The sequence below is a fragment of the Notolepis coatsorum genome, assembly GCF_963971535.1.
Source record: "Notolepis coatsorum genome assembly, chromosome: 8".
Classification (NCBI taxonomy): domain Eukaryota; kingdom Metazoa; phylum Chordata; class Actinopteri; order Aulopiformes; family Paralepididae; genus Notolepis; species Notolepis coatsorum.
Genome location: NC_140172.1, coordinates 21,576,423 through 21,720,601, shown reverse-complemented (window position 1 = coordinate 21,720,601; position 144,179 = coordinate 21,576,423). Strand labels below are relative to the sequence as shown.

At 44.7% G+C, this 144,179-nt stretch overlaps 1 protein-coding gene across 1 annotated transcript; it reads left to right on the top strand.

Moving 5' to 3' along the window:
* Positions 1-57,397: 57,397 nt before the first annotated feature.
* On the top strand, positions 57,398-136,722 carry LOC311233356 (tropomodulin-3-like; the record flags this gene model as incomplete). The annotated part of the gene is made up of 4 exons (XM_084320331.1): positions 57,398-57,523; positions 59,717-59,873; positions 119,695-119,820; positions 136,616-136,722. 4 exons carry the CDS (start codon positions 57,398-57,400, stop codon positions 136,720-136,722), a joined length of 516 nt encoding a protein of 171 aa, XP_084176457.1.
* Between the last annotated feature and the right edge of the window lie 7,457 nt (positions 136,723-144,179).

The window sequence follows — 144,179 nt, the reverse complement described above, 5'->3', positions numbered from 1 at the left end:
AAAAAAAAAATCAAAAACTATCGATATCTCAGCACCCCCACTCCCCGCGGACTTCTCACGTCCCTGATCAAATGACTGATCTGTTATGTGTTATGGACCCAAGTCTCGAGAGGCACTTTATAATAGAAAAAAAGACAGTGCAAACATGTATATGTCGCTTACAGTTTATTATGCCTATGCAGCTCGTTTATTTTAACAGAGTTAAAAAAAATTCACTAGTATCATTATATTAAATTAGCGGACGTGCATGGAGGCGGTTAGGTGGCCGAGCGGAGATTGCGTTCGTCACCAACCCCGGAGCTGTGAGCTGGATTCGCCTGTTCGACAAAGATGATCTGACTGTGGGGGGTAAGTGCGCAGCGACCAGGAAGGGACTGGGAATTGGCATACGACTAACATTGGGATGGGAGAAAATCGGAGGAAAATGGAGGGGGGAAAAGATCAATAAAAAAAAAAAAAAAATTGCGGACGTGCAGCTGGACAAGACCTGGTTCCACGATGACCACTTCTTACAAGAGGCGCCACCGCCTGGGAAAATGCTATTGCACACCTGGTATTAGAAAAAAATTATTGGGAAGGGGGGGCGCCCCCCCCTACCCCCCCCCCTGCGACGTCACTGACCACGCCCCCTAATATGTCCCCCCCACCGCTGGGACCAAAGTTGCGCCACTGCATACATGACATACAGATACAGTACTATCTATACATTTATGACATAACAGATTTACAAATACAGTACTGTTTGTGATACAAAAAGAGTTTAAAACAGAGTATATACATTTGACGAAGAAACTGTACATTGGATGAGGGGGGGGGGTTATTGAGGGGGGATTGGATTATCGACGAAACCTTACTTGGTTCCAAGAAGAGGGTCTCGTGTATTATTGGGTTAAGACATTTACATTGGAGGGAGTTGATCAATAAAGCTTCCGGTATCAGGAGAAATGTAATATTCTATTGTGAAGAGAATTACGTCGCTGCAGATGCTCGCAGTTAGTTGACCATGGAGATGGTAAAGTACTACAAATAAAAACAAAACATTTGGCATTTTCTACAATGAAGCTGGGATTGTACAACGTCAAGACTCCTTTCGAGTGGCGCTGCTGCGAGGAAGGAGCAATAAGAGGAAAACAATGTGAAAATAATTGTACTTACAGATGTTGTGGTGACGTCCACAGTCTGATCTCTGTTTCCACAAGAACGACGTTTTGATCCAGATGTTTCAGTAGCGTCTTGGTCCAGTCGAGTTATGCCACAAAGATAGCTCACAGTACATACAAAGCGTGTGTCGAGTAATCAGGAAGATTATGTGGTGTGTATCGAGTCTCGTGTTGATGACGTGTTTGCCGACGTTGAAAGGCTCGCGCGCCGTACCACGTGACTGAACGGTTCTGCAGATACACCCTACCATAGATATCTATAGAACAGAACACTAGATAGCTTAAGGCGCAGTCACCAGCGTCACTGTCTTGCTCCAGTTAGCCTTGAGTGAGAGTGAGTGAGCTGCACAGACAAAAATACTCATAACTCGCTGAAATATTGACGGATTTACAAACGGGTTGGTTTGCTATAAACATCAAAGATGTAGTTATGATACTGCATACTTAAAAAAAAAAATTAAAGATGTTTTTTTTTACAAACCGCTTGAATCATAGCCACGTTAATAATGCTTGTAATAAACCAAACCATTTGTAAATCCGTCAATATTTCAGCGAGTTATGAGTATTTTTGTCTGTGCAGCTCACTCACTCTCGCTCAAGGCTAACTGGAGCAAGATGGCGGCGGTTCAGTGACGTCGCTCTCCATTAGGCGGCAGGCCTGTTACTGTTCCGCAACTTTCTCTGCCGCGCGGCACGCTCCGCGGCAGCATTATGTAGATTATGTAGCAGTAATACGCCCTTTTTCACTATCCAGAAATAGCTCAATTGGCAGCGCTGCATTGGTGTGGATCCTACTGTCCGTTGCTGGCAAGTTTGATTCCCTTCATTTTTTTTTTTTTTTTTTTAACGTGCATTCGTTCGCCGTTAAGTTTAGGCATGTTAACTTTAAGCATTGTTTCGGAGTTGGTTAAGGTTAGGCATGGTTTCGGAGTTGGTTATGGTTAGAAAGGTTAAGTTTAGGCACTTTATAGCACACACCCACTTTAAACAAACACACTGTAGCACCCACTCCCCACACTTTATATTTATGGATGAAGGATTGCACTACAACTCGTACACCTTACTGTAAATTGTACCTAAAATTGTACCTCATCCCATTTCTGCTTTGCACTAGATAGTACTGTACATTAGTACACTGCATAGTATTGTGTATTGTATATTATATGATAACTCAGAACATTGTACATATGTCTATACCGAACACTGTGACCTCATTTTCTTCTTCTAAATTCATGCTATATTATGTTATTATGTTATTTGATACTATCTTGTCTAGCACAGTCTCTGGAGCGTAACAGTAAGAAGCATTTTGTATGAAAGTATTCTGTACTTCTGTATGACAACTATTAAAGAACTTGAACTTGAGAACTTGTTAAGGAGCTGGTTAAGGTTAGAGTTTGTCTTAGAGAATGGCAATATTCTTTGGGAGTTGGTTATGCCTTATGGTTAAGGTTAGGCATGGTTAAGGTTAAGGTTAGGCATAGTTTCGGAGTTGCTTAAGGTTAAAGGGTTAAGTTTAGGCGCTGTTAAGGAGCTGGTTAAGGTTAGAGTTTGTCTTAGAGAATGGCAATATTCTTTCGGAGTTGGTTATGCCTTATGGTTAAGGTTAGGCATGGTTAAGGTTAAGGTTAGGCATAGTTTCGGAGTTGCTTAAGGTTAAAGGGTTAAGTTTAGGCGCTGTTAAGGAGCTGGTTAAGGTTAGAGTTTGTCTTAGAGAATGGCAATAGACAGCCTATTTCCGCGTTGCAGCGCGAGGCAATAGACAGCCTATTTCCGCGCGACAGCTCTCAGCAGCCTCGTTGCGCGTCCTGAGGCTGCCGCGGGGCGTGGCCGCGCCTGTCACGTGCCTGTCGAGGCCAATCAGGCCTACCCAGGAAGTAACTTACAGTTGCGGAACAGTAACAGGCGGCCGGCAGCGCGGGCAAGCTATCTAGTGTTCTATATATATCTATGCACCCTACTCCCTTTTAGCAGGAGGCCCTGTTGGGAGTAGCCTCCAGCTGCAATCTCGGAGATTGTTCCAGATTGGGCAACTTCCACCCGCTCCCACAACATTTCTCCCGCTGACAGGACAATGCGCTGATTGGCGGAAAGTACGGAAGTATCTCGAAGTACGTCTGACGTATCTCGAAGTACGTCTGACGTATCTCGAAGTACGTCTGACGTATCTCGAAGTACGTCTGACGTTTCTCTACGTTAGCGAACGTTAATTGAACGTTGTATTCATAAGATAAGATAAATTCAGCAGCATGGGGAGGGGGAGGGGAGGTACAGGTAGTAGAAGACATAGAGGTACAGGTCACATAATTATAGTACAGTGGAGAAGTAAAAATAGAATAAAAAGACAGTGTAAACAATATACAATATTATTAACTCTGGAATATATATTTATTTATCGTATAAATAAAATGTATTATGTTGTCCTTTTGTATTGTTTCAGTGAGGTGGAGGAATTTGACCGGAGGATCAACAAGCAAATGAAGAAGGAAGGGAGACCATTTTGGACCATATAATAATACTGTAGTTGTGGTGAATGAGGTGTTGAAGGAATAGCATTATGTGTCTGATATGCACCAGTAACCTGTTTGTTCAGTGGTGAACGAGGTGTTGATGTTGCTCCTACACCACATCATGTTCATATTAACATTTGTATTCTGTAGAATTATTTCTAATCATTATTCTTTCTTTATCATTTCTACATATTATTGATTGGTTTGGTAAAGTAAATGGGGGTTGAAATGGTTTCCTTTTAAAATATTTGTATATTAATAATAAGTGTCAGTTGTAACCTTTTTTTGTTTGACATGTTTGTTTATTTTCAGTTGATGATGATTTATTTCCTCCTTTCCCGCCCATACAATACAATACAGTAATAATACAATAAAGACACAGTTGTTTAAATGGTTATTTTCTTAATTTAATTTCCTATACAATGTAGGAACCGCACAAGTGATTGATTGGATGAAAATTGTATTAACAGATTGCAGAATGGGTACAATACAGTACGGCTCAATACACACAATTGTTAAGGGTATGCAGACCAGAGAAAGACTTTCGTCTTGTTTACATCAGGGTCCCCCATTTTCAATTCATCATAACATATGACATACACGACATACAGATAGACAGTACTGCTACATCTATACATTTATGACATACCAGATTTGCAAATATATTGTTTGTGATACAAAAAGAGTCCAGAAAAGAGAGTATATACATTTGACGTAGAAACTGTACATTGGAGGAGGTTGGGTAGGTGGGGGGGGGCTGTACATTGGAGGTGGTTGGGGGGGGGGGGGGGGGGGGGTCGGGTAGGAGGGGTGGGTGGGGGGGGGGGTACACTGTACAACTGTACAAGCAAAACTGTACGTCGCGAGGCGGTGAGCGAGTATAGCGGGTGGTCAGAGGAGGAGGAGGTCGACTATGCAGGGCCTGCAGAAGAGCTGGAGCCGGAGGAGGACCCGTTCGCCTTCCTGGGGCCTCCAGCGGAGGACATGGAGGAAGCGGAGTGCCCATTCTCCGATGCCCCCGGCGCGTCGGGCCTCATGACCCTGACCCCTGGAGATGTTCACTCGGAGGCAGAGGCAGCAGGATGAGCTGCGCTCTATCTTCTCCAAGCTGATGGCAATGACGGCCGAGACCAATGGGGTTCCGTTGCCCGAGCCCACGCCCATTCCTGTCCCCGACAGCATGGTCGGGCATTTCTTTCAGAAGAAACCGTGCGGCCAGCCAGACATGCTCTGCCCGGGGTTTCCCCCCATGGCTCCGTACGTGGCCCGGGGACAGGTGGTGTCCCGCATCCAAGGCCTGACGCGCTCTCACCTGCCGTTCACGCAGGTGGAGGGTCAGGTTCCATCCAAGGCCTGACGCGCTCTCACCAGCCGTTCACGCAGGTGGAGGGTCAGGTTCCATCCAAGGCCTGACGCGCTCTCACCTGCCGTTCACGCAGGTGGAGGGTCAGGTTCCATCCAAGGCCTGACGCGCTCTCACCTGCCGCTCATGCAGGTGGAGGGTCAGGTTCGGGGCATGAGGACCGGCGTGCCGCGGCTCGACAAACGGCTGGCTGTGGTCCTCTGCCCCGACATGATGTGGCACCCGGACCCGACAGCTGGCGGCCTGGGCAGACATGGCCTGCGTCGCTACCACCCAGAACCTGGCCACTGCAACTAACATCGCCCAGCTCTCGGGCTTTCAATCTTAGCTGGTGACTGGTGGAGAGTCCCTGGGCCCGGACCTCTGTGATATCCTCGCCCAGGCCCTGGGGGCTACCCTGCACCTAACCCAGCTGCAGGATATAGCCTCCGGCAAGCTGAGGGCGCTGGCTACCCTCACCCACCGGCATTTGTGACTGGAGAAGTCCTCTCTGCTGGACCAGAGGAAGCTGCCTCTCCTCCTGGCCCCCCTCTCGGATGATGGCCTGTTCGGCTCCTTGATCAAGGAAGTGGTGGTGGGCCTGCGGGTGCTCCTTGGCCACCACTTCTCCAGGCCGGAGACCAAGGAGCGGCCCAAAGCGCGGCCACGGCCAGCACGTCACGCAGCATTCCCGCCAGCAAGGGGTCTTCGCGCAGCGCGTTGAGGGATTGGAGGCCCAGCACCCCGCCTACCCTGCGCTCCAATGGAAAGGTAGGGATCTGCAGGCAGCAAAACCCCCGACCCGTCCCGCCGTGGCGCCTGTCCCTCGGGGCAAGCGAGGGCGCACCGCTCGAGGCGGTAGGAGGTGATGGTCGTGGGCCCAGTCTCAGACGGCCTGTCAAAGTTCCCTCTCCCTCCACCCTCCCCCCCCTTTTTTGTGCAGGTGATTTTGTCAGGCTGTTCGGCTATAGATCCCATCGCTCCCTCTTAAAGAGGTTAATGTAGCGGTGGGTGTTTTTTTCCCGGGTTCTGTATGAAAATCCTGTGCCGGAGGTCCTACGAGGGCCCAGGCCTCTCCTATTTTCAGACGGGGGTTGGGGGCTTATCAGAAATACCCCCAGCGCCATTAGTGGGTTTTTACGAACCTGGCTCTGTTACCAGAGTCCGCAGCTATGATAAGCCCTGGCCAATCATAGGCCTTTCACACCGTCCGGGCTCTGTGCCGGAGCCGGTTCCCGAACGTAATCTCGTGCCGGAACATGAAAAATCGGTGCTCAGTGTTTTCTTAGAGGGCCGAACTAAAGCCTCTGTCATGTTCCGAACCAATTATTCCCAGTGTGAACGCGCCGGCCAGTTCGAGATTATGTTCGGGAACCGGCTCCAGCACGGAGCCCGGCCGGTGTGAAAGGCCTCTCAGAGGCCGATTTCGAATCGAGCCCTTTTTTTCTGCAAAAAATTCCAGTTTCAGCCCCAATATGAGTGAGCTGTAAATTTAAAGGCCTGTTCCCCTGTTTTTTGACACAATTAACTTACTGGGTAGGGGAAGGTGGTGACTGGTCCCGGGCGTTTGTAACGCTGTCTTGGGTCCGGCATGCCCTGGTCTGTCCGAAACAGACAAACCCTGGCCAGACAGAGGCTGAGTTTGAATCGAGTCCTTTCGTTGGCGAGGCAGACCTGTTGCAGCCCCGATATTTGGGTTATACAATGGTCTGCCCGTGCCCCCTGTGTTTTTTGTGGCAATTAACGTACTGGGAAAGTCAGTGCCTGGCTCCGGGCGTTTTTTAACGCTGTCTAGGGACCGGCACGCCCTTGTCTGTCCTGACAATGGCCGCCTACCTGGTCTCCTACCTCCTGACAGTGGTCCCCTACTTCTCTCTAGTGGCCAGACGAGCCAGTTGGTTCAGACATTGATTCTGCCCTTATTAACTCACATGCTTACTTTGATTAATGGGATGATTAATGGGATGTCACTGTGTGTATTGTTGTTGAACTTCCCCACCCTGCTGTGAATTGGGTTCCCTGGTTAGTGTTGTGTTTGTTATTGCTTTTGGTGTCTTGTTTGGTGTTTATTGATTATATGTTTTGGCCTGGCCCTGCCAGGTGTTGATCGTTGCAATTAGTGTTGGTATTTAAGTGTGGGTTTGTCATCACTTCCTCGTGGCGTCATTGTCTCCAGTACCCTCCTTGTTACCCTCACTCACCTCAGTGTTCCCTTGCCCGTCGTGCTTCTCCCGTGTCTTAGAGCCAGCTCGGCTGAGCCTTTGTATGTTCCGTTTTGTATTATTTCGTCCTAGTAAAGCCTTTATATATTTCCCCGTTACCCTGCCTTCTCTGCCTCCTCTCTTCCTGGTCTGCAACTGCGTTCTCACCCTCATAGCACCCCCAATCCTAACAGAATGACGCCACCAGTCAAGAACGCAGCAGAAAGGGTGGCCGATACCATGACGATCATCCAGAGCATGGTGGACGGTGACATGCAGCATTACTCACCTGCCAAGTGGGTGTTCCTGCTCCGGATGATCGACAAGGTCGCCACGGAGAGTCCGACAGACGAGCCAGCGATGCGGGACATAGCCGACCATGTCACTGCCCTCATGGAGGGGTGTAGGTCGATGGCTAATGCAGCTAGCCTGCCAGCTAATATCAGGTTCACGGTCAGCCTAGAGCCCCTCACCTCAGTTGAGGCTGCTCAGATGTCCACAGTTGATCAGATGTCCATAGCTGGCACACCCCCGCCCGTTAGCTTCGCTCCTATAGCTAACTAGGCATCCCCAGCTAGCACAGCTCCGTCCGTTAGCTTTGCTCCTATAGCTAACCAGACGTCCCCAGCTAGCACAGCCCCACCCATTAGCTTCGCTCCTATAACTAACCTGACGTCCACAGCTAGCACAGCTCCGCCTGTTAGCTTCGCTCCTATAGAAACCGGATGTCCCCAGCTAGCACAGCTCCACCCCGTTAGCTTCGCTCCTATAGCTAACCAGACATCCACAGCTGGCACAACCCCGTCTGCTAGCTTAGCCTCTGCAGCTAGCCAGGCTTCCCCAGCTAGCACAGTCCCCACTGCTAGCCTAGGCCCCAGGTTAACGGTCAGCCTAGTTCCTGAGGCAAACCTGACGTCCACAGCTAGCACAGCCCCGCCTGTTAGCTTCGCTCCTATAGCTAACCAGACGTCCCCAGCTAGCACAGCTCCGCCCATTAGCCTCGCTCCTATAGCTAACCAGACGTCCACAGATAGCACAACCCCGTCTGCTAGCTTAGCCTCCGCAGCTAGCCAGGCTTCGCCAGCTAGCACAGTCCCCACTGCTAGCCTAGGCTCCAGGTTCACGGTCAGCCTAGTTCCTGAGGCAAACCTGACGTCCACAGCTAGCACAGCCCCGCCCATTAGCTTCGTTCCTACAGCTAACCAGACGTCCACAGCTAGCACAGCCCCGCCAGTTAGCTTCGCTCCTATAGCTAACCAGACGTCCCCAGCTAGCACTGCTCCGCCCGTTAGCTTTGCTCCTATAGCTAACCAGATGTCCACAGCTAGCACAACCCTGTCTGCTAGCTTAGCCTCCGCAGCTAGCCAGGCTTCCCCAGCTAGCACAGTCCCCACTACTAGCCTAGGCTCCAGGTTCACGGTCAGCCTAGTTCGTGAGGCTGACCAGAGGTCCACAGCTAGTACAGCCCCACCCGGTAGCCTAGTCCCTACAGCTGGCTCAGGCCCCACGGTTAGCCTAGTCCCCGCAGTTCACAAACCCCCGAGGCCTAGCAAGGCTCAGAGGGCGAGCAGGGCTAGTACCGCTAACAAGGCCTCCACAGCTGATCCAGCCATCGCTGCCAGCCTGGTTCTGGTCAGCGTAGCTCCGGCTGTCACCGTTCCAGGCTCCACATCGCTGGATCCTACGCCACGCCTCGCTGCCGAGACCGATCCGGTCTCCGCGTCCTGCCCAGCCTCTACACCTGGCCCGGCTGCTACACCGGATCTCGGCTCCTCGACTGGTCCTGGCTTCTCGTCAGATCCTGGCTCCTCGACTGGTCCTGGCTCCCCGTCTGGTCCAGCCCTACGCCGTGATCGGCGCCCTGCTCCTCGCCGTGGTCTTCGCCGTGATCTGCGTTGGATCCTGCTCCAGGGGTCGTCGCCGCCGCACCTCCGTTCCGGCTCTCCTGATCCGGTCCCTAGTCCGGCGGCTGGAGGGTCCCTCATCCGGGACCCTGCCCCTGGGTCCAGCTCCCCTCTCTGGGCTTCTGCACCTGTCCGCACCCCCCCTCGTCGGGCCTTTGTTCCCAGGTCCAGCCCCCCTCTCCAGGTCTCGGTCACTTCCTTGTGGCGTCATTGTCTCCAGTACCCTCCTTGTTACCCTCACTCACCTCAGTGTTCCCTTTGCCCCGTCGTGCTTCTCCCGTGTCTTGCTTCATGTCCTTAAGTGTGGTAAGTAGTTTATGTATTCCGTTTTCGTTCCTCTTTGTTTTCCCATGTCCTTCAGTGTTGTTTTGTCTTAGAGCCAGCTCGGCTGAGCCTTTGTATGTTCCGTTTTGTATTATTTCATCAAGTAAAGCCTTTATATATTTCCCTGTTACCCTGCCGTCTCTGCCTCCTCTCTTCCTGGTCTGCAACTGCGTTCTCACCCTCATAGCACCCCCAATCCTAACAGAGTACGTCTCCGCCAGGCGGCAGTCAAGCTCTGCTCCGGTAAGGTACCTGTCAGCCTAGATCAGGGGTCGGCAACCTGTGGCTCTTTAGCCACTCAGCTGTGGCACCCTGGTAAAAGAAAATCGTTTCTTTTTTTTTATACAACGGCATGCACATTTCTCGATTCTGATTGGCTGAAACAGTCATTTTACACGTCTTTATTGGCAACAATTCCACGCTGCTGGCCCAGGACCCGCCCACAACCGAACCACATCACATCACTCCGCCGGATCACAAGAAGGTGGACAATAATCTTTACAAATGGATATGTTGATAGCGACTAAACGACTAAATATCAAGCGATTCTGTCACAGCGAATGTCTTAGTCGTTTAAACAATGTTGGATGATGTAATTGATGGGTCTTGAATCATTCTGTAACAAAAGAAAAATCGCGGATTGATTGATTGATTAATTTTCAATTTTTTTTTCAATTTCTTTTTCCTTTCGACTGTCAGCGCTCGCTCTAGTCTCCACCCACCGCCACACACCCCCCCCCCCCCCCCCCCCCCCACACACACACACACACACACACACGCACACACACGCACACACACACACACACACACACACACTCTGCCTGCAACGCGGGGGATAGTCAGAGAGCTGGGTGCTGCGCTGTTCTAAGTGAGCATGGCCTATTGAGTTGATTGATTGATTGATTGCTAATTTTATTACTGTACGCTTGGTTTCCAACTGGTTAAGTTTAGGCCCTCTACAGTAGGTTTAAAAAAAGAAATAAAAGAATAGGGCGAAGAAAACGTTTTTTTCCTATAGGGCAAAGAAAACTTTTTAATTTGTTTTACCTACTTTATATAGAAGCATCTAATAATGAAGTTCTATGGAAAGTAGGTCTGCATTCCCTTAGCAATTGTGTGTATTGAGCCGTACTGTATTGTACCCATTCTGCATCTGGTAATAAAATTTTCAATCAATCATTCCAATAATACACAGTTGGATGTGTTAGTTGGTTGGATGCACTTAAAGCTGCTTCCACATGAGGCAACTTCTCTCAATCATTCCAATAATACACAGTTGGATGTGTTAGTTTGGTTGGATGCACTTCAAGCTGCTTCCACATGGAGGCAACTTGTCTTTTTTGTAGTTGTGGGAACTACTTTTTCTGGCGGATGGTTTTTTCAATAAATCTTCGATTAATGTGTGTTTATTGTATAGAAATAAGGTTGGATGAATCTGGCAGTTGTATAAAAGCTTTACACCACTTGCAGTCGTGATTTGTGAACAATAAACCATGCCTAGGGGGGTCTAACGACCACCCCTAGGCATGGTTTATTGTTCACAAACCACTCCTGCGCGTGATGTAATGCTTAAATATATTTCTTTTGCTTTTTTTTATCTCTTATTTTGGAGATCGAGGTCATACTGTGACACTGAAATAAAAAAATATTTCGTCAACTAAAATATTTCATCAACTAAAATATACATTACGTCACACCCCGTGCCTCTCCCTGCCGTCTGCAAGGGGCTAATCTTGAGTTTCCGACCCCCCAGTAGGCTAACCATGGATACAAATTAAATAAAATAGGGTTTAATTCAGCATGGACAGATTAATTTGCTTTCACGACTAACGATGCAGGTTTACCTGTATGCCTGATATGTGGTGAGAAATTTGCGAACAACAAAATGTTTTATTTTTATTGGATAGATTTTCCACAAATAAGGGAAGGACTCAAATAGAGCTGCATAGTTCTGTGTTGTATTTCAAAGTAGGTCTACACATGGTAGTCTTTTTTCAAAGTGGACTACTTTTTATTTTATAAATGTTTCACAAATAAGGGAAGGACTAAAATATACCTGCATAGTTCAGGGTTTTATTTCAACGTCAGTCTACAGACACCAGTATTTTTTCTCCTCTTCTGTGTTTTATTTAAAAATAGGTCTACACAGCCAGTATTTTTTCTCCTCTTCATAAGAGTTTGAGGTTTTCCTTTGTTATAACAGGTAAAAACAGCAATAAAAAGTCAAACATTTTCTTTTTGTTGCTTTATAATTACATTAATGCAACAAACTGTGTCCTATAAGTATAAAGTATAATAAATCGCTATTTATTTTGGGTATGCAATCGTCAGGCCTTTTATGCTAAATGTGGGGTATGCTTGGGGATAACTATATATAAAATGTTATACACTGTGTTATCTTCATTTTAAGGGTAAATTGGTTTTGCGGCTTCAGATGAATTTTATTTTGTGGGAGGGGGGGAAATGGCTCTTTTGATAGTAAAGGTGGCTGACCCCTGGCCTAGGTAAAGGAGCAACCCTCTTCAAGAGTGAATGTCTCCCCGGTATGCCAGTGGTCACACTATGTACCCCCCCCCCCTCTGGTACGCAGAGTGATGGAGGTGCGGCTGCGTCAGAGACTCAGGGCTCATCCTGAACTCCCACCTTCCAATCAACGATTCGTTGTAATGTGGACATCGGTGGTCATGACGAAGGGGAGGTGGTGTCGTGAGCAGCGCCTGGGGAGGACACGTATGTCGTGGCTGCGTTGTCCTCGCCAGGTCCCTTTGGCTCGTAGACCCGACAGAGAGCCCTGTTTCTCGTCCGGTCCGGGCTGGAACCGCCCCTGCATCCCGTCGCTAGGTAAGGGTTAGGGTTAGTGGTGAGGTAGACGCAGGTTTTTTTCACAAGAGAGAGACAGAACAGCCTAGTTGTCAGGAATGAGAGACAGAACAGCCTAGTTGTTAAGAGTGAGAGACAGAACAGCCTAGTTGTCAGGAATGAGAGACAGAACAGCCTAGTTGTTAAGAGTGAGAGACAGAACAGCCTAGTTGCTAAGAGTGAGAGACATAACATCCTAGTTGTTAAGAGTGACAGACAGAACAGCCTAGTTGTTAAGAGTGAGAGACAGAACAGCCTAGTTGTTAAGAGTGAGAGACAGAACAGCCTGGTTGTTAAGAGTGAGAGACAGAACAGCCTAGTTGTTAAGAGTGAGAGACAGAACAGCCTGGTTGTTAAGAGTGAGAGACAGAACAGCCTAGTTGTCAGGAATGAGAGACAGAACAGCCTAGTTGTTAAGAGTGAGAGACAGAACAGCCTAGTTGTTAAGAGTGAGAGACAGAACAGCCTAGTTGTTAAGAGTGAGAGACAGAACAGCCTAGTTGTTAAGAGTGAGAGACAGAACAGCCTAGTTGTTAAGAGTGAGAGACAGAACAGCCTAGTTGTTAAGAGTGAGAGACAGAACAGCCTAGTTGCTAAGAGTGAGAGACAGAACAGTCTACTTGTTAAGAGTGAGAGACAGAACAGCCTAGTTGTCAGGAGTGAGAGACAGAACAGCTTAGTTGTTAAGAGTGAGAGACAGAACAGCTTGTTTGTCAGGAGTGAAAGACAGAACAGCCTGGTTGTTAAGAGTGAGAGACAGAACAGCCTAGTTGTTAAGAGTGAGAGACAGAACAGCCTAGTTGTTAAGAGTGAGAGACAGAACAGCCTAGTTGTTAAGAGTGAGAGACAGAACAGCCTAGTTGTTAAGAGTGAGAGACAGAACAGCTTAGTTGTTAAGAGTGAGAGACAGAACAGCCTAGTTGTTAAGAGTGAGAGGCAGAACAGCCTAGTTGTTAAGAGTGAGAGACAGAACAGCCTAGTTGTTAAGAGTGAGAGACAGAACAGCCTAGTTGTTACGAGTGACAGGCAGCCTGTATGGAGACCTTTCTGCCTGCATCACAGCCTGTATGGAGACCTTTCTGCCTGCATCACCACAGAGTAGTGGAAGGCGGTACAGCACATCACTCGTAACAGACTCCCGACCATCCAGGATATCTTCCATCAGCATTCCCAGTGTTGTCTCAACACAGGTTGAGAATTTACTCATGGTGATGGGTGGCTTTCTACATTTATTTGTATTGTTATTATTTTTAAATCTTACTTGACCTTTATATGATGAGTGCTCTAATGTGTCTAGTGCTCTTACTTACTCTCTGCTGAGCTGACCTGTTCTCTCATCCAACACATTTCATTGTACCACTGACCTTGTGTTAACATACATAATATGACAAAATAAACTTGAACTTGATCCAACCTCCAGTGGAACAGCTCTCAAAGTCGGAATTTGAAGTAGAAAAATCAGGGTTGGTCTCTCAACTTCGGCATACACTATAAACTGCATTGTTTTAATCTCAATACCAGTGTGGCCTATTATAACAGTTCTTAAGTATGTATAGTGCTCAGAAACCATCCAGCTATATAACACATAGCCTAACCACAAACCATCCAGCTATATAACACAGCCTATAACCACAAGCCATCCAGCTATATAACACATAGCCTAACCACAAACCATCCAGCTATATAACACATAGCCTATAACCACAAACCATCCAGCTATATAACACATAGCCTATAATAATCACAAACCATCCAGCTATATAACACATAGCCTAACCACAAACCATCCAGCTATATAACACATAGCCTAACCACAAAACCCTTTTTCTTTTTTCATAATTGGAATTTAAAGATATTATGTAAAAATTAGGGCAGTTTATCGCGTTAATTAGATTAATTAATTACACAGCAAATTATATATAAATATTTTTAAATCTCATTCATTCCATAAGAACGTAGAACACACATTTACAGATTTTCTTTTAATATGGTCCATTTGCATGGTGTTGGTATCTGATTCTAGGGACATATGGATCTCAGGGAATGTATTCCCAGTGTCAGAAATACTGTGTCTGTTACTACTAAGCTTGAGTAAATTGTAATGAACCAAATGTGAATATAAATAAGAAAATGATTTATCTTTGACTGTGAATAACACCATGCTAAAATTGACCAGACCTGAAAAATCTAAGCAAATGAATAAATGGAAGATGATTAAACAGAAGGTTTTGTAGATACAGTACTGAATTCTGCCATCCGGACACATGCCATTTGAAATATTATTATAGAATATAGAATATCAGGCCTAAAATGGTTATGTGATTAAAATGCGATTAATTAGATTAATTAATTACAAATCCTGTAATTAATTAGATACATTTTTTAATCGCCTGACAGCACTAGTAAACATATAACATCAATGTATCAGTAAAAGAATATAACTGTTATGGGATGGCTTGGTGGCGGGACCCAATTTGTGCTGACAGTGAGCGAGGAAGTAATCAGGAGACGAACATTCACAATTTGAAATGTCTTTACTGAGCAGCAGTAAATAAAGCAACGTCACAAAGCAACAACGGGAGGCGGCACAGCCGAGCTGGCACGAGGGAAATAAACACGACTATAAAAACAAGACTATAACACCTAAACAGAACAACGAACTTAGACAACGAAATAAAAGAGCACCAAAACATGAACACTGATATACACTTACTGGACAAAGAATAGGGAACAGCAATCTGCGAACGGCAGGACTAGACAAAAGTAAAACGAGCTGGGTAGACACAGGAACAGAGCATATAGCATAACGGGACACGGAGGCTCCAACGAGCAGGGCAGAATATGTCGTGTAGTGTGTTCCTATACCTCAATGAGTCAGTCAGACAGTAGGTACCTTTAGGTTATAGCTTTTAATGTACCTCCGTGTATATCCATACAACATGTCGTGAGCATACACAATTGCACTCTGAACTCTACTCAAGTCCCGCCCACTCCTTTAGGCTATTGGCTTACACCACATCTCCCTTTTTGACCTGTTAGAATAACATTAACATTTCCCAGTTCCACATGAACATCTTCACATAACATTCACTTAAGAACAAATGTGTTTATGAAACTGGTTAAACAATGCACTTTTTACGTGTACATTAGAACATCAAACAATGTTCCGCTCACAGATCTAGTCTATGAGGTCTGACTACCTCTCTGCCTGACCTTGTTCTGACCATGTCAGGGGAGACCCGAGGTGAGTCCATACTAGACAGTACTGGTTGAGGAGAACCAGGCACAACAGGAATGTCCTCCTGTGGTGTATGACTGTGTCGGGCGTCATGTCTCTGTTCAGGCATAGGCACTAGGTGATGACGGTTTCGTCTGATTGTGCCATGTGGCCCGCTGACAAGGTAGGACCATGGTGTGTGATGTGCGGCTGTCACTGTGCCTGGTGACTTCATATCGGTGACCCAAACCGGATCTCCTGGTGACAGCGTTGTGAGATTCTTCACCCTGTGTCTCTGGTTGAAGTGCTTCGAATCCATCCATCTCTTCTCTCTTTCCCTCTGCTGAAGTCTCCCTAGATCGGGAAGTGCTGGCTCCAACACCGCTGGGAAGGTAGGCACCGTTGTGCGCAGACGGCGTCCCATGAGCAGCTGTGCCGGGCTGAAACCATTACTCAAAGGCGTCGCCCTGTATGCGAGCATGGCAAGATATGGATCTGATGATTTCTTCAGCAGGTTTTTAACCGTTTTGACTGCTCGTTCCGACTCGCCGTTCGATTGGGGAAATCTCGGACTGCTGGTTGTGTGCACAAAGCCATAATGTGCAGCGAAGGCTTGCATGTCCTGTCCCGAAAATTGGGGCCCGTTATCAGATATCAAAGTCTCTGGAATTCCATGCCGAGCGAACATCGATTTGAGGTGAACTATGACATCTGATGATCTTGTTGGGCCTAGTTTGGCTATCTCCACATACCTGGAGTAGTAGTCAACCACGAGCAGATAGTTGCTACCGTTCAGGGAGAACAGGTCTGCCCCCAGCTTCTGCCAGGGCCTGTCGGGGAGTGTAGTTGGCATGAGTGGCTCACGCGTGTTCACACGCTCTTCGAGACACGCTCTACAGTTCAGAACTAGCTCCTCTACCTGATTGCTCAACCCTGGCTACCACACAGCCTGCCTTGCCCGGTCTCCGCACTTGACCACCCCCTGGTGGCCCTCGTGTATCTTTTCCAATACACTGTTCCTCATTGTGGAGGGGATCACCAATCTCGTGCCTCTCAGCAGCAGTCCATCATGCACACTCAGGACGGCGCGCTCCGCCCAGTAGTGCCTCACCGGCCCTTCCAGTCTGCTGCGGTCTGGCCACCCCTGCACGCAGTATTGTATGACCTGTGTGCACACACTGTCGTTGCCCAGCTGTTCTCTGAGATTGTGTAAGTAGCTGCTACTTGCTGGTAGGTTATCCATGATGGAGTCGACGTAGATATTGGTGTCCTACATCAGCTCTTTGTCCCGTCCGGTGCCGCCATCCTCCAGAGGCGCACGCGACAGGGTGTCGGCTGTAGTCAGACTCTTCCCCGCAACGTGAGTGACGAAGTAAGAGTATCTCATGAGACGCATACGGAACCGCTGTATCCGTGGTGGGAGAGCGTCGAGCGCCTGTCCCCCTAGCAGGCTCACCAGTGGCTTATGGTCTGTTTCCAACTCGAAATGCAGACCCAGGATAAAGTCATTGAACCTCTCACACGCCCAGGTCAGGGCCAGAGCCTCCTTTTCTACCTGGGCGTACCGCTGCTCTGTGGGTGTGAGAGACCTGGAGGCATACGCTACAGGTGCCCAGACGTCATTGTTTCTCTGTAGCATGACCGCTCCCAATCCGTATGACGAGGCATCTGCCGAAATCTACAGGTCACGATTAGGATCATACAGCTGGAGAACAGGTGTAGATGAGAGCTCTTGTTTGAGGTTGTCGAATGCCTTTTGCTGTTCATGTCCCCAGACCCACAGGTTCTTCTTAGACAGCAAGTCTCTCAGCGGCTTGTCCTTCTCCGCCAGATTAGGAATGAACTTCCCGAGCTGTTTGACCATGCCCAGGAAGCTCCTGAGCTTAGTCATGTCAGTTGGCTGGTCCATGTGTTGAACCGCTCTTGTTTTGTCCGGGTCTGACCTCACCTCCTCCGCGGAGACAACGTGTCCAAGGAACTTCACCTCTTGCACGCCAAACTCACATTTGTCCATGTTGAGAGTGATTCCGGCCTCTTGCGCCCTCTCCAGGACAACATGCACCCTTGCATCGTGCTCCACTTGAGATGAGCCCCATATGAGGACGTCGTCCATATGGCAGGCGACTCCTTCGAGACCCTCTGTGACTTCTGTCACCATCCGATTCTGGAAATGTTCTGGGGCAGAAGAAATTCCAAATGGTAGTCGATTGTAGTAACGGCCGAATGGGGTGATAAATGTAGTGTAGAGTGCAGACTCCTTCGCCAGAGGAATCTGCCAGAACCCCATATTAGCATCCAGTTTGGTGAAGAGTTGTGCTCCTGCTAGCATGCCGAGGGTTTGGTCAACTGAGGGGAGAATAAACTTCTCTCTGCACACGGCCTCATTCAGAGGGGTTAAGTCCAGGTTAGGTTCAGACATTGATTCTGCCCTTATTAACTCACATGCTTACTTTGATTAATGGGATGATTAATGGGATGTCACTGTGTGTATTGTTGTTGAACTTCCCCACCCTGCTGTGAATTGGGTTCCCTGGTTAGTGTTGTGTTTGTTATTGCTTTTGGTGTCTTGTTTGGTGTTTATTGATTATATGTTTTGGCCTGGCCCTGCCAGGTGTTGATCGTTGCAATTAGTGTTGGTATTTAAGTGTGGGTTTGTCATCACTTCCTCGTGGCGTCATTGTTTCCAGTACCCTCCTTGTTACCCTCACTCACCTCAGTGTTCCCTTGCCCGTTGTGCTTCTCCCGTGTCTTAGAGCCAGCTCGGCTGAGCCTTTGTATGTTCCGTTTTGTATTATTTCGTCCAAGTAAAGCCTTTATATATTTCCCCGTTACCCTGCCTTCTCTGCCTCCTCTCTTCCTGGTCTGCAACTGCGTTCTCACCCTCATAGCACCCCCAATCCTAACAGAATGACGCCACCAGTCAAGAACGCAGCAGAAAGGGTGGCCGATACCATGACGATCATCCGGAGCATGGTGGACGGTGACATGCAGCATTACTCACCTGCCAAGTGGGTGTTCCTGCTCCGGATGATCGACAAGGTCGCCACGGAGAGTCCGACAGACGAGCCAGCGATGCGGGACATAGCCGACCATGTCACTGCCCTCATGGAGGGGTGTAGGTCGATGGCTAATGCAGCTAGCCTGCCAGCTAATATCAGGTTCACGGTCAGCCTAGAGCCCCTCACCTCCGTTGAGGCTGCTCAGATGTCCACAGTTGATCAGATGTCCATAGCTGGCACACCCCCGCCCGTTAGCTTCGCTCCTATAGCTAACTAGGCATCCCCAGCTAGCACAGCTCCGTCCGTTAGCTTTGCTCCTATAGCTAACCAGACGTCCCCAGCTAGCACAGCCCCACCCATTAGCTTCGCTCCTATAACTAACCTGACGTCCACAGCTAGCACAGCTCCGCCCGTTAGCTTCGCTCCTATAGAAACCGGATGTCCCCAGCTAGCACAGCTCCACCCCGTTAGCTTCGCTCCTATAGCTAACCAGACGTCCACAGCTGGCACAACCCCGTCTGCTAGCTTAGCCTCCGCAGCTAGCCAGGCTTCCCCAGCTAGCACAGTCCCCACTGCTAGCCTAGGCCCCAGGTTAACGGTCAGCCTAGTTCCTGAGGCAAACCTGACGTCCACAGCTAGCACAGCCCCGCCTGTTAGCTTCGCTCCTATAGCTAACCAGACGTCCCCAGCTAGCACAGCTCCGCCCATTAGCCTCACTCCTATAGCTAACCAGACGTCCACAGATAGCACAACCCCGTCTGCTAGCTTAGCCTCCGCAGCTAGCCAGGCTTCGCCAGCTAGCACAGTCCCCACTGCTAGCCTAGGCTCCAGGTTCACGGTCAGCCTAGTTCCTGAGGCAAACCTGACGTCCACAGCTAGCACAACCCCGCCCGTTAGCTTCGTTCCTACAGCTAACCAGACGTCCACAGCTAGCACAGCCCCGCCGTTAGCTTCGCTCCTATAGCTAACCAGACGTCCCCAGCTAGCACTGCTCCGCCCGTTAGCTTTGCTCCTATAGCTAACCAGATGTCCACAGCTAGCACAACCCTGTCTGCTAGCTTAGCCTCCGCAGCTAGCCAGGCTTCCCCAGCTAGCACAGTCCCCACTACTAGCCTAGGCTCCAGGTTCACGGTCAGCCTAGTTCGTGAGGCTGACCAGAGGTCCACAGCTAGTACAGCCCCACCCGGTAGCCTAGTCCCTACAGCTGGCTCAGGCCCCACGGTTAGCCTAGTCCCCGCAGTTCACAAACCCCCGAGGCCTAGCAAGGCTCAGAGGGCGAGCAGGGCTAGTACCGCTAACAAGGCCTCCACAGCTGATCCAGCCATCGCTGCCAGCCTGGTTCTGGTCAGCGTAGCTCCGGCTGTCACCGTTCCAGGCTCCACATCGCTGGATCCTACGCCACGCCTCGCTGCCGAGACCGATCCGGTCTCCGCGTCCTGCCCAGCCTCTACACCTGGCCCGGCTGCTACACCGGATCTCGGCTCCTCGACTGGTCCTGGCTTCTCGTCAGATCCTGGCTCCTCGACTGGTCCTGGCTCCCCGTCTGATCCAGCCCTACGCCGTGATCGGCGCCCCCTGCTCCTCGCCGTGGTCTTCGCCGTGGTCTTCGCCGTGATCTGCGTTGGATCCTGCTCCAGGGGTCGTCGCCGCCGCACCTCCGTTCCGGCTCTCCTGATCCGGTCCCTAGTCCGGCGGCTGGAGGGTCCCTCATCCGGGATCCTGCCCCTGGGTCCAGCTCCCCTCTCTGGGCTTCTGCACCTGTCCCCACCCCCCCTCGTCGGGCCTTTGTTCCCAGGTCCAGCCCCCCTCTCCAGGTCTCGGTCACATCCTTGTGGCGTCATTGTCTCCAGTACCCTCCTTGTTACCCTCACTCACCTCAGTGTTCCCTTTGCCCCGTCGTGCTTCTCCCGTGTCTTGCTTCATGTCCTTAAGTGTTGTAAGTAGTTTATGTATTCCGTTTTCGTTCCTCTTTGTTTTCCTGTGTCCTTCAGTGTTGTTTTGTCTTAGAGCCAGCTCGGCTGAGCCTTTGTATGTTCCGTTTTGTATTATTTCATCAAGTAAAGCCTTTATATATTTCCCCGTTACCCTGCCGTCTCTGCCTCCTCTCTTCCTGGTCTGCAACTGCGTTCTCACCCTCATAGCACCCCCAATCCTAACAGAGTACGTCTCCGCCAGGCGGCAGTCAAGCTCTGCTCCGGTAAGGTACCTGTCAGCCTAGATCAGGGGTCGGCGACCTGTGGCTCTTTAGCCACTCAGCTGTGGCACCCTGGTAAAAGAAAATCGTTTCTTTTTTTATATATTTCTTTTGCTTTTTTTTATCTCTTATTTTGGAGATCGAGGTCATACTGTGACACTGAAATAAAAAAATATTTCGTCAACTAAAATATTTCATCAACTAAAATATACATTACGTCACACCCCGTGCCTCTCCCTGCCGTCTGCAAGGGGCTAATCTTGAGTTTCCGACCCCCCAGTAGGCTAACCATGGATACAAATTAAATAAAATAGGGTTTAATTCAGCATGGACAGATTAATTTGCTTTCACGACTAACGATGCAGGTTTACCTGTATGCCTGATATGTGGTGAGAAATTTGCGAACAACAAAATGTTTTATTTTTATTGGATAGATTTTCCACAAATAAGGGAAGGACTCAAATAGAGCTGCATAGTTCTGTGTTGTATTTCAAAGTAGGTCTACACATGGTAGTCTTTTTTCAAAGTGGACTACTTTTTATTTTATAAATGTTTCACAAATAAGGGAAGGACTAAAATATACCTGCATAGTTCAGGGTTTTATTTCAAAGTCAGTCTACAGACACCAGTATTTTTTCTCCTCTTCTGTGTTTTATTTAAAAATAGGTCTACACAGCCAGTATTTTTTCTCCTCTTCATAAGAGTTTGAGGTTTTCCTTTGTTATAACAGGTAAAAACAGCAATAAAAAGTCAAACATTTTCTTTTTGTTGCTTTATAATTACATTAATGCAATAAATTGTGTCCTATAAGTATAAAGTATAATAAATCGCAATTTATTTTGGGTATGCAATCGTCAGGCCTTTTATGCTAAATGTGGGGTATGCTTGGGGATAACTATATATAAAATGTTATACACTGTGTTATCTTCATTTTAAGGGTAAATTGGTTTTGCGGCTTCAGATGAATTTAATTTTGTGGGAGGGGGGGAAATAGCTCTTTTGATAGTAAAGGTGGCTGACCCCTGGCCTAGGTAAAGGAGCAACCCTCTTCAAGAGTGAATGTCTCCCCGGTATGCCAGTGGTCACACTATGTACCCCCCCCCCCCCCCCCCCTCTGGTACGCAGAGTGATGGAGGTGCGGCTGCGTCAGAGACTCAGGGCTCATCCTGAACTCCCACCTTCCAATCAACGATTCGTTGTAATGTGGACATCGGTGGTCATGACGAAGGGGAGGTGGTGTCGTGAGCAGCGCCTGGGGAGGACACGTATGTCGTGGCTGCGTTGTCCTCGCCAGGTCCCTTTGGCTCGTAGACCCGACAGAGAGCCCTGTTTCTCGTCCGGTCCGGGCTGGAACCGCCCCTGCATCCCGTCGCTAGGTAAGGGTTAGGGTTAGTGGTGAGGTAGACGCAGGTTTTTTTCACAAGAGAGAGACAGAACAGCCTAGTTGTCAGGAATGAGAGACAGAACAGCCTAGTTGTTAAGAGTGAGAGACAGAACAGCCTAGTTGTCAGGAATGAGAGACAGAACAGCCTAGTTGTTAAGAGTGAGAGACAGAACAGCCTAGTTGTTAAGAGTGAGAGACAGAACAGCCTAGTTGTTAAGAGTGAGAGACAGAACAGCCTAGTTGTTAAGAGTGAGAGACAGAACAGCCTAGTTGTTATGAGTGAGAGACAGAACAGCCTAGTTGTTAAGAGAGACAGAACAGCCTAGTTGTTAAGAGTGAGACAGAACAGCCTAGTTGTTAAGAGTGAGAGACAGAACAGCCTAGTTGTTAAGAGTGAGAGACAGAACAGCCTGGTTGTTAAGAGTGAGAGGCAGAACAGCCTAGTTGTTAAGAGTGAGAGACAGAACAGCCTGTTTGTCAGGAGTGAGAGACAGAACAGCCTAGTTGTTAAGAGTGAGAGACAGAACAGCCTAGTTGTTAAGAGTGAGAGACAGAACAGCCTAGTTGTTAAGAGTGAGAGACAGAACAGCCTAGTTGTTAAGAGTGAGAGACAGAACAGCCTAGTTGTTAAGAGTGAGAGACAGACCAGCCTAGTTGTTAAGAGTGAGAGACAGAACAGCCTAGTTGTTAAGAGTGAGAGATAGAACAGCCTAGTTGTTAAGAGTGGGAGACAGAACAGCCTAGTTGCTAAGAGTGAGAGACAGAACAGTCTACTTGTTAAGAGTGAGAGACAGAACAGCCTAGTTGTCAGGAGTGAGAGACAGAACAGTCTACTTGTTAAGAGTGAGAGACAGAACAGCCTAGTTGTCAGGAGTGAGAGACAGAACAGCTTAGTTGTTAAGAGTGAGAGACAGAACAGCTTGTTTGTCAGGAGTGAGAGACAGAACAGCCTGGTTGTTAAGAGTGAGAGACAGAACAGCCTAGTTGTTAAGAGTGAGAGACAGAACAGCCTAGTTGTTAAGAGTGAGAGACAGAACAGCCTAGTTGTTAAGAGTGAGAGACAGAACAGCCTAGTTGTTAAGAGTGAGAGACAGAACAGCTTAGTTGTTAAGAGTGAGAGACAGAACAGCCTAGTTGTTAAGAGTGAGAGGCAGAACAGCCTAGTTGTTAAGAGTGAGAGACAGAACAGCCTAGTTGTTAAGAGTGAGAGACAGAACAGCCTAGTTGTTACGAGTGACAGGCAGCCTGTATGGAGACCTTTCTGCCTGCATCACAGCCTGTATGGAGACCTTTCTGCCTGCATCACCACAGAGTAGTGGAAGGCGGTACAGCACATCACTCGTAACAGACTCCCGACCATCCAGGATATCTTCCATCAGCATTCCCAGTGTTGTCTCAACACAGGTTGAGAATTTACTCATGGTGATGGGTGGCTTTCTACATTTATTTGTATTGTTATTATTTTTAAATCTTACTTGACCTTTATATGATGAGTGCTCTAATGTGTCTAGTGCTCTTACTTACTCTCTGCTGAGCTGACCTGTTCTCTCATCCAACACATTTCATTGTACCACTGACCTTGTGTTAACATACATAATATGACAAAATAAACTTGAACTTGATCCAACCTCCAGTGGAACAGCTCTCAAAGTCGGAATTTGAAGTAGAAAAATCAGGGTTGGTCTCTCAACTTCGGCATACACTATAAACTGCATTGTTTTAATCTCAATACCAGTGTGGCCTATTATAACAGTTCTTAAGTATGTATAGTGCTCAGAAACCATCCAGCTATATAACACATAGCCTAACCACAAACCATCCAGCTATATAACACACAGCCTAACCACAAACCATCCAGCTATATAACACATAGCCTATAACCACAAACCATCCAGCTATATAACACATAGCCTATAATAATCACAAACCATCCAGCTATATAACACATAGCCTATAATAATCACAAGCCATCCAGCTATATAACACATAGCCTAACCACAAACCATCCAGCTATATAACACATAGCCTATAACCACAAACCATCCAGCTATATAACACATAGCCTATAATAATCACAAACCATCCAGCTATATAACACATAGCCTAACCACAAACCATCCAGCTATATAACACATAGCCTAACCACAAAACCCTTTTTCTTTTTTCACAATTGGAATTTAAAGATATTATTTAAAAATTAGGGCAGTTTATCGCGTTAATTAGATTAATTAATTACACAGCAAATTATATATAAATATTTTTAAATCTCATTCATTCCATAAGAACGTAGAACACACATTTACAGATTTTCTTTTAATATGGTCCATTTGCATGGTGTTGGTATCTGATTCTAGGGACATATGGATCTCAGGGAATGTATTCCCAGTGTCATAAATACTGTGTCTGTTACTAGGCTTGAGTAAATTGTAATGAACCAAATGAGAATATCAATAAGAAAATGATTTATCTTTGACTGTGAATAACACCATGCTAAAATTGACCAGACCTGAAAAATCTAAGCAAATGAATAAATGGAAGATGATTAAACAGAAGGTTTTGTAGATACAGTACTGAATTCTGCCATCCGGACACATGCCATTTGAAATATTATTATAGAATATAGAATATCAGGCCTAAAATGGTTATGTGATTAAAATGCGATTAATTGGATTAATTAATTACAAATCCTGTAATTAATTAGATACATTTTTTAATTGCCTGACAGCACTAGTAAACATATAACATCAATGTATCAGTAAAAGAATATAACTGTTATGGGATGGCTTGGTGGCGGGACCCAATTTGTGCTGACAGTGAGCGAGGAAGTAATCAGGAGACGAACATTCACAATTTGAAATGTCTTTACTGAGCAGCAGTAAATAAAGCAACGTCACAAAGCAACAACGGGAGGCGGCACAGCCGAGCTGGCACGAGGGAAATAAACACGACTATAAAAACAAGACTATAACACCTAAACAGAACAACGAACTTAGACAACGAAATAAAAGAGCACCAAAACATGAACACTGATATACACTTACTGGACAAAGAATAGGGAACAGCAATCTGCGAACGGCAGGACTAGACAAAAGTCAAACGAGCTGGGTAGACACAGGAACAGAGCATATAGCATAACGGGACACGGAGGCTCCAACGAGCAGGGCAGAATATGTCGTGTAGTGTGTTCCTATACGTCAATGAGTCAGTCAGACAGTAGGTACCTTTAGGTTATAGCTTTTAATGTACCTCCGTGTATATCCATACAACATGTCGTGAGCATACACAATTGCACTCTGAACTCTACTCAAGTCCCGCCCACTCCTTTAGGCTATTGGCTTACACCACATCTCCCTTTTTGACCTGTTAGAATAACATTAACATTTCCCAGTTCCACATGAACATCTTCACATAACATTCACTTAAGAACAAATGTGTTTATGAAACTGGTTAAACAATGCACTTTTTACGTGTACATTAGAACATCAAACAATGTTCCGCTCACAGATCTAGTCTATGAGGTCTGACTACCTCTCTGCCTGACCTTGTTCTGACCATGTCAGGGGAGACCCGAGGTGAGTCCATACTAGACAGTACTGGTTGAGGAGAACCAGGCACAACAGGAATGTCCTCCTGTGGTGTATGACTGTGTCGGGCTTCATGTCTCTGTTCAGGCATAGGCACTAGGTGATGACGGTTTCGTCTGATTGTGCCATGTGGCCCGCTGACAAGGTAGGACCATGGTGTGTGATGTGCGGCTGTCACTGTGCCTGGTGACTTCATATCGGTGACCCAAACCGGATCTCCTGGTGACAGCGTTGTGAGATTCTTCACCCTGTGTCTCTGGTTGAAGTGCTTCGAATCCATCCATCTCTTCTCTCTTTCCCTCTGCTGAAGTCTCCCTAGATCGGGAAGTGCTGGCTCCAACACCGCTGGGAAGGTAGGCACCGTTGTGCGCAGACGGCGTCCCATGAGCAGCTGTGCCGGGCTGAAACCATTACTCAAAGGCGTCGCCCTGTATGCGAGCATGGCAAGATATGGATCTGATGATTTCTTCAGCAGGTTTTTAACCGTTTTGACTGCTCGTTCCGACTCGCCGTTCGATTGGGGAAATCTCGGACTGCTGGTTGTGTGCACAAAGCCATAATGTGCAGCGAAGGCTTGCATGTCCTGTCCCGAAAATTGGGGCCCGTTATCAGATATCAAAGTCTCTGGAATTCCATGCCGAGCGAACATCGATTTGAGGTGAACTATGACATCTGATGATCTTGTTGGGCCTAGTTTGGCTATCTCCACATACCTGGAGTAGTAGTCAACCACGAGCAGATAGTTGCTACCGTTCAGGGAGAACAGGTCTGCCCCCAGCTTCTGCCAGGGCCTGTCGGGGAGTGTAGTTGGCATGAGTGGCTCACGCGTGTTCACCCGCTCTTCGAGACATGCTCTACAGTTCAGAACTAGCTCCTCTACCTGATTGCTCAACCCTGGCTACCACACAGCCTGCCTTGCCCGGTCTCCGCACTTGACCACCCCCTGGTGGCCCTCGTGTATCTTTTCCAATACACTGTTCCTCATTGTGGAGGGGATCACCAATCTCGTGCCTCTCAGCAGCAGTCCATCATGCACACTCAGGACGGCGCGCTCCGCCCAGTAGTGCCTCACCGGCCCTTCCAGTCTGCTGCGGTCTGGCCACCCCTGCACGCAGTATTGTATGACCTGTGTGCACACACTGTCGTTGCCCAGCTGTTCTCTGAGATTGTGTAAGTAGCTGCTACTTGCTGGTAGGTTATCCATGATGGAGTCGACGTAGATATTGGTGTCCTCCATCAGCTCTTTGTCCCGTCCGGTGCCGCCATCCTCCAGAGGCGCACGCGACAGGGTGTCGGCTGTAGTCAGACTCTTCCCCGCAACGTGAGTGACGAAGTAAGAGTATCTCATGAGACGCATACGGAACCGCTGTATCCGTGGTGGGAGAGCGTCGAGCGCCTGTCCCCCTAGCAGGCTCACCAGTGGCTTATGGTCTGTTTCCAACTCGAAATGCAGACCCAGGATAAAGTCATTGAACCTCTCACACGCCCAGGTCAGGGCCAGAGCCTCCTTTTCTACCTGGGCGTACCGCTGCTCTGTGGGTGTGAGAGACCTGGAGGCATATGCTACAGGTGCCCAGACGTCATTGTTTCTCTGTAGCATGACCGCTCCCAATCCGTATGACGAGGCATCTGCCGAAATCTTCAGGTCACGATTAGGATCATACAGCTGGAGAACAGGTGTAGATGAGCGCTCTTGTTTGAGGTTGTCGAATGCCTTTTGCTGTTCATGTCCCCAGACCCACAGGTTCTTCTTAGACAGCAAGTCTCTCAGCGGCTTGTCCTTCTCCGCCAGATTAGGAATGAACTTCCCGAGCTGGTTGACCATGCCCAGGAAGCTCCTGAGCTTAGTCATGTCAGTTGGCTGGTCCATGTGTTGAACCGCTCTTGTTTTGTCCGGGTCTGACCTCACCCCCTCCGCGGAGACAACGTGTCCAAGGAACTTCACCTCTTGCACGCCAAACTCACATTTGTCCATGTTGAGAGTGATTCCGGCCTCTTGCGCCCTCTCCAGGACAACATGCACCCTTGCATCGTGCTCCACTTGAGATGAGCCCCATATGAGGACGTCGTCCATATGGCAGGCGACTCCTTCGAGACCCTCTGTGACTTCTGTCACCATCCGATTCTGGAAATGTTCTGGGGCAGAAGAAATTCCAAATGGTAGTCGATTGAAGTAGTAACGGCCGAATGGGGTGATAAATGTAGTGTAGAGTGCAGACTCCTTCTCCAGAGGAATCTGCCAGAACACCATATTAGCATCCAGTTTGGTGAAGAGTTGTGCTCCTGCTAGCATGCCGAGGGTTTGGTCAACTGAGGGGAGAATAAACTTCTCTCTGCACACGGCCTCATTCAGAGGGGTTAAGTCCACACAGATGCAGACCTCGTCCTTCGCCTTCTTCGGGGCTACGACAATGCCGCAGCACCAGTCTGTAGGTTCCTCGATCCTGGTGATGACCCCCAGCTGCTCCATCCGTTTAAGCTCCGTCTTGACCTTTCCCATCAATGGGAGCGCCACTCGTCGTGGAACACTGAGTGCGAACGGTTTGGCATCAGGCTTGAGCTTGATTGTGTATTCCTTTTGCAACAGACCCAACCCGTCCCAGAGCTTTGGGTAGCTCTCCTTCACTGTGTCTAAGCTTATGCTATCTACTGTAGCTACTAGATTAAGCTTGACAGAGGCTGGTCTACTCAGCAGGGATGTATGGAGGTTTTTAACTATGTAAACATCCTCAGTTACAGTCCTATCTCCATAGCACAACACTTCCCTCACAGCTCCCTTCACCTCTAGTGGCACCCGTCCGGGCCCAAACAGTGGCTTACATGGACTGATCAGCTTGTGCTCTGAGCCTGACTGAACTAGCTTTGCATACACCTGCTCTGGCATGACTGTAACATCTGCCCCTGTGTCGATCTTAAATCTGACCTTGGAGTCTCTGATGCCGATGTCTACAGTCCATGGGTCATCTCCTGCCTCCACACTACCTAAAAATATGCTACTACTGTCCTCTGTGACAGCGTTCACACCACTGGCTGATTTGCATACTTTAGCATAATGGCCCAGCTTACCACAGTTGTGACACACTACATTTTTAGCAGCATGAATGAATGAATGAAAATGAATGAAAACTTTATTTAACAGATTGCAGAATGGGTACAATACAGTACGGCTCAATACATACAATTGTTAAGGGGATGCAGACCTGAGAAAGACGTTTGTCTTGTTTCCATCAGGGTCCCCCATTTTCAATTCATATAGACATTTATGACATACATAACATACATGACATTTATGGCATAGGGACATATAGGTATTTAGTACTGATACATTTGTGACATAGGCGGTATTCAAATATACAGTACTGTTACCCCTAGATCCTGACAGAGTATATACATATGATGGGGAGGGGACTGTACATTAGGAGGGGGTGGGTGGGTGGGAGGGGAATATACATACGGCGGGGAGGGAATATATACATGCGGTGGGGAGGAGACTGTCTATTAGGAGGTGGTGGGGGTTTTGGGCATTTACGGTGGCCAGTTTCGAATTGCAGCCTCCCGTAGGTGCTCTTTAAGGGCGGTTTTGAATGTGGGCAGGGATTCACATTCCTTTACAGCTTTGGGTAGGGCGTTCCACATTGTTGTGGCATAATTGCGAAACGTGTTTAGTCCCTTGTTTGAGCCGAATCTGGGTTTAACATGATTTGTTGAGCTTCCTCTGGTGTAGTGGTTGTGGTATTCACTGACCTTTGGGAAGTATTTTGACATGTACATGGGCACCCCGGTCGTATAGTGTATCTTGTAGACCAGGCCCATTGCAAGTTGCTGTACTCTGTCGTCTACTCTAAGCCATCCTAGGTTGGCAAAGTGGGCAGGGGTGAGGTGGGTTCTGGGGTTCAGGTCAAGTAGTAGTCTGACCAGTTTGTTTTGTGATGTTTGTAATTTTGTTTTAAGCGCCTTTGAGGTGCTTTGGTACCATGAGGTGCACGCATAGTCATAGTACCCTTGAATGAGTGCTCCTGCCAGAGTCCTCAGGGTATTCTTGTTTACCAGAGAGGAGATCCGGTACAAGAATCTAGTTCGTTGGTTGACTTTTTTTATTACATTGGATGCCATTTTGTCACAGGAAAGATTTGCCTCTAGGATGGAACCCAGGTAGGTAATTTCGTCTTTCCTTGTGACAATATTGTCACCCACTGTAACTGAGAAGCCGTCGGTCTTGCTGAGTTTGTTATTTGAACCGAAGAGAATGGACTCTGTTTTGCCCATGTGTAATGATAGTTTGTTATCAGCGAGCCATATGCAGATTTTGCCTAGTTCCGTGCTGAGGGTTTTTTCAACCTGCAATTTGTTCTTGTCAGAGACCAGCAGGGCTGAGTCGTCCGCAAACAGGAACAAGTTGCAGTCACAGGCTGACGACATGTCATTTGCATAAATTAGGAAGAGTAGCGGTCCTAGTATGCTTCCTTGTGGAACACCACAGCTCACTGTGAGGGGGGGGGATAGAGTACCGTTTACCTCTACCATCTGTTCTCTCCCCTCCAGGTAGGATTGCATCCAGCTCACTGATAGGCTATCAAAACCAATTGCTTTTAGCTTGTCCATTAGAATGGAGTGATTGACAGTGTCGAAGGCCTTTTGTAGGTCCAGCATGACCATGCCGCAGTATTTGCCAGCGTCCACCTCTTGTTTGATGTGGTCGTTCAAATAGAGGAGGCATGTGTCAGTGGAGTGGGACGTTCTGAAGCCAGATTGGAATTCGTAGATTAGGTTTTTTTCCGCCAGGTACTTTTCGACCTGTTCGTAGACTATTTTCTCCATGACTTTCGAGATGGAGGTAAGAATAGAAACAGGGCGGTAGTTGCCTGGGTCTAATTTGCTGCCCTTTTTGTGTAGAGGGGTCACTCTCGCAATTTTGAAGTCCTTGGGGACGTGCCCCTGTTTTATAGAGAGGTTTATTATGTGTGTGATGACTGGGGTGATGGCGGCTGCTGCGTCTCTGAGGAATTTGGAGGGGATGTTGTCATGGCCAGTGGCCTTGTTAGGTTGGAGGGCGCTCAATTCTTTGAGTACCTCATCGGTTGTTACCATTTCAAGTTTGAAGTCGTCTTTGTGGACCCCTAGGTTTTTGTAGTATGCTACTATGTGTTCTACCCCATAATGCCCTGAGTGGGAGGGTAGTTTGTTTACCAGTGTTGTGGCTATGTTTGTGAAGAAGATGTTTAAGTAATTGGCTACATCCAGCTTGTCTGTGATGAGCGTGTTGTCCGTCTTTATGTTTATGTTTGAGAATCTGGTTTTAAGTTTTTTACTGCAGCCTAGTTGATTATTGAGTAATTTCCAAAGTTCGCGGGGTTTGTTTTTGTTTTCCTCAGTTTTGTCGTTGATGAAATTTCTTTTTGCGGTTCTGATCATGGTGTTTACGTCATTTCTTAGTCTGTTTCTTTGGATTTTTAGTTCAACCACGTGGGCTTGGAGTTCACTGTTTGAGCTTTTGGAAAGCTTTGTCTGACTTTTATGAAGTTCAGAGCATTTTTTGTCTCTGGTTTTCATAGCGGCCAGTATTTCAGTGTGCATCCATGCCTCAGCGCGATTTTTAACCCTGGTGGTTCTTATCTTAGCACACTGTGATATTGGATGAGAAGGTTTACCACATCTGAAACAAGATTTATAATCCTCTCCTTTAGGAGGCCATTGCCTTGGTTTAGCCTGGGCATGTGGCTGTCCTTTGTTTACAGCCCAGGGTTTCCCCTTGCTAGCATGCACTGCATCCACCTCAATCTTGCTACTACTAGTCATCTCACTCCTTAGGTCAGTCTGTTGTCTCTTAATCTCCTCAGACTGCCTCGCCATGTTAATGGCTTTTGTCAGGGTTAAATCTTTGTCTAACTGCATCCTCTCTGATAGCCCTGTGTCTCTGAGACCAACTACCAATCTGTCCCGTAACAGTTCATTGTGCAGCCCCCCGTACTCACAGTTTTCACCTAAAGCATATAGTGCTGTAATGAATGAGTCCACAGTTTCTGATGCTTGCTGCATCCTTTTGTTGAACCTGGCCCTCTCATAGATAACGTTCTTTTTGGGAATAAAGAAGCCATCGAATCCTTCCCTCACTGCGCTGTATTCTCCCCGCTGTTGGACGGTCAAGCTGAGACCACGCAGCACGTCATCTGCCTCATCCCCCATGCAGTAAACCAGCGTGTTTACCTGGTTAGCTTCGGGTGAGTTGTTCAGGTTGCTAGCTAGTCTGAAGCGTTCAAACCTCCTGCTCCATTTTTCCCACTCTTGTGGTTTAGAAAAGTCAAAAGGTTCTGGAGGGTTTATAGTGAAAGTTGCGGACGGAAGAACTACCGCATTTTGCGCAGGTAATGGAGCTCCCGCTGCTTGTGCTTGACCGTCCATTATTCTCCTCCTGCGTCGTCTCCTTGGCATTAGCTGGTTAGCTTCCCGTTAGCTTCGAACAAACACTATGAAATCCCCCGTCGAACTTGGCTCAAAGTAGGTCCACTTCAGACACCATGTCGTGTAGTGTGTTCCTATACCTCAATGAGTCAGTCAGACAGTAGGTACCTTTAGGTTATAGCTTTTAATGTACCTCCGTGTATATCCATACAACATGTCGTGAGCATACACAATTGCACTCTGAACTCTACTCAAGTCCCGCCCACTCCTTTAGGCTATTGGCTTACACCACAGAATACAAACGGAGAATACACAAACAGGAGTCGGCACGAGAGTAGAGCATAACGCTCACAGGACACGGAGCCTCACACGAGCTGGGTTAACAAAACACAGGATACGAGGGTACATGAACCGTAACAGAGAATAATGACCGCGCACAGAAAACAAGGGGAGGCGGCCTAATATACAGATAACGTTAATTATGAAAACAGGAAACAGCTGGGGAAAACAAGGCAGACTAGGATACAGACTGAGATCAAAAATACAAATACTAAGAACACTAGACAGATCAAATTACAAAACAAGACAAGGAAGACACTAGACTAAGGCAGGGGAAAATAATGCAGACAACAGGTACACAGGCAAAGACACTAAGGCAGTAAACAAGGTCGAGATTAACAAGACATTGAGCCAAGAGAATTGGAAACAGCGAAATTGGAAAAATTATACACAATACACAATGAATTTTCTATACACTTTAAGTCATTTCAGGTATCATGGAACTTGCCCGAATTTTTTTGAGTGCAATTTCCCAAGTGAGGACCTGGCGAACACACAGAACTACCGGTGGTGAGGAGGCTGAGCCTGTCCCACAGCTGACAGAGAGAGGAGGCTGAGCCTGTCCCACAGCTGACAGAGAGAGGAGGCTGAGCCTGTCCCACAGCTGACACAGAGAGGAGGCTGAGCCTGTCCCACAGCTGACACAGAGAGGAGGCTGAGCCTGTCCCACAGCTGACAGGGAGAGGAGGCTGAGCCTGTCCCACAGCTGACAGGGAGAGGAGGCTGAGCCTGTCCCACAGCTGACAGGGAGAGGAGGCTGAGCCTGTCCCACAGCTGACAGGGAGAGGAGGCTGAGCCTGTCCCACAGCTGACAGAGAGAGGAGGCTGAGCCTGTCCCACAACTGACAGGGAGAGGAGCTGAGCCTGTCCCACAGCTGACAGAGAGAGGAGACTGAGCCTGTCCCACAGCTGACATAGAGAGGAGGCTGAGCCTGTCCCACAGCTGACAGGGAGCGGAGGCTGAGCCTGTCCCACAGCTGACAGAGAGAGGAGGCTGAGCCTGTCCCACAGCTGGCACAGAGAGGAGGCTGAGCCTGTCCCACAGCTGACAGAGAGAGGAGGCTGAGCCTGTCCCACAGCTGACACAGAGAGGTTGTGGAGAAGATTTAGCAGCAAGTACCTCAGCACCATCGGCAGCGGGCTGAACTTCAGCAACAACAACAACAACAATAACAACAACAACACAAACCATCTTTAAAAAGTGCAAGAGACCTACCTCTTAGGAGGCTGAAGCATCTGGACGTCCCCCTCCCATCCTCCACAGCTGTTACATATAAAAGCCACATATAGAGCCTCCTTACCACTTGTTTTATAGAGGATGGTGAGGGACTCAAACTCATAACCTCAGCACCTGCCTTCATCCTGCCCTCTGGTAGAAGATATGCTGTCCCTGTATTCAAAACAAACAGAGTTTTATCCCCTCTGCTATTAGGCTTCTTAACAAACAGAACCCCCCAGCCCCCTTGCCCCTTCCGTCTGGAAGAACTGGACCTGTTCTACTAACACCCCCCCCCCCCCCCCCCCGAAGTAGAGAGTATTGTTCTTCTTTTAAAAATATATTTTTCAGAATGATACCTCCTGTTTTTACTGTGGTGTTATTTACTTCAAATTCATTCTCGGCGCTCTATCACAGTATAACTTCGTTCAAAAGTGTGCCAGATTTGGGACGGGTGAACGGGTGCACACACACACACACACACACACACACACACACACACACACACACACACACACACACACACACACACACACACACACACACACACACACACACACACACACACACACACACACACACACACACACACACACACACACACACACACACACACACACACACACACACACACACACACAAAGGTTTCGGTATGTGCGTGAGAGACTCGAGACAATATTTGTGTCAGGTAACCCCTGATTTAACTGCACTCAATTATGGCGGAACAGACTAACTATCATTGTCGTCTGATAACTTTTCAAGATCAGGCATAGGTGTAGATGTGAGAGGTGAATGCTGACATCTGGTGCTACCCCTCCCAACTGATGGTATGGGAGTGTACATCAATGCACCCCTCCCACCTGCAGAATATTTAACACCCTCCATCATGCAAAGGAATCCAGTGTGAAACTGGATACCTTAAAAAAAAGATATTCTAATAATAATCAGACTTTACCAGTACTCTTGTCCACCAAATAGTAAACCTATCTTGAAAGACACCATACCATCATTGAAAGAAAAAAAGAGAAAGAAAAAAATCAGCAAGCTGATTGCACTATCATTAAAAGAAAACAGAATGCTATGTAAAAATCACATATAATACAAAAAAACATTTATATTTCAGAAACCACCCAAGTGTATTAGGAATTACCAAAAACCACAGTACAGCACCTACAACTGGAGTAGTTGAGTTTACTTAATCCCTGCTCAACTCAATTCAAAACGAGTGAAAACACAATGATGTATGTTGTATGTCATAAATGTCTTGATGAAACAGTACTGTATATTTGTATGTCTTGTATGTCATAAATGTCTTGATTAATTGAAAATGGAGGACCCTGATGTAAACAAGACGAAACACTTTTTCTGGTCTGCATCCTCTTAGCATGAATGAATGAATGAATGAAAACTTTATTTAACAGATTGCAGAATGGGTACAATACAGTACGGCTCAATACATACAATTGTTAAGGGGATGCAGACCAGAAGCAGTTGTTTGTATTGAGACTACTGTATTGTAACCATTCTGCAATCTGTTAATAAAGTTTTCAATCGATCAATCATGTGTTCGTTTTGATAAATAAATCAACATTGCAGTACTGCCTACATTGCACATTGCAGTGTGCAGTACTGCTTACAAGAGAGAAAACTCAAACTCGCTTCCAATCTGATAAATGATCAAATGCTTCCACCTTGTGGTGAATGTGCAACACTGCGCTAGTGATTGTTCATAGCGCGAGTCTCTCCAACTAGTTAGGGAATTTTAGCAAGATGTTTGGACCATCTGTGAAAAAATGTATTACCAATAGCTTTCTTCACCAAAGTGTTCCTATAGGTGTCTACTAACACCTCTCAATTTATTCAAACCCAAATCCCCGGGGGAAATTCTGGAGAGCCAATCAAAGTTAAGGAGCCCAGGGGGCTTGGGCGAAAAATATGAAGAAAACAAAATCAAATATTAACGTGTGGGGTGACTAACTAGGGGTTTTCAGGGGTGCTGAATCTATTCCAACCATTAGTTTTGAGTGAAATTGGCTCCCTGGCCATACAATATTGGTATACCCAGAGGGCTTGGGTGAAAAATATGAAAAATCAAATATTAACTTGTGGGGTGTCTAACTAGGGTTTTTCAGGGCGCTGAATCTATTCCAACCATTCGTTTTTTAGTAAAAAACTATTTTCTTTCCATAAGAACATATATTTTTACTTTATTCCAAGAGAAATGTAACATTACATAGAATGGAATGGTATAGAAATGTGCATTATTGATACATGGTTTCAGTTTTCTTTTTTACTAAGCCAACTCCCCATCTTCCTCACTCCTTTTCTCGTCTGTCTGGTTGTTATGGCACTCTCCTTTACACTTGCCACAAGCAGATATGCACTTGACCCCCTGTTTTTTACAGCAGCACCTGCGTGTACTGCAGTCTCCCTCACAGTTGCAGCTGATGAATTTCAGGATAGTCTGGGGCAATGGGGTCTGTGGTAGGGACTGGTGCATAGCCTTCTTCTCCCAGTTTCCAGCCATAGTCCAGAACATCCAGTGATGGACTTTGTAGTAGAAGCCAGTCTCTGGTTTGGAGAATATCTGGTCTGGGGCAGTTTCTCAGGGCTGATTTTCCCTGCTGCAGCCTGCTTGCTGAACATTTCAAATCTCAAGTCCCCCAAGCCTTGGAACATGAGTTTGAATATTTCACAGCCGGCTGTGATTATGGTATTTTTCTGGGCTTGGATGTCAAGAAAAACGTCCATGGCCTTCTCAGCTTGGTCCGTCTTGCAGAGTGTGCGTAGCAAAGTTGGTTTGCTAAAGCCAGAAATTGCAGACACGGTATCGCAGCCTGAGAAGCTGTGTAGAAAGAGCAGATATTTCCTGTATTTCTCTGGGAGGGCCTCTTGTATCTTTCCAACACCGTAAGACACATTGTTTGCTGTTGTGAAGAAGACTGAGTGGTCTGCATCATGATGAATGAACATAACCAGGATGTCCGTATCCTCAGCTCTCCCCTCAACAGCGGACTCTCTTGCCTCATCTAGAGCTGCCTGGACGATAGAAGTGTCTGCATCATCAAAGCATTGATGTACACGGATTCCATTACTACTGAATGTCTCAGCTAGAAGCAGGATAAGCTGGGCCTTGTTGTTCTTGTTGTCAAGGAACTTTTCTCTAGGAATAATGGTTTGGATGTCTGGGCGAATCTGGATGTCACAGCATGCATGCTTTGTACGTCTGAGATGATCATGGTCCTTGGTCGAGTTGTCATATCCGTCAAAAACCACAGTGATCCGGAGGTGCTGGCTTCCCATGGCCTTCACAAACCGGAGGTAATAATAATAATTTAGGACCTGCTCAGAGGTCATTAATCGGCATGCATGCGATGCATGTATGCGATTCGTCTCTGCGATTAACCCATCCCGTCATCCTTCCCCCCCAAGGGCAGCCGGGAGCAGACAGGCGCAACGTGAGCCGCGCCAGGGGACCAATCCAAGTGCTCCTGTCCGTCTTCGTCAAGGACGCCACAGCGTTAGCGATCTTGTTGTTCTGCATGTTTTTCCATTGGGTTTATCTTATCGGGGGGGAAACCCTTGCGAGCACGGGGAGAACATGCAAACTCCACACAGAAGGGCCTGGGAGATACCCCACCTGGGTAACTGGCATCATGGAAACCTGGTCCCCAAGCGGGAATCGAACCCTGGACCTTCTTGCTGTGAGGCGACAGTGTTAACCACTACACCACTACACCACCGTGCCACCAGGTAGCTCTCAGCAATGTCCTTCCAGGGGAGGTTAACCTCCCACTTGACATTGTGCAGGAGCCACCCACCATCAATCACAAGGCTCGTGCATGGGGTTTGACCAATGGGTTCCACAAATGTCTTTAGGAACTTTGCTAGGGCAGCCTTATCTGGCTTTCGCATCTTCTGGTTTTTGTCAAAAAGAGACATCGGTGTTGGCGTCAACTCAAATAGCAGAGCTTCTTTGGTCTTGACTTCACGCTCACTGATGATGATGAGGCGGTTGAAGAGCCTGAGTGAGTCAATAACCAGCTTCTCCCCACTGACTTTGGGTCCAGATCTGAGGGTTGCTAATGATTTAACTTTGTACTTTGTTTGCATTGTATCATTAACAGTTTTCCCATCCATCTTGGCCTGTATGGTTCTGCCAATCTCCTCTGCCTGATCCGCATTTACTGGGTCTCCGGGAGAGCTGCTAAACCCTGTAGAGAAGGACACCAGGGTCTTCCTGTCCCGTGTGTTATCGAAGGGGTTTACTTCTTCCAACCATCCACCTATGGTGGAGCTGCTACTTTGACTACTTGACCCAGACAATACGCTGCGTCTGTTCAACCTGTCTGGACGTTGGTCTTGCTCAGCTTGCCCTAAAGAATAGAATTGGTTAAAAGTTTTTATTTAATTGAGATGTCACTCACAACATAGAATATGATTGAAAACTGCAAGTGCTTTCATCACAATGAAAAATAAAACAAAAACGTACGATTTACAGTGGATTTACTTCTTGCACCATTGTATAGCTCGGTTCTGCATTCCAAATTGCGTCTAAGCTTGGGGTAATCTCCGTTTTTCCATTCTTCATGTAGTCTTCTGATTAATGCTTCATCGTCCACACTCTCAGAATAAGACAAAATCTGTGCGTAGCCTTTTTGGTTGACTTTTGAGAGCTTTTTAATCCCAGTCTCAGGACCACCACAGATGAAGCACCTTAAGCAACAAGCTACAGAATCCTCTTCCATGTTGTAGTCTACTAAAAGACAAGTGTCATGATTCGTGTCAAAACATACAGAACTGGTCCACACAGCAAGACTTATTGATGGAGTGAGTGAACTACAAGATTATCTTCACTGAAAAAGTAGATCACCACACAAAGTCCAGCTGATCTTATAACCACTGTTGGAGCCAAAAAGCCTTTCTGTTTATTTCATTTTATTTGTACTCACGGTGCAGAGGTGTGACATTTTCAGTCACCATGGCAACCACCACAGGGGTTGGTTACCTATTTATACTGATCAGTGGGTGACGAGCGGCAGGTGTGCAAGGGGATAGCCAAACAGTTTTTGACCGTGTTCGTGTTGATGTGCCGTATAGGTCGGCGTTCAGTGTTATTAGTAAAAAGAGTTTTTGTATATATTTTTTGGTTGATAATGGTCAATAAAAGGATTGGCATATCGAAAATGATACGAGCACTCTGGACATTGAATTCTTCAAGCACGCGTCTAACTCAAGCCAGCCCACTTGCCCCTCACAGTAGGCTTATAGGTAATGGCTCTACAACCACTCTGATGCTAGCTATCTATCTAATGTTAGCTGTAAGCAAACTTTAGCTAGGTGAATGGTTGTTTATTGTTAGCAATAAACTAGAGAAAATTGATAAAGTGCTACATTTACAGTTATCAAACCTTTTGCCAGCAGAGGAAAACCAATTACTCTCCCAAAGAGTAGTTAAACAATCATACCTTAAAATCGTTTTTGTTGTGCAGAAATATTTGCCATGATGCAGCACTCCTGCTCCTTCCCCACATGCAGACAGTGTAGGCCGCTATCCTACTGAGCATGTGCACAGTAGGTGAACACTTATTAGTGTTTTGCAATATTTTCATATTTTATTTTCCAGAATAGAATCAAACCAACAACACCTCAGTCCCATACCGTTGATTATACCCTTTTTGCTGTACATTATAGCTTAAAATATATTATACTATATATATAATATACCAATATTTTATGGCCAGGGAGCCATTCTTACTCAAAACTAATGGTTGGAATAGATTCAGCACCCCTGAAAACCCCTAGTTAGTCACCCCACACTTTAATATTTAATATTTTTTTTCATATTTTTCGCCCAAGCCCCCTGGGCTCCTTAACTTTGATTGGCTCTCCAGAATTTTCCCAGAGGATTTGGGTTTGAATAAATTGAGAGGTGTTAGTAGACACCTATAGGAACACTTTGGTGAAGAAAGCTATTGGTAATACATTTTTTCACAGATCATCCAAACATCTTGCTAAAATTCCCTAACTAAACAGGGCCTCCTGCTAAAAGGGAGTGTCGGGTATTCTTGAAAGAACGTGAGACTACAACTGTGAACTGATCTGGTCATTTATTTAGCATTCTCGAAGTCAACTTCCTGTCTGTTGTTGCTAGGCAACTGCACCCGCGTACATTGTGTACGGTTCATTTAGTGCAGAAACGGATCGGAAAAGCGGCAAATTAAACACAATCAAGGGTAATTTTCTTCAGTGCATCACAATGCCAAAGAGCTGCTGTGTTACGCTTTGTACTAGTAATAACATAATCAAAAATCCAAATCGAAAGTTTTATATAATACCAGTTGAGGCATCACGGATAGCTGGCGGCTATCAAGAGGGCACATGTAGATTCAGATGGGAGAGTCGATCAAAGCAGACCCTGGCCCCCAAGTCAAATCATACGTATGTCTGCTCTACCCATTTCATAACAGGTGAGAATAAGGAACAAATATGTATATCGTAAATTAAGTTTTATTGGCTGTAAACAGCAGAGAAATGTTAGCTGCTAGCTACTTCACCATATAACGTTAGTCCATTCTCTTCAAGTAGCCTACATGCCTTTTTTTCCGCCTTAGAATCACCAGAAAGGCTTTCGAAATAGTGAAATGCCATGTTGGCCTCAATATTTTCAAAACATATAAAATATGTTATAAAAACGGAGCTCAACGCATACATTTGATCGTAGAAATCCGTTTGTTTTCCACCATACCAAGATGGCGGCGATCTCGTGACATCAGAGTGTCTTCGAGAATAGCCATAACGTACGTTAACCTCCTGTTACCTTGAACTCCCCCCCTACACATAGCCCCAGGCTCATTCCTATTGGCCGGCACTAACCTTACTTCCTGTTCGTCATAACAATAGACCCGGCCCACATAGATGTTCTAAACTAGGATAACACCACGTCTCCCCTTTCTCGAGAACAAAGGATAGACTGCCTTTGTCTCATCAAACCTTAGAAGAGGATTATTCTGCCTCTTGTGTAGAAAGGTCTGTCCCTGTTTAACCCTGTAACACAAACAGTATTATTTATAGTGCCTTATACTAGACCCATAGCATTTACATTTTACATACCATATTTACATAACATTTAATTGTTCTTGTTATTATATTATATATAATATATATATTATACATCGCCTTTTTTTTTTTTTGGGAACACCACTCCAGGCCTGGCACGGAGATCCCCCCTCGGATGCTGCAGACGGGCAGCGCGGAACACCGGGGTCCCAGGGGACCGGGGCGAAGAGACGCATCCTCCCGTGGAATAGGAAGCGATGCGCACCGGCTTGACGTCTGGAGTGGGAGCGCGCCGGCTTGACGTCTGGAGTGGGAACACCACTCCAGGCCTGGCACGGAGATCCCCCCTCGGATGCTGCAGACTGGCAGCGCAGAACACCGGGGTCCCAGGGGACCGGGGCGAAGAGACGCATCCTCCCGTGGAATAGGAAGCGATGCGCGCCGGCTTGACGTCTGGAGTGGGAACACTGGAAAACCTCCCGTAGAGGATTTAGAGAGCGCAGACGGTGTCCCACTCCAGGCAAACGGCGACAGGTGGTGATGGCTGGCACGTCGTCTCACGCCGGAGACGCGGCAGGTGATGGTAACGTCCAGGACTCCATGAACACTGAACACAGATAAAGATACAGAGTCCAGAACACCGAACCAGCATACAGAACGACCCGACCAGGACTGGAGGGGAGGTCCAGGTATTTAAAGCCCTCTGGGGCGCTAATCATAACTTATGACAGCTGTGAAAGGTAGTCCAAGGGTGGGGGCTGGTGAAGAGCAGAGGAGAGTAAAACATCGCAAGGGTGGGGGCTGTTGAGGAGAGTAGACAGGGAAAGTCCAAAGGTGGGGGCTGGTGAGGTGAGGAGACAGGGAATTAAATGTTATGGTTTGTAACCGACCCCAATCGCACAACACAAGACAGGTATGAAAGTAAGCCAAGAACTGGGCATTTATTGAATACAACAGAAAAGCGGCACTGTCCCTTTAAGGGAGAACACAAAATACTGGAAAAAACAAGAACTAGGGAAAATAGGCACTGTGCCTTTAAGAGGCGAGCAGGCTAAGGGGCTAAGGCTAAAGGAACAGGGCCAGGGCAAAGGACAGGGCAGGAACAGGGGCACTGGAGAGGGGAACAGGGACAGAGGCCCGGGGAGGCGGGCTGGAGACAGGGACAGAGAAAAACAGGGTTAAGGCCTTGGACAGGGCGAGGGCCAGAGCTGCTTACAGGGATGGAGTAGGAGCGCACAGGCTAGACGTCTGGAGTGGTGCGCGTCGGCTTGAAGAGCGCGCCGGCTCGGAGAGACGCATCCTCCCGTAGAGAATTAGAGAGCGATGCGCGTCTGCTGTAGGAGCGCATCAGCGCGGGGTCTGGAGTGGTGCGCGTCTGCTGTAGGAGCGCATCAGCGCGGAGTCTGGAGTGGTGCGCGTCTGCTGTAGGAGCGCGTCTGCTGTAGCGCGGAGTCTGGAGTGGTGCGCGTCTGCTGTAGGAGCGCATCAGCGCGGAGTCTGGAGAGGTGCGCGTCTGCTGTAGGAGCGCATCAGCGCGGGGTCTGGAGTGGTGCGCGTCTGCTGTAGGAGCGCATCAGCGCGGAGTCTGGAGTGGTGCGCGTCTGCTGTAGGAGCGCGTCTGCTGTAGCGCGGAGTCTGGAGTGGTGCGCGTCTGCTGTAGGAGCGCATCAGCGCGGAGTCTGGAGTGGTGCGCGTCTGCTGTATCCCACTCCAGGCAAACGGCGACAGGTGGCGAAGGCTGGCACCTCGTCTCACGCCGGAGATGAAACAGCATCCAGAATACAGAAACAGATACAGATAGGGAATCTCCCGTAGGAGCTTACAGATAGAGAACGACCCGACGAGGACTGGGGGGGAGATCGAGGTATTTAAAGCCCACTGGGGCGCTAATTAGAACACACATCAGGTGCGTGATGGTAATTGATACTTGAACTAGAAGTGTGTGTTCGGCAAGGACCAATCAAACACATACTGAAAGGTAGTCCAAGGGTGTGGGCTGCTGAAGAGCAGACGAGAGTAAACGAACGCGAGGGTGGGGGCTGGAGAGGTGAGGAGACAGGGAATAAAAGGTCCAGGGAACAGGAATTAAAGGTCCAGGGAAGAGGCGAACCTCACAGTAATAAATAAACAACGACAACGCGAGGGTGGGGGCTGGTGAGGTGAGGAGACAGGGAATTAAAGGTCCAGGGAACAGGAATTAAAGGTCCAGGGAAGAGGCGAACCTCACATTAAAGGTCCAGGGAACAGGCGAAACCTCACACAGATAGACAGTACTGTTACATCTAGACATTTATGACATACCAGATCTACAAAATATACATCGCTGTTTGTGATACAAAAATAGTCTAAAAAGAGAGTATATACATTTGAGGGGGAAGAAACTGTACATTGGAAGAGGTTGGGTAGGTGGGGAAAACTGTACATTGGAGGTGGTTGGGTGGGGGGGACTGTGCATTGGAGGGGGTTGGGTTTGGACTAGGGATATCGGCCTACCGATATTATCGGCCGATATCGGCATTAAAATGTGATATCGGAAAATATCGGTATCGGTTTTCAAATTTATTTATTTATTTTTTTACATTTCTATAACCTTTATTTACCCAGGCAAGCAAGTAAGAACAAATTCTTATTTTATTTATTGTCAAAAGTATGCATAATGTTGTGTTAATTCCACAACAAGAGATATGTAATGTTAATTACCTGAAATTAACCCTGCATATATCGGTATCGGTTGATATCGGTATCGGAAATTAAGAGTTGGACAATATCGGTATATCGGTATCGGTAAAAAAGCCAATATCGAGCATCCCTAGTTTGGACATTTAAGTTTGTGACATACAAGATATGCAAATATGGTTAGAGTTATATAGATGGAGAGACTGTTAATTAACTGGTTAGAGTTACATCAGAATCAGTAAATAAGAGGTTGAATAAAATTATATGGGATATAAACTAAATTAAATATAGCACATATATATATATAGTATATAGTCCAGTAGGGTGTGCTAATGTAACACGGGGTGTCAGTGAGGGTCCCAAGCCTTGTTGATGAGGCTCACTGCAGAGGGGGAGAAACTGTTCTTGTGGGTGAGGTTTTGGCCCTGGTGGACCACAGCCTCCTTCCAGAGTGACTCAAACAGGTTGTGACCGGGGTGGTAGGGGTCGGCCACAATCTTACCTGCACGCTTCAGAGTTCTGGAGAGGCGTACAGGTCCTGGAGAGATGGCAGATTGCAGCCGATCACCTTCTCAGCAGAGTGGATGACACGCTGCAGCCTGCCTTTGTCCTGCAGCGTACCATAGTACCATAGTGTTTCAAGTTCAAGTTTCAAGTTTCTTTAATAGTTGTCATACAGAAGTACAGAATACTTTTGTACAAAATGCTTCTTACTGTTGCGCTCCAGAGACTGTGCATGACAAGATAAGTATGAAATAAAAACATAGTAAAAATTAGAAGTAAAAAAAGAGGTCACAGTGTTCAGTTTAGACATATGTACAATGTTCGTAGACGTAGTTACCATACAATATACAATACTGTGCAGTGTACTAATATACAATACTATATAGTGCAAGGCATAAATGGACGAGGTGCAGTTTAGGTACAATTCACAGTAGGTGTACGAGTTGTAGTGCAAATCCTTTATCAATAAATATAAAGTGTAAGTGTGTTTGTGTGATCTAAAGTGTGGAGAGTGGGTGCTGCAGTGTGTTGTTTGTTTGAGTGAGTGTGTGCGTGTGGGTGTGTGTGCTGTGTGCATTTGATGGTTGTTGCATAGTGATTATTGTTCGTTTAGCGATTTTTTGTTCGTTTAGCAGCCTGATGGCCTGGGGATAGAAGCTCCTTCTGAGTCTTTCTGTGCTCGCCTTAAGACTCCGGTATCGCTTGCCTGACGGCAGCAGTTCAAAGAGGCAGTTGTTCGGGTGGCTCGAGTCCTTAATAATTCTCTTAGCCTTCCCCTTGCACCGCTTGTTGTAAATGTTCTGGAGGGTGGGAAGCCCCCCTCCAATTGTGCGTTCGGCTGAACGTGTCACTCTTTGTAGTCTGCTACGGTCTTGTGCAGTGCTATTCCCAAACCAGGAGGTGATGTTGCCGGTCAGGATGCTCTCTATTGTACATGAGTAGAAGTTCCTAAGGATCTTCTGACTGACTTGGAACTAGGGCTGGGCGATATGGCCTAAATATGATATCACGATATTTTCTGACCTTTCGGCGATACACGATACGCATCACGATGTTTTTATTTTTTTCCCCAAAATTCATTATGAGGCTTACCAAGACAGTATTTGAGTTTGCAAGCTAACATTAAAGACAAAATAAAATACCCATGCATTTAGCATTTTTATATTATATATTAGATTTAGATTATTGGATTATTAGATTATATATTGCATATATTTAGCAATGAGATATTATATGATTTAGATATGAAATATGATGAATTGAAAATGGGGGACCCTGATGTAAACAAGACGAAAGTCTTTCTCTGGTCTGCATCCTCCAGTCCGCTGTTGACTGTTGTTGTATTGAGCTGTACTGTATTGTACCCATGCTGCAATCTTTTAATAACGTTCTCATTCATTCAGTCGGCAAACAGAATCATTTTGATTGACAGTCGCGTCTGCCAATTACGTCACATCGCTTGCACCCGCCCTGCTGTTCTTAGCACCAATCGGAAAGCGCGTATTTATTTTTTACTTCCGCCATGGAGAGCTCAATGACAATAACAATGGCAGCTCGCCGTGTCCGACGTTTAGCTTTTAGCTCCGCAGAAGGACTAAACGACTGGAGGCATAATGATTTTACTGAAACGGATGTTATAATAAAAGCCTTTCCATACATCTGTCTGATTGAAAACTTTATTAACAGACCGTAGAATGGGCACAACTGAGTCAGCACGGGCTGAGATATGAACGAGCTTGCTATATCTAGGTCGACCTCGGTCGGCACTATGTAAATACGCTGATGTTATTGAAAGTGTAACTATATAGAGACCTCTGAACAGGTCCTGCATTATTATTATTATAACGTTAATGCCACAACGAATGCCTTTGTTATCATAAGTAGTCACCTTTGATGCAGTAGTGTGTGTGTGGGGCGGCGCTGTTCAAAAGTGTCAACGTGTGGACCAGATTGACGCGACACAAGCCTCTTGGGCAAAACATCACGATATCCACGATACGTTTAAAAAGTGTATCGTTAATGAACTGTACCCGATATTTATATAATATCGTCATATCGCCCAGCCCTACTTGGAACTTCCTTAGGCGCCTGAGGAAGTAGAGGCGTTGTCGTGCCTTCTTCACAACACTGTCAATGTGTGTGGTCCATGTCAAGTCCTCGGATATGTGGGCTCCGAGGTACTTGAAACTGTTCACTCTCTCAACCGGTGCCCCGTCAATGCTGAGGGGGCTGTAGTCCTTGACCCCCGACCTCCTGAAGTCCACAATCATCTCTTTTGTTTTGCTGACGTTCAGGGAGAGGCAGTTCTCCTGACACCACTGTGACAGGTTCTCTACCTCTTCCAGGTAGGCCCTTTCGTCGTTGGCAGAGATCAGGCCCACCACTACTGTGTCATCAGCAAATTTGATGATGGTGTTGTTGTTCCGCTGTGCTACGCAGTCATGTGTGTACAGGGAGTAGAGGAGGGGGCTCAGAACACAGCCCTGGGGGGCCCCTATGTTGAGCGTGATGGATGAGGAGGTGCAGTTGCCGGCTCTTACCACCTGGGGTCTGCCCGTCAGGAAGTCCAAGACCCACTGGCACAGGTCATAGTTCAAGCCCAGGTCCCTGAGCTTGGCTATGAGTTTGGAGGGGACTATGGTATTGAATGCTGAGCTGTAGTCGATGAACAGCATTCTCACATAGTTCCCCTGCCTCTTGTCCAGATGTGATGCTGCTGTGTGCAGCACATGGGCTATGGCGTCCTCCGTGGACCTGTTGGGGCGATATGCAAATTGCAGAGGGTCCAGGTTGATGGGGAGGGAGGAACAGATGTAGCCCTTCACTAGCTTCTCAAAGCACTTCATGGCTATGGAGGTGAGGGCTACAGGGCGGTAGTCGTTGAGGCAAGCGGGCGTAGATTTTTTGGGTACAGGGATGATGGTGGACTTCTTCAGACAGGTGGGGATGACGGCCTGTTCCAGGGACAGGTTGAAGATGTCAGTGAATACCGGGGCCAGTTGGTCGGCACAGACTTTTAGGACGCGGCCGGGGATGCCGTCCGGTCCTGCTGCCTTCCTGATATCCACTTTTTTAAAGATCCGTCTCACCTCATGCTCTGTTACCCTGAACACTGAGTCTCCATCAGCAGACCCCCCCCCTCCCATTGCCGTGGTTTGTAGGCTGGTGTTGTTATTCACAGCCTCAAACCTCGCATAGAAGGAGTTGAGATCATTTGCTAAGGAGATGTCACTGTTCAGTTTGAGGGGGGTTCCTTTGTAGTCTGTCATTGTTCTGAGGCCCTGCCACATGCCTCTAGAGTCAGCCTGTTCAAACTGAAGTTCAACTTTATCCCTGTAACGCCGTTTTGCCTCTATTACTGCTCTCCTGACGTTGTATCTTGCCATCTTGTGTTCTTCCATGTTGCCTGTCACCAGCCCGGTGTTGTATGCTGATGTGCGCACTTTCAGAGCCTCACGGACGGATTTGTCTACCCAGGGCTTTTGATTTGGGTAGATATTAATTTTGGTGTTGGGGATTATTACTTCTACCTGAGTACAGACATAGTCAATCACCGTTTCGGTGTATTCGTTAATATTGGCTGTGTTATCACGGAATACACTCCATTCTGTGCTTCCCAGCACTGCTTGGAGTGACTCCACTGACGTCACGGCCCAACGCTTAACCTCTCGCGAGACCACCGGCGTTCGCTTGAGACTCTGTTTGTACTTTGGCAAAAGGAATATGGCGGCGTGATCGCTTTTACCGAATGGACTAAGAGCCTGTGACTTGTACCCATTCTTAAATTGCGAGTATACATGGTCTAATATGTTCTCGCCTCTGGTGGGACAGGTCACATGCTGATAGAAATTCGGCAGCACCTTTTTAAGACGCGCGCTGTTGAAATCCCCCAAGACCAAAATGGCAGCGTCAACATTAGCTGCCTGGAGTTTGTTTACCTCGTCGTGAAGTTTTGAAAGTGCGACCCCAGTGTTTGCGTGTGGTGGAATGTACACTCCGATGAGGATGATGGACGTTAACTCTCTTGGGAGGAAGAAGGGTCGACATTTTATCGTGATAAACTCCAGGTCTGGGGAGCAGTGGTTAGACAGTTCCTTTGTGTTGCCTAAATCGCACCACTCCTTGTTTATCATGAAGGCAATGCCGCCTCCTAGTGTGATGGAGGTGAGGATGGACTCAATGTAACTAGATAGTTGATGATAAACATTTAATTTCATTATCTGAAATATTCTAAAATCTAATTGTTTTACCATGTGCACCCCAGACACAAACTTTGGTTACAATTTTAATAATTTTCTAGAGGTTTAAATTGCTGGGGTGAAATTTACCTCAAGGAAACCAAATGTAATGTAAATTGTAAATTTGAGGATAGCAGGATGTTAAATACACACAAGATTACTTTAGCCTTTCCTGAGCTAGACATTATCAAACAGATCTATAAGCAGATGTATGGATGTCTGGCATCTTTATGTCATGACAGCTAAAGCTTCTTTCGGTTTAGTGTCTGTGGCTGTGCAGGGATTCATGGGAAAAGAAACAGGGTACGTAATGGGCTGCTGGAGTTAAAATTACTTGTACCTGAGGCCTGCCTGGACACATGACATAAGTGGTGGTCCACCTGTCAACTCTCACTTTACCATGACTGCCCATAAACCTGGCAAACAACATACTTATTCACATATATCATTTTTCTTTCACTCTAATGGAAATGTGTCTCACATACAGTAGACTCCCCCCCAGTACTTTGTGGAGACGAAGATGGGAGGCCCGTCTGTGGACCTGATGATGAGTACCAGTCTTCTCCTCAGACATATAAAATCAGTTTTTCACATTAGGATCTAACATCCCAACAGGCCACCTTGTTTATGGTTTGATTCAGTTTTAGTAGAATGTGAAAGACATGAATGATGTGACTCTAAAATCTGTTTATTTACAGTGCAATGAAATAGTTCTGGATTACTGTACAGTTCAAAGTAATGTTTACCTTCTGTTGGTATCCACAGTTTAAAACCTGAGTCTTCCCTCTTGTCTGACACCCACTCTTAATGGTTTATATGGTATATATCAGTAAACACAATGGGTTTGATAAGCGATTGTTTTGATAATCAACCATGTGAGAAAGTACTGTAGGCTATATCAAGTGCAATGCTGCATATTTCCATCTCTAGATTCCACATACTATAAATACTGCCAACAATGTAGAATGCATTACAGTTACCAGGAATGGAAAGATTGTCTACACAACTTCAACGACATTGATCTACCCTTGTGCCTTTACTTTAGGAATGTTACAGGTTAGAAACTGGCTGACAACTTATTAAATGTACATGGAAATTTGAGGCTCTTACAGATTGAAACTTTATTAACAGATGCAGAATACAATACAGTACGACTCAAGACACAGAACATGAGTATGCAAAATAAAAAATTAACACAGATTTGAGGGCGAATAGAGTTACGAGGTTTAGACAGATGATCTGTTTAATGCTTTCCCATTAGGGGTGTAAAGGTACACATATCCGTACCGAACCGTTTCAGTGTGTAACGTACCGGACCGCGTCTATTCGAAAGGCAACCGGTTCATGCTTCCGCGTTTGCGTTTTGCGCTCTGATTGGCCACTGACCTACGCTAGTTTTGCCCCCCGCGGTATGAGCGGACACTGTAAGAAATAAAAGCTGCAAGAAAACGGTAAATGTCTGGCATCAATGGTTTCCAAATACTTACGGTCAAATTACAGTAAAATCAAATACATTTACAGATTACAACCTTTATTTAATGGTTAATATTTTGATAAAAGGTCATTTACTGTATGTTTATGGTATTTACACTTAAAGTAGAAAAACAAAGGTAATCTGTAAAATAATACAGTGAATTTCCTGTGAAAAAACATTTATTTGTACAGTGTAGAAACACTTATGGGTATCACAGTAGTAAGTCCTACTGTAGAACATATTATTAGCATGACATCTGAATGCGTGGACACTTTGAAATGGGTATCACAGTAGTAAGTCCTACTGTAGAACATGACATATTAGCATGACATCTGATTTATTAATGCCAATACTAAAGATTAGGGACAAATGCAATTGGCACAAGTATAAATTATGGATTAGTCACTCAGTTTAAACATCAGATGTAGCTCACTTTGTTTGTCTGCTGCCTGTGGATCCTATGGTCACAAGTTCAAATTACTCTTGGTTTAATTTTTTTTTTTTTTTTTTTTTTTTTTACGTTTAATTAATTTATCCACTCTGGTTGGATGGTGTGTATGTATATGTATGTATTGTGCTGTATAATGACAATACATTTGAATCGAATCTCATTTTGAAATCGCTACGCTGCCTATTCTCGAAGTCAACTTCCTGTCTGTTGTTGCTAGGCAACTGCGGCGTGGGGAAACATGCACGCTGCGTACATTGTGTACGGTTCATTTAGTGCAGAAACGGATCGGAAAAGCGGCAAATTAAACACAATCAAGGGTAATTTTCTTCAGTGCATCACAATGCCAAAGAGCTGCTGTGTTACGCTTTGTACTAGTAATAATAACATAATCAAAAATCCAAATCGAAAGTTTTATATAATACCAGTTCAGGCATCACAGATAGCTGGCGGCTATCAAGAGGGCACATGTAGACTCAGACGGGAGAGTCGATCAAAGCAGACCCTGGCCCCCAAGTCAAATCATACGTATGTCTGCTCTACCCATTTCATAACAGGTGAGAATAAGGAACAAATATGTATATCGTAAATTAAGTTTTATTGGCTGTGAGGCTGTAAACAGCAGAGAAATGTTAGCTGCTAGCTACTTCACCATATAACGTTAGTCCATTCTCTTCAAGTAGCCTACATGCCTTTTTTTTCCGCCTTAGAATCACCAGAAAGGCTTTCGAAATAGTGAAATGCCATGTTGGCCTCAATATTTTCAAAACAAATTATATGAAAAGGTTATGAAATGAACAAGAATGTGATAAAATATGTTATAAAAATGGAGCTCAACGCTGAACGCATACATTTGATCGTAGAAATCCGTTTGTTTTCCACCATACCAAGATGGCGGCGGTCTCGTGACATCAGAGTGTCTTCGAGAATGGACACGACAGTGGCAGCCTGCAGCTTCAGAGGTGCATTGCACCATGGTGATCCACTCAACAGGTAGCGATTTCAAAATGAGATTCGATTCAAATGTATTGTCATTATACAGCACAATACATACATATACATACACACCATCCAACCAGAGTGGATCAATTAATTAAACGTAAAAAAAATGTAAAAACTTGAACCAAGAGTGATTTGAACTTGTGACCATAAGATCCACAGGGAGCAGACAAACAAGGTGAGCTACATCTGATGTTTAAACTGAGTGACTAATCCATAATTTACACTTGTGCCAATTGCGTTTGTCCCTAATCTTTAGTATTGGCATTAATAAATCAGATGTCATGCTAATATGTCATGTTCTACAGTAGGACTTACTACTGTGATACCCATTTCAAAGTGTCCACGCATTCAGATGTCATGCTAATAATATGTTCTACAGTAGGACTTACTACTGTGATACCCATTTCAAAGTGTCCACGCATTATTTCTACGCTCATACCGCGGCGGGGGGAAACTAGCGTGCGTCTCTACTTTTCGTAGCTCCATTTCTGCAGACCCCTCTCTGATTGGTTGAGCTCCATTTCTGCAGACCCCTCTCTGATTGGTTGAGCGAAGCCCCTCTCTGATTGGTTTAGCTCGTCACGCGGTAAAAGGCGGATGTAATGTTATCATTATCAAGAAGATAAAAAGAAATGTACTACCAGATTCGCGTATAACGTTATTTCGCGTGACTTCGCGGTTTATTCATAACGTTATGCACATTTCACAACACAGCCAGCTGTCAGAAACTGTACATTAATAACGTTATGTTATTTCGCGGTTTATTCACATAACGTTATTTGACAAGTTCAACACAGCCCAGCTGTCAGAAACTGTACATTGAGGGGGGTTGAATCACTGTTTAGTGTTTACACTCCCCACTTACTGTAACTGTACCATGACGCACTCCCCACTTACTGTAACTGTACCATGTTCTACATATAACCTCATCTCATGCACCTTGTTGTGTATCCTGTTTCTTTTTCCTCATTATTATATTCAGAGTTAATTATATTGTTTACACTGTCTTTCTTCTATTATAACCCTGCCCATTTGATGTTCCCAAATCATATTCAGAAAGTATCAGACACTTCTATTGACCAAGGAATTAGTTATTATTAGTAAGAGCCCCCCCCCGCCCTCATCCGCATGCGCAGTAGTGCAACACAAGGTACAAGCCCCGCCCACGCACAGTCAAACAGAGTACAAGCCCCGAAGCGCCGCCCGCCTATTGCTTATTAACAGCGGAGCAGTGCTGCCGTTGCTTCCGCGTTTTCCCTGATTGGCTGCGACACGCCCCGCGGCAGGCGCGGCAACCGCAGAGCGGCAGAGCTTGCAGCATTATGTAACCGCCCTAATCCGCCATGATTTTCATTCGAAGCTCAGCTCACCTGGCAGCGCAGCGGTCCTGCGGTCCGTTGTTGACAAGTTTGAATCCCATCAAATTTTTTTTTTAACGTGTATTCTTTCGCCGGTTAAGGTTAGGCATGGTTAAGGTTAAGGTTAAGGTTAGGCATTGTTTCGGAGTTGGTTAAGGTTAGAACGGTTAAGTTTAGGCGCTGTTAAGGAGCTGGTTAAGGTTAGAGTTTGTCTTAGAGAATGGCAATATTCTTTCTATGGTTAAGGTTAAGGTTAGGCATGGTTAAGGTTAAGGTTAGGCATTGTTTCGGAGTTGGTTAAGGTTAGAACGGTTAAGTTTAGGCGCTGTTAAGGAGCTGGTTAAGGTTAGAGTTTGTCTTAGAGAATGGCAATATTCTTTCTATGGTTAAGGTTAAGGTTAGGCATGGTTAAGGTTAAGGTTAAGGTTAGGCATTGTTTCGGAGTTGGTTAAGGTTAGAACGGTTAAGTTTAGGTGCTGTTAAGAAGCTGGTTAAGGTTAGCGTTTGTCTTAGAGAATGGCAATAGACAGCCTATTTCCGCATTGCCGCTCTCTCGCGCTGCCGCGGTCACATGGTCAAATTGTCACATTCTTGCACTCCTCCGCTGTTAAAAAGCAACACGCGCGGGGGGAGCTCCAGTAGCTCACCACGTACCGCGAGTGCTATTTCAGCGCCGTGGACAACCGCGCTCGCGCGGATCTGGGGCTGAGCGCGTTCGAATCCCGGACGGCAGCCGTGCCTTTCCCAGAGTGTCTTTCCCCCCATCTGAACCCTTTCAGCCTGCTTCTGTCGGTCGAACTTGACCAAGTATGAATGCGACGAAAAAGCGATAAACGCTAGAAAGAACCAGCTGACTGGTCAAAGTTAAAAAAAAAAAAAAAAAAAAACAACACGCGCCCCGCCCAGACGTTGGGCTTGCGGCTCTGCAGATATACCCTACTCTTATATCTCGCCAGATTTCCAGTCACGTGGTACGGCGCGCTAGCCTTCCAACGTCTGCATATACGTCATCAACACGAGACTCGATACACTCCACATAATCTTCCTGATCATAGATATCTATGTTCCTGATGACTCGACACACGATTTGTGTTTACTGTGAGCTGTCTTTGTGTTTACTGTGAGCTCTCTTTGTGTTTACTGTGAGCTCTCTTTGTGGCAGAACTCGACTGGACCAAGACTTTCTACTAAAACATTGGATCAAAACGTCGTTCTTGCGGAAACAGAGATCAGACTGTGGACACCACAACATCTGTAAGTACAATTATGTTCACATTGTTTCCCTCTTATTGCTCCTTCCTCGCAGCAGCGCCACTCGAAAGGAGTCTTGACGTTGTACAATCCCAGCTTCATTGTAGAAAATGCCAAATGTTTTGTTTTCATTTGTAGTACTTTACCATCTCCATGGTCAGTTAACTAACTGCAGTGTTTCCCCTGAAAGAAAATTCAGCAGCGGTGCTGCTGTGCCTCTAAAGGGGGTCCGGTGCCATGCCCCCCGGAAGTTTATTTTATTTTATTTGTTTACATTTTAACACATTGGCGACCGCTGGGATGCGTCTAATATAGTGGTTGAGGACCAGCTTTTGTAAACAGACCGGTGTCTTTTTGTACAGCTAAATCTATACATTATAACTATCTGTCCATTCTCATTGTCAATTGAGTTCATAAACCGTCCCTTCAAAATGGCTTAAAGAAAAAAAATGCATCAAATTTTTTGCCACCCCCTCTATGATGTGCTGACCGCAATGCGGTCCACCTTTAGCCACAGACTCACCCCCCCCCCCCCGACATACCACAAAGTGCTTCGGGCAGTCCTTTGTGCCGGTGGCAATCAGGCTCCACAACCAAGCAGGGCCCAGGACGGGCTAACTGCCGTGGACTGGAGTAGCTGATTTGTGGACTGTAACAAATTAATTTAATTAGTTAACAACAAGTTTTTTTTTAGTCTTATTTTAGCTCTTTTTATCCCTGTGTACTTGTCCATCTTGTTTTTAACACTTTTAACACATACTAATAAGTGTATGTTTATGTTATGTATGTTATGTATAAACTGTTTTTTTATTGCTGTTTTAAAATTGCTGTTATACTGTTTATGCTGTTGTAAAGGACATCTGAATCTCCCCTCGGGGATAAATAAAGGTTTTCAATTAAAATAACCATAACTCCAGAACTAAGCCACATAGAAAGATACTCTTCAGCTCAACCCCATGTATAAATCATCCATTATCAAAACTCATTCTTAGTTAATAAATAACAAAATGGACATTATGCAACAGCGTATTTATAAAAACATTTCAAATGAATTCTTTCACAATAACATTTCTCTCTCTCTGTCAGTGTCTACACAGACACCCGTTATGAAGTGATGCAAAGTACACATAGATTACTACAAAGTGTCCAGATAGATAGAAAGAGATGAAGAGGAGGGGAGGAGGTAACAGGAGCACAAGACAGGCAGGACTTACGACCTTCACCTACAGACCAGGCTCACAAGACTCCAGCTAGCAGCAGCTACTGGGTAAATAAAAAAGGAAACAATACAGACTGAGGCCCCTCCAGCACCAGTCTCACAGTTAGTTGGTACAGACTGAGGCCCCTCCAGCACCAGTCTCTCAGTTAGTTACAGACTGAGGCCCCTCCAGCACCCGTCTCACAGTTAGTTGGCGTTGCTGTGCCTCAAGCAACAAGCCACCACTACCAAGCCAGCAACCATCAGAATCAGAAAGGTGTTTATTGCCAAGTTTATGTTTATTAAGATCCCCATTAGTCATCACCAACGTGTTGACTATTCTTCCTGGGGTCCGCACAGATATACACACAAATATGAAACATTCAGTATAAATCAGTCATATATCACATACATAATCAATAATAATAATAAAAAAAAAAATGTCATAGGTGAATCCATTTCACCATACCTTTTAAAACAAAACAAAGTACACAAGAAGTTTGGATAACATGGCTGCAGCTACACTCATGCATGACATATTGATTTCCTTCCGGATTATGGCTCCTTTTAGTTTATTTTTTAAACTGTCCTTGTTTTCCGTATGTATGATATGTAATGGGATCCTATTCCAATATGTTATGGCTCTATACATTGCAGTTGTCTCAGCTTGTCATGCCTCAGAAAGGCAATCTGACCCCTCTCCCGGGCTTCCCTCAATTTAGGGAGTAGCTCTTTCCTTTTCATTCTGACTGCGTCAGTGTAATCTTCATTAATGTAGATGTTCGTCCCTCTTAGATTTTTGGCTCTCTCCAAAACCTCTGATCTGTCCTTGAACCTCAAGAACTTCACCGCTATGGGTCTGGGTCTGGTGTTGTGAGCGGCTGGCTTCCCAGTCAGCTCGCTCAATCTCAATGCCTCGTTGAAGCTTGAGCTTGTCCACAAGAAACGTCCTTCACCTTAAGGCTTTTCCTCGGTTTGCGCCCAGGTCTCCCCAGGCTCCTCACCGGATCATGCCGTCAAGAACCAAGTTGCTCCTTCTCGATTGTCCTTCTGCATATTCCATTTTGTCAATGACGGCTGATAGGCCGTCACTATTTTTCAAGATGTCGGCTTGCATAGACTTACAATATACAGACTGTTTCACATTTTGAGTTTTCATATCATCTACATCCTTTTGAGTACATTTAATACTAGACCTGATTTCCTGAACCTCCCTTGTAATGGCATCCACTCAACTTTCACAGAGTGGATGATTATGATTAGCCCCATAGGCATAATAGTTGGGAGATAGTGAGAAAAGCGGACTCTAGAGTGAGCAGTGGATTTACTACTGTACTGTGCTACTGTATTGTGCTTGAGGCAGAAGATGCTTGAGGCGTGCGTTAGGGTTGGAGCACTTGTTGTGATGTGTTGCTGTCGGGAAAGTGAACTCCCAAGTAACAGCCCACTGAAGAGCAGTGAAGTTAATTGCAAGTGTGTTAAAGCCAAAGTAAAAAAAATTGAAACCAGAGTAACGAGATAGATTAGCGGAGAGCCTGCATGAAAAGGAGGTGCGTAATGAGCACATATGCGTCGCGGAGACCGCGGGACACTTGAATCTCTACATTATGATTTATGAATGCCTATTATTGTTTACGCTGTGAAGCACTGTTGTGATGTTGCTCTGCTCCTTATCGCTATCGGTGGATCCCTAGAAGAATGCAGCGTGTTGGAATAACAGCGCTTCTTCTCAGGCAAGTCTCTGTTCTAAAAGAGTGAGTGATGAGGAATGAGGGCCATCTCATCTGTGTGGGGTAGTTAGGGTCTCTGTTCTAAAAGATTGAGTGATGAGGAATGAGGGCATCTCATCTGTGTGGGGTAGTTAGGGTCTCTGTTCTAAAAGAGTAAGTGATGAGGAATGAGGGCATCTCATCTGGGTGGGGTAGTTAGGGTTAGGGTACACTGTGTAGGAGGTCATAGTGCAGGGACTCTGGGGACCATGAGGTCATGTGTGTTATTCAGACTATGTCATGGGAGGAGAAGCTATGGGTGTAGCCTCTCTCTCTCCACTGTGTTTATCAGGACTCCTTCATTCATCAGAGCAGTTGTTTTTACGCTGTATTATTAATCTACTATGCTTCATAGTCCCCCACTATCCATGACTCTTGTGAGTTCTGATCAGATCGGAGTCGGGCTACTCCCGTCTTGATTTTGTTTTCTTTTTAAGTTGATAATTTGATAAATGATATTTTCAGCCTACAGCATACTATAATATGTGTGTTTGTGTGTGTGTGTATGTGCTCGTGTCAGTCACAGTCAGTGGAAGGGTCTGTGGGTGACCAGAGGTCTAATGTTGACTAAGAGACCGCTATTGTGCTCTTGTTGTAATCACTCATTACCTTTTTTAATGTGTGATTAATGTTTTTATTACGTTTTAAATGCAGCTAAACAAAATTAGTTTTTCTCATCTTCTGTCTAGGTAGCCTCTGGTTCTGAAGCTGGGATCCTGAGGAGCAGTAGACGTTCTGTTCTGCGTGTTGCTGTAGTAGTACGTAGCGAGCTAGCTGTAGCAGGGACCATGGCACTGTCCTACAAGAAGGACCTGGACAAGTACAAGAGAATCGACGAGGATGAGATCCTTAACCAGGTGTCTGCCGAGGAGCTCAAACAGCTGGAGACGGCCCTGGAGGAGATGGACCCTGAGGTAAAGGCTCGGTACAGCTGCCTGGCACGGGTCTTTTTGGGTCTTGTGATATGATTTAAACTTTTCAACTCATGACCGCAGAACTATAAATCGATCCACCGGTAGCTTGCTAAATCCAACAGCTTGTCCGAGCAGAAAGACTTGCACAATATGAAGGCTTTGTAACCCTAAGGTTTATAGGCAGCTATCAGTGTTTCCCTAGATTTGTTTTCAGACAACCATCAGTGTCGCCACAGACTAGGGATGTCATGATTTGAGATTTTGATGGTACGATTATTGTCTGAGGAAATATCAGTCTCACAGTTTTCACAATTTATTTTTAAAATATTATTTAGAAGATATATATATATATATATATACTGTATATAGCCCATTATATAAATACAAATCTATCTTCCTTTTGAACAAAATAGATAGATCTCTGTTTCTGCATCAGGATTGTTGAAGATAATGTCAAAAAGAGTAGCCTATAACAGATTTACAGCACACCCCAATGTTTCCCCTATCATAGCCATTAGTGGGCGTCATTAGCCATGGTGAGCAGGAGGCAGAAGGAGTTAGAAAGAGGGTTGAAGGAGTTAGAAAGAGGGTTGAAGCTGAGCAAGAGGCAGAAGGAGTTAGAAAGAGGGTTGAAGGTGAGCGAGAGGCAGAAGGAGTTAGAAAGAGGGTTGAATGTAAGTAAGAGCCGGAAGGAGTTAGAAAGAGGGTTGAAGGTGAGCAGGAGGCAGAAGGAGTTAGAAAGAGGGTTGAAGGAAGCAGAAGGAGTTAGAAAGAGGGTTGAAGGAGTTAGAAAGAGGTTTGAAGCTGAGCGAGAGGCAGGAGTTAGAAAGAGGGTTGAAGCTGAGCGAGAGGCAGGATGAGTTAGAAAGAGGGTTGAAGGTGAGCGAGAGGCAGAAGGAGTTAGAAAGAGGGTTGAAGGTGAGCGAGAGGCAGAAGGAGTTAGAAAGAGGGTTGAAGGTGGAAGTTATTTGGTGGTCATGTGGAGAGATAAAAGGCAGACTAATAAGACGGCAGGTATCATACTTGAGGAAAAACGGACAACATATTGTTCTTATCAGCATTTAACATCAAAGACGCCGCAGCCGGTCCTCCAACGCCCCTGGCTCAGAGAACAGCTCTGTTCCAGGGAGATGGGGGGGGGGGGGGGGGTAGAGTTTGGCTCCCGTCAACAGGCTGCCAAGTGTTTGTGTGTTTATTTGTGAGCAGAGCAGTGGAGTAGAATGAAATCTCTCCTGGGCTCTTGGAGGTTTATTTATTTTCCGTTTAAACAGAGGGGTGACCTGACCAACAGGGTAACCACACAAACCCTGAAGGAAAATGCTCAAACAGTGGTTGGAACACATTGTTCTTTTCTTTTGTCTCTCTCCACACAATACCAAGCGCAAAACATATATATCTTCAGTGATCCCACATTCCAAATGGCTTACTAATGGTTTTCGTAGCATAGTAAACGGGGAGGATGTTTGGGAGTGTTTTGGTTCCCCATCACTAACAAATGCTACTGTTTTTGATATCTCAAAACACACCGGTTGTGAATGAATGAATGAAAAGTTTATGAATGAATGAATGAATGAAAAGTTTATTTTTGAACATGTACGTCTCCATATTCCTCCAAACAAATCACGGTATCTTGCTCCGTCAAACCAAACAATCATAACAACAAATTAAACAAACATTAAAAAAAACATTAAAAATAAAATAAAATAAAATAAAAAGGAATTACAAACAAAAGGTCAAGAGCAATGTGTTTGGTTAGCAGACATGTCCAAAAAAGGAGTAGAGGGAAGCTAAGCTTATTGATCCCTACCCCCTTACATTTATATTTGTTCTTCCATTAATTTGACTAGATATAACATAATTTAGTATATTACAATATAGAATATACTTTTACTTATATAAAAAAGAACTTGATTCACTTGACAGCAGTGAATATAGTACAGCACTACATAACACAATATAACATAACTTTGTTTATCCTCATTACTCATTTCTGTATTTCTCTAATGTGTATTCTTTTTAGCTGCTTTTTAAATTGTGCCATATGTTTCTGCATGGACTTAAAGCACTCCCATTTTCTGACAAATTTAGTAAACGCCTAAAGTATCCATTTAACACAGTTATACAGTTAGTATATACTCTGAATATACATCTCTTGACCAACTAACTGTCCTGCTGTTTAACTGTCTCCTCCAGAATGCATTCCTCCCAGCAGGCATGCGTCAGAAGGACCAGACTGTAAAGAAAGACACAGGGACCTACGACAGGGAACGACTCCTCAGCTACCTGGAGAAGGAAGCTCTGGAACACGAGGACAGAGAGGATGTAGTGCCCTTCACTGGGGAGAGGAGAGGTGCGTGTGTGTATGTGTGTTAGGAAGATTGAGACATTACACTATATTCAGTCCCTTTTGAGATTGCAAAATGAAAACCTCTTGCATCCGTTGCTTTGAACAAGGTCTCTGACTGAACGCTTGCAATAAAAAAAGCGATTGTTGCATAGCGTAGATCTGAGTGTGGATGCTTTCTTCATTCAGTCAGCAACTAATGGCCTAATAAAAGCTCTTGCCAACAAGTAGGTTGCATTTAAATGACTTGCATTTATAGCCGTGCACTTTTTTGTATTCTTTTTTAAACAAACACATAAACAAACATGACAACACAAGATAAGATATACAAGCATTAATTAACAGTGCACATCCAATGAACTCACCATTTAGTTAAATGTCTTATACAGGATATACCCCTAATACCTGCTATCTAATACCCTACACACATATGCTCTAGCTCGTACCCCCCCTTCCGGACCCCCCATTGGATAATCCATCCATTATCACTCGCTCCTAACCAGACACTACCATTATATGCTAGCTTTTATTCTCTCCACCACTTCTAACCACATTGTCATTTTGGATTCATTGAGACCCAAAATTCTTGCTGTAGATATTTCTTGATAAATCACATCGAGATATGTAAGAATCCAGACCTTCCGGCACATTTTCTCCGGTTGAAACCATCGTGATGCTATCAGCTTTTTAGCCACTGTGATACCAGATAAAACCAATCTCTTTAGCTGTGGAGGTACTGCACACTCAAAAACATCATTCAGCAGTAATACAGAGGGGTGTACAGTAGGGCTGCAACTAATGACTAATTTGGTAGTCGACTAATCTGCCGATTATTTTTTCGATTAGTCAGTCGACTAATCGAAAACCAATGTAAAAAAAAAAAAAAAAAAAAAGGATTTTTTTTTTTTTTTTTAAATACCTATCTTTGTGAAAGTGGCTTCTCAGCTCTGGTCCAGCTGAAGACAGAGCAGAGGAACAGATTGGACATTGAGCATGACCTCAGAGTTGCTTGTCTACCATCACCCCAGAGAGACTCTTGTCAGGACCAAACAACAACATCATAACATGATGATCCCATAGCAAATTAAAATAATGACTCATGAAACATTTGAATTTGGATCTTTAAGCCACTTTAAATGAAAATGTATTTGAAGAACAATACAGCAATCACTCATAACAAGATAAATAAATTAAATAATACAAATTAAAGTGGAAGTGTACTTTAAATAACTTTTGTTTGCTGTGTGTGAGAGGAGTCCGTGTGTGTGTGTATGTGTGTGTGTCTTACTCTGATCGCTGTGTGAGTGAGAGGAGTGTGTGTACTGTGTAATTTGTGTGTGTCTTACTCTGATCGCTGTGTGAGTGAGAGGTGTGTACTGTGTAATTTGTGTATGTGTGTGTGTCTTACTCTGATCGCTGTGTGTGAGTGAGAGGAGTGTGAATGTGTGTGTGTCTTACTCTGATCGCTGTGTGTGAGAGAGAGGAGTGTGAATGTGTGTGTGTCTTACTCTGATCGCTGTGTGTGAGTGAGAGGAGTGTGTATGTGTGTGTGTCTTACTCTGATCGCTGTGTGTGAGTGAGAGGAGTGTGTATGTGTGTGTCTTACTCTGATCGCTGTGTGTGAGTGAGAGGAGTGCGTGTGTAATGTATTGTGTGTCTAGTCTGATCATCATCTCCTGCAGGGGAACAATGTTTTCAATGTCCAAAATTTGCTATGGGATCATCATGTTATGATGTTGTCTGGAACCCTGAGAAGCCACTCTCACAAAGATAGGTAGTGCACAAAAAAAAAAAAAAAAAAAAAAAAATTAAATAATTTTTTTTTTTTTGTAATGACTAATCGACGCAACAATTTCTCGTCAACGATTTTTTATAATCGACGTCGTCGATTATGTCGACTAATCGTTGCAGCCCTAGTGTACAGGTATATTCAGAGTTAAGAGATTTGATAATTGCTGGGTCACTTCTTTCCAGAATATCTTAACTGGTGGGCAGTCCCAGTACATGTGCATAAATGTCCCCTCGTCCCCATTTGTACATAAGGAGCTTTTATAGCCGTGCACTTTTATATATAAAAACCCTGCAAAGCAAGCATTGTTTAATTACAGAGAATCTGCTAAATCCTGGATGACCTGTGCAGTTGGTCAGGTACCATATTAAGTCAAATTTAACTTCATTAATCCCTGTAGGGAAATTATTCTCTACATCCTAACCACTTAGGAGTAGGGATGCCCCCGGACCCCGGTTTTAAACGGGAACCGGTACTATATTAGAAAATACCGGAGTATTTATAAGCTCCGACGTCCTCGGTACTGCTATCGATACTCTAGAGAAATTATTATTATTATTATTATTATTATTATTATTATTATTTAAAAGTTGCAAACGATCTATCCTCTCTCTGTCTCTGCACGAGAAGCGAGCCACAGCGAGTCATTATTACACACACTCCTCGCGAGTCGCTCGCTAGTAGTGCTACATACGGGTACTCCTTAATGAAAGTTCTCCGTGCTGAAGCGCACTGCACACAGACACGGACAGCTCTGAGTCTGCATGCACCGTGACTCGTGATGGCGGATAGAGCGAAGCGTTCTAAAGAAAGTATGGATATACAACGCACGTTGCCACAAGTGCAACAAAACATTTGCCAGTAAGGGTGGCAATACGAGCAATTTATCAAAACATCTGTTGGCAAAACATGATATTAGTGTGCAGAAATGCGCGTATTCGACTGCCTTGCGCGCAGTGTTCCATCTGCATCCACGTCCACTGCCGCCGGTAAGCCAAGATACGGAGTTTCCTAGGCTAATAACGAATTATTACAAATAGGCTAATAAACAAAATAATTGTTTAGCTACAAATACTACAATCTAAACTTTTTATAGATCGTCAAGCTGAGGCGTCAGCCACCAATGTGTCCCAGGCCAGTGAGCCCAGGGCCACCACACATCCTTCCCTCTACCTCCCTCCACCAACCAAAGTCCTTTCACCCTAGCAGCTAGAGGAAGGATGACAGAGGATAGGGTGAACGAGTGTCACAGTTCTGTTAGCCTTTTGCATTTGTTGTTTATTATAAAAAGTCTATAATTCAGAGTCAGACACATTTAAAACATTGTTGCTGCTGTTGCTGAAGAAATTATATTCATTTATTATATTTATTTATAAAGTTATATAAAAGAACATTGCTGCTGCTGTTGCTGAAGAAATTATATTTATTTATAATACTTATTTATAAAGTTGTATTTATAAATAATAAAGCAATGTTGATTCTGTTCTTAATTAATTGTCTTTTTTTCTTGCAAAAAAATAACCAAAAAGAACCGATAAGAGTATCGATAAAGTACCGAACCGTTAAGCAGTATCGATAAGAGTAGTAGTATCGATAAAATCCTAACGATACCCATCCCTACTTAGGAGTATTGACAGCCACATACAGACACCCGTGGGACCAACTTTAATTGACCTATCTCAAGCCCCGTCCTCTTTTCTTGATCCTCCAATCGCAACTGTTGCTTCCAGTTGTCTGGGGGCGAGGGAAGCAACAGTTGTGATCGGAGGATCAAGAAAAGAGGGCAGGTCAGGGTCAGTTGTAATGTCTCTACCATGGTCAAGGTCATTGGCAAGAGAGCTTAGCATACATGTCTTATAATATGCCACGCACAGCTTGGCTGACGAGGGTTCAGTCCAGCCTGCTGTGTGTTGATAATTATATAGTCAAACCCACTCATTACCATAATTAATGTTTATAGTGAAGCTCTATCTCCGGTTTGTGTGTTTGTTTCAACGGTGTCTGTTTGTTGTATGAATGTCTCGGGATGGAAACTAACATGTGTGTGTGAGTCAGCTGTAATTACTGCATTGTTGTCTTTACAGGTATTACTAATGCTGCTCTTATGCAACACAGCAGCGGGGGGGGGGGGGGTGCTGGGATGGAGTGAGGAAAAGGGTTAACGGGAGGAAAAGGGGGAGGGGGTGCTGGGATGGAGTGAGGAAAAGGGGTAACGGGAGGAAGGGTTGAGCTGGAATTCCTTCTAAACATCCAGGTGTTGGGTTCTCTTTGTGTCATTTTACTGTTTACTACTAATGTCAGTGTAGAGCTGAGCTTAGCGCTAGATCTCTTTATCCATGTGTGTATATCTTCTTCTCATCTACTCTACAGATGTGGCCTATTCACCTTATTTGGTCCTGCCCACTTTCAATGTTGTAGTCAGCGTTTCCGTTAGCCGGTAATTACCGGTATTTGACCGGCAAAATATGTTGAAGTCCGAATATTTAAATATCTCCGGTCATAATGTCTGGTGAAAATAATTTCTCTAAGCACAATTTTATTATTTGAATTGTATTAAAATAGGCTCAAATTAAATAGCCTATGCGATGAACGAAACAATCATTACATGTTGCTTCACGCTGATAAAGCGCGGATGGCGCCGCTCGGATGTGAATCTTTTTTTCTTTCTTTTTTTGAGCCTGTCTGGCCACCATAACGACAAACAGGTATACGAGCGAGAGAGAGAGATGGCCAAACAAGCTAAGCTTAACAAATATTTCATGAAACCAAGCACAAGCAGGTCTAATAATAATGACAACGAAGATGAGTCTTCTGAACTTGAAGTCACAGAGACCGCTGATGCCGTGGTGAAAGAAAACAGAAACAGAAATGTCGAGCGTTCAGGCCCGAGTGGAAAGTTTAATTCTCCTGGCTGAGGTGCGACATTATATCCACATTTTCCAGTTCACTGATCCAGCCAGGGTTACCAGTGACACAGTTCATTCTGGAACCTCAGATCCCCGCTGATCATGGAGTTCTACAGTATCGCGTTGGATCCATACACGTATCGATTTTTTCGAATGGTGATCAGGAATTGGAATATACCAGTTGGATACCATCTGATGTCAGGTAAGGACTCTATGTTATCAGTGTTAGGATAATCAGAGTAAGTTTGATGAAGTTATAAGCTGTTTTGTGAAATGTCTTCTTTCGGTTTCAATGTAAAAGTCCGAGAGGAAATCAACGGGGCGATTATCCGCGCGCGGCCGTAATGTGCTTGCGTGCACGTATAATATTGATCATCTAGCGTTTATTTGAAAACGATTCATAAAAAGGCCGACGAATATCAACGTTGTGGAATATTCCACTAAAAGACGATTTTCATAGAATGCTCCAGAATGAGCTGTTTTTTTATCTGAAAACGGGGGCTTTTCTAAATGCTCTGAAACGGAAACAACGCGATAAACAGCCTTGACAGCACTGACTCGAAAATAGTCTTTGATAATGCGATGGGCAGATTAGACACATAGCCATAATTTAAAACATAGATTAGGCGATATTAACGTTAACATTGGCGCCGATGGTGGCATTCAGCGGGTAAAAAGGAAAACCAGGCTGACCGGAATTTCTCGAATATGTCCGGGGATAGAAATCTTGCAGGACACCCAGACCGGCACGAATATGTTCTAACGGAAACGCTGGTTGTAGTTATGTGTCCAGTCGCAGAACATTGTGGAAAAGATGCGAGTGTGTGGCTGTGGTATTCCTAACCCACGGACATCTGGGTGAATTCTCCTCAAATGTGGCCCCTCTTTCCTGTGGTGTTCCCCAAGGTTCCATCCTGGGTCCCTTGTTATTTTCTTTATACATGCTGCCCTTAGGTTCTATTCTACGCAAACATAATGTCTCCTTTCACTACTACGCGGACGATGTCCAAATTTACCTTCCTCTAAAAGTACCTCTGCTGGCCGCTCTTGCCGACATTAAAGGATAACTCCACTATTTTGGGAAATTAGCTTATTTAACATCTTCCCTGGAGTTAGACAAGAAGATGCATACCTTTTTTGTCTCTGTGCGTGCATTTTAGCTTTGGGAATAGATGCTCCGTTAGCATAGCTTAGCTTCATCACTGGAAGTGAGGCAGGACAGTAGCCTTACAGTGCCTTACAGTGTATTGCAAGGTCTGACATTGACCAAACTTGATATGCATGACCTTGGTGGGCTCTAGGTCAACTCCTGAAAAGGGGGTCAATGTCAGACCTTGCAATCAAAAGTTAGGGGCGCACTGAAATTATGGCAAGGGTTATTAGCCCCCTAACTTTTGATTGCAAAGTCTGACATTGACCCCCTTTTCAGGAGTTGACCTAGAGCCCACCAAGGTCATGCATATCAAGTTTGGTCAATGTCAGACCTTGCAATACACTGTAAGGCACTGTAAGGCTACTGTCCTGCCTCACTTCCAGTGATGAAGCTAAGCTATGCTAACGGAGCATCTATTCCCAAAGCTAAAATGCACGCACAGAGACAAAAAAGGTATGCATCTTCTTGTCTAACTCCAGGGAAGATGTTAAATAAGCTAATTTCCCAAAATAGTGGAGTTATCCTTTAAGATTTGGATGGATCTAAACTTCCTAAATCTTAATGACGGCAAGACGGAGGTAATTGTGTTTGGGCATCTGGACCACTTGGGAAACTCGGCTGGTGTTTTAGGGCCCCTCAATGCCAAAAAACTAAATTCTATAAAAAGCCTTTGTCACTTTTGACAGTGATCTGAAATTTAATAAACAGATTGGGTCTGTGGTTAAAGGCTCCTTTTTTCAACTTAGGCTTCTGGCAAAGATAAAGCCCTACTTATCTCCCAAAGACCTGGAGAGGGTCATCCATGCGTTGATATCGTCAAGGCTGGACTACTGTAATGCTCTATATGTGGGTCTCGACCAGCTCTCCCTATGACGCCCCTACTTGACTGGCACTAAGAGGCGTGAGCACATCAGACCAGTGCTAGCTTCCCTGCACTGGCTCCCTGTTCGTTTCAGGCTTGATTTTAAAATTGCGATGTTTGTAAGCCTTAAATGGTCTGGCCCCTCAGTACCTAGCTGAACTTCTCCATTATTGCTCCCCAGTTAGAGCACTGAGGTCATCAAACAAATTACTTTTAGATGTCCCAAGGTCTAGGCAAAAAACAAAAGGTGACCGAGCATTTGCAGTGGCTGCCCCTAAATTGTGGAACAGTCTTCCACTACAAATTAGATCTGCTCAGACCCTAGAACATTTTAAGGCTCAGCTAAAGACTCACCTATTCTCTTTGGCGTTTTGAGGCTTAGTAAGCCATATATCCCTGGTCGTGTTGTGATTGTTTTTAATGTATTGCAGCTTCTGATTTTGTGTACATACTGTATTTGTAATTTTTTGTATTTCTCAGTTTTTATATTGTATTTCTCTGTTATATTGTGAAGCACTTTGGTACAACTTCGGTTGGTTTTAAATGTGCTATATAAATAAAATTGACCTTGACCTTGACATAATACATCTCTATGGACACAGCTGCTTATCAGCTCATGCTCCTTGTAACAAAGATAACAGTGAAGAAAAAGTCAAACTGGCTTGTCATTTTTCCATTGATAATTGATGGACCTTGAAGGCTAATAAATCCCTTTCTAGATACCGTGTCACACACACATGGGAAGTAGAGTTATAAATGTGCCATGCTAGTAGCGTCCTTGTTGCCTAGACACATAAAGTGGATAGTGGGTGTTGCAGGTGAGGTTTGTCCTTGGAAGAGAGACTGTGATACTGCTGGTAGCTTGAGACGTGCCAGTGGCTCTCTGAGACTGTTTGGAAGAGAGACTGTGTGATACTGCTGGTAGCTTGTAGGGATGAGTTAGAATATTAAAATGTTGAAATAGTCGATGCCAGTCTCCACATTCGATTTTCATGTCTGAGTCGAATTTTTTTATTATTATATATCATTTAAAAAAATATTAATAGTTTTTTATATAAAATACTTTTTTTTTCATTGAAGCAAACTATTCTTATTTAATTCCGTTTTATATTTAGAGGCAGCCTAATGGCCTAATTGATCTAAAAGATGCACATGCTACTGTTTCTGTTTGTTTATTAAAACCGATTGATAGGCCAATGCAATGCTGTTATTATAGGCTACGATGGTGAATGGGTGTCATTTTGATTTATTGTCGGTCAGCTGAGCCGAAAGATTATCTGAACTTCAGATTCTGAAGTGCCTATTTATGTGCTGTTGTAGTAACTAGAGATGTTCCGATACCATTTTTCCCTTTCCGATCCGATTCCGATACCTAAGCTTTGGGTATCGGCCGATACCGATATTTATCCGATACCAGCGCATAAAAAAAAATAAAAAAATATATATATAAATTATACTTCTTTTTTTTTTTTTATATATAGATACTGATATACTGTTTTTTTAGTAATAACTAGAACGTATGGTATTTATTCAACAACAGGTGATTGTATAGATTTGTATTAGTATCATTAATCAATGAGTATGGGCTGCAGCACTGCAGATATACCCTACTCCAATGATCCACACGGACATTAAATGGTGTTGCACTCGCTACTCAGTGGCTCTGCAGATATACCCTATTCAGTCTGTAAGCTAGTGGCAGATAGAACGTTCATGTTGTGATTTTTGATGCAAAATAAATATTCAACATTCTCTTTTGAAACTCCGCCTCAGACTCTTATCCTTTGGCACTTGCTGTACTTTGCTTGCAGGTCTGCAGCCATTATTGCTGGATTATGTGAATAGCACCAACTTTAGACACGGTAACGTTATCAAGCTAAGCTAACTGACCTAGCTCGCCTTCCCGCATTGCCATTAAGATAACGTTAGTAATAGTCAGCTAACGCTAGTCCGTAGCTACTTAACTTAAATACAATTCACCGTGGGTGCATTATTGTTGATAGACGGTCACGGACAGTGTTAGGTCCTGGAGAAAGGACAGGCGATAATCTGATTTGATGTAACGTTAAAAGCGGATGTTGTTCCAACTAGCTATCTTTCCAGCTAATGCTATCATAACACCAGCCAAACGCATCCCAAAATGGGGGACCCTGATGTAAATAAGACGAAAGTCTTTCTCTGGTCTGCATCCCCTAAACAATTGTGTGTATTGAGCTGTACTGTATTGTACCCATTCTGCAATCTGTTAATAAAGTTTTCAATCAATCAATCCCGATTCCCGTCCGAGCTCCCCGTCACACCGCACTGTCGGGGACAATGGAATTTAAGAAAGTGTATCTGCTGTTAAAATGACACAGCATCACACTTTAAAACATGTTCATTTTATAATCCTCACTCTCCGCAGGACTCGGCAGGAGATAAATTACATCATGGGATCGGAGGCTAGAATTTACGTGTACTCGCCGATACCGATACTAGCATTTTAGGCAGTATCGGCGGCATTTCCGATACCGGTATCGGTATCGGAACAACTCTAGTAGTAACTCTGTTACCTGAGAGACCAGATCCTCCTCTGTTGTAGTAACTCTGTTACCTGAGATACCAGATCCTCCTCTGTTGTAGTAACTATGTTACCTGAGAGACAAGATCCTCCTCTGTTGTAGTAACTATGTTACCTGAGAGACAAGATCCTCCTCTGTTGTAGTAACTATGTTACCTGAGAGACAAGATCCTCCTCTGTTGTAGTAACTATGTTACCTGAGAGACCAGATCCTCCTCTGGGTTTTCTCCTTTGCAGTCCATCTGCAATCTCTTTGGTGGGATACTGAAAGCTCTTTCTAGCGTCACACTTCTCCTTGTATTAAAATGTTGGCTGGTAGCCTGGGGCTGGCCTGATGGTGGTGGCTGGTAGCCTGGGGCTGGCCTGGTGGTGGTGGTGGTGGTGGCTGGTAGCTGGTAGCCTGGGGCTGGCTTGATTTTGGTGGCTGGTAGCTGGTAGCCTGGGTCTGGCCTGGTGGTCGTGGCTGGTAGCCTGGGGCTGGCCTGATGGTGGTGGCTGGTAGCCTGGGGCTGGCCTGGTGGTGGTGGTGGTGGTGGCTGGTAGCTGGTAGCCTGGGGCTGGCTTGATTTTGGTGGCTGGTAGCTGGTAGCCTGGGTCTGGCCTGGTGGTCGTGGCTGGTAGCCTGGGGCTGGCCTGGTGGTGGTGGCTGGTAGCTGGTGGCCTGGTGGTGATAATAATAATGCATTTTATTTAACACTTTCAGTGCCACCAGGTGGCGCCAGAGTTAGCGCTTGAATGCCACCATCCACTTTAATGTTATCGTTAATATCGCCTAATCTATGTTTTAAATTATGGCTATGTGTCTAATCTGCCCGTCGTTTATCAAAGAATCATTTTCCAGTCAGTGCTGTCAAGGCAGATTGGTTTTTTATCGCTTCATTTCCGTTTGAGAGCATTTTGAAAAGCACCCGTTTTGAGGTAAAAAACAGTCCATTCTGGGCCATTCTGTGATAATCGTCTTTTACTGGAATATTCCAGAACGTTGATATTTGTCGGCCTATTTATGAATCGTTTTCAAATAAACGCTAGATGATCAATATTATACGTACACGCACTCCCATTTGAGCCGCGCACGGATAATCGCCGTGTTCATTTCATCTTGGATTTTTACAGTGAAACCGATAGACATTACACAAAACAGCTTATATCTTCATCAAAATTAGTCTGATTATCCTAACACTGATAACATAGATTCCTTACCTGACATCAGATGGTATCCAACTGGTATATTCCAATTCCTGATCACCATTCAAAAAAATCGATAAGTGTATAGATCCAACGTGTGTACAGTAGAACACATGATTCCGCGGGGCTCAGAGGCTCCAGAATGAACTCTGATAACCCCGGCTGCATCAGTGGACTGGAAAATGTGGAGTACAGGATTTTTTCCCCCATCCATTTTCATTGAGTCCATTCCAAAATCCCTTATGTCATCTGGGAGACGATAGGGGGCGCTTTTTTCCACATCTGATCGCCGGCGGCTCTCGGGTAGACTAGGGTAGGCTCGCGTGATGCAATATGATTTCAGATCTAAAAAAGAAAAATAAAAAATCCGAGAAATCTCATGAGTGGCTTTCAACGAGATATTAATAATTCCGAGAGAACTCGTGAGTGGCATAGAAAGTGTTAAAGGCGCCTTTCAAAGCACTAGGGGTGGGAATCACCAGAGCCCTCACGATATGATATTATCACAATACTTAAGTCACGATACGATAGTATTGCCATTCAAAATATATTGCGATATGCTGAGTATTGCAATATTAATATTGCGATTTATTACCTTTTTTCAACTGCAAAGTAAAACTTTGTCAACATGTTTTATCTAATAAAATAAAGTATTGCAGCAAATGGGATTTTCTCAAGCAGACAGATGTCAACACTGTAATCTGTGTTGCATGTACCTGACAAACTGAACTGTTTGTATTAGTCATACTCCAACTGAACTGAATATGTGCATGTGTGTGTGGACTACTGTACTATTACAGGTATTGAAATTAACAATGCAACTTCCTTATAATTTTATTTTATTTGCATATTAAAATATCGATACTTGGCGTCCTTGTATCGATACAGTATCGCCACACAAAGTATCGCGATACTATACTGTATCGATATTTTCCCCCACCACTACAAGGCACCCAAGGTCGCCGTACAGGGTTAAAAACAAATACAATTACACACAGTAAAAACACAATATTTTTTTTGAGAGGCTGGTTAAGGATTACATTTGTGCCTCCCTCCTTAGTGATATGGACCCTTTGCAATTTGCATACAGGTCAAACAGGTCCACTGACGATGCTGTCTCTCAGGTACTACACAACACCCTCTCTCACCTAGACAGCCAGAAGGGGAGCTATGTGAGACTGTTGTTCATTGACTATAGCTCAGCGTTCAACACCATAGTCCCCACCAGACTGGTGGACAAGCTGATTGAGCTGGGTCTGAGCTCCGCTCTGAGCGCCTGGATACTGGACTTTCTGAGTGAAAGGTCCCAGGCGGTCAGGGTGGGGGGTCAGACCTCCAACACCATCACCCTGAGTATTGGCTCCCCCTCAGGGCTGTGTTCTGAGCCCCCTGCTGTATTCACTCTACACACATGATTGTGTGGCCAGGTTCAGCTCCAACTCCATAGTGAAGTTTGCGGACGACACAGTGGTGGTGGGGCTGATCCCTGACAACGACGAGAAGGCCTACCGGGAGGAGGTTGAGGTACTGGAACGCTGCTATCAGGACAACAGCCTGTTCCTGAACATTGGTAAAACCAAGGAGCTGATCGTGGATTTTAGGAGAACACCGCAGGCGACACACACACCACTGAGGATAAACGGGGCTACCGTGGACAGGGTGAGCAGCTTTAAGTACCTGGGGGTCCACATCTCAGAGGACCTGACATGGACAACACACATAGACTCAGTCATAAAGAAGGCGAAGCAGCGCCTCTATCATCTCAGACAGTTAAGGAAGTTCAGAGTATCGGGGAAGATACTCCAGTCCTTCTACTCCGGAGCTGTAGAGAGCATCTTGACTGGAAACATCACTGCCTGGTATGGAAACAGCAAGGCACAGGACAAGAAGGCCCTACAGAGAGTGGTGCACTCAGCTGAACGTACTACGGGTATTGCACTACCACCCCTGCAGGTCTTATATAACAAGAGGTGCAAATCCAGAGCCTGCAGGATAATGAAAGACCCTCACCACCCCAACAACAGCCTGTTCAAGCTGCTGCGGTCAGGCAAACACCTGCGCACACCAGTAACTAGGACAGAGAGACTTCGGCTCAGCTTCTTCCCCCAGGCCATCAGAGTCTTGAACACTGAACTCTCCACACACAAGCACACATGAGCACACACACAACACACATACTGTATACGCTCACACACTAACAGTCACTTTAGCACGAACACACACACACACACACATGCTGCACACGCTCACACTCAACGGTCACTTTACACAACGACCCATGTACATGTCAAAATACTTCCCAAAGGTCAGTGAATACCACGAGCACAACACCAAAGGGAGCTCCACAAATCATGTTAAACCCAGATTCGGCTCAAACAAGGGACTAAACACGTTTCGCAATTATGCCACATCAATGTGGAACGCCCTACCCAAAGCTGTAAAGGAATGTGAATCACTACCCACTTTCAAAAAACACCTACGGGAGACTGCAATTCTAAACTGGCCCCTGTAAATGTCCTAACACAACCCCCCCCCCCCCCCCAATGTACAGTAAATTACCAAGTATGGTCTTGTCAATATTCCAATGTACAGTTTTGCTTGTTCAGTTGTACAGTGTCCCCCACCCACTCCTCCTACCCAACCTCCTCCAATGTACAGTTTCTATGTCAAATGTATATACTCTCTTTTCACAAACGGTACTGTATTTGCAAATCTGGTATGTCATAAATGTATAGATGTAGCAGTACTGTCTATCTGTATGTCATATATGTTATGATGAATTGAAAATGGGGGACCCTGATGTAAACAAGACGAAAGTATTTCTCTGGTCTGCATCCCCTTAACAATTGTATGTATTGAGCTGTACTGTATTGTACCCATTCTGCAATCTGTTAATAAAATGTTCAATCAATCAACTTAAAAAAAAAAGAACTGGAGTGGTTCTTGTATAGTATCTAGATGGATATAGCAAGATAGCATAAGGATATATAGTATAACTGTAGATTGTATAGTAGTGTACATAAGACCCAGTGCCTCATCCGTAGCTAACATTGTATTGCACTATCGCAGGACCATAGCATGCCTTTTACCATGCTCTTTGTAAACTTTATGTACACTGAAACTGGCGCTGCTGAGATGGCTGCCTTTCTGATCGCTCCGACGAGACTGTGCTTTATTTTGTTAATTTTTATAGTATTAGGAGTTTTATTTGCACCAACTGTTGGTGCATTATATGTGTATGACCGTCAGTCAATCATTGACATTGGATTAAGAAAAACTTACCGTTTGGATTGCTCTCTGGATCGGATCGCTGAACAGCAGAAATGGCCCACCGAGATCCTTTGTTATGCCGGCCACGGACAAAAGCCGCCACGAAGACGAGGAAAGAGAGCCGGGGTCCGGAACAGACTGAGGTCCAAACGACACAGAACCACATTGCCCAGCATATTGTTGGCCAATGTGCAATCGATAGGAAACAAATTGGACGACATCAGAGCAAGGATCCAATTCCAGAGGGACATTCGGGATTGTAACGTCCTCTGTTTCACAGAAACTTGGCTGAGTCCAGATGTCCCGAATCATGCAATAGAACCGGCAGACCACTTCTTCGTTCTACGGAAAGACCGGACGGCATTAGAGTCACTAAAGAAGAAAGGAGGCGGCATCGCCTTCATGATAAACAAGGAGTGGTGCGATTTAGGCAACACAAAGGAAATGTCTAATCACTGCTCCCCAGACCTGGAGTTTATCACGATAAAATGTCGACCCTTCTTCCTCCCAAGAGAGTTAACGTCCATCATCCTCATCGGAGTGTACATTCCACCACACGCGAACACTGAGGTCGCACTTTCAAAACTTCACGACGAGGTAAACAAACTCCAGGCAGCTAACGTTGACGCGGCCATTTTGGTTTTGGGGGATTTCAACAGCGCGCGTCTTAAAAAGGTGCTGCCGAATTTCTATCAGCATGTGACCTGTCCCACCAGAGGCGAGAACATATTAGACCATGTATACTCGCAATTTAAGAATGGGTACAAGTCACAGGCTCTTAGTCCATTCGGTAAAAGCGATCACGCCGCAATTTTTCTTTTGCCTAAGTACAAACAGTGTCTCAAGCGAACGCCGGTGGTCTCGCGAGAGGTTAAGCGTTGGACCGTGACGTCAGTAGAGTCACTCCAAGCAGTGCTGGGAAGCACATAATGGAGTGTACTCCGTGATAACACAGCCAATATTAACGAATACACCGAAACGGTGATTGACTATGTCTGTACTCAGGTAGAAGTAATAATCCCCACCACCAAAATTAATATCTACCCAAATCAAAAGCCCTGGGTAGACAAATCCGTCCGTGAGGCTCTGAAAGTGCGCACATCAGCATACAACACCGGGCTGGTGACAGGCAACATGGAAGAACACAAGATGGCAAGATACAACGTCAGGAGAGCAGTAATAGAGGCAAAACGGCGTTACAGGGATAAAGTTGAACTTCAGTTTGAACAGGCTGACTCTAGAGGCATGTGGCAGGGCCTCAGAACAATGACAGACTACAAAGGAACCCCCCTCAAACTGAACAGTGACATCTCCTTAGCAAATGATCTCAACTCCTTCTATGCGAGGTTTGAGGCTGTGAATAACAACACCAGCCTACAAACCACGGCAATGGGGGGGGGGGGTCTGCTGATGGAGACTCAGTGTTCAGGGTAACAGAGCATGAGGTGAGACGGATCTTTAAAAAAGTGGATATCAGGAAGGCAACAGGACCGGACGGCATCCCCGGCCGCGTCCTAAAAGTCTGTGCCGACCAACTGGCCCCGGTTTTCACTGACATCTTCAACCTGTCCTTGGAACAGGCCGTCATCCCCACCTGTCTGAAGAAGTCCACCATCATCCCTGTACCCAAAAAATCTACGCCCGCTTGCCTCAACGACTACCGCCCTGTAGCCCTCACCTCCATAGCCATGAAGTGCTTTGAGAAGCTAGTGAAGGGCTACATCTGTTCCTCCCTCCCCATCAACCTGGACCCTCTGCAATTTGCATATCGCCCCAACAGGTCCACGGAGGACGCCATAGCCCATGTGCTGCACACAGCAGCATCACATCTGGACAAGAGGAAGGGGAACTATGTGAGAATGCTGTTCATCGACTACAGCTCAGCATTCAATACCATAGTCCCCTCCAAACTCATAACCAAGCTCAGGGACCTGGGCTTGAACTATGACCTGTGCCAGTGGGTCCTGGACTTCCTGACGGGCAGACCCCAGGTGGTAAGAGCCGGCAACTGCACCTCCTCATCCATCACGCTCAACATAGGGGCCCCCCAGGGCTGTGTTCTGAGCCCCCTCCTCTACTCCCTGTACACACATGACTGCGTAGCACAGCGGAACAACAACACCATCATCAAATTTGCTGATGACACAGTAGTGGTGGGCCTGATCTCTGCCAACGACGAAAGGGCCTACCTGGAAGAGGTAGAGAACCTGTCACAGTGGTGTCAGGAGAACTGCCTCTCCCTGAACGTCAGCAAAACAAAAGAGATGATTGTGGACTTCAGGAGGTCGGGGGTCAAGGACTACAGCCCCCTCAGCATCGACGGGGCACCAGTTGAGAGAGTGAACAGTTTCAAGTACCTCGGAGCCCACATATCCGAGGACTTGTCATGGACCACACACATTGACAGTGTTGTGAAGAAGGCACGACAACGCCTCTACTTCCTCAGGCGCCTAAGGAAGTTCCAAGTCAGCCAGAAGATCCTTAGGAACTTCTACTCATGTACAATAGAGAGCATCCTGACCGGCAACATCACCTCCTGGTTTGGGAATAGCACTGCACAAGACCGTAGCAGACTACAAAGAGTGACACGTTCAGCCGAACGCACAATTAGAGGGGGGCTTCCCACCCTCCAGAACATTTACAACAAGCGGTGCAAGGGGAAGGCTAAGAGAATTATTAAGGACTCGAGCCACCCGAACAACTGCCTCTTTGAACTGCTGCCGTCAGGCAAGCGATACCGGAGTCTTATGGCGAGCACAGAAAGACTCAGAAGGAGCTTCTATCCCCAGGCCATCAGGCTGCTAAACGAACAATAATCGCTAAACGAACAATAATCACTATGCAACAACCACCAAATGCACACAGCACACACACCCACACGCACACACACACTCACTCAAACAAACAACACACTGCAGCACCCACTCTCCACACTTAGATCACACAAACACACTTACACTTTATATTTATTGATAAAGGATTTGCACTACAACTCGTACACCTACTGTGAATTGTACCTAAACTGCACCTCGTCCATTTATGCCTTGCACTATATAGTATTGTATATTAGTACACTGCACAGTATTGTATATTGTATGGTAACTACGTCTACGAACATTGTACATATGTCTAAACTGAACACTGTGACCTCTTTTTTTTCTTCTAATTTTTACTATGTTTTTATTTCATACTTATCTTGTCATGCACAGTCTCTGGAGCGCAACAGTAAGAAGCATTTTGTACAAAAGTATTCTGTACTTCTGTATGACAACTATTAAAGAAACTTGAAACATTATACCTGTTATGTCTTATTCTTATTACTTGTATTTTTGCACAATCTCTCTGTATGCTTGTATGCCGTGACAAATAAAACTCTTGACTTGACTTGCTATTACAGAGTTACACATAGGGGAGCAGTTATAATAAACGTAAAATTAAAGTGAATATGCCCGAATGAACAGTTGTGTTTTGAGACGGGAAACAAAGGTGGGGAGGTTGTCTATTGCACGGATGTCTTGTGGTAGGGAATTCCAGAGGCGGGGGGCACAGCGGGAGAAGGCTCTGGATCCCATGGTAGTCAGACGGGAAGGGGGAGTGATGAGTTGGAAGGAAGAGGAGGATCTGAGTGACCGAGAGGGAGTGTATGACTGGAGAAGTTCTGTGAGATAAGGAGGGGCTAGGTTATGGAGGGCCTTGAAGGTGAGTAGTCATACTTTGTAGTCATGCGTGACTTAACAGGCAGCCAGTGGAGTTGGTGGAGAACAGGAGTTATGTGGTTGGTGGAGGGAGTTCTAGTGATAATGCGGGCAGCTGAGTTTTGGACCAGTTGGAGTTTATAGAGGTACTTGTGTGGGAGACCAATAAGGAGGAGTTACAGTAATCCATGCAGGATGTGACCAGGGCGTGAACAAGAGTAGCAGGGCGGATGACACAGTTCAATATATACAAATAAAATGTGTTAATTCATTCAAATGAAGTGTTTATAAAAAAAATAAAGATTGTTCCGAAAATGTTCAGTTTTTTTTCATAAAGCGCAATCACATCCCTGATTTATACTCCGTTACTCTCTCTATACAAGAGCCACTGTCAGTAGATCAGATCCTCACATCATCAAAGTTAATATTCCTTGCTCTTGAAAACAACAAACTTTGTCTTACTAGCATTAAGAACCAATTTAAGACCAGCAAGGGCATCCTGTAGCGCAGGGGTGGGCAACTTTGTATATGGTGAGAGCCACTAAATTTCCACACTCAATCTGGGGGGCCGCATTGTTTATCGGCAGTCCCGCCAGTAGTACCCCATCACTCAAATAGCCCATAATAGTCACAGATGTGATAAATAAGGCATATAAACTATTATAATTTGTTGTAACTTTGTTTTTATTCCATTTCAAACGCATTTAGTAATGCTTAATTTCAACTTTATGAATTTATAAATACAGCTGAATTTGAAAGTATTGCTGTGTAACCCAAATATATACAAAAATGACAAATTATAATTAAGGCTTCTATTAAAATAAATGTATGAACTTAAAGCCCACTGCTCAACAAACACAAAGCAGCATTCCTGCTGCATTTCACTACAACAGTAAATCAAACGTGCAATAATAAATTATTTTGTTAAATGTATAAACTTTTATCCTGCTACTAAACAAAACATTCCTGAGTGCTTCATATCCATAACATGCATTTCAGTGTTATCTGAACACTACAAAAGTAAACAAGTAGCCAAGTGCAATACTCATCAGAATAATGAATTCCTTTTTGTGCAATTCTACATGCCTCCCATTGACCATTTATCAAAGTGGCATGACATTTACCCTCCCCCACAGTGGGTCAATAATGGTTCTGTCTTTAATGAGACACTTGTGGTCTCTCCTGTTGGTGCACAATAGAAGGAATGTCAACTTCAATGTTTGTGCATGCGATCTGCATCAGATGAAATAACGTTTCATTTTTGTGTGCGTACTTCTGCTCAGAAAAGTGCTGGGACGGCGTGGTACCGCGTGGCATGACCACAGCACCCCTGATTATTAGTGACCCACAATAGATTGAAATTATGTTAGCGAACTTACCTGATGTATAATGCAGTGCAACATTGGACACTCAACGCCACTCTGCCTTAGAAGCCCGGCGAATCCTGTGTGTTTTCCTTTCATTGCGAGTGCTCCATCGGTAACAACAGCGGACAGTTTATCAAACCCCCCATATTGCTGCACGGCACTTTTGAATATGTCCACACTAGGGCTGACCCCTATTAGTCAAATAGTCGACTAATCGATCGAAAGGAGCTAGGGCTGGGCGATATGGCCTAAATATGATATCACGATATTTTCTGACCTTTCGGCGATACACGATACACATCACGATGTTTTTCTTTTTTACCCCAAACAATTCATTATGAGGCTTACCAAGACAGTATTTGATTTTGCAAGCCATGCTCAAGTTGCCGGAGGACGCTGTACAGCGTCCTTATATCAATATTTCAAAAATCTGCGATCGGATTCATATGTCCCCTCCGCTGGCCTGAGATCCACCAGGAGGACCCACTGAGCTCTCTGGCGGTTCAGGAGCGCCATCTGGTGGCCGATCGGCGCAATCGCTTTAACAGGAAGTGGCATAGAGGTTGTGCTGGACGTCCGTATTACTTCCGGGCGCTCGCTATAGGTCCCGGCATTCTAGCTCGTCACAATACACAGTGATCGATTGCCAATAACTCGATAAACAACATGATTTGGACGTATATACCATTATACAAGCTGGAGATGGACCGGGTAAATTTACATCCCATAATGATAAGATTTCTACTCTACGATGATCGCCCAACGGCGCGCGGAGACTGGGGTGAGTTTCAGCGTGTAACGTTACCGTCTTCAATACTAACTGCTATTATCAACATTTGACCCACATTAGATGATTGGTATAACGCTGCCCACGGAATTATAAACGCCCCCTAGCCCATCCGGTCAACATCAGATGACGTGTAGTAACTTCTAGAAGTACGTCTAGTTGGAATTTTTTATATCGTGCTGATTGCCATAAAACTGTATTGCATCATCAATATAATGCATTTGGGGCTATAGATCACGTTCTGGAGAAAGCTGCAGAAAGAGATGAAAACATACTTATACATTAGACCATACTTTACTATGAATATGTGAATGAAAAAGTTTAACGTTGCTACACAATGAACAATACATATAGGACTTTGAATGAGCCCTAATAATGGCAATGTACGTAGGGCTGGGCGATATGGCCTAAATATGATATCACGATATTTTCTGACCTTTCGGCGATACACGATACGCATCACGATGTTTTTCTTTTTTTCCCCAAACAATTCATTATGAGGCTTACCAAGACAGTATTTGAGTTTGCAAGCTAACATTAAAGACAAAATAAAATACCCATGCATTTAGCATTTTTATATTATATATTAGATTTAGATTATTGGATTATTAGATTATATATTGCATATATTTAGCAATGAGATATTATATGATTTAGATATGAAATATGATGAATTGAAAATGGGGGACCCTGATGTAAACAAAACGAAAGTCTTTCTCTGGTCTGCATCCCCTTAACAATTGTATGTATTGAGCTGTACTGTACCCATTCTGCAATATATTAATAAAGTTTTAAATCAATCAATCAATCAATCAATCAATAGGATTTTAGCATTTTTATGAAACTACTGTATATTTGTATGTCTCTAAATGTTTTGATGAATTGAAAATGGAGGACCCTTATGTAAAAAAGCCGAAAGTCTTTTTCTGGTCTTCATCCTACAGTCAGTCCACTGTTGTTGTATTGAGCTGTACTGTATTGTACCCATTCTGCAATCGTTAATAACGTTTTCATTCATTCAATCATTCAGCCGGCAACAGAATAATTTTGATTGACAGTCGAGTCTGCCAATTACGTCACACCGCTTGTACCCGCCCTGCTGTTCTTAGCACCAATCGGCAAGCGCTATTATTTTTTTACATTCCTGAATGCCCTCCATTGATTTTAACGAGAGCTCAGCTCAACGACAACAAGTCAACAGCTCACCGCGGCCGACGAGTGATTACCAGCGCACCGCAGCATGACAACGAGGCATAATGATTTTACTGCAACAAATGTTATAATAAAAGCCTTTCCATACATCTGTCTGATTGAAAACTTTATTAACAGACCGCAGAATGGGCATGCACAACTCGGCACGGACTGAGATATGAACAGTAACGCTTGCTATCTATGTCGTCATCGGACGTTGCTATGTTTGGGTAAATACGCTGATGTGTAACTATATAACGTGTAACTATATAACGTTAATGCCACAAAACGAATGCCTTTGTTAATCATAAGTACTAACTTTGATGCAGTAGTGTGTGTGTGGGAGCGGCGTTGTTCAAAAGTTTGAACGGGGTGGACCAGATTGACGCGACACAATCCTCTTGGGCAAAACATCACGATATCCACGATACGTTAAAAAAGTGTATCGTTAATTAACTGTACCCGATATTTATATAATATCGTCATATCGCCCAGCCCTAAAAGGAGCCATAGTCGACTGCCAACTCTTCTTAGTCGAATGCAAAAAAAAATATATTAGAATAAAAAAAATAAAAATTAATATTGGCCTGGGGCCGCATGGAGCGTCGGTGAGGGCCGCATGCGCCCCGCGGGCCGCCAGTTGCCCCTCCCTGCTGTAGAGCATAAAAGGAAAGTTGTAATTTCTCAATGGCCAACTGTACAGAGTCTGCAATACAGTACACAATTGTGTCATCAGCATACAAATGGGCATGACATCGATACAAAGAAGAAACAATATCATTCATATACATTGTAAAAAGGACAGGACCCAAAACTGAACCTTGTGGCACACCTTTAGTCATGGCCAAGAATTCAGATTGGGCTTGACCTAACTTCACACACTGCCGCCTAGAAGATCCTGAAACTAGACACAGGCATTATCATCCAACCCAATGTTAGATAGTTTCTTTAGAAGTAAGTAGTGATCAACTGTATCAAATGCTTTTGATAAATCAAAGAGGGCAGCACAATGTTTCTTCTTATCTAATGCTGAAATAATGTAATTTGTAACCAAAGTGATGGCTGATGTAGTACTATGTTTGGCTCTAAAACTAGATTGCTCAGAACTAAGTATGGAGTTAATTGAAAGGTCAAATTTAAGTTGTTTGCTTACTAGTGTTTCCAGGGCCCTCATTTATCAATGGTGCATACGCACAGATATGTGCGTAACCCGTGCGTATCATTTCTAAGCAAAGTGTTGGACTTATCAATTTGAACGTGTGCTTGACTTTGTGTATTTACTAGGGATGCACGATATTGATTTTTTGACACCGATACCGTTTTTTCTTAATGTATATATATATATCTATATTTTTTGATCAAATTCTTTATTTTTTTTGAGGAGCGGGCTTCACTCACACACACACACACACACACACACACACACACACGGGTGCTGCCGAGTACAGGCAGCTCTGCTCTCATCATGGCGGACAGAACGAAACGTTCAAAAGTCTGGGTCTATTTTACTAAAGTCGATGCTGACAACGCTTGTTGCCACAAGTGCAACAAGACATTTGCCAGTAATGTATAAGCGCTGGTACTTGTCAATGTGGCTGGCGGGGAGCTAACGTTATTAGCCTGAGCTCCGAGTAGAATAATGGCCGACAATCCGGAGGTAAATAAACGAACGAGAGCTTCTGATTGGTGGTAAGAAGAAGAGGTGGGTGCAAGCGGTGGGACGTAATTGGCAGATCGACTGTCTGCCTCCAAATGTAACGTGACTACGTCACAGCCAAGAAAGGGAGTGCTGGATTTGTGAAAAACTCCCTGTTCCTAAACCACACGCTGTCAGTCGTACCACAGTACTGGCAAAACGGGAGGAGGCTATAATAAAAACAAGCGCCCTTCATCCAAATCCACCCACACCGGATTTCTTTTAACCAAAAAATGTATTATATATTATCGGAGCTATCAATAACATTATCGGGATGACGTCATAATTGCTGATATCGGCCCGATAATTATCGTGCATCCCTAATATTTACGCACCGCTCAGGCCGTGCGTACCTGGCGCCCAGCGGTAGAATATGAAGACTGCAGACGGACGGCATTATGCTTTCATGCATTAGTTTCAACAATGACGTGTTCTGTATGACCCGTAATTCACTATAGTGCATTGTAAAATAGCGACATTAGTGTAATTATTATCAAACCCTAATTAGTATTTGGAATAGGTATTTCCGAATGAATTCAGCCTGGTTCATATCGTTATTATAGGAATACTTCTCGCGGTGTGCGCTCAGATGTTTTCAGAGATATAGGGCATGTCTATTTGCAGAGAGAGAACATCATAATATTAAGTAGAGTTCGCTACCCGAGACACATTCTCCTTGATTTGTACCGCAATTTGAGACCCACATTGGAGCGTGGAGCAAATTTGGCTGATAATGTCGTTGCCGGTGGCTGGGAGGAACACGACTCATTCAGGCCTAATTGTATTTAATTCAATTGTAATGTTATTACTGGGGAATCTATAATTAAAACATCACTTAAATGCAGATCAGGGTTATCCACTGACTGAAGCCATAATGACTCTGACCAGAACCACGAGCGCACAATAGGCATTGTAGAGCGCAGAGTTGGCTGGCTGAAATTGATTTCATTTCAGTCATTACAGTGCTTAATGTCGGGTCAGCTTGTAATTTATTTCTGTCAATGTGCTGGTTCTGTAGCAGGACTGGGTCAGTCAACATCCTTGGCTCCCGGTGCACCGAAGATAGTCTACACGCTCCCTCCTCAGCGGAGTTGTCTGTGAAGTGTGAACTTGACAACTTCATTGGATTTATTTATTCTCTAAAAATATCTATAATCATACGATTAAATATTGTTTAAAATAAAACGCTGGCGCCCCAGTGGCGAACCACATAACACGGCCGACCCGGGTTCGATTCCCGGACCCGTCGTTGTTTGCCGAATGTCTTCCCCCCACTCTGTCTCCCCTTCCTCCTCTCTCTCTCTCTACTGGACTGCCCAGTAGTAAAAAGTGATAAACACTAAAAAAAAAAAAAAAAAAGAAAAAACTATTATTCTGTGTGTCATGTTTCCAAATAAGATTGTTCACAACGGGAAATGCTGTATACGTTGAATTAGTTGGTTAGACCTCGGTGATCAATCTCGCTCTCAGTGAAGTTTCTCAGAGTTCGCTCGGCTTAGTCAATTATTTCACACCCATGGGGGTGTTTCATGACTATATAATCGTGCATGAGCATAGACTCTTCGGAGTTGTGGGATATTTTCAATGTTTTAGCTAATTTTGATTTAAATTGTATAATTCCCATTTAAAAATGTTTTACCACGGTATGTTTGGTATTCTTTTTTTCAGCACAGTCTCGCATATATGACCTGACAGTTAGTTTTCATACTGTATATACTAGGGATGCACCGAATGGGAAATTCTTGGCCGAAACCGATACCGAAAATAGGAAACAGTTGGCCGAAAACCGAAAGCCGAAAGGCCGAAAATGATTCATAGAATAGAATTTTTTTTTACCAATGTTGTTCAGCTACCTGATTATGGAAAAATATATGATTATGGCTAAACTTAACTTAAATAATAAATAATCACTATTATGGGTCTTTTTGTATCACAAACAGTACTGTATTTGCAAATCTGGTATGTCATAAATGTATAGATGTAGCAGTACTGTCTATCTGTATGTCATGTATGTCATATATGTCCTGATGAATTGAAAATGGGGGACCCTGATGTAAACAAGACGAAAGTCTTTCTCTGGTCTGCATCCCCTTAACAATTGTGTGTATTGAGCTGTACTGTACTGTACCCATTCTGCAATCTGTTAATAAAGTTTTCAATCAATCAATCAATCAGAGAGAGAGAGAGAGAGAGAGAGAGAGGCGGACATCTGTGCTCTACTGAGCACACCTTTCTAGTCCCCAGATGACTTTGGCACAGTAGACAGCATCAATGTGAGAGAAACAATCCCTCCCCCTCTCGCTCTGAATAATATGCATATTAGATCACTCAGTGATATATATAGTATTAGTAAATAAGGATAAAGTATGTTAAAGACGCATTTATTGGACTCGTTGTGCGCAGAGTTTACATACTGTAGAAACAGCGCGACTCCCAAGGAGATGCATTGCTCCCGAGTCCCAAGAGGAGTATCACGCAGGACAGACAGCGTCAATGTGAGAGAAACAATCCCTCCCCCTCTCGCTCTGAATAATATGCATATTAGATCACTCAAGTGATATATATAGTAAATAAGGATAAAGTATGTTAAAGACGCATTTATTGGACTTGTTGCACGCAGAGTTTACATACTGTAGAAACAGCGCGACTCCCGAGGAGATGCATTGCTCCCGAGTCCCAAGAGGAGTATCACGCAGGACTGAAGAGCTCACAGCGCGCATGTAATTAATCCGCGTTTTGATGACATCATCACAACAACACGCGTTAGGTTGCTTCTGTTTCGGTGATATATTTTCGGTGAAAAAACTCTTTCGGCCGAAAGCCGAAAGGCCATTTTCGGCCGAAAACTTTCGGTGGCCGCATTTTCGGTGCACCCCTAGTATATACTGTATACTGCATAATGTACAACACAAAACACAATCGGATTGAGAAAATGTGTTCTTTTTACTATGAACCAATGCAAACATATTCAATCAAGCATATAAAACAGTGGAAATGTACCCTCAGGTAGCATATTTACATAAACAAAAGAGAACAGGACAGAATTAAATTCAAAAACAATTATTTTCTCCATACACAGGTAATAAACCCAGACGAAATTTAGATTCTCAACTGGAAAATCTCACCATCATGCTTTTTTAGAAAGAGTCAGTAAAAAAGTAAGTAAAAGTAAAAAAATTTAAAATAGTGCATCATTATGGAATGTAACTAAAGTAATGTGCAATAAAAATACTTAAAGTAAAAGTAAAGAGGAATATTCAATATACATATATACACTATATAGACTACACACACATATATATGTGTGTGTGTGTGTGTGTGTGTGCGACATTGTACTGTGCTGTACTGTGCTGTCCTGTATGTGCTCAATTCTCCACTTGCACAACCTGAAAGTAGGCACTTCCGGCTGACTTCCGGTTGCCAATGGTACTTCCTGTCCCATCCAAATACATTGGTTTTAGCTACTTTTCTCCCCTTATTTAAACAACTTTGTCGTCACAGAGAGGCAATGAAACGTTTGTATTATTATAGTATAGAATGTATTTAATAAGCAAACGTTTGTCAGCAGGGTTTTTGGGCTGTATTTCATGTAAAAACGTTTACTGTTAGTTTCCTTGCTCAGCCAGCATTAGCCTTCATTAGCTAACAGAAGCTAGTGGTTAAACAGGCCGGATTAGCTTTGAGCTAACTATCTTTCCCGACCCATGTATTCATTCCATTCTAAACATAACGTTAGTTTACAAAACATGACCTGTCTATATAACGTTGAGGAACAAATTATAAGTGTGTGGGTGTGTGTTTTGGTGAACATTGGACTGCAAACAGAAAATGCATCACAGTTACAGACAGTAGCTGCTACTGTTAGCTGCACTCAGGCTGGCTGCACTCAGGCTGGCTGCACTCAGGCGGCGCGATCAGCCTGTTGGACAGGGAATGAAGATCTCCAGCGAACACTTCATTGCCTCGGATTATGTTGTTGGGGGTGGAAGGTTTGTCCAGAAGACCACTAATCAGCTGAAGCCTGATGCCTGCGGTTCCCTCGGTCTTCGACAGACAGACCGGCGCAGGCTCCCGGGAGCGATGGCTAGCTAGTTAGCACCAGCCGAGGACCGGCGTTAGCTGCCGGGAGCGATGGCTAGCTAGTTAGCACCAGCCGGGGACCTGGAGCGATGGCTAGCTAGTTAGCACCAGTCGGGGACCGGCGTCAGCTCCCGGGAGCGATGGCTAGCTAGTTAGCACCAGCCGAGGACCGGCGTTAGCTGCCGGGAGCGATGGCTAGCTAGTTAGCACCAGCCGGGGACCTGGAGCGATGGCTAGCTAGTTAGCACCAGTCGGGGACCGGCGTCAGCTCCCGGGAGCGATGGCTAGCTAGTTAGCACCATTGGTGTCATCATCCTCTGGATCGCTCATGTGGAGGTTCCATAGGATCGACCTGAAGTCAAAGTCAGCTTTATTGTCTCTTCTCATAACATAATTGCAAAGTCTGCAAACTGAGTAATAAAAAAAAAAGCTATAAACGGCCATAATAAGTCTGTCTCACCTGTCTGAGCGTGACCTGGACCTGGCTTGGGTCCTTCCGGTCGATGTTCCAGGTAAATCTCTCTAGACATGTAAACACATTATTTTCAACTTTTATGCACAGTTTTATAAACAAAAGCACTAACTTCCATAATAAGTCTGTCTCACCTGTCTGAGTCATTTGACCTGGCTGGGCCCCGCCTTGCTGGGCCTTTGCCCCTTGTCCTTCCGGTCATTGGTCCAAGTTGTTCTGGTATCTCGTCATCGCTGTAGACAATAACATGTAAACACATTATACTTTTATGAACAGTTGAACAGTACATCATACAGACACACACACACACACACACACACACACACACACACACACACACACACACACACACACACACACACACACACACACACACACACTCTCTCAACATTCCATTCTGTATATTGCAAAGTCTGCAAGCAATAAAATAAAAAGCAATAAAAGTCTGTCTCACCTGTCTGGATCATGCATGGCTTCCCCAGCCCTGTTTCCTCTGCTACTCCCAGGCTAATCGTCTCTGTGTACAATGACATGTAGAAATACATTATTTTCAACTAAGAGTGTTACAACCTCACACGTTGTACATGTGTGAGGTGTTTCCCAGACAGAACAGTAATGAGTGAGACAATAAAGCATCTGTACCTGTCGAGGACAAAGGATGGATCGGCGTCAGAATCTCCATTCTTCTTCCATTTCACTTCCAGAAATAACGCCAATAAGTGCATCCAATTCCTCGTCATCATCGAAATAATCATCCCACTGGGAGACGGCTCTCGGACGCGGTTCAGCTCGCCTCTTCATGATGCCAAAAATTGCTCCAAAAAAGTCAAAAGATACTCAAAATTGCTCTGACAAACTCCGAACTGAATGTTCTAGATGTTTCTACCAGGGGGTAGGGCTTAGTCGGCAGCTTCCGTTTCCGTTTACCGTGTGACGATACAACCTTCCTAGCCAAAGTTATTCAACAAATAAAAAATAAATGTGGCACATTTTACGCATGCGTAAAAGTTTATTTAGCACAAATTGAAATTATCCTGGTTCAGTTATTTATTGTTTTATCAACACCAAATAAAAAGTAGCGTGTAACTTCCGGTCTAACCATTGGAACTATATTGAAAAAAACCTGGAAAATGACTACAATTCCCAGGCAGACCACGCTAAACAATTGACGTCATTCTATCGCACCCGCGATATCAGCGTCGCCGGAGAACAAATGGTATATTTATCATCACAGAGTGTGCGTGGGACACGTCTACGCACGTGTGATAAATCCAGATTTTTCTGTACGTACACACATTCTAAATTCTGTGCTTAACACTTTCAGTGCCCACCACGTGATACACGTGTTATCAGCCCGACGCCTGAATGCCCACCACGACAATTAGCGTGTTCTTTTTTTATTAGCGATCTGAATTCATATTTCATCAACCGAGGCTGCCGTTGGTAAACCAGCCCCATCAGGAGCTCAGATGTGAAAAAACCGCCCCCTATCGTCTCCCAGATGGTAATGCACCCTTTTGGAATGGACTCAATGAAAATGGATGAGAAAAGAAAAATCCGGAATCCACATTTTACTTCTCAGGCATGTAACCCGAGCCGATCGGATTCATTGTGGACCCTCAGAACAGCGTGGAATACATATGTACAGTATATAGCGTTGGACCAATAAAAGCGATCGATTTTTGGAATGGCGATCAGGAATTGGAATGATCTTTTTGGAGAACATCTGATCTGAGGTAAGGAATCTATTTTACAAGTCTTGAGATAATCAGAGTTGTATTCGCTGAGATCTCAGCGTTCGCCCTATGTGTGATGGGTCTGTATGTGCACGATCGCTTTGAGGAAATCAAAGAATAGATTTTTCAGATCGCCTATATAGCATGCATACGTACACATTATACTATCGATAATCTAGCGTTTATTTGAAAACCATTCATAATAGGCCGAAAAATTACAAAGTTTGTGTATTCTAGAATATTCCAGTACAGGGCGTTTATCATGGAATCTTTTTATTTTCCTTGAAAACGAGGGCTTTTCAAAATGCTATAAAAGGAAAATGAACCGATAAAAAAACAATCCGCTTCGACAATGTTGACTGGAAAACGAGTCATTGATAAGCGACGGGCAGATTAGACACATAGCCATAATCTAAAACATAGATTATGCGTTATTAACGCTAACATTGAAGTGGATGGTGGGCATTCAAGCACTAAATCGTGCGCCCCCTGCTGGCACTGAAAGTGTTAAGAACGAAAATAGAACACTTTCTAAGAATTGTTGATAAATGAGGGCCCAGGACTTTAGCTAGGCAAGGTAACCTGGAGATAGGATGATGCATACGGCTCAATACAAACAACTGCTAAGAGGATGCAGACCAGCAAAAGACTTTCGTCTTGTTTACACCATGGTCCCCCATTTTCAATTAATCAAGACATTTATGACATACATGACATACAGATATACAGTACTGTTTCATCAAGACATTTATGACATACAAGACATACAAATATACAGTACTGTTTAACCTGTTCCACCCGCGAGGGTCGGTACCGACCCTTAAATGACATTATGATCATATATCCATATTTTTCAGAGTGATGCAAAAAATGTGCGATTTTAAAATCAAACGTTTTCAAGTATTAACATCACTAACATGTCACAAAAGCATGTAGAATGTATATTATCGTCAATACGTTAGTTTAGCAATAGGTTAAAAGTGCCATTCGATCGCTTTAAGTTTTAGATTTACTGAAGTCTACCGGGAGGACGGCGACCATTTTGAAAATTTGAACCATGGGAATTTTTTGTGGCCATTTTGTGGAGGGCCTCTATAGCTGCCGATCAGCGTTGGAATTTTTTCGAACTTCACTTCCTGGCAGGTTCAGTGGGGGTTCAAAGTTCAGCGTTCTGAATGAATAATAAAAGTCTGATGTGTGGGGGCAGGGAGTTCCAGAGTCTGGGAGCCGAGCAGCTGAACTCATTCAGCTGTAGTTGAATGAGGACGGGGTTGATGTGGTGGGATGAGTTTGTGCGGGTGATAATCCTAGCAGCAGAGTTTTGGATGATTTGGAGGCTTTTGATGAGTTTGGTGGGAAGGCCGGTGAGGAGAGCGTTACAGTAATCGATCCGGGATGTGACAAATGAGTGGACCAGTGTTTCTGTATTTGATTGGGACAGGGATGGGCGGAGTCTGGAGATATTACGGAGGTGAAAGAAGGCAGACCGGGTGGTGTATTTGATGTGTGGTGCAAAGGAGAGGGAACCGTCCAGAATGACACAGAGGCTTTTGACTTGGGGGGAGAAGGGTACAGGGAAGCCGTCGATGGTTGTATCTGAGGGGTACAATTCCCTGACTGTATTGAATAAGTATGGTATCATTAAACCACTACTGAGTTATGTACATTACTACTGGCCATACAGTACACATGTATATGTGATGAACACCCACACAATAACACGGCTTAACAAAGAAAGTCCTGTTTGGAATATTTATTAGAAGAGCATCAATATTATCTTACAGTATTGAGAATTAGAGTCGCGCTTGTAAGGCGAAGAATGTGCATGAATAGGTCAAGAGCGTAAGTCCATGAGCATATTACGAAGGGGATAATTAATACCACCTGTAGCATAAGAATTATATAAGGTACACTCGTAGGTCAGCTGGAGATACTAGGGGGGTTCCCTCCGGTTGTAAGCCAGCAGGGGAGAGGATTTGTCGGTAGCAAAAGTCTGGATCAACGAGGAATAAAGAGACTCCAGGTACAGGAGACGGTGCAATAATCCCTTGGTCCGTAGACAAAGCAACAGCTATTCTCCGGTATGCACTGCAGCATGGATGAAAGCTAGCCAGCCTCTGAGTCCTAGAGGCGGGCTCGACGGGGCTCCTCACAGGGTAAATCCCACACGGTAGTGGGGGTAGACGATTCTCTGCTCCAGCAGCCACAGGACCAAAGCAATATAATCCAGCCGAAAAGGGCTCTGCATTCGTCGGTGTAGGTTATCCAGTGTACATATCCACACGGTTCTCGTCTAGGGCTCCTCGGATGGCGGCACAAGGTTAGGCCGCCCAGCCTGGATAAGCACACTAGCTCGGTACGATGAAACGTTGGTAATGCTGGTCACTGTAGAACGGTAGCCGCACGATACACTATACATAATAGACTATTACTTAATAATAGAATAGGTCGAACTCGACGATACAGCGTTAAACTCTGACACTTCAGCTATCAATTCGCACGCGGTCTCAAGGCTCTATTTCGGGGCAAAACGGGCCCACTTCACAGCACGTTGTATCGTGGTGAAGGCTTCAACTTATTGGGGTAACAACTGCTGTATCCACCTGCAACGTATTTATACGTAAGGTGAATAATCTAGTACCAGCCTCATTTCTGTCTCGTATTACTGCGCAAACCTGGGCATGTTGAGACATGTCTTAGCGGTGACTTTGAACTAGACATTGGGGGTATGGCCGTGGCGCCTAGGGGGTCGCTGTCCAATAGGAGAACGAGTATTATGGTCTGGCCTGTACTAGGTAAAGGGATATTCCGTGTATATGTACAAAGAATATACAAGGGATATCAGACGATATACAAATACTATACAATATATCTCAAGTAATAAATATATATATTCGGTTTAATCTGACCCTTTGTAACAATGGTGATGTTTGGAACTGGGGTGTATTGTAATTTGGTGAGGGTGGCTTTGGAGCCGATGAGCAGGGCCTCAGTTTGGCTGCCATTTAATTTCAGGACGTTTCTGCTCATCCAGCTCCTAATGTCCTCAAGGCAGGTGGTGAGGGAGGTGGGGGGAAGGGCAGTGGTGGGTGTGGAGGAGATGTAGACCTGTGTGTCGTCTGCATAGCAGTGGAAGTGGACCCCATGGTGACGGAGGATTGTGCCCAGGGGAAGGAGATATGGTGAATAGGAGGGGACCCAATACTGACCCCTAGGGGACACCCAGTGAAACAGTTGAACACCCTGACTTGTGGGTCTTGAGTTGAGCAAACTGTTGTCTGTCAGTGAGGTATGATGTAAACCAGGAGTGCGACACCAGTGATCCCAATGCCAGCCAGGCGGTCCAGGAGTATTGGATGGGAGATGGTGTCGAATGCCGCACTGAGGTCGAGAAGGATGAGGATGGTGAGAAGTCCAGAGTCAGCTGCACGGAGGAGGTCGTTGGTGATTTTGACAAGGGCTGTTTCGGTACTGTGTTGTGGGCGGAAACCGGATTGAAAGGGTTCGTGGAGATTGTTTGTGTCGAGGTGGGATTGCAGCTGTGCGGCAACCACCCTCAAGGATTTTTGAGATGAAGGGAAGGTTGGAGATGGGCCTATAATGATTTAAGTCGGCTGGGTCAGCACCAGGGCCCTCATTCATCAACGTGTGCGTAGAATATGTTCTATTTTCACACGTAAGCACAGAATGTAGAATCTGTACGCACAGGAAAATCGGGATTCATCACACGTGCGTACGCAGGTTCTACGCACACCTGTCATGATGAATCTCACCTTGGCCCTGCGCCGAGGCTCGTGCACACTTTCACGTATTTGCATACCAAAACCGCCCCGATTAACCATATACGGTAATGGACACCCCCATGAAATGTGGAAGAATGGACTAAACACACTGTCGGATATTATACCTATTAACTTCCTAAAAGACCATTGCTGCCTGGACACCGCAAACACTAATAAAGACCATTAACCACTGTTTTGCCGTTGCCCGTTAGTGTCATTAATGCATGCTGGAATAAGAATGCCTTTCTTAATCTATTTTTAATATTAATAATAATTATAATACAATAAAAGACAGCTCCGTCTTTTAATACACATATATTGTACAGTAACGTCAAATAAATACTACAGTCCCCGCTGAAATAAAGGTTCTGCACACCAGCAGTGATCTACAGCATAAAAGATAGCCACTTTATAATACTATTCTGAGTAGATAATTCATCTGTATCGCAACAGAGTCACGGATCTGGTCGGGGCAGGTATCATTATGTCGGGACAATCCTTATGAAATAAACAAAAGTGAATTAAAGAATTTAAAAACAAAGTTTAGCATATTAAATTGTTTTATAAGCTTTCTGAGTAGATAATTCATCTGTATCGCAACAGAGTCACGGATCTGGTCGGGGCAGGTATCATTATGTCGGGAAAATCTTTATGAAATAAACAAAAGTGAATTAAGGAATTTAAAACGAAGTTTAGCATATTAAATCGTTTTATAAGCTTATAGCTTTTTTCGTGCTGATTTGAGAGGGTCCAGCTGCAGAGCCGGAGAGCAACTCTCAGGGCCAAGATAGCACTTATACTATTTTGAGAGAGACAGCAGAGAGACAGACAGCAGAGAGACAGACAGACACTGTTCCACAGTGTGTGTGTGTGTGTGTGTGTGTGCGTGTGCGTGTGCGTGCGTGTGTGACTACTAGTCTAATAGTAGAGACTCAGCCCCCCCCCCCCCCCCTCTGGACCACCTCCTAGTAGAGACTTCACTAGGAAGAAGACGAAGATGAGGATTAAGGCGAGACACTGCAGGTGAATAGGCAAATATACCTTTTTTGTTGATTTTGAGATTCTGTTATATTTTGCTTCCTAAACATGTCTTCTATGAAACTAGTGACAATAAAACGTCAATAACACACATTTAGTTGTTCATTTTACTTCATTTTGCCTTATTGCATCCATAAATGTCCACATATTTAATGGGGAAGTGCCTCGTTTGCATATATAAACATAAATTTCAGAAAACTTGTCTCTACTAGGAGGTGGTCCAGAGGGGGGGGGGGGGGTCTCTACTGGGAGGTGGTCCAGAGGGGGGGGTCTCTACTAGGAGACTAGTGGTCACACACACACACTGTGGAACAGTGTCTGTCTGTCTGTCTCTCTGCTGTCTGTCTCTCCGGCTCTGCAGCTGGACCTTGATCAAATAAGCACGGAAAAGCTTTTAAGCTCGTAGCTCCAATTTGGGTCCCAAATTGCGGTACAAATGAAGGAGGTGTCTCGGGTAGTGGACTCTAGTTAATATTATGTTCTCTCTGCAATTAGACTGCCCCTCATTCATCCCTATCTGATGCTATCTCTGAAAACAGTTCCTGCGAGCGCAGTCAGTGCACCCCATAACGCTATATATATAAACCTGCATTCATTCGGAGAGAAAGACCTATTCCACATGCTATTTAGGGTTTGACAATAATTACACTAATATCGCTATTTCACAATGAACTATAATGAATTACGGGGGTCATACAGGAGTTACAGAACACGGCCAGTGTCTTTATTTCCGCGTTGGAACGAATGCATGTACTGAGGAGCGCTTGTGCGTAGTAACGATATTCTACCACTGGGCGTCAGCTAAGTGTGCTCTGACCTGTGCGTACACGTAAGCACGGAGTCAAGTTCAAGTTGAAATTGATGAATCCCACTCTTTGCTTAGAAATGATCGTACGCACAGGTTAAGCACAAATCTGTGCGTAAGTCAGCTCTGCGGCTCTGCAGCTACATATGCTTCTAGCAAAATCCAGCATCCAGCCCGGCTGTTTGCAATGGGAGCAGCACGGACTCAGGACTTATTTTATTTGGAATATAATGACTTTATACGCAAAAGTAGCCTAGTTTTAAGTTAAAATATTATAAATCTACATGCCTTGAGGATGTCATTCTTTATATAGCCTGCCTATCAGGCAAAAAAAATTATTCTAACGGAAACACTGATACCGTGATATATACCGTTACCGTCTATGCTTCAAATTATACCATGATATAAATTTTAGACCATACCGTCCACCCCTAGTGTATTCTGATGCTGGGGTGAAGTTGGAGAGGGAGCTGATAAAATGATGGCCGGTGGTGATCATCCAGGGTGGATCACATGGGGAGGTGCATGATGAGGCCAGCTGTAGGTGAATGGTATTGATTTTGGAATAAAAAAATTGCTGAAATGCAGTGCACTGCTCAGTGGAGATTTCTGGAGGGAGGGTTTGAGGGGGGTGGAGTAGGTGGCTGACTGTGGAGAAAGATGACTGTTGTTCCCTTTACCAGTGCTGATGAGGTTGGAGTAGTAGGAGGATTTGGCAGTGTAGAGAGCGTTTCTTGTAATGGTGGAGGTGGTCAGAATACATTTGGGTGTGAGTGTGGGTTATGATTCCTTGATTGTCACTAACGGCTTTCTTTAGTACGACACCATACATTGATCGGATAGATTGCAATGAAATAAATGGACAATCGAGCTGGAATTAACGTTAGATTCCTCTTACCTGTGGCCAATGCGTCTGGTGGAAAAAAATTCCAATTATTTGATGTCGATCTGCTATATCCATTTTCCGTTTGTATGACGCAATAAACGCCGAAAGCATATTGATTCTTGCGTCTCGAAAGCGATCCCATGCACTCAAGTGTGTATCTTGATCCACGTTACAAGATATCTCTGCCGGAGGATTTTCCCCAATGCACAGAGCGCCACATCCGGTTTAGAGTAGAGTGCAACTCACCCGAAATCCACCAGGCGGCGGTATTGAGGCGTTGAAATATCAGACAGGGTCCAGCTGGCTCCCGGAGCCTTCCTGGATGAATTATGAATGCCAATAGCGAATAAAGGAAATAACGATCATAAAAACAAGTAAACTCGTTGTTGGCGCTATTCGATTGGCGGGCAATAACGAGTAAACTCGTTTTTGGCGCAAGATGTGTTAATAATCGATATCGACCGATAATTACCTGCAACAGGGCAGCTTTAAAACCAGAGACAGTGGACAGACTTGTCTTTCTTGCCTGCAACTTAAAGTAATGGCTTTGCTTGTCCAAATGACAATACTGACCAAATTGAGATTTATTTTTATCTTTTATTTATTTGGTTTGCTTTCTAATTTAAAATACAGTTTTAAAGCGTCTGTACACAGTAGGCTATGTGTGCTAGCAGAGCTAGTCTCGAGTTGTGAGTCACGGTTTGACCACCAAAATAGCGCCAAAAGATAGAAAAGAAACGAGCAGAGCCAGAACTGTTCAACTCCCCTGGAGCCACAGCCAGCAAAGAAGCCTGTTTACTTTTGCTTTCAAACCAGCTGCAGCCTGAGAACTGGAGTGTGAGGGGCTGTAACACTAAAGATGGCGGCAATGACAAAGAATTGCTGCAAAATAAACATACATTTGTAATTTTTTTTATTTAAATACTGATAACAATATCGATAATTATCGATATCCAGTGATATGATAACATTATCATTTTGTTATTGTGATCATATTTTTGGCCATATCGCCCAGCCCTAGGATGGAACCCAGGTAGGTAATTTCATCTTTCCCTGTGACAATATTGTCACCCACTGTTACAGAGAAGCCGTTAGCCTTGCTGAGTTTGTTATTTGATCCACAGAAAAAAACTACCAAATCCATTCCGAGACAATTCCGAGACTGACTAACGTCGCGCGTAACAAGTCTCAGTCTCTCTCTCTCTCTCTCGTTCAAGTAACGTTACACTATAAAAACTAACTGGATAGTTATAGATATAAAATATAAGTTGTCAGGTTGATATATATATAAGTTGATATATGAACTGTGTAACTGAGGGGTACAATTCCCTGACTGTATTGAAAGTATGGTATCATTAAACCACTACTGAGTTATGTACTTTAACTACTGGCCATACAGTACACAGGTATATGTGATGAACACCCACACAATAACACGGCTTAACAAAGAAAGTCCTGTTTGGAATATTTATTAGAAGAGCAGCAATATTATATTACAGTATTGAGAATTAGAGTCGCGCTTGTAAGGCGAAGAATGTGCATGAATAGGTCAAGAGCGTAAGTCCATGAGCATATTACGATGGGGATAATTAATACCACCTGTAGCATAAGAATTATATAAGGTACACTCGTAGGTCAGCTGGAGATACTAGGGGGGTTCCCTCCGGTTGTAAGCCAGCAGGGGAGAGGAATTGTCGGGAGCAAAAGTCTGGATCAACGAGGAATAAAGAGACTCCAGGTACAGGAGACGGTGCAATAATCCCTTGGTCCTTAGACAAAGCAACAGCTATACTCCGGTATGCACTGCAGCATGGATGAAAGCTAGCCAGCCTCTGAGTCCTAGAGGCGGGCTCGACGGGGCTCCTCACAGGGTAGATCCCACACGGTAGTGGGGGTAGACGGTTCTCTGCTCCAGCAGCCACAGGACCAAAGCAATATAATCCAGCCGAAAAGGGCTCTGCATTCGTCGGTGTAGGTTATCCAGTGTACATATCCACACGGTTCTCGTCTAGGGCTCCTCGGATGGCGGCACAAGGTTAGGCCGCCCAGCCTGGATAAGCACACTAGCTCGGTACGATGAAACGTTGGTAATGCTGGTCACTGTAGAACGGTAGCCGCACGATACACTATACATAATAGACTATTACTTGATAATAGAATAAGTCGAACTCGACGATACAGCGTTAAACTCTGACACTTTAGCTATCAATTCGCACGCGGTCTCAAGGCTCTATTTCGGGGCAAAACGGGCCCACTTCACAGCACGTTGTATCGTGGTGAAGGCTTCAGCTTTTAGTTACTAAGTGCATCTGTATCCACCTGCGCCGTATTTATACGTAAGGTGAATAATCTAGTGCCAACCTCATTTCTGTCTCGTATTACTGCGCAAACCTGGGCATGTTGAGACATGTCTTAGCGGTGACTTTGAACTAGACATTGGGGGTATGGCCGTGGCGCCTAGGGGGTCGCTGTCCAATAGGAGAACGAATATTATGGTCTGGCCTGTACCTAGGTAAAGGGATATTCCGTGTATATGTACAAAGAATATACAAGGGATATCAGACGATATACAAATATTATACAATATATCTCAAGTAATAAATATATATATTCGGTTTAATCTGACCCTTTGTAACAGCCGCCTCCTAATTAGTCCGCACCTAATTAGATAAGCAGAGACAGATTAACCGCCTTGTCCACTACTCAATGTCCGTTGTGAGGAGTAGGGCAATTCACAAAGTCAGGGGGTCATGGTCGTCATTAAGAGAGTCGGGGAGCCTTAGCAACTCTATCAGCCTCGCCACGGGTCGGGTGTATGTCCGTCCCTGGACGAGCACTTCTGCCGCTCTGACCTTTCCGTCGGCACCAGTGATCACTTTGCTTACGCGGCCGGCCGGCCACATAGCTCGGGGTAGTGACTGGTCGATAATCATGATGACTGTGCCCTCCGTCAAATTGTCTCTTTCTTTTACCCATTTCTGGCGGGTCTGTAGAGACGGTAGATAGTGGAGGAGGAAACTGTTCCAAAACTTGTCAGCCAATACTTGACTGTACCTCCACATTCTTCGGCCGTTCGCTTCCTCAGGTCTGTACACTGTCTGTGGGAGCGCGGGGTCCAGCCGCCCCATCAAGAGAGTGTTGGGGGTGACTGGGTCGACATCTGCTACATCACTTGAGACGTAACCGAGGGGCTTTGAGTTCAATACTCCCTCGATCTCCGTGAGGACTGTCATGAGGACTTCTTCCGCCACGGTCTGGGCCCCAAGCACGGCGTACAGGGCTGTCTTTATTGAACGTACTTTTCGTTCCCAAGTTCCCCCGAAGTGAGGAGCATTCGGGGGGTTAAACTGGAAATCAATCTGAGAGGGAGCGAGGTGGGTCTTAAGTTCTGGGCCCATAGCTTGGAAGCTCTCTCTCAGCTCTCTTTCTCCGCCTTTGAAGTTTGTCCCGTGATCAGACAATAATATAGACGGTTTTCCTTTCCGCGCTGTGAATCTCCGGAAGGCCATAAGGAATGAGTCCGTACTCATGGTTGGAAGGAGTTCTATGTGTATCGCTCGGGTGGTCATGCATTTGAATACAATACCCCACCGCTTCTCCGTCCCTCTTCCTTTCTTCACATACAGCGGGCCGAAACAGTCCATACCGGTGGAGTGAAAGGGCTTGTCGCCGAGTCGAAGGCGACAGGGGGGTAGGTCAGCCATCCGGGGTATACTGGGCTGTGCTCGCCACTTGCGACAGTCTAGACAGGTCCGCTGGAAGCGCCGTACTGCTTCTCTTCCTTGCAGTATCCAATAGCGACGTCTGATCTCAGCGAAGACTCTCTCTGCCCCGGCGTGGTGCACGTCCTCGTCGTATTTCTTTATGATGAGCTCTGTGACCTTGTGTCGGCTGTTGAGAACTATCGGGAACTTGACGTCATCCGTTAAGTCTGGGGCCCTTCTCAGACGACCACCCACTCTGATGAGATTATGGGCGTCGCTCTCAGGGGCCAAGTGGAGCAGTCTGCTATCTGACGGGACTGGCTTTGATCCCTGCAGACAGTCTAGCTCGTCGGGGAACGAGTCTCTTTGGGCTCGCTGTAGCAGAAGGAGTTCTGCTTCTTCGTAGTTAGCTGCATTAATGTCAGTAGTGGAGGGAACCTCAGGGTGGTGCCACAGGAATGTCTTTAATTGCGCACTCTCAAGGGTAGGGCAGTCGTCTATGTTGGGATCTGTGGGGACTGGTGTGTGCGTCAACCCACAGAACATAGATTTCTTCATCTCTGCCTCCTCCTGACTAGCCTCCCGTGGGGTGGGTGTAGGCCACTCTTCTTCCGGGAGCCTGAGGAACTCGGGACCGTCACCATAGAGATTGTGACGTGTGAGGTCATCCAGGGACATTCCCCGTGTGATGACGTCTGCTGGGTTCTGTTTTGTGTCCACGTACCTCCAGCATGCTGATTCTGTTAGATCTTGGATCTCTGTGATTCTGACTCCCACGAAGACCTTGTATCTACACGAATCGGACTGGATCTATGTTAGTACGGTCATGGAGTCTGACCACAGGATTGTTCTTTGCACCGGGATGGTGAGTTCACGTTGGATTAACGTGGCGAGTTGCGCTCCTACTAGGGCTGCGCAGAGCTCTAGACGCGGGATCGATTGTTGCTTGCAGGGGGCTATTCTTGAACGAGCCAGGATGAAGGCGGTATGTATTTTTCCTCCCTCTCGGGCCCGCAAGTAGGCCACCGAACCGTAGGCTACTTCGGAGGCGTCGCTGAAGACGTGCAGGTCCATCTGACACGTCTCCAGCCGCACTGTGGGTGGGAAGTAGCTGCGGCGTATGTTGACACCTGGGAGCGAGCTGAGTTCTGTTTCCCACTCTCTCCATGTGGAAGCAAGGTGGTCGGGTATGGGGTCGTCCCAGCCCTGGTCCTTGTCCCACAGCTCTCGTACAATCATCTTTGCCCTGGTGGTGTAAGGTAGAATACATCCCAACGGGTCATATTGTCTGGCGAGTGTTCTGTATACACTCCGTCTTGTGGTCGGTAGTGAAATCGACCTTCCCTGCTCCTTGGTCAGGGGTGTGTGTCTATAATGGAGCGAGTCTGTTTTGAAGCGCCAGACTAGTCCTAATGTCATTTCTTGGGCTTCACCTGGGATGGTCGCCATCCAGGTCTCGCTGCTTGCTGCCTTGTCCTCTGGGGAGAGGCTGCGCAGTACTTGAGGGTCGCTGCTGGCCCACTGCCGGAGATCAAAGCCGCCTTTGATCAGGGAGGCGCGGAGCTTGAGTAGGAGGGCCTCGGCCTCTTCTGGCGTCGAGACGCTTTGCAGACAGTTGTCCACGTAGAAACTCTTTTCTACACTTTGTCGGACCTCCTCGTCAGCTGCTGGGTCCTCTGCGACATGTTTTTGCAGTGCGAACGTAGCACAACATGGGCTGCATGTGGTTCCGAAAGGGAGGACTTCCCATTGATAGATGGATGGTTGCTCATCCCCGATCCTCTCTCTCCATAAGAACCGCAGCAGGGGCTTGTCCTCTTCCACTAGTCGCACCTGCAGGAACATCCCTTTGATGTCGCCGCTGATGGCCACCTTGTTCTGGCGGAAACGTAGCAACACGCCTAGTAGAGAGGGGCCGAGTGTTGGGCCGGGCAAGAGCTCTTTATTCAGATTTTGTGATCCGATCTGGTAGCTGCAGTTAAACACAATACGATCCTTGCCGTTGTGGTGGACCTTGTGGTGGGGCACGTACCATGATTCGGTCGTCTGATCGGCCTCTTGAATGTCAATTATCTTTATGTGTCCCGCTGTGATTAGCTTATCGATCTCAGCGCGGTACACAGTGGCTTGAGCGGGGTCTCTGGCTAGGCGCCGCTCGGTGTTCAGTAGATATCGCTCCGTTGCTTCTTTTGAGGCGTGGAAGGTAGGCATACCCTCTCGCCTCAGGAGTGGAGTTGCGTATCTCATCACTCCATTGACTTTGACTCTCTTTGTCCCCTGCTCGAGGAGGGCTATGGCATAAATGTCTTCCTTGGAACGAATGTGTTTCTTTTCGTTCTTAAAGGGCATTGTCTCTAGTGTCCATAGCCTCTCGACGTGCTGTAAGAGGGTGGTGTCTTCTTCTGTCACTCTGGAGTGGAGGCAGCGAGTGGCTGCTGTTCGGTTGGGAGACCTGGAGAGGGGGCCTTGTAGTGTCCATCCTAGGCGGGTCTTGACTGCTGCTGGACAGCCTCTGGGCCCAATGTGGACCCGGTCCGTCGGGACGATGAGGTGTGCGTGGTCGGATCCTATGAGCAGGGTCGGGGTGGCGCCGTCCATGAGCGGTATAGGTAGTTGACGCAGGTGCACGTATTTGTCCATCAGCTTGGCGATGGGGTAGGTGTACCGCGACAGGCCTATGTCTTGGCTGGTGAAAGCGTTGTTGATCCTATACCGCCTCTCTGGCTGCCCGCTTGCTGCGATAGTGAAGGAGACGTGCTCACCCTTTATCGTCTTCAGGTCTCTTCTTATAGTACGAATCGTCATCGTTTCTTCGCTCCCCCGCAGCCCCAGCTGGGCAGCAGCGGATGCGAGGAGGAGAGTCTTTTCTGACCCGTCGTCAAGGACGGCGTAGGTGTCCATGACCTTGTCCTCGTAGCTTAATGTCACTCGGACCACCTTCAAGAGCACCCGGGAGCCCCCGCTGCTGGCGGGGTCAATATACATGACGCTTGCTCTGGTGCTGCTTGAGGGTGCGGGTTTCTTCCTGTTACTGTCATGTAGGACGTCCAAGTGGGCTCCGTCACACCGACTACACCTCTTCTTCAAGCGGCACTCGGCTGCCATATGGCTGCGCGCACAGCGGTAACAGCGGCGGTTGGACTTTATCCATTGACTCACCTCGTCGGCGGTCATCTTCTTGAACGTGTCACAGTGTGACAGCCAATGTTCTTTCTCGCAGTACTGGCATACAATCTTCCACTTCTCTTTCGTCGAGGGGGTGCTGTGGTTCTTGTTACGCGGTACTGATTCGGCTTGGTGCATGACGGTCACCAGCCTGCGGTTATCGTTTGATCTCCGAGGTCCCTCTCTGGGGCTTGGTCCACTCCGCATGAACGTATCCAGTCGTAGGCTGCTGACTTCTCTCGCGAGGAAGTCGGCCAGGTCTAGGAGGGATGGCTCGGGACCGTTGGGATCACGGTGGTCTCTTTGCCGCCTGAAGCGCTCTTGTTGGGCGGGAGGAAGCTTCTCTAATATCCTTTCAACATTAGAGTTAGCGTACAGTTCGTGCCTACCCTTTTCCTTTTGTGCCCCCAGCATCCCTACCAGGGATTGTACCTTGATAGAGAGGTCATCCAATGAGCGATTGTCTGTGGCTGGGGGGAGACGGTCAATATTCCTTATCTCTTGTATCACATAGTCCCATATGCGTCCATAACGTTGGTCGAGGGCTACTAGAGCCGCGGTGTATGGGGTACTTGAGTTGGAATATGCCAGCGCTATATTATGCGCTCTGGGCACCTTCAGGTGCTTGAGGAGGATAGCATATTTGTGCGTCTCATCAGGGACATCGGACATCATAGTCTCTAAGCACATTCGTAGTTCTGTGTACTGTGCTCTGTCCTCGTGTGTGAAATCCGGGAACGTCGGTGTGCCAAGGTACGATGCCATGGATGGCTGGCACATCGGTGAGCGTTGGGGGAGAGGCCTCCTGGGCGAGTCTCCCCGTACGTGTCGTTGTGGGCTGGTACTTCGTGGGTACCAAAGCCTGGGTACCCAGGTGCTGTTCCTCAGGGCTGGCGGTGCGTCAAACTCACCCTTGAGTTGAGTCGGGGGTCTGTAACGCAGGGCCTCGGGGGTAAAGTCTGGGCTGTACTGGACCTCCTGGTCCTGTGGAGTACGATGCTGCTGGTGGGCTTGACTTTCCTCCTCTTCCTCTTCCTCTGCTAGGTCTTCTAGATCTTGCAATCGTCTATTCAGTCTCTCGGCGGCGTAGGCCGGTTCTTCCCGGTTGCTGGGTCTCGCATGGACCGGTCGGGGAGGGGGTTCGGAGACGTGTATAGGCTCTTTCTGTTGGCCGGGCTCCGGGTCGCTTGGTCGGGTAGGGGAAGGTGCCCTAGACCCTTGTTTTGACGAGGCTCTGGAGCTCCGTGCGGAGAGGGGGGGAGTCGCCCTGGCAATCAGTTGCTCCATTATCTGCGCTTGTAATCGGTCGCGCTCGGCTTCGCGCTTGATGTGAGCGAGGTCGCGCTCTGCTTCGCGCTGGGCTTGGGCTGCGTCGCGCTGTGCATTGGCGGCTTCGCGCTGTGCATCGGCGGCGGCGCGCTGGGCATCGGCGCGGTCTCTTTCAATATTCTCTTCCGTCTGGAGGCGTCTGGTCTCCAGGCGTATGCGGTCGTCTTCACTCCTTTGCTGCGCCTGGAAGCGCTCTCGCTGGGTCGCAGAGTGTTCGCGTTCACTAAGGGCTTGCGCTTGGAGTTGCGCGTGAAAGCGTTCTCTTTGGTCTGCAGATTGTTCGCGCTCACTCAGTTGTTGAGCCTGCAGGCGGTCTCTTTCCATGGTAGAGTGTTCGCGCTCACTTTGGTGTTGCGCTCGGAGGCGCTCTTGTTCCATGGAAGAATGTTCGCGCTCGCTAAGCGTCTGTGCTTGGAGTCGATCGCGTTCAGTGGAGGCTGCCAGGGTGGCGATAAATGCCTGCGCCAGCATCTTGTCCGCCTCGCTGGGGGAAGACACTGATGGAGGTGATCGGCTTCTGGCAGTGCTCGTTGGAGATCCGTTCTCCTGTCACGCTCCGAGGAGGTCCATCTCCTGGGTGCGCTTCTCTTCTGGTAGTGGGTCGGGTTCCGTCCCTGGAGCGCTTTCTTTATCCTGGAGCTCTCCGGGGACCGTCCCGTTGACGTTGTCGGGGGGTATAGTCATGTCATGTCCCTCCTGGTCCCCCCCGTGAGCTTGGTCAGTTACGTTAGAACCCACTAGGGTCTCTACTGGCAGGGTCGCCTGGTCGGTAGGGTTTGACGTTTTACTATCCGCTTTTTCCGCGTTTAACGTCTGTATAAAGCTAGGTAGTAGACTGGCAGCGTAGTCCTCTAGGTAAGGAGGTGGCTGCCGTCTGCGCTGTGGGTGTTCTAGCTTAGGAGAGCCGTTTGTGGAGTGTTCATCGCTGGCCATGTCAATATTATATTAAATTGCCCTTGGCACCTGGACTCTCCAATTTTTAATAACCAGCAATTACTTGTTGGACACAAGCCGGTTAATATTCCTCAATGGCAAAGGAGGGGAGTGCATACTCTGGAGGATATTTATGATAAGAACGGCCTCCGTGCGTTTCAGGACTTAAGAGAATTTTATGATCTCCCCGTCGAGTCCTTCTTTCTTTACCTTCAACTAAGGTCAGCACTGAGGGCGCATGGCGTACCGTGGGCTCAAGCCTTGCACCCACACCCCTCCCTCAGGCTCATAGTGGACAGGACGACATCCAGATTTGTCTCCGACTTTTATACGCTCTTAATTCAATCCACGTATACAAATTTATCATTGGATACAATCTGGCGTGTGGATATCCCGGAGTTGGACCCCGAGTTTGACTGGGATGATGTTTGGGCAAATGTGGCATTATCTTCCCGCAACCCCAATCACCAGCAAATTAATTTTAATTATATTCATAGGACCTATCTTACACCTAGGAAGCTATATGCTATGGGACTGATAACCGACTCTCGGTGCACTTTGTGCTCTCAAAAGGCCACGGGCACTTATATGCATATGTATTTGGAATGGATTGCCCACCAGTGGCCCGCTTCTGGAGGTCAATAACGGACAAACTTTCAGATCTGTGTGGCTTAACTATCCCATTCACAGCTGTTACGCTACTCCTGAACGATATAACGACACTACCCGCTTCCATACAACTGAAAAGGGTTGTCCTAGCGGGCGTCACAGCAGCGAAGAAGCTGATAGCAATGAGATGGAAGGAGCCTGAGAAGCTTACAATGATTAACTGGTCCCTAACTCTATTGGATGTGATTTATCTTGAGATATCCACAGCCCGGGTGATTGGGGTAGGGCAGGCTGGAATTGACCTGTGGTTCGCAGCAGCTGAGAAGGTAAAGACCGCAGTGTGCGGCTGAGCGGGGTTGAGGTGCGTGTTCGGGTGAGTCCGGCGGTCTCTTGGGAGGGGGAGGAGGAAATGTTTTGTCTGTCTTGTCTTTTGTCTTGTCATCTTGAGTTTAGCTGGGGATATTATGGGGGGGCAGCTATTTAACTTTCTTCACTGTTTGGCCACTTTTACACGGTCTCTGTGAGTCTATGGAACACCTCTACAGGTTTTTGTTTTTTCATGAAGGTTCATTGCTCTGTTTTCGGGTCGTGTTCTCAAAAAATGGTCCTTGTGGTGGATTGGAGATGTACGTTTTATTAATATAGGGTCACACGGCCGGGAATCGGGGCTGAACACTGGGAAAGACCATTTATTAGATAGTACCCCTTGGAATTAAAATTTAGAAGGTTGAACTCTGTTTTCTTTTCTCTTTGTCTGTATAAATTGTTAGTCTGTATTATTATTATTGTTTTTGTTATTTTCTTGTGAAGTTCTATGTATTGTGATTGTGGTTAATGTGTTGTCTTGTTTCATGTGAATAATAATAAAAATTTGATCAAATTTTTTTTATATTATATTAAATATTACACTGATTACCCTCCGGCTCGAAGGACCAATTGTAACTGAGGGGTATAATTCCCTGACTGTATTGAAAGTATGGTATCATTAAACCACTACTGAGTTATGTACTTTAACTACTGGCCATACAGTACACAGGTATATGTGATGAACACCCACACAATAACACGGCTTAACAAAGAAAGTCCTGTTTGGAATATTTATTAGAAGAGCAGCAATATTATATTACAGTATTGAGAATTAGAGTCGCGCTTGTAAGGCGAAGAATGTGCATGAATAGGTCAAGAGCGTAAGTCCATGAGCATATTACGATGGGGATAATTAATACCACCTGTAGCATAAGAATTATATAAGGTACACTCGTAGGTCAGCTGGAGATACTAGGGGGGTTCCCTCCGGTTGTAAGCCAGCAGGGGAGAGGAATTGTCGGGAGCAAAAGTCTGGATCAACGAGGAATAAAGAGACTCCAGGTACAGGAGACGGTGCAATAATCCCTTGGTCCTTAGACAAAGCAACAGCTATACTCCGGTATGCACTGCGAAAGCTAGCCAGCCTCTGAGTCCTAGAGGCGGGCTCGACGGGGCTCCTCACAGGGTAGATCCCACACGGTAGTGGGGGTAGACTGTTCTCTGCTCCAGCAGCCACAGGACCAAAGCAATATAATCCAGCCGAAAAGGGCTCTGCATTTGTCGGTGTAGGTTATCCAGTGTACATATCCACACGGTTCTCGTCTAGGGCTCCTCGGATGGCGGCACAAGGTTAGGCCGCCCAGCCTGGATAAGCACACTAGCTCGGTACGATGAAACGTTGGTAATGCTGGTCACTGTAGAACGGTAGCCGCACGATACACTATACATAATAGACTATTACTTGATAATAGAATAAGTCGAACTCGACGATACAGCGTTAAACTCTGACACTTCAGCTATCAATTCGCACGCGGTCTCAAGGCTCTATTTGGGGGCAAAACGGGCCCTCTTCACAGCACGTTGTATCGTGGTGAAGGCTTCAGCTTTTAGTTACTAAGTGCATCTGTATCCACCTGCGCCGTATTTATACGTAAGGTGAATAATCTAGTGCCAACCTCATTTCTGTCTCGTATTACTGCGCAAACCTGGGCATGTTGAGACATGTCTTAGCGGTGACTTTGAACTAGACATTGGGGGTATGGCCGTGGCGCCTAGGGGGTCGCTGTCCAATAGGAGAACGAATATTATGGTCTGGCCTGTACCTAGGTAAAGGGATATTCTGTGTATATGTACAAAGAATATACAAGGGATATCAGACGATATACAAATATTATACAATATATCTCAAGTAATAAATATATATATTCGGTTTAATCTGACCCTTTGTAACAAACTGGATAGCTCATATAAGCCATTCTCCCTTTCTGTGTGTGCGTGCCCGTCCCAACTCTGGTCTTTGGAAAGTTTGATAGTATTTACTGAGGATGGCCAGATAATGTTGATATTTAAACTTAAAAAATAATTATGCAGAGAGAAGCTTCAGCAAGTACAAAACGCTGCTGACCGACAAAAGAGAATCCCTCACTAAGGAAAACACAAAAGCCCATCCATCATGTATCACAATGGTGATGTGGAGAAGCATGAACCTTTAAAGGACATCTCTTTGAAATAAATTACATTTTACAGTTTTTTTCTTGATTTCTTTTAAACAGATGATCATTTTGTATTATTTAACTATTTAATTATTATTTAGTTATTGCACTGCACTGGCAGTTGAACGGCATTGAACTGAACTTAATTGGAAAAAAAAGAAACCTCATAACCTAACTGGCACTGAACATTGAACTACACAGGCACTGTTTGCAGATGTACTGTTATTAAAGTTAGTTAAAACATAATTTTGTATTGTTTTTTTTGGTTAAATCCAAAGGAAAAAAATATAAAAATCAGATAAATGTATCAGTAGTATTGGCAGTGGTAGTAGTTGTAATAGTAATCCAGTATATTTTAATATTTTCTAAAAAAATAAACCAGTTCAACACAGGTAACCACTTTTGCTTCATTTCTTTGATGGCTCAAATGTATGCTCTCTAGTCGATTTTGTGTGTTGAGCACAAAGTTCATCATAGATCTGGCCTCTTTAAAGTGCTTGCAAAGTGCACCAGATTGATGCATTTAACTTTAAAATGTACAAAAAAAACAACAATTCCATCTAGAGCTGCCGCGATAACCGCATTACCGCGGTATCGCTGTTGCATCACGCCCACCGCAGAGTTGGGCTGAATACCGCATCACAGCTGATTTTTTTAATAATAATAAAGTAGCGCCCAGACGTTGGACTTGCGGCTCTGCAGATATACCCTACTCGGTTCCAAGCGACCCTATTGGGTAGAAGTGGTACCAGAAAAGTCATGTGAAACATTGCAGACCACTGATTGGTCAGAAGAGAGACGCGTCACACATTTGGAGTCTCTGAACAAAAACAGAAAGCCGCCATCTTTACTGCCTCGCTAAGGATGTATTTCATTCAGGATTTGTTTGCGACAGCACCAAGTGTAATAAACAGAAAAGGATGGATTCACTGTGTATTCGGCCTAATTTATTGATGAAACAAAACCGACATCAACCCAATTTACCACAGAGCGGAAAGTTTAGTGTCACAACAAGATCGCTGATGTGTTAAGTTTGTTGTTATTAGCCTAATACTAACGTCAGCAGATATACACGAGAGGTAACGTTAAACCCGGGTTGCTTGGTAGAATAGACACAATGAGGTAACGTTAGCTTTAGCACAATAGACACAACGAGAGTCTGGTTAATGTTGTTATTGATTGATTGAAACTGTGTTAAACTCTGGTTTGCTGCAAGCCCTCGGACATGCCCACGGAGCTTTCAGTGTACACAAGCGGCCCCGCCTGCATCCCCACACGGAGACAAACAGAGTTTTTTTTTTTTTGTGTGCGCACTGTGCGGTAATAACCGCGGCGGTAGGAAATATTTCGCAAATTTGTGCGGTAAGGAAAATATCAATACCGCGGCAGCTCTAATTCCATCCCCCTAGACCCCCCTAGAGGGGCCAAGGTTCACCCACCACAGTCTGTGGGAAACACTGTCCCTGTATTGTAAATAGTTCATATGTGTGTTGTCACTACTAGGGGTGCACCGATATATCGGTCGGGTATCGGTATCGGCCGATAAGTGCCTTGTTGACTGCTATCGGCCTATCGGCCGATAAGCTCAAATGTGCCGATAGCAGTCGCCGATAAATAACCATCAATTTGTGTAGCGTCAAAAGGCAAAAAAAATTAAAAAGTTCACTCGCGACCTACCTGCACAACGCCCGCCGTCCCCCACACACACACACAAGCTACTGCATCAAAGTTACTACTTATGATTAACAAGGCATTCGTTTTGTGGCATTAACGTTATATAGTTAGTGTTACACGGACAATAACATCAGCATATTATTATTACCCATAGCAGCAAGGCATTACTCAGAGTCCGTTCATAGCTCAGTTCCATTCCGTTGCTCATTCCGTACCCAACTACCCCCCCACACACACACACACAAGCTACTGCATCAAAGTTACTATTTATTTATCATTTATTGGAGATCCTGGATGTTATAATGTCAGCTTTATATATATCTAGGGTTAATATTGATGCAGTATCTATATTTCCCCACTAGAGGGAGCTATCGCTCAAGGCATATTATTTTGTGACTACAGATATAATACGTGAGGTATTCTCCGTATCCGGTGCCTGAGTTCTTACCTGTATGACTAACGTGCGCGGAGTGTAAGACGCACCTGTATTGTACAACCTTCCATTGCTCCCGTTTTCCACTAAACTACTAAACCAACGGGATCACAAGAGTGTCGTGTGGCTTACTTATTATTAGAGGTTACCACATATTTTTGGCGACGAGGATAAACTGGATTGGCGACGTGTCATCCCGGTTGCTTTTGTTTGTTGTTACGTGAGGCTAAAGCTATAGCTGGACGGCTAACGTATGAGCGACGCCGGCAGCGGTACTGAAGGGGCATCGCTCGGAGACGGGAGAGCATCGGAAGAAGAAGACGAGCCGAGTGTGGAAGAGGAGCCTTGCGCTCAGATGGCGACGTTTGGGACTATCAGTGAGTTTGTGGAAGCGAATGAGGACTGGACAGAGTACAAGGAAAGGTTGGGACATTTTTTCAACGCAAATGGAATTACTGATGTGGCGAAAATGTGCTCTATTCTCCTGAGTGTGTGTGGGGCTAAGACTTATAAGCTAATAAGGAATTTAGCTACACCACTGAAACCGGGGGAAATTCCATATGAAGACTTAGTCAAGCTTGTGGGGAACCACCACAACCCAAGACCCTCTGTGATAGTGCAACGTTTCAAATTCCACAGTCTGTTTAGGAAGCAGGGTCAGTCTGTAGCCAACTTTGTAGCTGAGCTACGCCAACTGTCAGAACATTGTGAATTCGGGGCAGTGTTGGATGATATGCTCCGTGACAGATTAGTTTGCGGCATTAATAATGACCCCATACAGCGCCGCCTGCTGGGGGAAGCCCCGCCGCTGACTTTAAAAAAAGCCCTGGAGATTTCCCAAGGTATGGAGATGGCTGCAAATAATGCTAGGGACATACAGAGGGGGAATGGGTTGTCACAGACAGCGACAGTGCACCAAGTCAGAAGGGATCATGCCTATAAAGAGACTGGTAAAAATGAAGTGTTTAAAAAAGGGGTGGAATGTTTTAGGTGTGGGGGGTCGTCTCATTATGCAAATGACTGTAGATTCAAAGAGGCTGTCTGCCATAATTGTAATAAAAAGGGACACCTAGCAAAGAAGTGCAGGAGTTCAAAAGACAATAAAATGGGCAGGGGCAAGCCTTGGCAGGGAAAGCAGCGACAGGCTCAAGCCTCCACACACCACCTGGAAGAAACGCATGAGGAAGCAGAGTGTGCATACAACATGTTCGGGGTGGGAACAGATGAGGAGCCACCTGAACCCTATTATGCCACTATCACTGTCGGGGGACAGGATGTAAAGTTTGAGATTGACTCAGGGGCTACTGCATCGGTCATCAGTGAGGAGACCTACAGGAAGACATGGGGTCCGTCTAACCTACCACCCATTAGCCCATCAAAGCTCAGGCTCAGGACATACACAGGTCAGCCCATACCTCATATAGGGGTGCTATATGTGGACATTTTAGCGGGGAATCAGAAGGCAAAGGCCAGGCTGGTTATAGCTAAGGGGGGGGGGGGGGGGCAAGTCTTTTGGGCCGTGATTGGCTAAGGAAAATTAAGCTAAACTGGCATAATGTTAAATATGTGCACACGACAGACATGAATGAATGAATGAATGAAAACTTTATTTAACAGATTGCAGAATGGGTACAATACAGTACGGCTCAATACATACAATTGTTAAGGGGATGCAGACCTGAGAAAGACGTTTGTCTTGTTTCCATCAGGGTCCCCCATTTTCAATTCATATAGACATATATGACATACATGACATACAGATAGTCAGTACTGCTACATCTATACATTTATGACATACCAGATTTGCAAATACAGTACTGTTTGTGATACAGAAGGAGTCAAGAAAAGGGAGTATATACATTTGACGTAGAAACTGTACATTGGAGGTTGGGTGGGGGGGGTTGGGTACATTGGGATATTGACAACCATACTGGGTAATTTACATTGGAGGTGGTTGGGGGGCGGGGGGCACACTGTATAAACAAGTAACACTGTACATTGAGGGGGGGGGGGGGAGGAGACACTGTACAAACAAACACAATTGTACATTGAACTATTGACAAAACCATACTAGGTAACTGACTGTACATTGGAGGGGGTTGGAATGATTGGGTTAGGATATTTACAGGGGCCAGTGTTGAATTGCAGTCTCCCGTAGGTGTCCCTTGAGAGAGGTTTTGAAAGTGGGTAGTGATCCACATTCCTTTACAGCTTTGGGTAGGGCGTTCCACATTGATGTGGCATAATTGCGAAACGTGTTTAGTCCCTTATTTGAGCCGAATCTGGGTTTGACATGATTTGTGGAGCTCCCTCTGGTGTTGTGATCGTGGTATTCACTGACCTTTGGGAAGTATTTTGACATGTACATGGGTACCTTGGTCGTGTAGTGTATCTTGTAGACCAGGCCCATTGCAAGTTGTTGTACTCTGTCGTCTACTCTAAGCCATCCTAGGTTGTCGAAGTGGGCAGGGGTGAGGTGGGTTCTAGGAGTAAGGTCAAGCAGTAGTCTGACCAGTTTGTTTTGAGATGTTTGTAATTTTGTTTTTAGCGCCTTTGAGGTGCTTTGGTACCATGAGGTGCAAGCATAGTCGTAGTACCCCTGAATGAGTGCTCCTGCCAGAGTCTTCAGGGTGTTCTTGTTTACCAGAGAGGAGATCCGGTACAAGAATCGAGTTCGTTGGTTGACTTTTTTTATTACATTGGATGCCATTTTGTCACAGGAGAGATTAGCCTCTAGGATGGACCCCAGGTAGGTAATTTCATCTTTCCTTGTGACAATATTGTCACCCACTGTAACTGAGAAGCCGTCGGTCTTGCTGAGTTTGTTATTTGAACCGAAGAGACAGAGGACAGAGGACATCCTGCATCGGTACAGTGATGTTTTCAGGGACGAGCTGGGCACACTGAAGGGGGTAACTGTGAAACTACATGTTGACCCTGAGGCCGCCCCAAGGTTTTTCAAGCCTAGGTCGGTGCCGTATGCCATGAAGGTCAAAGTGGAGGAGGAGCTGGAACGTTTGCAGAAGCAAGGCATCATTGAACCCGTCCAATTTTCAAGGTGGGCGGCTCCCATTGTTCCAATCCTGAAAGAGGATAATACAGCACGCATATGTGGAGACTACAAGGTGACGGTAAATCAGGTCTCTAAACTGGAGGAGTATCCACTACCAAGAGTGGATGACCTGTTTGCAACCTTGTCAGGGGGGAAGCTTTTCACAAAGCTAGACATGAGCCATGCTTACCAGCAACTGCAACTTGACGAAGAGTCAAAAGAGTGTCACCATCAACACTCACAAGGGCTTATTCAAATACAATCGCCTTGTGTTTGGAGTGGCATCCAGCCCCGCCATTTTTCAAAGAACAATGGACACGCTGTTACAGGGTATCCCGCACGTAGCGGTATATCTGGATGATATCCTCATCACGGGGGCCACGGAGGCGGAGCATCTGGCTAACCTAACGCAGGTGTTGAAACGACTCTCAGACGCAGGACTGCGTTTGAAGCATGCCAAGTGTGTGTTCCTGGCACCGAGCATGACCTACCTGGGACACAGGATAACAGCACAGGGGCTCAGCCCTTTGGAAGACAAGGTGAGAGCCATAAAGGAGGCTCCAAGCCCAAAGAGTGTCCTTGAACTGAGATCGTTTTTGGGCATGGTGAATTATTATGGCAAATTTCTGCCGGATTTATCAAATGTTTTGGCTCCGCTGTACAAGCTACTGCACCTTGACACTAAGTGGGAGTGGAGTGGAGAGCAGCAGAGAGCTTTTAAGGAAGTGAAAGAGCTGCTCCAGTCTGCAAAGCTGCTCGTTCACTACGACCCAGACAAAGAGATCATCGTCTCGAGTGATGCCTTGCCTTATGGAGTCGGAGCCGTGCTCTCACACATCATGGAGGATGGAGATGAGAGGCCTGTTGTTTTTGCTTCACGTACCCTAACAGCAGCGGAGAAGGGGTACTCTCAGTTAGATAAAGAGGGTCTAGCTGTTGTTTTTGCTGTGAAGCGTTTCCATCAATACCTATACGGACGGGCATTCACTATCACAACAGACCATAAACCTCTGATGAGTCTGTTCAGTGAGACAAAATGCATCCCACCGCTGGCCTCAGCCAGGATACAGCGTTGGGCTCTCACACTCTCAGCCTACCAGTACACTATATTGTTCAAAGCGGGCAAGGATAACGCAAATGCTGACGCACTGAGTCTACTGCCGTTACCAGAGACACCCGCCACTACATATGTGCCTCCAGAGACTGTGTTTTCATTGGAGAGGCTAGCAGAGACACCTATCAAAGCGACACAGATTAAGCAGTGGACAGAGAGGGACCCGGTCCTGTCTCGGGTCAAGACCTTCCTTTTGCAAGGTTGGCCCAGTGTCGTGGAGGGAGAGGAACTGATAACTGATAATGGCCCAACATTCACCAGTGAGCTATTCAGTGAATTTATGCACCAGAATGGCATTAATCACATTAGGACGGCGCCGTTCCACCCAGCCTCAAATGGTTTGGCTGAGCGGGCTGTTCAGACAGTGAAAGAGGGGTTAAAGAGGATGACAGGAGACTCTCTAAACACTAGACTTTCACGGTTCCTGTTTACCTATCGCCTCACGCCTCAAACGACAACGGGGCGCACGCCAGCAGAGATGCTGATGGGCCGTAGGCCCAAGGCGAGATTGGACTTGCTGCGTCCAGACATGAAGGCGAAAGTACAGAGGAAGCAGGAGAAGCAGAAGGAGCGTCATGATCAGCACGCAAAAGAGAGACAATTAGAACCTGAGGACAAGGTCTATGTGAGGAATTTCAGTACTATCAATAAGCAACAGTGGCTGCCTGGCGTTATTCTGAGACAGAGTGGCCCAGTTTCCTATGTCATTCAACTGACTGATGGACGTGTTTTCCGTAGACACCAGGACCATGTACGCCTACGCTACGACACAAGTTCAGAGACGGATCGCACCACGGTGGATACCTGTGGGGAACAGACTATGGGAGAATGTTGTTTGCCAGTGACTACTGTACCAGTGTCAGACTCCCCAGGAGAGGTGTCTGTGTCCCCAAGAAGAGTTGACACTCAGACCCCTCTCATGCTCTCAACACCAGAGCCACCCAAACCTCAGTCACCTGTGGTGTGTCCGAGGTCACCAGCGGTATTGCGCAGGTCACAGCGTGATCGCAGACCTCCCGACAGACTGAACATTTAACGAGACAGTTATGAGTGTAATGACTGTTGGTAATATGTTTTTCAAGTGCCTTATTTGGTAAGCTGTTGCTAAGTCATTTATTTGGTATATATATATTTTTGGAAAGTGTACAAGGGTAAGACACTACTGTTATTATTTTTGTATTACATGGACATTTTGGTAATGTTGAAATTTAAAGGGGGAGGGGTGTTATAATGTCAGCTTTATATATATCTAGGGTTAATATTGATGCAGTATCTATATTTCCCCACTAGAGGGAGCTATCGCTCAAGGCATATTATTTTGTGACTACAGATATAATACGTGAGGTATTCTCCGTATCGGGTGCCTGAGTTCTTACCTGTATGACTAACGTGCGCGGAGTGTAAGACGCACCTGTATTGTACAACCTTCCATTGCTCCCGTTTTCCACTAAACTACTAAACCAACGGGATCACAAGCGTGTCGTGTGGCTTACTTATTATTAGAGGTTACCACACTGGACTTGTCCGAGGTCAGAATGAGATCAATGGTAGTTTGTGTTGAATCACACACTCTTGTGGGTTGGGTGATTAGCTGACTGACACTGTGCAGATCACAAACAAATGTAAAACCTACTGAAGGACTTGGAGACTACTTGCCGTTTTGCTGGTTGAGCGTCCTGGGCACGGTTATATTGACGAGGTTTGACAACATAGGTTCAAAGATAACTTCACATTTATTGGCTGTTCGTTTATATATTGCTTCATGCATCTGGCTTCTCGAGTCGGGTCCAGCTGCAGACCCGGAGACGAACGCCGTGTTACTGTTGACCAGTGTTAATTTTGGCAGCTATTTTCATTTTAGTCTTAGTCATGTGTCAAGTGCTCCTTTTTCGTTTTCATCATATTTAGTCATCTTCATTTATTTTTCGTTTAGTCAGTTTTAGTCAACTAAATGTCTGAGCATTTTAGTCTTAGTCAGTTTTTTTTTGATAAACGGATGACATTTTTGTCTATTTTTATTGTATTTATTTATGTACAAAAATTTTTATATAAATTATAAAACTTTTTTTTCTTTTCTTTTTACAGCTACTGTTTTATATATACTGTTTTTTTTGTAATAACTAGAAAGTAATGGTATTTATTCAACAACAGGTGATTGTAGGGCTGGGCGATATATCGAGTATACTCGATGTATCGTGGCTTGTTCTACGTGAGATGTAGTAAATTACTATATCGTGAACATCGAGTATTAGCCGTCAGCTAGCCGCCGCGGCTAAAAACAAACGATCAACACGGACCGACTTAGTGCAGCGTTTTCCTCATTTCATTATATACACAGACCAGCGCGGACCTTCAATGATGAGCAATTGTCATTTCATTAGACACATACCAGCTCAGACCTTCAATGACATGCAATTCAATTGAATTTACCAACTTTAGCTAACGCTAAACTATCTAACTAACATGACTCCCCAATACTAGTTTCATTAGTGAGGAAATGGGGCGGGTATATTGATGAGGCTTGACAGCAGAGGTCCAAAGATAACTTCACTTTTATTGGCAATTAGTTTCTTTATATCGCTTCCAGGTTCCAACTGTGTTGACAAAATGCAATCCTGGTGTGGTTAGCTACGGCACATTAGATTGCTCAAACACGCTTTCTGTCTATCTCTCTCTCTTCTTCTTCTTCTTCTTCTTGTATATTTCCGGCGGACTACGCGTCTAGGCGTATTGCCGCCCTCCACAGGACAGTGGGAGCACTATAGATGTCCAGCCCTCCCTATATTCTGTTATACAGCCCCGCGGCGAGCAGGAACCTCTCTCGCTCTCGCTCTCTCTCTCGCTCTCGCTCTCTCTCTCTCTATGTTCAATGATTTAAAGTGGCCACACGTTACAATATAAATACTAACTGGATAGTTGATGATAAACATTTAATTTCATTATCTGAAATATTATAAAATCATTAAGTCTGCTATAAGCCATTATCCCTTTGTGTGTGATTATTATTGTCTCACAGTAGTGTATAAAGTGTGTGTGTGTTTTTAGCTAAAGAGGATAGAAAACACAGTACTGTGCAAAAGTAGTTTTTATATAAATTTATATAAAATAAAAAGTTTCAGTAGTTTACTCTTAGTACATTTTTTGAAACTTTTAATTTAATTATTTTTTAAAGCATCTTCATGGTTTAATGCAAACATATGTTGCAGGGACTATTATAATCATCATATTGGCATGACTGTATGCATCAAAGGGTTAAATCAAGCATTTTTAAGTGCTTTAGAGGAAATGTCAAAATATTGCGATATATATCGTGTATCGTGATATAGCAAAAGAATATCGCGATATCCTTTAGAGGCCGTATCGCCCAGCCCTATAGATTAGTATTAGTATCATTAAAAGTTATATGCTCAACTATGCTTCACCCACGGAAAGGTTGTTGGCACATTGGTTCCACACGGACATTATACGTTGTTGCACACTTCCTCCTATCCAGAAGGCTCAGTTTAGGTTAGCTACTGTAGTAACCGAGGCTCTGTTGTGATTTTTAATGCACAATAAATATTCAACATTCTCTTTTGAGACTCCACCTCAGACTCTTATCATTTGGCACTAAAAGCTAAACATTGTCACCGGTATGGCTGTCCGCAACATGTCATTAATTGTGTGTGAGAGGTCGATCAGTTAGCCACATTAGCGTGAGCTAGGTTAGCCACTAGCTAACGCGAGCTAGATGGAAATACAAACAATGTAACGTTACTGGTGAAAAGGTGATTTACCTTGGAATACTCCTTTGCCAACTTGCTGTACTTTGCTTGCAGGTCTGCAGCTGGATTATGAATAGTCCCAACTTTAGCCAAGATAACGTTAAAGCTAAAACTAGCTTTTCAAATAGCTCTTAAGCTAATGCTAATAACATAGCTCCCCGTCACACTGCTCTACTCGGGACGAGGGCATTAAGAAAAGTTATAATTATTTTGCCTCGTCTTGTTTTAGTCAACAATATCAACATACATGAAGAGAAATTTCGTCCTGGTTTTTGTAAATTACATTTTTGTGTCCTCAGTTGTGGTCAACGATATTTAATAAACTATTTAACATTGACTAACATCTTTCGTTATCATTTTAGTCAACAAAATTAACACTGCTGTTGACTATTTACTTCCTCATGTGACGTCACTTAAAATACGGCTACCAAGACGCTTAAAAAGCAAAAGAGTCGAGTTGAGTAGGTAGTGGTACCATGCAGACTTGCAGTGGAAAAGCAGCATAAGAGAATACTTCATAATGTTTCATGCAATTAAAAAGTAAATATATATATATTTAGTACACATGATTTATTTATTTTAAATAACAGTGACACTTTTCTTTTTTTTATAAGAAATCCAGCCATATTCCTTTCATTGTATTTCAAATACTGCACTTTAATTTCAAGTGGAAAACTAATCTTTCCATGAACTCAATCAGCGCCAGACCCGAGGATAGTCGGGTTATCTCGCCATGCGTTGAGCGACGGGACCCCCGAAAACCCGGGTTTTCATCGTTATTTCTTTTATTTGATTTTTTTATTCATTTCAGGCACATGGACCTCGGGGTTATCATAGGGAATCATCCTGAGATCGCTAGAGTGCAATACCGGCCTCATCCTGCTAGGTGGCAGTATCGCCCACCCTTTGAAACCTTTTTTTCACACCCGGTGTTACATTTAATTCCCTCCGAGCGCTTTTTTTTGGGTCAGGCGAGTAGCGGTTCACTCGATCACATTGAAACGCCTCCAATGCCCCAGATGCATGTGTTGTGGTGGATTATGTTGGGGACACAATCGACACCAATACTGGAAATCACGATCAATTGGAATATTCTTATAGCAGAATTCACGTAGCGCCCTATAAAGCTTTTCAGGAATGAACCCGGATCACTCCTGAACTATACAATATTCACCACGGTAGAACACGCAAACGTATACATTAATTTTTTTTTCTTTTTCACATGAACGAAAAACGATGAATAGTTGATGTCAAATGAGCCATAGTATTGTCTCCATAGCTATACTATAGAATATAGATATAGCCCTGCAAACACCGCCACGCATCCCTATCTCTTAGAGCGGTGGCGCAGTAGGAACAAAGATGGCTAGACCTGCCGGTGCTGAAGAGTTAATAACTGACAATCAGGGAATTTAAACATTGTTGACAGTTTTTTTTGTGTTTATTTTAAAGAAAGGAAAGCCTAGTGCTGGTTGAGCATATGCATACTTTATGTTGATGGCCTTTGTCTATAATGTGGCCAGAAAAATTTAGGTTTAATTATTTCATTTGTTTGCACTAAGTTAATAATTTGACAAATGTAGCCTATTTTTTTCAGTCAGTTCGTTCTTTGTGTGCCAAACATTATTTAAGGCAAACCGCTGTAAACCTTTTTTTTTACCAAATAAATGAGAAGCATGCAGCAATGCCTCCCCTCTTGCTGTACCAAAATCTCTCCTAGCTCTAACCAGTCACTGTCGAAATGATGTGCCTGATGTCAAACTGCCTCATTCTTTCAGTTTTTGCATGACTACGTCTTTGAGAATAACTGAAACGTTGGATTCTTTTTAGGCTATATATCTTATGCTGATGTATGGTATTTTTGGAGTGTTAAATTCTTTTTAAATAAAAAATAACATATACCGAACCAAAAACCGTGATACGAACCGAACCGTGGATTTTGTGAACCGTTCCACCCCTAGTAATTGGTCAAGCTAACAATCCATAAGTATTTCAGATATCCATAGTTCCCTTGTTTAGTTTGGAGAACCTCAAGTCTCACTCCATTTGTTTACATTTTCACCTCCTGACAACATCTGATCAACCTCCAAGTTGTGATTGACAGCGTGATGAGGACATGTCCTCACTATTAAATAGGCACATTTTGTAGCCAAGCAGTAATTGATTGAAAGCACTTGTGTTTTTATTCTCAGTTACAGTTTCACTTAATGCTGAAAAGTTATCTACTGTATCTTTGTTTGTTACTCATATTATTATTATTCCTCCCTCCAGACCCCCCACAACTCCCTGAGCAGCAGGAGATGAGCCCCAGTCTGGGCCAAGAGGAGTCAGAGCCCCTACAGATTAAAGAGGAACAGGAGGAACTCTGGATCAGTCAGGATGGAGAGCAGCTTCAAGGTCTGGAGGAGGCTGATATCATAAAGTGCACATTCAAACCTGTCTCTGTGAAATGTGAGCATGATGATGATAAACCTCAGTCCTCATGGTTTAACCAAACCCAGGACCCAGAGTCCCTACAGATCAAAGAGGAACAGGAGGAAGTATTTCAAGATCTAGAGGAGGCTGATGGCTCCAAAATGACTTTACTCCCAGAGCTCCTACAGATTAAAGATGAACTACATCAAGGGCTGGAAGAAGCTGATGGCTCAGAGATCACAGGACACCCAGTAAAATGTGAAGATGGTCAAGAGAACGCTCAGCCCTTCCAGCCTCTTCAAACCCGTAGGGAGATGAACAGAGACGCTTACTCTTTACCCAGCACCTCAACTAAAAAGATGAAAACAGAACCTGATGCTGAGGACTGTGGCGTATCAGAACCAGCCAGTAACCTAGATCCAGCTGGTGATTTAGAACCAACTAGAGATGGCCAGCTTCTCTCTTCAGACTGTTCTGGAACTGAGACTGATGACAGTGATGATGAGAGTTCTGGAACTGAGACTGATGACAGTGATGAATGGAAGGAGAGTGGAGGACCAGGTTTGATGACTCTGAAACCAAAGAAGACACAGAAAATACGAAGTAGTCCTGGCTTCAGCAAGAAGGGAGATCTGAAGAGACTCATAAGTCATACTGGAGAGAATAAACTACAGACAAGACTCTTGGAAATCCCGCTCAAGAGATTGTCAACGGTAAGATGGGGAAGAAAATATTACAATTGGGAGTTGTTTTGCAAAATCCATTTGCAGATTTATTTTATATAAACTTTTACATGATACAAATATACATATACTGTATTAAAAAAATAAGTATAATAATACATGCTTAACTAGACTTGCCTAGTCTCGTTCTTGGCTGGGTCTTGCTTAATTAGACTTGCCTAGTCTCGTTCTTGGCTGTGTCTTGCTTAACTAGACTTGCCTAGTCTTGTTCCTGGCTGAGTTGGGCTTGACTGGGTGTCTGTCTGTAGTCTACTGTCTCTTAGCGAGAGAGAGAGGTGTGGAGAGAGACCCCTGTTGTGTACCTTTTTTAACAAATCTCAGACCAAAACCCTGCTCAGACTAGTCTGAGTAAAAACCTGCTCAGAGAGATTGGTGTTGGATTATTCCTGATTCTTGGACGATTAGTCAGTTAGCTAAGATACATCCAAATAAATCAAGCAAATCAATAACAAAAATTTAGATTGTGGTTGAGGCATCATCTAGCCATAATATCTGTTCTAGTGAGTGTAAACACTTCTACTTTTAACGATACAAGTCAGGGTTCTGAAGTGGTGTTTTGACTTTTGTGTCAGAGAGAACTCGAAAATCAGAGCGGTTTTAACTTTAAAGCCCAACGGTCAAATCTGGGTCGGATAAGAGTGTTACTTTATCTCTTTATGTCTCTTTCTTATGTGTGTGTTAAATGGTGCATTTATATAGTGCTTTTATCCAAAGTGCTTTACGATTTTGTTCCTCCCATTCACTCACACATTCACACACCAACGGTGCAAGGTGCCAACCTGCTCATTGGGAGCAATTAGGGGTTACGTTTTCTTGCTCAAGAACACTTCGACATGCTGCCCGGGAGGAGTGGGAATCAAACCCGGAACCTTCCAATTACCAGACGACCGCTCTACCTCCTGATCTACTGTCGCCTCATGTTAGGAGTTGAGTTGGAATTCAGAATCAATGCTATTGCATGTAATTCACGGTCATGACATGATTATCATTGTATTTATATAGTGCTTTTCTAGACACTCCTAACACTTTACAGTGTAGGGTGTAAATGGCCTCCTTCACCACTGGGTAGCACCCAACCTTGGGCTACAGGCTCAATGGCTGCGAGACACTGGCACCAGACACACATCACACTACACAATGGCTGAAAGGCTCAGGAAATGGGGATTGATACCAGCCAATTAAGGGGAAGTGATAATAGGGTGGCCTTGATGTCAGAGAGCTGGTGGGACCAGGTGGGTTTGCAGAACTGGAGTTTTGAGAGAAACTTTGGTCTTTGTCTACCAGGTGGAGAATGTCAGTCTGTTTGACACTGTGGTCTTGTTTGATCAGGTGGAGAGCAATAATAATAATAATAATAATAATAATAATAATAATCTTTATTTGTATAGCACCTTTCATACAAGAATTGCAGCTCAAAGTGCTTCACAACAGAAAAAAGACGGGGACACAAAATGTGCACAAAGTGCAGACATATAAAATCACAGTTTTTCACATTAGGATCTAACATCCCAATAGTCCACCTTGTTTATTTTTTACTCATCCATCTCATTTGCCAAAGACCTAAAGTTACCCATAACGACGGAAGGGAGATATGGTTTGTATCGCCTTCTCTCTCTCCGTGCTTCAGCCCTCTTCTGTCTCGCACGTCACCCATGTCCTCAACATCCACGAAAGCCACCATTAGTCCTTTTCAGCTCCTCCGGGACTGTTAGTTAAGTCCGGGTTGGTTAGCTGGCTGTGGAGCGCCGGCTGGTTGCGTAGCGACAACAGCTGACCTCTCATGTAAACAAAGAACCCGGACGCTCCGATCAGCTGTTGTCGGCTCGCAAACTTGAAAAGTAATTCCACCATCAGCCAGACAGACAAAAACTCTTCTTGCGTGTTTAGAAGGGCATAACTTAAATAAAAAGGACTTGTGTCCTTGTAAAAAATACAATAGAAACGTAGAATTAGATGAAAAGTACATAAATGGGTAGAGCGATCTGCAGCAGTGGCCGTCTCAGGCGACTCATGCGCACAAATGTCATTGTCCACAATCTGGAAATATGTCTTTTGTCATACCTTTGAACAAACAAACAACAACAATGACAGCAGACATTATACATAAATCAGTAATGGAGACGTGCAGAGAACGTACAGTAGGAATACAATACATCAACAAGGACCGGGTCTAACGAGTGCAAGATTCATTTAATGTTTTTTTAAATGTTTCGGTTTGCCCTAGGTAGTCTGTAACGACCAGAGGGCAACAGCTTGAACTCCCCATAGAGTGGGTGAAAGGGGTCACCCACAATCTTCCTAGCTTTGTTCCTAATCACTTCGTTGTAGATGTAGCTTGGCTGTTTATGCAGCGTCCCTATGGTTTTAGAGGCCAAATTCACTATCCTCTGCAACTTATTCCTTCCTTATGTTCAGATTTCCTTACCACATGGCCATGTTAAAGGTTAAGATTCCCTCCACTAGGTTCTTATAAACTTTTTCTATAATTGGCTTACTTAAAAAAAAAGTTCAAAAAGTTGTTGAGCTTACGTAGCTTAAATATGTGGTCTGTATTTTTATTGAAGTTAAGATCGTTATCAATGTATGTGCCAAGATATTTAAAATGATCCACTTGCTCCGTCGTTTATCCGTTGATCATGAGAGGCTGCATTGAGATACTGTTATGTATGACAAGTTCCTTAGTTTTACTTACATTCATCTCTAATAGGCCGTATGGTGAAGGCTGAGAAGTGGCTAGAAAACGATTCTCGTTCCCACCTCGGCGAATTACAAAATGTTCACTCTGGGTGAAAGATAGATTGGTGTAGATTTAGGAACAAAAAGTTCTCCATTGACTAAATAGCCCATTTTGCCCAATTATAATTTTAAAGTCGGGACTAGATCTTTCCTCACGAACGGATATTTGGTCACCACAGTTTTATTTGACGCAATTGGTGCGAGTTCGGTCACGTATCTTGCGCTCGACCAATAGCAGCTCTCTTTGTTGCGAGGATCCTCGTGGTCAATCCGGTGTCAACAAAATCCACAGACGTTACATCAGAACAGGACGAAAATGGACATAAAACACCTTCTAAAGTTCGCAAAAAGGTTTCTAAACAATGTTATATGCATCTCACGTCCGTTCAGAAAGAACGTGTACAAGATTTTACAGACACGGTGGGATAGATATAGAAACTGCGTCGAACGGTGGCTTAACCTACCAGTCCAGAATCATACCATTGTGGAGACATACAAACATTGTTTAGAGATGGATTTGTGTCATAAATGTCATGATGTCAAGTATGTTGTGTATGTCATAAATGTCATGATGAATTGAAAATGGGGCACCCTGATGTAAACAAGACGAAAGTCTTTCTCTGGTCTGCATCCCCTTAACAATTGTGTGTATTGAGCCGTACTGTATTGTACCCATTCTGCAATCTGTTAATAAAGTTTTCAATCAATCAAGATAAGATATTCCTTTATTGGTCCCATTGGGGAAATTCAGGCATCATAGCAGCATGGGGGAGGGGAGGTACAGGTAGTAAAAACAAGCAGTGTAAACAATATAACAAGTCAATATAATTAACTAACTAACTGAAATATACAGTATTCACATAAGGTGCAGTATGCATACGGTAGTGTTATTGTCCTTTTTAGGTTCCTAGTAGTTGTAGTTGGATGTCTGGCAGCAGTCCCTGCCCACTGTTGTGGAGCCTGATGGCCGCTGGTATGAAGGACTGACCGGAGGTTTGTTCGTCACATACATACACAACTAACACAAGTTTAAAGTTTCAAGTTTGTTTATTATTTATCACAATAAAATACAGGTACTTTATGATGAAATGCTTGTTTCTGTATGAGCCCCTGAGAGTGTGCTTCATACAGTAAAAAAAAGTAAGTAAGTAAAGAGGAATATTCAATATACATATATACAATACAGAGTAAAATGAGTAAACAGTGAGGTGTGTGGAGAGATCAGTGTCAAACTGATCTCAACAAATACAAACAAATCACACTACTACTGTATAATCCTAATCCCCCCGCCCTATACATCCCAACCCCAGTACACACCCTCATCCACCACCACACTTCCCAGATGTTAATCATCCTCACCACTATCATCTGAGTCATCATCCCATGTAGCCCTATCTTCTGTTTCCTTAGAAACATTTGCACAGTTTTGGCATTGACAAAGATCTGTACATGGCAGTTTTGCAGACACACATGAACATCTTCCTGTCTCAAATTGTCCTTGTTTGCAACCTTAGTGGACTACCTGCAACACACTATCAGAGGCCGGATTTGTAGTCATCCGTCATAGTCACTGTTAACTCCCCACCCTCGACATGCCACCCATTGCCAACAGGTAAAGGGGCACACATTATAGATTTCAATGAATGTCTCATTATAGCTACTTGGTAATTTGCCCTTTTGCAGTGTTGGTACAATGCGCCACTTGTTGGGGGCATAGAGAGTTCTGGCAAAGCCGATGATGCCATGCAGAATGCTTTATATCTGGCATCATTCACATTCTTAGCTGATGGCTGGCCATACAGGTGGCACACATATTTGCTAAGACCATCAAAGGTAGACTGGTCTAGGGTAATTCACCTTTCCCCTTCCTCCCACACTGTGCAACATCCACAGTGCAATACCCACCCACTACCGTCTGACACTGTTATTTGTGTATTGCTATTCTGTATATTGTTGTTATTTTGTATATTGTACAGGACTAACATTGTCTTATTGTATAGCATTTAATGTTTCTGTATAGGATTTTATGTTTCTCTTTTATTACTTGTGATTTTATTACTGCACCTTAGGTTTGAGTCCACAATCTCGTTGTATGCAAATATAATGACAATAAAGTACAATCTAATCTAATCAGGGTCCCCCGTTTTCAATTCATCATGACATTTATGACATACACGACATACAGATATACAAATATATATCATGACATTTATGACACAAATCGATCTCTAAACAATGTTTGTATGTCTCCACAATGGTATGATTCTGGACTGGTAGGTTAAGCCACCATTCTATGCAGTTTCTATATCTATCCCACCGTGTCTGTGTAAAATCTTGTACACGTTCTTTCTGAACGGACGTGAGATGCATATAACATTGTTTAGAAACCTTTTTGCTTTAGAAGGTGTTTTATGTCAATTTTCGTCCTGTTCTGATGTAACGTTAGTCTGTGGATTTTGTTGACACCGGATCGACCAATAGCAGCTCTTTTTGTTGCGAGGATCAAATATCCGTTTGCGAGGAAAGATCTAGTCCCGACTTTAAAATGATGATTGCGCAAAATGGGCTATTTTGTCAATGGAGAACTTTTTGTTCCTAAATCTACACCAAGAGTGAAAATTGTGTAATTCGCCGAGGTGGGAACGGGATGAAATGATACAGCCTTCACCATACGGCCTATAAGGAACTTTCTTTACACCAGTCAGGAGAGATGACACATGGTCCCTGTATGTACCCTCATGGTCCCTGTATGTACCCTCTCATGGTCCCTGTATGTAGCCTCTCATGGTCCCTGTATGTACCCTCTCATGGTCCCTGTATGTACCCTCATGGTCCCTGTATGTACCCTCTCATGGTCCCTGTATGTAGCCTCTCATGGTCCCTGTATGTACCCTCTCATGGTCCCTGTATGTACCCTCTCATGGTCCCTGAATGTATCCTCTCATGGTCCCTGTATGTACCCTCTCATGGTCCCTGTATGTACCCTCTCATGGTCCCTGTATGTACCCTCTCATGGTCCCTGTATGTAACCTCTCATGGTACCCTCTCTCATAGTATCCCTCTTCTTCAGTAAGGCAACAAGGCCATATCGTCTGCGTATTTAAACAAGCAAAAGTTCTAACAGTCAATTTGGAACTTGTTTGTATTCAAGGAGAAAACTAAGGAGATAAAATGGTCCCATGCGGTGCTACTGTGTTGAGCGTAGTGACATCAGATAGACTTCCATTAACACGGACCCATTGAGGGCGGTTAGAGAGGAAGTCTCTGATCAGATGGATGATATCTCCATTTACCCCTGTGTCAATACGTCTCTGTATGAGAGTGTGTATCTGCATGGTGTTAAATGCAGATGTGAAATCTATATAAATCTATAAATGTTAGTTACCTAACGTTTACATTTTTTAATAAAAAGACAAAACGACAATTTCCTTTGACGAGCAAAAAAATAAATAAATTTTTTGTGTAAAACATACTTACAACTTTTCTGATGTACTTCTCTCCATCACATCCAGATAGAAACGATGGGTGCTTCCTGAATTTATGGTTGCATTACAAAAATGTGTAGTTGCCTACAGGGGGCGGGTCAACTTACCCACTGGCCCAGTGGCCCAGTCTCCCTAAGTTAAGACGGTGAAGGCTTTTACAATTTGGTATTTGTTTGGGCAAGTTGTCCAAGTTTAAAATGTGTGGGGTTTTGCATGTAGATTTAGGAAATGAACTTGAACATGTTCTTGAAACACAAAATGTACTTTTAATGATTAATGAATTAAATAATTATATACCATGCCTTAGTTAATCTTCCTATGTGGCTTAGTTCCATAGTTATCATCAGTTCTTGCTAAACATTACCTTGAAAATGACATTTGACCTTTACAATGACCTTGAGACATAATAATTACTTCATAAATTGATCCCTTGCACCAACAAACATAGAAAAGGTGATATTATACAAGGATCTAGTTCTAATAGGAGCTGAGATATGACATGTTCTCTTTCCGACGGTGGCCATATTGGATTTTATGCATACAGGCCACCAGGCGAATACCCCAAGTTGTATGCTGTGATTTTTTTAAACCTTGTGCCCATACCTAACACCATACCTAACTTTTGCAAAACTTTTAACCAAATTGCAAAATATTCCCTCTCAGCTAAATGTTTTACATTTGTATTTTAACATCTCCATAGTCGACTAACTGCTAGCATCTGCAGCGACGTAATTCTCCTCGCAATAAAATATTACAATTCTCGCGATACTGGAAGCTACCTCTGATAGCTCTATGTAGCTGTAAAGACATTCATTGTCAATGGATTGGTCAAAAAGAAGAGAGAGCTGCTGGGATACACATATGTAGTAAACCATCAGCGAAAGAAAGCTGCTGTTTTGTCCTTTTTTGATAAGTAAATGACAATTGACAATACGGATGTATTGTTTAGCCCAAGAGTAGCCTATTGATCATTTGTTTGTAATATGTTTATCAGAACGACATAAGCATAATAGATATAAGGAACTTGGTTAGTTCACACCTTATTTCACATATATGGGCACAGATGTAACTACAGACAGATATGACCAAATCAACAGAAAAAGATCTTTCCTCCTTTGCCTTTCAGCTATAGGCCACAACAGGATTAACAAGCAGCATCAAGGCTGCAACAGTTGTCTTGGTGCTGGGCAGACTGAAAGGTTATAGGGTGGCAATATGCTGGATACTATAAGACTGTTGAAAGAAACAGGCAAAATGTGATCTTAATTCATGATCTTGATCTGATAAACATATTACAAACGAATGATCAATAGGCTACTCTTTGGCTAAACAATATATGGATACATTTACATGTAATTTATATTGCTAATATAATGTCCAACCATTGAATATATCATTTAAGACTGAATGAGCTGTACTAGTGGTCTGTATACTTTTAATTGCTCCCCAGAACAACACAAACTAGGAACACCATTGATATTGTTACAACAGATACAACCACAATGTCATATTGCAGGCAACTGCCTGTTGGGTTTTATCTCAGTATTTTATTAATGTTGGCCAGTTTTCAATAACCGCCCTTGGAGCAGATTCACTTTTAAATCACATCAACTAACTAGAGTATAATTTTTTTTTAGAACTAGAGAAATACAAACTGAACGAATACAAAACACACACAAGATCTGAACTCTTCATTGGTGTACTTCTCTCTTCTCCAGGTACAATTGCTGCATTGCTCCCCAACAACAAGCAGAGATATGAACGAGTCAAGGCCTCACTGCTGTGACCAGTGTGAGAAGAGCTTCAGTTACTCTGGAGACTTAAAGATACACCAGCGCATTCATACAGGAGAGAAGCCATATAACTGTGACCAGTGTGAGAAGAGCTTCAGTCAGTCTGGCAGCCTAAAGATACACCAGCGCATTCATACAGGAGAGAAGCCTTACTACTGTGACCAATGTGAGAAGAGCTTCAGTACCTCTAGAGACTTGAAGAGACACCAGCGCCATCATACAGGAGAGAAGCCTTACTTTTGTGACCAATGTGGAACATGCTTCAGTACCTCTGGAGACTTAAAGAGACACCAGCGCATTCATACAGGAGAGAAGCCTTACTACTGTGACCAATGTGGAACGCGCTTCAGGACCTCTGGTGACTTAAAGATACACCAGCGCATTCATACAGGAGAGAAGCCATATAACTGTGACCAGTGTGAGAAGAGCTTCAGTCAGTCTGGCAGCCTAAAGACTCACCAGCGCAGTCATACAGGAGAGAAGCCTTACTACTGTGACCAATGTGAGAAGAGCTTCAGTACCTCTAGAGACTTAAAGAGACACCAGCACATTCATACAGGAGAGAAGCCATATAACTGTGACCAGTGTGAGAAGAGCTTCAGTCAGTCTGATCACTTAAAGAGTCACCAGCGCATTCATACAGGAGAGAAGCCATATAACTGTGACCAGTGTGAGAAGAGCTTCAGTCAGTCTGGCAGCCTAAAGAGTCACCAGCACATTCATACAGGAGATTAGCCTTACTACTGTGTCCAATGTGGAACGTGCTTCAGTAACTCTGGAGGCTTAAAGAAACACAGCGCATTCATACAGGCGAGAAGCCCTTCAGTCAATTTGGAAACTTAGAGATAGGGGTGGGCGATATATCGAGTATACTTGATGTATCGCGGATTGTTCTACCCGAGATGTAGTACTGTACTATATCGCGAACAGCGAGTATTTAGTTTATATGGCGCCGCCCGCGGCCGAGAGACACTCTCAGTGCTTTCCTCGAGAAGGGACGGCGGAGCTATAGGCTAACGTTAGTGTAGTCAGGGCTGTACAGTGCGATATAATGTTGCGGTTGTAATTTCATTAGACAGACCAGCGCAGACCTTTAATAACATGTAATTTAATTGACACGAGCAATGAGCTAACGGTAGCTGCTAACCAAGGTATCCATTAGGATTATGCTAAGCTACTAGCGATAGCTGCTAACCCTGGTAAACGGTCAAAGCGGACTCCACAAGACTAGTTCCATTCGTGAGGAAATGGGGTGGAAGCGTGGAAACGTGGAAACGCTTGACAACAGCAGTTTAAACATAACTTCATATTTATTAGTTTTCAAGTTTCTTTAATAGTTGTCATACAGAAGTACAGAATACTTTCATACAAAATGCTTCTTACTGTTACGCTCCAGAGACTGTGCTAGACAAGATAGTATCAAATAACATAGTATAGCATGTAATTTAGAAGAAGAAAATGAGGTCACAGTGTTCGGTATAGACATATGTACAATGTTCTGAGTTACCATATAATATACAATACTATTGTAACTGAGGGGTACAATTCCCTGACTGTATTGATAAGTATGGTATCATTAAACCACTACCGCTTTATGTACTTTAACTACTGGCCATACAGTACACGATATCTAAATATGATGAACACTTTCCACAATGAAATCGGTTCCAGTCAAAGGTAATAATCAAATATTTAATGGAGCAAAAGGTACATAGAATATTTATCTTACATTTATCATTTGAATGCACTTGTAAGGCAAATGAGTACTCGTAGGCAAATCAACACTGAATGTCCAATCTCTGGTTACGCAGGAAGCAAGTATACAACCTGGCTCTTAGGGAATTATATCTATGGTACACTTAATGATATAGCAGGATATTCTGGAAGGGGTCCTCCCGGTTGTAAGCCGGTAGGGGGGGTAGGAGAGCCGTCGGTAGTAGACCGTCTGGTCAACGATATCTATGGAGACTTCAAGTACAGAAGACAGTGCAATAGACTCTTGATCCGTAGATGAATACACCTTGGTTCTCTTGTAGGCTGTAGCTCCACAATGAAGAAGAAGCTAGGCGACCTCAGTCTCTCTGAGCGCCGACTCAACTTGACTCCTCTCGGGGGTAAATCCAACACTCACAGGCGTCGGCGATTATCCGCTCCACAAATCACAGTACCAAAGCAAATATATATTCCAGCCGCATAGGGCTCAGCAGTCGTCGGGTAGGTAATCCAGTGTACATGTCCCTCGGTCCTCGCCTAGATCTCTTCGGATGAAAGCGCCATGTGGTCGGCCCAACCTGGATAAGACTCTAGATAACACGAGGAAGCGTTGGAGATGCTGGTCACTTTAGAACTCTAACCGCACGATGCACCATACACGATAGACTATTATTACTCGATAGAAATACGTCGCACTCGACGGTACAGTGCCAAACTCTGACAATTCAGTTATTAATTCGCACGAGGTCTCAATGCTATTCTAAGGCCAAACAGGCCATACTTCACCGCACGTCGTATCTTGGTTGAGGCTTCACGTTCTGTTACTAAGTTGGGAAGAAGGGTAAGGGACTTCTACATTTACTTGCGCCACATTTATATGCACGGCGAACAAATAGTGCCACTCTCATTTCGGTAGCCGTATCCCTGAGCGGAGCCGGGGCTAGTACGGACATGTCTCGTCGGTACCTTTGAACTTGACTCCGGGGGCTGGTCCCCTGGCGCCTGGTCCTTTGTCCAATAGGAGAATGAACTATTATGGGCTATAGTAGGCTAAAGGGATATTCCGTGTATATGTACAAGGAATATACAAGGGATATCAAACGATATACAAATACCACTCAATATATATCAATAAATAAATATATATATTCGGTTTAATCTGATCCTTCGTAACAACTATGCAGTGTACTAATGTACAGTACTATATAGTGTAAAGCAGAAATGGGATGAGGTACAATTTAGGTACAATTTACAGTAAGGTGTACGAGTTGTAGTGCAATCCTTCATCAATAAATATAAAGTGTGGGGAGTGGGTGCTACAGTGTGTTTGTTTAAAGTGGGTGTGTGCTATAAAGTGTGTGGAGTGGGTGCTACAGTGTGTCTGTTTAAAGTGAGTGTGTGCGTGTGGATGTGTGTGCTATGTGCGTTTGGTGGTTGTTGTTGTGTAGTGTTCATTGTTCGTTTAGCAGTCTGATGGCCTGGGGATAGAAGCTTCTTCTGAGTCTTTCTGTGCTCGCCTTGAGACTCCGGTATCGCTTGCCTGACCGCAGCAGTTCAAAGAGGCAGTTGTTCGGGTGACTGGAGTCTTTAATGATTCTCTTAGCCTTGCCCTTGCAACGCTTGTTGTAAATGTTCTGGAGGGTGGGGAGCCCCCCTCCAATTGTGCGTTCGGCTGAACGTGTCACTCTTTGTAGTCTGCTTCGGTCTTGTGCAGTGCTATTCCCAAACCAGGAGGTGATGTTGCCAGTCAAGATGCTCTCTATTGTACATGAGTAGAAGTTCTTAAGGATCTTCTGACTGACTTGGAACTTCCTTAGGCGCCTGAGGAAGTAGAGGCGTTGTCGTGCCTTCTTCACAACACTGTCAATGTGTGTGGTCCATGTCAAGTCCTCGGATATGTAGGCTCCGAGGTACTTAAAGCTGTTGACTCTCTCAACCGGTGCCCCATCGATGCTGAGGGGGCTGTAGTCCTTGACCCCCGACCTCCTGAAGTCCACAATCATCTCCTTTGTTTTGCTGACGTTCAGGGAGAGGCTGTTTTCCTGGCACCATCCCGCCAGGACCTTGACCTCTTCCAGGTAGGCCCTCTCGTCGTTGGCAGAGATCAGGCCCACCACCACTGTGTCGTCAGCAAATTTGATGATTGTATTGCTACTCCGCTGAGCCACACAGTCGTGTGTGTACAGGGAGTAGAGGAGGGGACTCAGAACACAGCCCTGGGGGGCCCCTATGTTGAGGGTGATGGATGAGGAGGTGCAGTTGCCTGCTCTCACCACCTGGGGTCTGCCAGTCAGGAAGTCCAAGACCCACTGGCAGAGGTCATAGTTCAAGCCCAGGTCCCTGAGCTTGGCTATGAGTATGGAGGGGACTATGGTATTGAATGCCGAGCTGTAGTCGATGAATAGCATTCTCACATAGTTCCCCTGCCTCTTGTCCAGGTGTGATGCTGCTGTGTGCAGCACATGGGCTATGGCGTCCTCCGTGGACCTGTTGGGGCGGTATGCAAATTGCAGGGGGTTCATGTTGATGGGGAGGGAGGAGCAGATGTAGCCCTTTACTAGCTTCTCAAAGCACTTCATGGCTATGGAGGTGAGAGCTACAGGGCGGTAGTCGTTGAGGCAAGCAGGCTTGGATTAGTTATTCGTTTCTGTATATCATTCAATTTCCATCTCCGTGTGTCTCCATCTCCATCTCTTCCTGTTTACATTCGAGTGTGACGTTATCACCTACGGCAGCTTAGACGATCAAAACGCTAACCTAGAACAAACCCAGAGGGGGGGGGCTGGCTCTCTTGTTCATTCTCGCCCCCTCGCTCTCTCTCTCTCGCTCTCTCTCTACATTCAATGATTTAAAGTAGCCAAACGTTACAGACAGTATAAATACTAACTAGATAGTTGATGATATAAACATTTAATTTCATTATCTGAAATATTCTAAAATCATTAAGTCTGCTATAAGCCATTATACCTTTTGTGTGTGATTATTATTTTCTCACAGTAGGGTGTGTATATATATACATATATATATGTGTGTGTGTGTTTGGCTAAAGTGGATAGAAAACACAGTACTGTGTAAAAGTCTTAGGCACCCAAGAGTTTTTATATAAATTGTCTTAGATGTAAATAATTTTTTTTATTAGTGTGTCAGTAGACTACTCTTAGTATATTTTCATTAAATTATTTTTTAAAGCATCTTCATGGTTTAATAATGCAAACATATGTTGCAGGGACTTATTATAATCATCATATTGGCGTGACTGTATGCATCAAAGGGTTAAATCAAAAAAAATTAAGTGATTTAGAGGAAATGTAAAAATATCGCGATATATATCGTGTATCGCGATATAGCCAAAATATATCGCGATATCATTTTTGGCCATATCGCCCAGCCCTACTTAGAGATACACCAGCGCATTCATACAGGAGAGAACCCCTACTACACTGACCAGTGTAAGAATAGCTTCAGTAGATCTGACCACTTAAAGATACACCAGTGCATTCATACAGTAGAGATATACCATTATATTCCAGTATATTCATTCAGGTTTTCAAACTCTAAATCTTTTTTGAAATCTGCCTAAAAACTCAACATACTTGACAACACATTCATCCGGGACAGCAATCCAACTAATGTGATCTGCATCAGAAGAACTCACTCATTTGCTTCCATAGGTTTCCATGATAATCGCCTTTTACTGGAATATTCTAGAACGTTGTCATTGTTCGGCCTATTTATGAATAGTTTTCAAATAAACGCTAGATTATCGATAGTATGTATACGCATGCACGCTTGTGGCGCGTGCTGAAAATCACTTCTCCTATTTCCTGATGGCGCGCATAGTCAAACAGCCATATCACATAATCACATAAAAGCTTATATATCCGTGAAAACGAGTCTGATTATCCTTAGACTTGTAACATAGATTCCTTACCTGAGATCAGATGCTATCCAAATGGATTATTCCAATTCCTGATCGCCATTCGAAAAAATTTATCTTTTTATTGATTCACCGTGTATACAGTAAAACACATATTCCCTGCGGCTCCGAGAGTCCAGCATGAAGCTGGTAGATGCCGGCTGCGTGAGTGAGAAGAAAAATGTGGAGTGCGGTTTTTTTTTTCTCATTCATTTTCATTGAGTTCAATCCAAAAGGGTGAATTACCACCTGGGAGACGATAGGGGGCGCTTTTTTCACATCTGAGTGCCTGAGGTAGCTGAATTTCCAACGGTAGACTTGGTTGATTGCAAAAAAAAGAGAAAATACGAGAATTCTCGTGAGTGGGCATTCAACCCGCAGGGGTGGCATGCAAAGTGTTAATAGGCCTCTTTGTTTACAGCTTGATTATCACTGATACACATCCTTTTAACTTTAGCCTTTGATTTATGATCACAGGGACTCGAACACACGACGGTCTAGTAATTTTTACCCGAAAATGACTCTTTATTATTAACAAAAAATGCCTATGTACTCATACTACCCATATAACTCTGTATGATAGCATGTACAATAGTGCTGTATATGTAACGGTAGTCATATCATCACCTCAAACTTCGATGCCCCGAGGGAGTTTCGAACCCCGGTCTCCCACGCTGCGGGCAACAGCACAGACCGCTATACCAAGAAGTAAAGTAACTTCTTTTTATGTGTGTTTTGACGATGAGAGTGAGTTTAACCCATAGCACCGCTACTCACTCCAGTCACTTCACAACATCTGAAGTCCTTTGTGACTGCGCTTCGCGGTAACATCCGTTACATATACATCAGTGGCGGCTGCTGACCAAATTTTTTGGTGAAGCACAAATTATTATATTATATTATATTTATAAAACATCCCCCAATGTGTGTGTCAGTAGTGGCTGGTGAGTAAAAAAATTGGGCAGGACGGGAGATAATAAAGAAGTACAGACACAGTGTGGTTATGAAGACAGCAGACAGACACTACAGTTAAAGACAACAGGCACTAGTAATAAATACCTTGGAGTAACTCTTGACACACACCTCACTTACACACATCACAACAATAGCTTAGTCAAGACGGCAAATCAACAACTTTGTTTACAGCAAGATCAGACCCTCCCTCTGTTTCTGGTTGCTGGACACACTGAAGGGCCGCAAACAGGTAGTCCGCTACAACAACCTCACCTCTCTCCCTCTGACCACCAACATTGGGGTACCACAGGGGTGTGTTCTCTCCCCGTGGCTTTTTTCCCTCTACACTAACAACCTCCGTTCAGCATCCCCCTCAGTCAAAACCCTTAAATACGCGGACGACACCACCATCCTAGGGTTGATCTCCAACAACAAGGAGGATGACTACCGGCTGGAGGTGGAGCGAACACTCACATGGTGCAAAGAACATAACCTGATACTCAATGAAAGCAAGACCGTGGAACTCATTATTGACTTTCGCAAAATCACACCCACCAAAACACCCATGCTCATCAATAACCAACCCATTTCAGCCACAGACACATTTAAATACTTAGGAACACACATCAGCAACAAACTCAACTGGGATCATCACACCACTCATTTACTTAAAACAGCCAACCAAAGATTATTTCATTTAAGACAACTCAGGAAGTACAAGGTCAGGAAGACGTTAATGATTCAATTTTACACAGCCATCATACAAAACATCATTTCACTCTCCATCACTGTTTGGTACGGCAACACACCCAAACACACACTACACAGACTAGACAGGATCATCATTAGGGCATCCAAAATCATTAACTGCACACTCCCCACCCTGGACTCCATACACAAACATCACACGCGCACACAAAATTATCAGTGACCCCCTGCACCCAGCTCATCACCTCTTCCAACTCCTCCCCTCTGGTAGAAGGTTTAGGTCACTAGGTAGTCGCACGGTTAGGTTCAACAACCGTTTCTTCCCCAAGGCCATACAATTACTCAACTCCAACTCATCCTAATTTCACCCCCTGCTGTTATGTTATGTTATGCATGTTATGTTATGTTGATGTTGATGTTATGTTGTGTTCCATCATCCATGTGGTGTATTGTCGCAGCTACCACCTGCACCGTGCTCAAATTCCACCGGCCTGGCCGTGTGGCAATAAAAGAAACTTGAACTTGAACTTCTCATCCTCACTGTTTCAAACACATCTGTGTCCCCGCACAGTGATTTGTGCCAGATGTCTGCATTTTCATTTTCCAGATTTTTCCAGATTGCGAAAGTACAGAATGTAAGCTTTCAAATTATGTGTCATATGTTGAAATCTGAGAATTTTTTTAACATGATGTGCTCATTTATAACTTGTAAAGCCGTATGTTTTCTAGAATACTTAACGGGAGAAAAGGCTTCTGAAAGAAAGGCCACATTTTCACACTTCAGAGAGAGTGAGCTGGGCGTCAACAAAAACCCCTCCGGCAACGCCCTCATCTGAATAGCATTAACATAATTAAGTGCTGTCATGACAGTTATCCCTCCTCAGGACCCTGATGTAAACAAGACAAACGTATTTTTCTGGTCTCTCTTAGCAAGTGTTTGTATTGAGCTGTACTGTATTGTACCCATTCTGCAATCTGTTAATAAAGTTTTCAATGCATAGTAGTATAGACATTATTAGCATAGTAGGTAGTAGTATAGACAAGTCAGATTACTAGTAGTAAAGTGGATAATAGTAAAAGACGGTATGAAGGTTAGTAATTTCAGATATTAATTGAAGTTAGTTTGGCTCGTCTTCTGCCAGCTTGTGTGTGTGTGTGTGTGTGTGTAATAACAACAAGTATACTGGTGAGAGCACTAACTATAATCATAGTTATATAGTGATGAGAGCACTAACTATAATCATAGTGAGATACTGGTGAGAGCACTAACTTACACAGTTCTCATATCCCTCCTAGTGACACACAGTCCTCATATCCCTCCTAGTTACACACACACACACAATCCTCATATCCCTCCTAGTTACACAGTCTTCATATCCCTCCTAGTTACACACAGTCCTCATATCCCTCCTAGTTACACATACACAGTCCTCATATCCCTCCTAGTTACACACAGTCCTCATATCCCTCCTAGTTACACAAGAATCAAGAGGTTTATTTGTCACATACATACCAGGGCATACAGTGAAATGCGGGACACATACACACAGTTGCGAGAGTGAGAGCAGCACATCACCAGTTATCAAGTGTATACTTCATAGACAGTCACGTTAGCTACCGGTTGTGCGGCTAGCTAACGTTAGCTCTCGATGAGACTTATTTTGCACTTACCTATAAACGCATGACACATCCCCTCCATGAAATCCACTTGAGAACAGCTGTGTAACAAAGTCCAATAGGCCCTCGTTCATTAGATCCAAAGCATCAATTGCTTTTCCTCGACTCTTAACGCTAGTTTAGCAGCTAATGGCTAATGGCTAAACAGCTGATTTTGTAAACAAAGCAGAACGAGCCCCTGCATTCATTCACATGTAAATCGAACTCCTCCCCCGAGAGGACAGCTAAACCATGAGACAAAGTCTCTAAACAGGATGACTTTACACAAAGTAATCTGACCTTTATAGATACTAAAACTGTTCGCTTTTATAATAAACATGTTCTTAAAAATTCAAATTCATTCAATCTAAAAAAAAAAGAGGAAAAAAAGAAAAGAGTCTCAGGCAGTTTGCAGACGGCCGAGTTCTGGTCGATATCGCTGTGCATCTCTGATTGGATCTTAAGTTTGTGTGGCACGGCGTGAACGCCAATCAATCAAGTGCGCTAAACCTCACTACCCGCTTTTTTTAAACGCAAATACCCTATTTTGATTAGATAATTATATTCTTAAGCCCAACCCATGCAACTATTTTTGCAGTGAGTGATTGACAGTTGGCCATCAAATGTGCTGTCACTTGGACATTTTTGAAGAAAAAAAAATTCACTGGCATTGTTTTTTTTAGAGGAAAACATTTCTAATAAAAGAAAAATGTATAATAATAATACAAAATTTGATCTACTTTTTCTCCCCATTTTCTATTTTTCTCCCATCCCAATTTCGTATTATCCAATTCTACCCTCCCCTGTCTCGGACGTTGTTAGACCATGCCTCCCACTTGTCGGCTCCAATGTGGACGAAGCCTTGCATCACGTGTCCCCTCCGGTACATGAGGAGGCAGCCATCGCATCTTTTCACCTGCACAGCGCGATCTCTGTGGCGAGGAGTAACGCGTGGGAGGGACACGCTGCCCCCGATACTTCCTGATTCTGCTGTACAGGCGCACCAACCGACCTGTAGGAGTTGCTGTCCACAACGTCCGATCCCCACCCACCGGCTTTCCCACCTTCTAACACTGCCAATTGTATTAGTATGAACGACCAGCCAAGCCGGAAGCAACGCCGAGAGCTGGGACAGAGCCAGCGACTAGGTGTGTCGGGGAGAAGTAGCCCTGGCACTCTTAATTAGATCGTTAAATTCATAATTCAGATATCAACTCTTTGAGATATAGAGACGCTGGGACGATGTACCTGGAGGTTGGAAGATGTCCATTGCCTCTCTGTTTTGCGACACTTCAGTCTGAGCTCACACAGGTGTCGTAATTCAAACAAGGGGAGGGTTTACGGGGCGAACGGAGCGAGTTACGAGGGGCGTGACGTCATCTAAGATGGCTGTGCATCACTGTTACAACTAGCAGCAAACCAACGGTTGCTACAGCCAGGCTGTTTACAATTCTCCACTTGCACAACCTGAAAGTAGGCACTTCCGGCTGACTTCCGGTTGCGAATGGTACTTCCTGTCCCATCCAAATACATTGGTTTTAGCTACTTTTCTCCCGTTATTTAAACAACTTTGTCATCACAGAGAGGCAATGAAACGTTTGTATTATTATAGTATAGAATGTATTTAATAAGCAAACGTTTGTCAGCAGGGTTTTTGGGCTGTATTTCATGTAAAAACGTTCACTGTTAGTTTACTTGCTCACGCTAATTAAGGCTAATGCTGGCTAACAGAAGCTAGCGCAAGAAACGACGCCGCAAAGTATTGTTTATAGTGCATTTCTTGCCACCTTATAGCATTTGTACATTTGTATGACAGTCTATAATGCTCCTGTGAGGTTTTTCCGGACGTTTTGGTAATGATTTTCACTATAAAATCATATTTCTAAATGACAGGAAGTTGATGAAAACTGGCCGGGATAGCTTTGAGCTAACGATCTTTTCCATTCTAAACGTAACGTTAGTTGTTCAAAACATTACCTGTCTATATAATTTGTTCCTCAACGTTATATAGACAGGTAATGTTTTGTAAACTAACTGCAGCCTGCTACAGTTAGAAGCTAACGTTAGCCAGCAAGCTGCAGCCTGCTACAGTTAGAAGCTAACGTTAGCCAGCAAGCTGCAGCCTGCTACAGTTAGAAGCTAACGTTAGCCAGCAAGCTGCAGCCTGCTACAGTTAGAAGCTAACGTTAGCCAGCAAGCTTCTAAACGTAACGTTAGTTGTTCAAAACATTACCCGTCTATATAATTTGTTCCTCAACATTAGCTTCTAACTGTAGCAGGCTGCAGCTTGCTGGCTAACGTTAGCTTCTAACTGTAGCAGGCTGCAGCTTGCTGGCTAACATTAGCTTCTAACTGTAGCAGGCTGCAGCTTGCTGGCTAACGTTAGCTTCTAACTGTAGCAGGCTGCAGCTTGCTGGCTAACGTTAGCTTCTAACTGTAGCAGGCTGCAGCTTGCTGGCTAACGTTAGCTTCTAACTGTAGCAGGCTGCAGTTAGTTTACAAAACATTACCTGTCTATATAACGTTGAGGAACAAATTATGTAGACAGGTAATGTTTTGAACAACTAACGTTACGTTTAGAATGGAAAAGATCGTTAGCTCAAAGCTATCCCGGACAGTTTATCAACTTCCTGTCATTTAGAAATATGATTTTATAGTGAAAATCATTACCAAAACGTCCGGAAAAACCTCACAGGAGCATTATAGACTGTCATACAAATGTACAAATGCTATAAGGTGGCAAGAAATGCACTATAAACAATACTTTGCGGCGTCGTTTCTTGCGCTAGCTTCTGTTAGCCAGCATTAGCCTTAATTAGCGTGAGCAAGTAAACTAACAGTGAACGTTTTTACATGAAATACAGCCCAAAAACCCTGCTGACAAACGTTTGCTTATTAAATACATTCTATACTATAATAATACAAACGTTTCATTGCCTCTCTGTGACGACAAAGTTGTTTAAATAACGGGAGAAAAGTAGCTAAAACCAATGTATTTGGATGGGACAGGAAGTACCATTCGCAACCGGAAGTCAGCCGGAAGTGCCTACTTTCAGGTTGTGCAAGTGGAGAATGTGGAGCTTTTAACTCGCTTCTCTGGTACAAAACCGCTATCAAAACACATTTGTGATCGGTCACCATCAACTCCTCCATGCAAACATTATACTGACTTTTAACCCAATTGTGAACAAGATCAAGGGTGTTCCCTTTGTTGTGAGTCGGACCAGAGACATGTTGGATACAATTAAACGAGTCTCTTGCTAACGTCTCTGTGGCAGGACTGTACTGGACCAAGACTTCACATCTGGATCAAAACGTTCTTCTTGTGGAAACAGATCAGACTGTGGACACCACAACATCTGTAAGTACAATTATGTTCACCTGGTTTTCCTCGTATTGCTCCTTTCTTGCAGCAGCGGCTCAAAAGGAACTGTTGCGGCTCCTGTATGTAGGCTGTCAATAAAAAGACCCAGAGGAGTATAAACACTGACGCGCATCGTATAATAATTCAGCTCCACGTCCAGAATATACTTTAAAACTATTTATTCTTTCACTTAATGAAACACTATCGCAGGACCTTAGCATGTCTTACCATGCTTTTTGTAAACTGTATGTACATTATACCTGTTATGTCTATTCTTATTACTTGTATTATTGCACAATCGTTGCGGGCATGACCCCCCGCATTTCACAGTATGCTTGTATGCCGTGACAAATAAAACTCTTGACTTGACACACGTACATACATGAACTAATACTGTTGCGATCTTGCGTTACTTGCCTGTTGTGCCGAAACATGACTGCCCTTACGTGACCGTTCGCGTGAACGCGCATTGTCCACTGCTATCGGGAAATGTTCATTCGTCAGTCACTGTCTGAGTAGTTTAAAGTGTTATTGATGATTGTACCACAGTTTCATATAATGTACCGTTTCATATTAATGTACTTATATACAGGCATTTATATACAGGTAAGGTAAACAAAGCAGATGAGTTCGGAGAGATATTGGCACAATGCGAGGTCAACTAATTTATTTTTTACACAATACACCACATTTATCATTGTCTCTTGCGGACACAGGGACCCCCCCTGGTGCCCCCACGGTTGAAAAACGTGCGCTAGGGGAGCTCCAGTAGCTCACCACGTACCGCGAGTGCTATTTCAGCGCCGTGGACAACCGCGCTCGCGCGGATCTGGGGCTGAGCGCGTTCGAATCCCGGACGGCAGCCGTGCCTTTCCCAGAGTGTCTTTCCCCCCCATCTGAACCCTTTCAGCCTGCTCTGTCGGTCGAACTTGACCAAGTATGAATGCGAAGAAAAAGCGATAAACGCTAAAAAGAACCAGGTGACTGGTCAAAGTTAAAAAAAAATAAAAAAAAACGTGCGCTAAAGTGCCCTTTTGAGTGGCGAAAAAATTTGAGGGTGTGCTTTATTGGTGCTCTTCCAATGGTCTAAACTTGACCATGGGCCCCCACAGTTGAAAAACATCACGCAAAAGTGCCCTTTTGAGTGCTTTTGTGCCCCACGGTTAAATAATGTCATGCAAAAGTGCCCTTTTGAGTGGAAATAATTAGAGGATGTGCCCTATTGGTGCCCCTCTAATGGTTAAACGTGACCATGTGCCCCCACCCACAGTTGAAAATATCACGCTAAAGTGCCCTTTTGAGTGGCAAAAGCGAGAGGACGTGCCCTATTGGTGCCCCTCCAATGGTTAAACTTGACCATGTGCCCCCACAGTTGAAAATATTGCGCTAAAATGCCCTTTTGAGTGTCGAAAATGAGAGGACATGCCCATTGGTGCCCTTCCAATGGTCTAAACTTGACCATGTGCCCCCACAGTTGAAAAACATCATGCAAAAGTGCCCTTTTGAGTGAAAAAACTAGAGGATGTGCTCCTCCAATGGTCTAAACTTGACCATGTGCCCCCACTGTTGAAAACATCGCGCTAAACCTAAAGTGCCCTTTTGAGTAGCAAAAGCGAGAGGACGTGCCCATTGGTGCCCTTCCAATGGTTAAACTTGACTATGCGCCCCCACAGCTGAAAACATCACGCTAAAATGGCATTTTGAGTGGCGAAAATGAGAGGACGTGCCCATTGGTACCCTTCCAATGGTCTAAACTTGACCCAGACGGTTAAATAATGTCACACAAAAGTGTTAGCTACATCTCTGAGCAGCCCCGTCACTACAATATTCCATCCATTTAAATGTTCAGTTTTAGACACATCCCCTCTTGAATGTTCAGATGCCAGAGGGCTTAATGCAGTCTGAGCTGTAACCCTGCATCCTACTTGTTGGTGACGGGTATAGACAACTCGGGTTGTTATGGTCACGTCATTCACAAATGGGTCACGTGGTGTTGTGAGTAAAAGTCAGCTGTTCACCGGCGGGTTTCAGGTACGGTAATGATGAGGGGGTGAACGGGAAGTCACACTTTGCTGACCGCATGCTACTCAATACTAAATCAAGCTGTGATTTGCTTTTAATGACGTTACTATACGAACTGTTTTTAACCGCAATAAAGTAACCAAACGCAGTATCCTGGAGCAGTGATTTCTTGACAATCGGCGCGTCTGGCAGGTAGAATTATTTCCCCGGTTTAGTCTCTCGTGACTCCATAAATGTTTGGATAGTCGCCATACATTTGTCAGCAAAAAGTGACACTGAACGAAGGATTGGAGCCACGAAAGGTCCCGATAAGTCAGACATTATTGGACGCGGAGCAAAGGAGCAACGCACACACACACGCACGCACAAAGGACCGGGCCGAGCCAGCATATATCAACGGATTTGCGGTAATGCAACCCGACCCGTTGCGTTCTGCTGTGGACCCATGTTGGTTCGTTTGGAACAATTTTGAGCTGGTTCTACCGCTGAGTGGAAAACTGTTATTATGCTGAACACGCTGTGGATGTGTGTACGCGGCCCGTCGGACCAAGCTTGTATCATGTGTGCGACAACAAACAATTAATGTGTGCTGCACTGCACTGCACTGCTCTGCACTGCTCTCTTGCTGTGGCTGATATATGTTGCGAGCTTTGCAAATGCATTGAATATTGGAATTGGATTCTCATGGTGATAACTTTCTTGTGCATTCAAAATGAGTGGTTCAAATGTTGGGAAACAGGACAAAGAAAAGAGAAAAATAACTCTTACTGCAAAAGCTCTGGCAAATAAAGTCGAATCACTCCAAAAGAAACGGAAAGGGAAAGTGGAGGAAATAAAACATCTGATAACCTCTGTCAAAGAGCTCATGAAAAATGAGCAAAATGTTGCACTGGTTAAAGCACAACTTGACATTTTGATGCAAGTGTCTGACAATTCTAATGAACTACATAACTATTTGATGCCTCTTATTCCACACGATGAACAAGAACAACAAAATGACTGGTTCTCAAAGGTCAATAAACATAAAGATGGATTCATTGAAGATGTTAATGCCTGGTTTTCAGTAACCAGAGGAAACGAACCTCAGTTAGAGGCTCATAACAGGCCTACTGAAATGCAGCAGCATGAGGTTGCAGAGGGGGAAAATGGAGAACATGGTAGTGTGGGGAATGTGGAAGTGACTGGGCCTCAGTCACACAGTATTAATTATGCTCAAGAGTAGGGCTGCAACGATTGAAAAATCGTCGACGA